General features: G+C 43.8%; 2 protein-coding genes across 5 annotated transcripts in view; one reads left to right on the top strand and one right to left on the bottom strand.

The window, feature by feature from the left end:
- Positions 1-47,990: 47,990 nt before the first annotated feature.
- Positions 47,991-125,896, top strand: IMPG1 (interphotoreceptor matrix proteoglycan 1). Its single transcript, XM_044422119.1, has 17 exons — positions 47,991-48,129; positions 68,739-68,905; positions 69,131-69,159; positions 71,768-71,835; positions 73,409-73,464; positions 78,023-78,178; positions 82,639-82,697; positions 87,915-87,935; positions 91,386-91,633; positions 96,093-96,169; positions 98,892-98,994; positions 112,470-112,996; positions 115,186-115,405; positions 122,101-122,311; positions 125,115-125,282; positions 125,386-125,567; positions 125,871-125,896. The coding sequence occupies exons 1-17, from the start codon at positions 48,015-48,017 to the stop codon at positions 125,894-125,896; spliced, it is 2,433 nt and encodes an 810-aa protein (XP_044278054.1). The 5' UTR covers positions 47,991-48,014.
- Positions 125,897-132,129: 6,233 nt separating this feature from the next.
- MYO6 (myosin VI) overlaps positions 132,130-144,179 on the bottom strand; it is a 124,106-nt gene continuing 112,056 nt past the window's right edge. For 2 of the 4 annotated variants that reach the window (XM_044421628.1, XM_044421631.1), the window contains 4 exons: positions 143,719-143,850; positions 142,303-142,329; positions 140,141-140,362; positions 132,130-136,788 (listed from right to left, as the gene is read on the bottom strand). In XM_044421628.1, the coding sequence (XP_044277563.1) occupies positions 136,589-136,788; positions 140,141-140,362; positions 142,303-142,329; positions 143,719-143,850 (581 nt within the window). In that variant the 3' untranslated portion in view covers positions 132,130-136,588. Of the gene's footprint in view, positions 136,789-140,140; positions 140,363-142,302; positions 142,376-143,718; positions 143,851-144,179 lie in introns of those variants that run through there. The other 2 variants (XM_044421629.1, XM_044421630.1) reach the window with 2 other exon arrangements.

The raw sequence follows: 144,179 nt of genomic DNA, 5'->3' as shown, positions 1-144,179 counted from the left end.
TTCTCAGGAAGCAAAGCAAAAAGAGATCAGCACCCTGGAAAGCTCCAGGTGGAGAGGGAAGCTAAATGGTGGTTGGGTCTGCATGGAGGAAAAGGAAGCACAGTGTCCTGTTTCCCCTAACCCCTAAGAACCAGTCATGCACCAGACAATGAACTAATTGCCCTTGTGGTGCCCAGGTAGCATTGTGATCTGAACCCAGCAAGGCGTGAGGTGCAAGGAGGCTTCCAAACCACAGCAGAACCATCTAACAAGCCATGGATTCTGGGATGGCCTGGAAGCCACTCACCATGCACCTTGTCAGATTTGGGTGCCAGGGCCCCCTGCATGCTGAGAAGCCGACTAGGCATGGTTCAAGTGAGGGTGACGGAAAGAAGCCACACTCTTTTCCAGGTAATTGTGTGAATCTGACCAGTGTATACTCCATGGAGAAGTGGGCCAAGACTGAATTTTAAATAGAACTATTGGTGGACTTAGGCTGGTTGGCTCAGCAGATTGCTTTGGCAATCTCAGGCTACAGCATGCTGGTTTTCTCATGGCCCGAGTAAACTCACATGGCAGCTGCTAATGTGCTCTCCTTTGGAAACAGGGGAGATGACTCCCAGAATCTTTCTGGACAGATGCTAATGGGAAAGCAGGAGCCTCATGACACATTTCTTCAGTCTAGTCTTCTCCCCGAACCATTCAGCCTGGAGCTTCTTCCTCTGAGGACAAGGGGCCAGAAACATCGCCAATCCGAATTCAAGACCCTGGTTTACGGCAGGTTAAAATGTAATTAAAACAGATTGAGTGGAATCTAGTGAAGTTCTGCCACTAACAAAACAGCTTCCAGCAGCAGAACCACTTCCGAGAGAGAGATAACATTTCCCCCCATCCTCCTCAGCCCTCTGCATGCTCTCAAAATCTGATCTGATGGATTGGTGCCTTTTTTAAGAAAAAAGAAATTTATAGGGGAAAGGAGAATGGAGAACTCCCCCTTCTGTGAAAGATTACCTGCTCATATGATGTTGGATTCCTCATGTCAGTAAACTATATTTTCTATTTTTACTGATGATTAATAAGAATCTAAATAAACTAATCTTGATGTCAAGATGAAGGTCCTTTTCATAACATTTTTGTATATCTCCTTTTTAAAATCCATCAATTTTTGAGTCATCATTCATGTGTACAAACATTGACTCACACAGTGCTTTGAAAAGAATTAACAGGATTGCCATAAGTTGCACTATGCAGTAGACATTATAAAACTACAAATACTCTATTTTGTTCCAAAGAAAATGCTGCCAATCCCCTATAATAACTTCAAAATATCTGATGTAAGGAAATCAGCAGTGAGCAGCTGAGATAGTTTCCTACCCATTGCCAAAATCTAGACAAGATACTGGAATTGGATTCACTTCTACTGGATCAAATCAATATTTACATAATGAATTTTCTACCCTTAGCAGGAAAATAGTGGGTAATACACATGTCATCTGCTTATAGAGAAACAGCAATTATAGGAGGGGGAAAATAATTTATTTTTATAGTTCTTACAGATGAGAAGCTCATTCCAAAGCATACAGATAAATTACTTTCCAGACAAATGATTGCTTGAGCACACAAGCCATTCAGTCTAAGCCTTTCCTCAGTAGGCAGTGAGCATCCCAACTGTGGAGAAGGCTGGAGTGCTTTTCTCGGTGCTGGTAGCATTCCTGTAATTAGATACCAGCTGCACCAGAGTGTAAAACTCATAATTTCTGAAAGAGAAAGAACTGTCACGAGAAAACACCACTCCTGTGAGCTAACCCTTGTGAGGTAGTGAACTGAAGACCTGAAAGTGCTGCTCCGGGGATTACTTATGATCCCTGCTGCGTTTTGTGGTTTATTCTCTCAAGGCATGCACCAATGGACTGGGACCCAAACTGCTCTAGGAAATGAGTTCAAGGGGGACCTTCATGTTCCCATGTGAAATGTCTGGCATTGCTTATAGGAGTAGCAGATCCTGAGGCAATATCCTACTGTTTGCAAAACTCAGCTGTGCTTCACAAATGGTTTGCCATGTCGGAGTGGGCTTGCTTTAGGAACAAGAGATACTGGCAAGCCCAACAGCTAATGCTACTGTGCTGCTTTTCCTGATTCTTCTCTCTTCCTTCAAGCCAAGCATGCCTACTGTCCAAATGTACGGCAAAACAGGATCCCCCCACAGCTATGAATCTTTCTGTTCTTAGCAAATATAACTAGAAAAGAGATTGTCTGGATGCAAACAACAACAAAAATCACACTTAGCTGAATTCCAGGCAATTAAATGTTGCTGTATTGTCAGCCACAAACTTTTTGAAAATACCACAGGGATGCCCAGGAAAGATAATTTAATAGACCAAAACTCCAAATGCCATTTTGCATGTTCCCACAGTTCAACTGCATTCATTGACAAAATATTACTGGACTGGCTCAGATGCAACATGAAGTTTAGCATTTCAAAACACTTCCCCATCTTTTCCAACAAGGGCAAGAGGAACATGCAAGCGTTAGCTTCTATTTGTGATTAACTACGGGTTGTTGTGTCCTTCAAACCCAAAGAAACTGCAGTTCACCTTAACTATGGTCCCAAGAAACAAGCCAGCTTCAAAGCATAGCTTATGAAGATGATTAGTTTTTCCCATACTAATAATTAACCACGGTTTAGGGTTCAAGTGGCACACTATGCTACAGTGAATCTGAAAGAGAAGGAAAAGCTCCCTGTGGCCATACCTGCAGTGGAGAAGAGAGGATGTGTATTCTCATAACATCAGACATGTAGGTTCCAGTGGTCACAGGGACAACTTCCTGGGCACTCACCAGGTTCCCTGATCTTCTTGATTTGTAGTTTGTTTCTTAATATTACGTAAGTAATTGTTTAAGTGGGAAATATGCCATGCTGCACCCAAGCACCATCTTATTGGTGTGTAAAATGTTTGTATTGTGTTCTGGAGCTAAAACTCCACTTAGCCTTAGGTTTCCAGGCAACCTTTCTTGACTTTATTCTCCCTAGCTTGCCTTCTGGGAAGCGACAGCCCTTTGTTGAATGGGCCAGCCCCCGATGAGAGCAATGGCACTAGAGTGCCCATGACATCTTCTCAAAATTCCAGATGTGCTCACCAACCCCTAAAGGGGGAGAACCCTGCAAAAATCATGGGTTAACATTGCGCTCCAAGACAGCCACTCTTTGTTATGACCATTTAATATTGAAACACCAGCACGTATTCCTAAGTGGAGAAATTCCAACTTTTGTTTCCCTATTTGCATATAGCATTATATTATGTATTGTGAAAACAGTAGCACAAGTTATCTCTGGTGGATTAAGAGAACACTTTAACACTGTTTTAGCATTTAAACAGTTGGCTAAATAGACACTTAATAGAAGTTGAAAGTAATGTTTATTAGTCCATCCATCTAAGAGCAATAAAAGTGATGCTTACCATTAATAAACAGCAGCTGGAGTCCAGGCTAATGACAAAAACAAAGAATATTTTCTCATATTTTGACTTGCTAGCAAAGGAAAAAGGTACGTAGCTGTTAGTGGGTGTTGTGAGATGAATGGTGCCTGTTCAATATATCTCATCCCCTTATTATGGAGGTTTTGTTACTACTCATTTGGCAAAAAGCTGCCACATTGCTGGCTTTGATGTTTAACTTCCACTAAGTATTCAGTAAAAGAAGAGTATGCACAGAGGCTTATTCAGAGGACCAGTAAATGCATGCCCTCATCAGATTTTAGCTTTTGCAAAATAATTTTACAAGTCTTCATTGTGGTCACCTCCACTGGCTGGAGTTTAAAGTCTGGTCAACTTAATCTGGTGGGTTCCATAGTTCTGTGTACAAAACTGGTGGTGATCAGCCTGTTGGCATGTGACTGTTTGTGAAATCAGCCCCTGTGGACCAAAGACTGAACCCTCAAGTCTTGAGCTTGAGCATACCTGGACATTGCTTAGAGGAATTTCCTGCATCTGCCAGACTACTCTGTGGCAGGTGTTGTGGTCCTACCACTTCCTACTGTAAAATTCAACCCTTCAGAGAGTCTGCTTCAATTTCCTCCCTGATTTGCATGAAGACTGAATACCTTAGTGTGATGACAGCATTTTTGTAATACCATTCTAGACAAAAAGCTGCAGAGAACCTTCCATTTGTTAATTTCCATTAAGCAGGTGAATATTTAAAAACCCATGCACTCAGTAAATATTATCTATTTTAGTACCATATTATCTGTGTAATAACCTCCTCCCAAAGAGGAACAACTAGTGGACATTGTCAAAACATGTTTAAAAGAATGGTTAGCTAACCCAGCAATTAGCTGAATTAGACAATGCCTGATTAAAGAGACATTTTGGTATCCAATAGATACAGAACAAAAGCTTTTGCAGAATAAGATGCAACCTAAGATTGATGGACATGGCAAGTAGGTGTCAAAGCAATGATCCATTAATCAGGCATTTTCTGGTAATGCCCACAGCAGTTTTTCAAATTTCTGAATATGCTTATGGGTCCAAAAAGCTGGCGTCACCTGCACTAGAAATTAAAATATACCATCTAAAAAGTCTCCAACTATTCAAAGTCCTGCTTAGCACAGAAGTTCATTTTGAGAATCAGGAAAAATGTTTCCCAGAAAATGAAATTGCAGTGCTTTCTTCTGTCCTAGCCCAAAATGCAGTGGTTTCAAGAGAGTCGGTGTGGTGTCAAGGTTAAGGACTGGGACTGGGGAGATTTCAGTTCTAGTCCTGCTCCGCCATGGAACTCACTGGGTGGCTTTGGGCCAGTCACAGACTCTCAGCCCTACCCATCTCACAGGACTGTTGTTGTGAGGATAAGATTGAGAGGAGGAGGAAAATTATGTAAGCCACCTTGAGTTCCTTGGAAGGAGAAACGGTTGGGTATAAATATAACAAATGATAATAAGATTGCTCGGTTTAAACTCCTGGAATCAACTCTTCCAAGTCTTCAGAACAGTGATAGTGATATACTATTTGTGGCAATATAATAAAGGGATCTTGTTTTTGCACAGCACCCTTGGAAGCAAGACAGCATGATCTCATGACTGCAAGGCATCATCATCTCAGTGATTATTCACAGGCTGCCAAGGATGGCTTGGAAAACAAGCTGCATGGTGGTGACAGCTCCTTGGTCACACAGCTATGTTGCACGTGCGCCCTAGATGCAGGGATGAGCATGGACTCCATGCCAGGCAACTACTTCAAAGAGAGAGAATGGGCTGGGGAAACTCTCTAGATTGGTTTGACAGTCTAGTTAATTTGTATTACCTTTATAAAGCCCATTTGATAGTTGAAGTTTCTACCGCTTTGTTCCATCATAGACTGAATTGACAAACAAAAACTGTTCATCTGAACAGAAATAGTTACTTTCCACTTTAACTGGTTTTATTCCCCTGGCTTAAGTCTCTTCTCACCAGATTCCTCCACTCACCAGTGTACATTCTCCGGATCATACCAAAGACCACTCTGGAAACCAGGAACAGGGAAGCCACCCACTCACTCCATTCTGACAGGCCCCACCTGCCCCGCAGAAGGGAATTCTGCATGCCCCAAGTGCCCTCAGTGGGAGGGTTTGAATGACACAATAAAGGAGGGATGGCATCACTGGGGGGGGGGGGGTATGGAGACGCTCCGGTCTTCAGGCTACTCACAAGGAGGCTGAAGCAAAGGGTGCCACCTGCCACCAGGCTCAGGCAAAAGTCCTGGCCCCTTTATAGGCAGAAGCCTCTTCCCTGCTACCTCTGCAGGCCCAAATCAGCAGGCAGGGGCAGGAGGCAGAGCAGAGGCCCAGCAGAACACTGCTTCTCCTCTCCCTGAGTGCATCTTGTCCATGCCTGGGGTCACAGGGACAGGGAGTTTGTGCTCTTTGAAGGAAGCCTAGCACAATTTGCCCCTCCACTTGGTGCAACAGAGGCCTGTTGACCACTGGGTAAGACAGGTGAGGAGCTGCGTTCTGCTGGGCCTCCTCTAGAGCAGGCCAACAGAACAATCTCTCCTCTACTGTGGCTGGTGAAGGCTCCTAGCATGCCAGAACGAAAACCATGAAAGCCATGGCAAGAACAAGCAGTCCTGGGGCTGCCTTCCCTCTGCTTGTAAGAAGCCACTGCCAGTCAAAGGGCAGAGCTCCTACCATGTGGCACCTCAGCAACCCCACTCAGAGTTTGAGGCACGGTGGATTGTGGATGCTGGTGGGACCAGTGCACGCCACCTCCAAGCCTCACTTGAAGCCACTGGCAGTAGCCCCCAAGTGCCTCTTGGACGCTTTGTGAGTAGCAGTCAAGAATGGCTGTCAAGAGCGTCTTGGCGATATTGGCAAAGAGTTTGGCATCCTTGCCAAGCAGCTTGTTTGTTCAGGACTTTGCCCCATGTTGGGTCTCATCATCCAGGTTTAGGTAACAGTAAGTCTCTGTGGGGAAAACAAAGCCATGCTTTGTCAGGATGGTTTATAGGCCAAAATTAAAAGAGGACAGATTGATTAAATGATTTCTCCCACAAATATTTGAAATTTTGATGGCTTTAAATAAATGTTATGCAATACTACATGTAATTCTTGCTGGTCAGCTAACCCATTATCAGTGATGATAATGAGGATTTTTGGGCTTCTTTTGCTAAGATCAAAATTGCATCTTTCTCCCTGGTAGTCGCTCCCCATTAACTGATATGGGCAAAACAAAGTAATTTGTTACACTATTTAGGCTAATTGAATGTTGTCTATTAGATGCCTACTGTTTTTGTATGAATTTTCAATATATATAATTAGAGGTGAATAAAATATTTTAGATTTCTATGGGTGGTCTGATAAAACCCTCAGAAGCACATCATTTTTAAAAGCTAATATTTAAATACATGCTGACAACTAATATCAGCGCTCCTAAATTAATGCAGCATCTGACTTCACAAGGAAATAAGCTGTAGTTTTTTCACACTTCGTAGGATTTTGTAAAAGAGATAGAGCAACATGATCCATAAGCATTAAAAACATTAGCACAATCCCTGGGGGATTCGAGTCAGTATTTATGTGGACTGTACGAAGAGCTTATGACCTATTACAGTGTGTAATATATTGTTTAGATTGGAAGTTTTAAGAGAGTTGACTTGGGCTGACCTGATTTTGTTAACTAATAGCTCTGGGCTGTTTTGGAGAACCAGGCAGTGGTTCTGGTCATATTTCACCTCCAGGTTTCCAAATGGCATGAGATCAGGAATGGCCCTCAGGCCTGTACACTCCCCTTGCCTTCACTTGAGAGAGATCACTGAGCCCATAACAGCAGGATTCCTCTCTGCAGTGGCGGTGTAACCCAAGACCTACTCCTTTGAAAATCCCATTCATAGTGATTACATAGGCACACATTTTCCTGTCCTTCAGTTGAGGTAAATCTCAACTGAAACAGTCCTGGACATCCTCCATTTTTAAATAATGACCTAATAAAATGAGGTTTCAAAATGCAGCTCCTTACACAAGGGAATTTGTATCTGCACCTGCTTCAGATCCTTCGATTGATGAGGGAGCTTTCAGGGAGGGCGTCTTCCACTATTTGGCTCCACCGGAGCACTTACAGATTGACAGCCTCCAACTTCTTCTAGATGGCTTCTTCCCAATGAGCACATCTATAAATAAATAGTATCTTAAGATGTGGCATTTGGCTTTGAAAACTAAACTCACTAAATTTATGCAGTTATGCGGTAGAAGGAAACAAGAAGAAATGGTTGAAAAATTATGGGCTCCATTTCTTTCAGATATGGGTCACTGTTTTAATACAGTAATCAGCACATATCAGGTACCTTGCTGCTGACATAATTGATGAACATGTTAGATTGACTAACAGTTCATAATTTGTAGAATAATGGTGCACTATGATTATAATAAAAGACTGACAGCATCTGACAGCAAAGTCAGACTGAACTTTGATATTTAAAATGATCTGGCTAATATATAGACTCTTATAAACTCTGGTTGAAAGCTTTTAAAACCTATTATGTTGAATTAGAGTATTCATTTTTATAAATCCAGTAATTATGCTCTGTTTTCTTGAATTAATCTTACATCTGTTCAACAGTGCGGTCTTTGCCTCTTGTTCATTCTAACTCAAGCCATTTGCAATCTTGCCATGCTATCAAATTATATCTCATGATATATAATGCAAAGGAGGAAAATGTGAAAGTCTGGGAAGCCACAGGAGTTAAATAAGAGATACTTGTATAACCTTCTATCAAAGTAAACCCTGCCTATCTGAATAAAGAAACAGAGCAGTTATCTGAATTACTACCTAGATTAGGGTCCTGCCACTCGTCCCCAGAATCTGGCCCTCTTCAGCCTGATAGACTTATTCTCATGCTTGGCTCTCGCCTAGGAAGAGAGCTGAGAGGAAATCCTCAAACACACGTAGGTGTCTGGTTGAGCAACTGGCAACATGCAGTGCAGGTCACATGTGAGGAAGAAAGAGGTTTGCTTCCTGGCAGCCTCCCCACACAAACGCCCATCATGTTCACCAGGAAGTCAGACTCAAGGCCCAAACAGTGGGCTGGAATCCAGGGATGAGCTTGGGGATGCCAGCAAATCTCCACCCCAGAATGGATTTCTCACACGTTCCTATTCCAGACTGAAATCTACTTGGCCCTAGTCTGGCTCTCGGTCAAAAATGTTTAAACATCTCTAGCCAGTGCATTCCGTGAATAGTGACAATTATCTTTCCTGTAATCCAGAGATGGGACCTAGACTGAAATGTAAATGTGCCCTCAGGAGTGCCCCATCGTACGCTGTAGGCACACACGCGTGCATGGCGCATTCCCCACACTAATGTTAATGGTTGTAGAGCAGTGCATACACTTGCGTGGAGGGCGCAGGGAGCTATTTTTCCTTTTTGTATAATCTGAACACTGAAAACTGTGGACCAGAGTACTATATTCACCTAGCCAGACCTTACGGAAGACAGGGATTAGAGAGGATAGCAAATGCAATTCCCCTTTGCTCCCCTCTGCAGAGAGAAAAAAAATATATGACAAAAACCCCAACTCTGTTAATAATGCAAAAGCAAGAGAAGCAACCAGGATGTTTGGGTGTGTAGCAAGAGGGCCCTGGGGTCGGCTGGCATTCCTAATAGATCCTTGAGTGCAGTGCATTATTTGGCCAAAGGGAGTCGTACAAGTCCTGGGGAAGCTATTAATGGGAACAAAACAAGGTATTTTCTTGTACTGTAACACCAGCCTTCCATGAAATCGCTCATAACAATTCCCACCGCCTGTTGCAGCTCTCCCTTGAGGTGGGTAGGCCTGACTGGCTGTAAATGGTTTTGATGCTATTCAGCTCGGAAGGCTTGGCACTTACGGTATTAAGCTGACCCTTCCGATTCTTCATGAATGAATACCTCAAGGAACCTTCCTGGCACACAGAGACGGCTATTCCAAAGGCCTTAATCCACAATCGGAACAGCTTATTGCACCAAATGAGCTTATTAACTGGGAGTGAAAGCTAACTGGTCTGACTGAAGGGGTAAAGCGGGGAGGGGCTTTTACCAATGCTGCAGGCAGGGCAGGGCATTGGTTCTGGGGTCCATGGCCCTGCTCAGCAGAATGAACAGGTGGGCCCCCAGTTGCCACAGGCTGGCTTTCCACAACTTGAAGCAAGAGCAGTCATGGATGCCTCCCCATGGAAGAGCAGAGCCATGAGACCATGAAGTCCAGAGTCTAAAATGACTGAACTGAACCACTGCACGTTCTTGATACACACACATGGCCTAAGAGGAAACCTGTATAAAATTCACAGGGAGCCCATTCGAAAGTGCTGCTTCAAGTGCCCGAAGCATTTCACATATATTGAGTCAGCTACCTGGACAGAATTTTTGTCAATTAACCCTTCATTGTTATCCAGATGCAACAGATATGGGGAACAGCTGAAGCAGAAAGAGAGTAGCTCTAAAGGCCCACAGCGAGCCTGTGAGACTGAATTCCTGCTTGTAGACTCACATGCCATTCCTGGTCGCAGCTGGCAGACTGCAGCACTGCCTGCATCTGTGGGGGAAACCTGGATGGAACTTCAATTTTAAACATTGGAGGCACGGAGCAGGGGTGAAAGGAAGCTCCCCTGCTGCAGCCACAACACAACACAAGTGGAGGCTTTTCAAAGACTTTGTCTGTGCTGTAGGGTTTTTATTGCTGGTTTTATTGCATGGGGCTGCTGATTTCCCCTTATTTTTATCTATTCTGTTTCCTTATTTTGTTCTTACCGGTCATGGTACACTGCCCTGAAAACTCCAATCATTGCTTGGTTTTAAATGCAATACATATACAAAAAGTGAAGAGATGAATTCAGCCTCTATGCATCCTAAAACAAAAGCATGTGCAAAAAAAGGGTTGTGGAATGATGCAGCCGTTGTGGTTCAGCAATAGTACAACCTTGCCCTTCTTAAGCCAAGCCAAGCCAAGCCCCAGCCCTACTTGTAGGATCATAATATAATTAAAGGCAGAACACATCAAAGAGGGGAGGTCATGTCAAGTCAAAGGGAAAAGGAAACCTCTAATCCAGTGCCTTCCAGATGTTTGGATGACAACTTCTAGCATTTCTGACTATAGAACTCTGAAACATCTGGAAGGTGCCAGAGTGGGGAAGGCTGCCATAATCCATATGGTAACACTACAAAGTACCTCCACTGTATTTTCAAGGAAAGAGTTTGTCTAGCCACAACTTTTCTCTCTCCTCTCATCCTTTGGTTAACTTGGAGATATTAAGTATTGAGAGGTAACAGTCAGGCTTCAGATATAATTGATAGGAGACACTAGTTTTAGTGTTCTACTTTGCACAGATTTGTTAGATTGGAATAAACATTATTTGTGTCTGAAATGTAAAATACACGTTTTGAAAGACCACAAACTGAATCTGCAAAAAGCTATACTGGCATTTACACAGAAAAATAAGATTGCTATACCCATTTTTTTTTTAGGAGGATAGGGTTTCTACATTTATTAGCAAAATTGTTTTCAGAAGAAAATTGTGGTTGACTTCTACCATTTATGTATGCAAATGAATTAATTCCCACCTGGGTTCATTGAAGAGCTCTTTCTTTAGACAAGCCCCACTATCAGCCAGCAAACTAAACTGACAGCCATATGTGCTTAGAATTATCTGTGGGACAAGTATAATTGAGTAAAATTGTGTAAAAGGCAATCGAAGATAATTTACATGTATATGATTCAAAGGCTGCAATCCAAATATGCCTGTTTGACAGCTAGCCTCACAGAGAAGGTTGGCTTTACCTCTGAGTAACATAATTAAGATGAGCCAGCAAGTGTTATTTACAGCTTTCATACGTGAGGCATTAGTTGTACACTCATCTCTGCTCATGGCTGTTTACAGGCTCTTTCGACAACGTGGTGACACTCCAGGTTTTTGTGAACAGTACTTTTGGCAAGTTTATTTAGAGCAGAAGAGCTTTTCTACATAAGAGTGTTAATTCACTGTATCTGCTTTTGGTTTCATCATAGAATTGGAACCTGAGCACTTCACAAGGAGCATTCCTTTCCTGCTTTTCTCCCACATAACCTCTAGGTGGCACTGTGGCATTGCAGAATAGTGAAACTAGGCAAGACGAAATCACATTTTCTTTCAGTTTTGCAATTAAATGCTGCGTTTTCTCTGCTAATCAGAGCCTTGTCAAAAGTGCTGATTAGACATAGCCACAAAACTGGAGGGTTACAACATCATCTAAAGCAACATTTTCACCCATGAGTAAGTGTGAAGAATGATGTATGCGCAGAGAATGCTGTATATACAATAAAAATCCCATGTATGAATGCCTAGGGAAAATGGGGTATTATTTCTGATAAAGGAAAGAAAGTGCAGTTTCTATTTGCAGTACTGAGCCACACCACAGTACTAGCTAGTAGGTTATGTAGTTGTAAAAGAAAATGGGGAAAGCGCCTTGTCTGATGCAGTGAATTAACAGCAGAAGCCTGTAGCAGAAGCCTTTTGAACTGAGAGACATGCTAATTTTGCTGGTACTGATGTGCTTTTTACTACTGTCATGGCTCTTACTGGGAGTGGCTTTGATGTACTCTTGGAAGTCAAGGGACCCGGGTCAAAAGCTGGGGGAAGACTGCATGGTAGGTGGATCCTGGCAGGAGAAGGCTTACTGACTTCAGACTCTGGTAGTGGCTTACCAGTCCATACCAGTAAAGTGCTGGTGTCTTACCAGAGATGAGAAGGAGAACTGTCTGCTGTATAAGAAACTGATCCATCATGCTTGGCCATAGAACTGCAGGCATGGGATTTCATGGTTCTTACCAGAGAAAAATCTCTCCAGCCACCACTCCGCCTAAGTAATGTCAGGCTGCAGTTCTCACCTGAGGTTAAGTCCCATTGGGCTTACTTCTGAGTAGACCTGTATTGTCTCACACTATTAGCTACATATCCTCCTCCTTTTCATATCTTTATCTGATCTCAAATGTACCTGGATTCATTGTAATTCTACATAAATTAAGAGGGGGCATTTATCATTCACAATTTCATTCCCATTGACTATGTCCCTGTGTTTGCTTGGCTAGCTGGTGGCCCAGCAGATGAAAAGAAATGCTGGTGGGAAATCCGAGTGGAAACGTTTCCTCCCATTACAGATAACTCTGATTTGACAAGGGGAAAAAGTCATTCTTCCATATGATGCAATGCTTGCTACTGTGTTAGCAAAATGAGTACTGATATAAAGCCATTACTACTAATGAAATTTGATCATGAGATGAAGAGCCGGCTTAAATTAAATTAATGTCAGCTTGTTTTCCTCCTGCCGTGGTTTTGCTCTTTGCTGATGTTTTGTGCTGATACGGTGGAAGGGCTTGCCGCAAATTTAAAATGTTCATTCTTCTTTGCATATCTCGGCTGCAATTTTGCCTCCAGTTTCCCCCACTGATCTCAATGGGACATGCTTTTGGCTGGCCATATATACAGCCATGCCATAAGAAGCGATCTGGACTGCGCACGTTGTCCTCTGCACAAAGTCGAGGTGTCTGCACTAAAGCCCTCCCCTTTCTTAGGGAGTGCCGTCACGGAACAGGTACAAGCTGCATTTAGCACTGTTAGGGCACCTGCTAATGAATCTAGAGCAACTTCTACTGGGTTGAAGATGCGACCTTGTGGCACACACCAGTGCAGCCGCAGGACAATGAGGAAGAAAGCTGAGGAAATGCTGGGAAATGGCCCTTACAAAGAAAAAGGTGGGAGTTTCCTCCATCGTTAGCTTTATACAGGTGTGGAGATTTTTTTAAAAAAGCAGCTAAAGGGGAGAATGGACAGCTGCTCCTGCCCACACACAAAAAAGTTAGGAACTCAAAAAAAGGGAGGGGAGAGAAAAGTTCAGGTTGTGCTGTTGCTTCTTGGTATCCATGCAGCTCCCCTGGAGTCAGGCCAGCAAGTCCCCCCTTTCCACCCTGCCCAAATGCAATGCCTGTAAGCAAGTGTAGGCTCTCTCCCTCCCCAGCTTTCTCAAGAGAAAATTCTGGTGGACTCAGTTTGATTTAGTGCTGAGTAATGCCATTGAAGATAATATAATCTGCTTCAGTGTGAATATGTACAGCCAGTGTATTTTCACCTAGTTATTCCTTCAGGCATAAGGACAAAGGAGACATCTGAAGACGTTCCAAACTTTATTTGTTCAAAGGGGATGTGGGAAGCAGCATTGTAGTTACTCTCCACTTCATTGTGCAAGTCAGAGAGACACAGAGAGAGAGAGAGAGAGGAGCAAAGGGTGCAGGGCCATGAGAGAGGCAGAAGATCAACGGACGCCTTCCCGTTGGTTCTGTTGTGTTGAACCTGCAGGACGCTTCCTCTTGCAGTGTCATTTCCCACCCACCCCCAGCAGCCCAATCCTCTGCGAACAGAACAGCAAGTGCAGCCCAAGTGGCAATGTAGACCACAGGGAAAATGCAGTACCCTATATCAGAGTTGCGATGTAACTGGTCCAAAGGAATCCAGGACACAGTGGCAGAACTAACTCAGTGGGGTGGCCTGGACTGAGCATCATGTGGCACACGAATGAGTCAGGGATTACAAAGCAGGTGAAAATGGTGTAGGTCACCCCAAGTCATCCCTCTAAGGATCTCCATTGTCACGGCAGTATAGGCAGCAGCTCAATTTAGTTTTCTTTATTTAGCTATATCTGTATCCTGCCTTTTGCACATGGAGCTGAAGGTGGCTCGCAAGGTTCTTCATCACCAGCCACTCAACCTCACAATGACCTGTACGTGAGCTGAGAGGGAGCGAACGGCCTGGTGTCCTGCAGCAGGCTTCCTGGATGGTTGGGGACCTGCTCCTGGATCGCCTCCAGGGTAACCTGGCACACTGACTGCTGCAGCAGTTGCAGACTTATTCACCTGGCTTATCCCGCCTTTCCAAGCATGCAGAATTTCCCAGAAAGTCTACAGAGTTGGGGAAAGGATGGTGTTTGGGTGTGGAATCAAGCTATTTTAAATTTAAAGACTGTATTGGCCTTTATTTATAGCACGTGTCTCGTAAAAATAATCTGATGCGAAATTATGTCCGAATGTAATACAAAGTAACATAATGCAGTCTGTAATGCTGAATCTGTGGTTTAAAGCCAGCTTTTCTATGTCAACTAGGCAGGGGGCAAACTATCTGACTATTGAAGGGAAGCAATACAAATAGGATAACAGCGCTCATGAATTGTATTCATCAGTGTGGGCCTCGTCAACGAAACAGCAAGAGCCTTCTGTTGCGCAAAAGAGGCATGGGCTGCAGGGCCAAAGGTCTGAAGCACGCGAGGGCCCTGCTCCTTCACAGGCTCATGAGCTTTAATTCGTATAGCTGTGAACCCATGTGCAGAAATACAGAGAAAACTGTCCAAAAGTGAATGTATGACAGGAATCCTACATGCACGTACCCTTGATCAAGTCCCAATCCAATCAGTGGTGCTTGCTTCTGAAGACACATGTATAGGATTGCACTGTCACTCAATAATTTCCTTGGTTGATTATTTAAATTGATTTTATTAGCAATACTCTCATACTGCTTAATATATTTCTAAGCAGTTTACATACAAAATCATATTTAAGGTATACGTGATGCAGTATAACATTAAAAATCAACTCACAGTAACAAAAAAAGAACTTAAAGAGTAGAATGGGGCAGCATCATGACGGTTAAAGATAAAGCGAGGAAGTGTTTGGTGATGCAAATCAATAATTTAAATCAGTGATTCAAATTATCTAAGTTTTAATCTGCTCTGGCTATGTGTGAATAAGCCAAAACAATGCCGCTGCACAGACTTCCATTATGAAAAACAACTCCTTTTATGGGGATGGCAATTATGATAGTGTGATAATATCTACTGAACCATACCAGTAACATCGCTCCAGATCACCCTGCCTAACCCAGCTGCTGGGCATCTGGCATTAAAAAATGTTTTCTCGGATTTTTATTTGCTTCTATACACCCTGCCCTTGTGCATCCATCTCTTCTGTTTATTTTGTGTGTGTGTGTGTGTGCATGCGCTGCCTTCTAACCATGAGCCACCCCTTCTGTAATATTGCATGCTGTGGCTGGTTTGCATAAAAGAATATCCTCTCGTACTCCTTGAAGATAACTTTTCATCTTCAAAGGGCCTTTGAAGACAGGAAAGCACAATTCCATTAGTGTGGCTGACAAATTTCTGTAGACTTTCTGTAAATGGAGCTACTTTCTGAATCAGATCTTTGGGCAGAACTTTGGTCTGGGCCAGGAAATCTCTCCTTCAGGACTGTCTCCACATTATTCTAGCTTTGCTTTACATGTCATTGAATGCCGTACAAGTCACAGCCCTTAATCTGAGCCCAAACAGAGCCAAACAAGTATTCACGAGGTGTAAAGTTTAACATTTATGACTTGGACAGCGTAGACATTGGTTAGACCTCCTCTTTGCATCTGCAGAACTTTGCTTCATGTTCCTTTCTGTGGAAGAACTTAGAACTGCTTTCAAGCAGGACCATCTTCAAATTTGAAAAGCGTCTTCTAGTGCATTCTTTCCTTTGTCAGTGGGCTGAGGATTTGAATGGCTAAGTTTAATATTTCATGTAAAGAAACACCCTTTTATTTGGCTTGCACCATTGCAGCAAAACTTTTTTTCAGCCAAAGGGCTGAGCTAGTCACTGCAACAGTTCATATTTGTCACAGAGTCCATGGCTCTGATGGGTCTGCAAGGTGCATTCAGTGCTTTGGAGAGGTGTAAAGGAATTTCTGCAAATTCTCCATGCACCGTCAGGGATGACAGTCCTTGAAAGGCCCAAGTAGGTTGCAGCAGAGGTGGCTGGAGGGCAGTGGTTGACTCGAATGCTTGCGGTTGTTCCTGCTCTAGCAGCTGGGCTGAGCTCCAGCCTTGGTATGAATCACCCACTGGACCATCACTCAGCATAAGAAGCATCTTATTTTGGGGCTGATAGGATCAGGTCATTTAACAAGCATATGCACTTCTAACAGGCAAGGCCTCACTCGGAGGTTCTTTTATGTCAACATTTTCAGTTCAGTTTTTCAGTGTGCAAAATGATTTACAAATTCTTAGCCAGCCTTTTACATTCGAAGGGGAAGCCACCAGCACAGAATCATTCCCATCCTTTGATCAAAATGCAGTGTTGCTTTGAGTCACTATGAACAGCAGATGGTGCCCAAGAGCAAAGTCCAGCCCTAAGTGGCAAGCCTTATAGCAAGAGAGGCCAGGGGACAGACCAAGCAGTCTGGATTTTGTAGTACTGCAGAAGAAGAAAGTGAGAGATGTTCCGGATGGTGGGAGAGAGGATCTAAGCAGTGATGTTGAAAAAGTCAATATGTGAATTCATTTCTCTTAAAAAGCAAAATCCTTGGAAGATAGGCCATGTACACCTGCATCTCAGAAGAAATTCCTGTACCAATGAAACAACCTACTGTTTTGCTTCCTTGGTAATCTTGTGAAGAATTCAGAAAGTTTTACCACGAGGTGAAGAAGAGCGCCCGCACATTCAAAATCACAACAACTCAGCCATGCTTCTTAAGAATAAATGCACAATGCAAGTTGATCTAAGTCAGCCGCTGTTATTTGTTTTTCAGCGCCAGGCCAAGACCTTTTTATTTAAACGCTATTTTAATTGTTAAGACTTATTTATTGATTTTAAACTGACCAGGCTGTTTCCACTATTTTATTTATTTTATTTATTCTATGTATTTTTTTGTATTTATAGGCAGGATTTTAATGATTGTAAGCTGCCCCGAGGTTTATGCGAAGGGGCAGCATATAAGCTGTCTAAATAAATAAATAAATCTTTGCATATAGTGACAATTTAGTGAGCATTGACGAAACTTGGATGTACGTCTCCAGAGATGTGTTCAGGTATTTAGCACTGATTCTGGGCTGCATGCTATCAAAACTCTGACTTAGAGTTCAGCTATTATCAGCAAACACTCTAAAACAGCCTGTGAAATGGAGAAAGAGGATTTGAAGAAGACACTGGTCTGTTGTTGTTGTTGTTAATCACAAAGTCAAAGTCGTGCCTTACCCATCACGACCCCATGGACAACATTCTTCCAGGCCTTCCTGTCCTCCACCATCCCCCAGCGTCCACTTAAACTCACGCCAACTGCTTCAGTGACTCCATCCAGCCACCTCATCCTCTGCCATCCCCTTCTTCTTTTGCCATCTATTGTTCCCAGCATTAGGCTCTTCTCCAGGGAGTCCTTCCTTCTCATTAGGTGGCCAAAGTATTTGAGTTTCATCTTCAGTATCTGGCCTTCTAAAGAGCAGTCAGGGTTGATCTCCTCTAGGACTGACCAGTCCAAGGGACTTGCAGGAGTCTCCTCCAGCACCACAATTCAAAGGCCTCAATTCTTCAGGGCTCAGCCTTCCTTATGGTCCAGCTTTCACAGCCATATGTTGCAACTGGGAAAACCATAGCCTTCTAGCAGATCTTATATTTGGCTCTGTAGCCACATAATTATGTCACAAAGAATAAGCTCACCTTGCCTTCCTCTAGTAAGGTAGAACATCAATTATATAGCAAACTTAATCCAACTTCCTTTTGCTTCTGGTACAATGACTGTGCCCATTAGTATTTATTACTTGCTGTTTGGTCTTTCCCTTAATATTGAAGCAAGGAAGTACTTCTGGAAATGTCCAGAAAAGCTCCTAAAACTACTTTTGTGTGTGTGAGTGTGTGTGTGTGTGTGTGTTTTAACATTTCTGTACTGTTCTATAGCTAAAGAACACTAGGTGCTTCACAACAGTTAAACCCATAAAATACAGCAACATGGCAAAAAACCAAAGGAAAAACAATCAACAGTGTAAAAAACTAAAAGCACAGTAAAAATACAATAACTAGAGTTATAAAATGCTGGGTAGAATATGACAGGATCAAAATTAGGGGATGAAAGAGAATGGAAAAGGTATTCTGTGTCAAAGGTATTTGCTCATCTTTTTGAAAGGGGGAATAGGGTAAATTGGGAGTAACTGAGCATGAGTGTTCTTTTGGCTTTAGGCACTAATCATCTAGGCTAAGCAGAGTAAAATAATGTTAGAAATAGCACATTAAGAGTGTGGGAAAAGCCCCTTCCAATTATGAAGGAGTGCTGTCACAGTATTTATGCAAAACACTGTTATAATTTCTGAGGCTCATGCTAATGAATACAACAGTTTCCGCTGTGTTGAAAAAATGATCTTGTGTCACAAATGTAATGGCAGGAGAAACAGGAAGGATTGAAAAGCTGATTTGTGCTGGGAAATTACGCTTTTATACCTCCCCCCAAAAAAGATTGCTTTTCGCCCATTATGAGCTACTTTTGTTATGTGCCATCAAGTCATATTCAACCCATGGCAACCCTATGAATGAAAGCCCCCAAAATGTCTTCTCCATGACAGCTCCTTTCAGCTCTTTCATGTTGAAGGCTGTGGCTTCCTAATTGGATTCAGTCCTTCTCCAATTTGGTTTCCCTTTCGTCTTCTGCCTTCAACTTTCCCTAACATTATTGTCTTCTTTTATTTTATTGAAGCTCAACAAATGGACAGCTCCATCTGCCCCCTCACCAAAATTCATAGAGGAGAAGGGGGTGGGAAGCCACTGGTGCTGCTTGCTGCCAACCTCCCATCTCCCTTGGGGTGGGGGGAGCCACTGGGATCAGCACCTCCATTCTCCTCCACCCAAAAGCAATCCCCCAAAATAGCCCATCTCCTGTACTCACTTTCCCAAAAATAAGCACAAATGAAGGTGATGTGAATTACTTCTGAGTAGCACCATTGAAGACCATGTCATGTTCTAGGTAGTTAGATATCTCCAGAGCATTTTCAGCTAGAGGCAAAAGGATGAAGACATTCCAAATTGTATTCTTCCAAAGGGCAGTGGATGGAGGAATCAGCATAGCATCACTCTCCAATTCACTGGGCAAGTCAGAGAGAGAAGGGGGAAGGAATGCCAGTGGGGTGGGGAAGCAGCCTTCTCTCCTTCTCAGAGATGTCACTCTTTTGATGAGGCTGCATGACACTTCCTTCTGCAGCACCGTTCCCTCATCTCCTGCCCATGGAAAGCACTGTTCTCCCCTGCAGAACAATGCCACAAGTTTAGCACACTCTGAAATATATACCATGGTAAAAATGTAATGTATAAGAAAGCTATGACAGAAAAGGCCTGAGGAAAGCCTGTTCAAACCAAGAGAACAGTTTGGGGTTGAATATTGTGTGACATACCAGTGAGTCAGGCATTGCAATGTCAGTCAAAATTCTAGTGCCGATCTCTCGTGTGAAAAATATCAATCAGTATTTGTCTTTTCGGGTAATATCGATTTATCTGTAACCAAAGTTCTCTGGGGGGCTTAGAGTAAAAAAATTAAAATGTAGCATGGACCATAAAAATACAAATAAGCAGATAATCAGTAAGATAATTAGATTAGATAATCAATAAAACTAATCTTTCAGGAGGATTCTCAAAAAGCACAGAAGAGCTTGAAAATTCCAAAGTTGCCAGTACTGTTGAGGAGGGATGTAATTATGGTAAATAGCTAGAAAATATTGTAAATGTATTAATGTATTCAGATCATGCAGAAAGAAACGAATGTTATAGGACCAGAGGCCAAGGAACAGACATCACTAGATTTGTGGAAGAACTCTATGGAGATAAATGTTTATTCTTTGTCATTACTACAGAGTATCGCAACATTATATAAGTCAGGTATTTTGTATCTTCAGTTCAAGAAAAGTGCTGCAAAGTTTGTTTGTTTGTTTGTTTGGGCATCCCAGTCGATGTGGGTGCTCAGTGTAATATTCATTCAACCTAAATTTCTGTACTGAGTCATTGGTGTCCCAGCCTTGATATGTGAAAGGACACTCGGAAGAGCATTAATAGGATTTACGATATAAATACCTCTGTGCCATCACTTTGCTAAACATGACTAACATTGCACAAGCAAAATTAAAATAACAAAGACACCAGGACCAAGACCATTGATGAAATATGTGTAATTAATAAAGTTACATTAGAGACCTTGGGAACCAAACCACTTTTTGGTACTACTGCCATGCCATAGAAAGTAAGACTGAAGTTTTGCAGTGACCGCAATATACTTTCAAGGTCAATGGGATCAATTCCGCAATCAGACGTGACAGGAGTGTAGAAACAACTGCAGTCTGCAATATAGGAAGGCTACCACCTATAAAAGTAGAAAGTCACGGCCCATTTTGTGAGCTGAATTTTTAAAGAATAGAAATCAAATGATATTACATAGTCAAAGGAAATGCTATTTAAAGGGAAATTGTAGATAGACAGAACTGAAATGTTTGGCAGACTTGCCTAGCAGAATTTCATAAAATGTATGAATTCAGTAGGTTTGTGGCTTTAATTGTTCCTTTGTTAAATTGTTCCTTTAACTGAAAGGAACAGATAATGTTTAATATAGAGAAAAGAGCTGTAAACTTTTGTTTTCCTAATGTTTGCAATAATACACAAATAGATCAACTTAAGCCCCAAGTCCTGATTTTTCTAGTGATTTGTCGAGAGCACAGCAAGAGCAGAGCAAGGATCATAGCAATAACAACAGAATTATATAGCATTCCCGAGATATTTTCAGATTGATACAGTCCCCAAACTAATTCAGTAAACGCCACTCAGTCAGTCAGTCAGTCAATCAATCAGTCCAGAAACTGACTGATGCCCAGGCTGATCTCTTCTGTGCTGTTCCCTGTGTTGATGAGTCAATGGTCATCAACGAGGTATTAAACTGGTGGGATTACACCCACCATAGATGGAAAACAGGTAGCTCAGGAAGCTTTGATAATCCAGGAAGACGTATTGATTACTAACAAGAACGAGCGCTGGGAAGCTGGTATTTTGATATGAACAGACAACCTGAAACTCAGGATGCAATAGGTGCCTTGGTTCATAGTATAACAATCACATCTGAGAAGAACATGTCATATTACACACTGATAGCCTTCCCCAATGTGGTGCCCCCCAGGTGCTTTGAACTGCAGCCCCTAGGGTTCCTGACCACTGCTCACGACGGATGGGGCTGATGGGAGGTGAGGCCCCTGGTTGGGTGAGGCTGCTCTAGAAAATCACCTTTCCCATGCTTGAACCTGACTCAGATTGGAGGAGGTGGATTTTCAAGGACGCCTATGAAGAAATGGAGGGGGGCTTTAATCTACTCATCAGCACAGCTTAATTTCCCTAGCAGGAAGGGAAGATCACACCATGCAAACAAGGGGGAGATCCTTATCCTCTTGTCCACTCCAGTCTTCTCAAGAAAAAGCTGAAGAAAGGGAGAGCAGTGGGCACCACTCATGTTCTTTCTGCAGGCCTTCGCAGAGAAAAGGCCTGGCAAAAGTCTGGGCCACAGTGGTGAGGGCTGGGCGTGTCTCTTATCCTGCTAATATACTGCAGACTATCCTTCGTTGACTTCTGCATTTTAGGTCAGGAGGCTGATTTGCCATCTGGATTTGTCCATGCAGTGCTTTGGAAGGCAGGACCTTTCTGACTTGGCAGTTAGAAAGGTTCACAAGAAAAGTGGCTGACAGCAGATGTCTTCTATACATGTCCCCACTGAGCTCAATGGGGCTTCTAAGTAAGCGGATATAGGATTACAGCCTTACATCCTTTCCTGGGAGTAATCTCCACTGAACTCAGTGGGACTGATTTGTGAACAAATATGCATAGGATTTCTATGGAGCTGAAGGGAAGAGATATTTTGATACTAAAAGATGCCTGGAAAAGCAGCAATTTCATTTGCTAGAGAATAATAAAATATTACCAGTGTGAACTTACATACGTCTACTCATACTTAAGCCCCATTTAGTTAATAGATTTACTCCCAGGTAACACTTTATTATTTACATGTGGAGAGAAATTTAAGTTGCCTAACCAATGTGTCATGTTTCTATTCATGATCTTTTCTGTTTTTGCTGAAGTAGATGAATGTAGCTTTTCTAGAAAACCAAGCAGCCAACTAATACAAGCTAATATGGACAATTCCCAGAATGCTACAGTCATTTTATGTCTAAACTTGCATTGGATTGTGCCTTAAAGCTCCTCTCCTGGAAGAGATAAAGAATCTTGGGGTATGTGTCTGGTACCTTAGAGTTACCTTATAAATGTCTCTTAAAATTACATGGGATGCTTGTTGATTGTGGCATACAGAGGTTTTTTTAAAAATGCAAATGACACAGTAAACTTACCACAGAAAAGACTGACAGTACAATGATGTATTTGTGTACAAAAATATAAACTCATAGAGTTCAGTGGGACTTAATTCCAGGGTGAGTATGTACAGAATTGTACCTTTAATTGGATGATCTGGTAAATTCCAATTGCTGAAATATGAATAGATAGAAAATTAGAAAGACTTTAAAGTAGATTATCAATATTTATCAGTCATATATATCTGTTATTCTTTTAGTAGTCACATTATTTTGTCACACTGTATTTCCTGCTTTAATTGGCATGGTGCTATTCTAACAACTATGATGTAGTGATGTAAAAAGCATCACCTCCTGAAGATTACCTTCAATCTATGTCTAGCAGTTATATGCTTGCTTGCTTGCTTGCTATCATTTTTACTAGGGTGGCCCAGTTCAGATCTGAACCCCCACCCTATCCTAACCCTCAGCTAGGGTCACAGTTTGGATCAGAGACCCCATACTTACTGTAGATGAAAAATTAAGGAGATGTAGTTGCTAGACTCAGGTTTAAACTGTTTGCTTTGGCCCCAGTTGGCAAGTTATTAGGCGTTAGCTCATAATAGTTGTGCATTGATAATTCTATTCTCATTCTTCCATAATAACTTCACACTAGTAAAACAAAAGGCAACCATGTTTATGTCTTGAAATGGGTAGTTCAAGCTTCAGCGGTCAGAACAAGTGTGTATGTTGATAAGGAGAAATAAAAATTAAGATGAACCCTTCCTAATTAACAAAAACATGCTTAAAGGTTTGTCACCATACATGCCTATCTGACTGCCAGTTTGCTTCCTTATACTTTGCAACTGCTGAGCAAACATGCGATAAAGATAGATCATTTAAGCTAAATGTTCAGTAAGAAGCATGCTTTCCCAGGTAGCACATCAAATTCAGACAGAAGAGTAATGCAGACATGCCTGTGGTTCCTGGTCATCTCACTGTGACTACAAGGCACCCTGCTGCCATTCTCACCCTTTCCCATGTGTCAACCCTGAAAGTCTGCAGCGGGGGGGGGGGGGCACAATGGTTGGATTCAGTTCTGGTAGAAATGGGAAGGTGGGGGAGCAGGTAGGTGACACAGCTGGTGTGCTCATCCCGGCTTTCCCCTGGTCCTGCTCCTTGTACTCCCAGCAAGGGTACAGTGTCTGAATAAATGCTGACATTTACACCACTAAGGGGACAATCCCATGCACGGTTAGACAGAAGAAAGCCCCACCATTCCCAGCATACCCAACCGCCATGGATGGCTGGGGAACACTGGAAGTTGTATGACTTTTTTCTATTGGTTGAATCGTATGTGTTAATTCGGCTAAATTTCACATGGAAATAGGTTTTGTAAGCCATAGAAGAGGTAATAAATCACAACTTTACACATCATAATTAAATGTTTTTAACTCTTGCTTATCTCAGTGCCAGACAAAATAATGAATGCAATGATGCCTACATTTCTCTTTCAGTCCTCCATTTATCAGCTTAGGAATTGCTGATGTAACTCTAGGAATGATGGGGGAACACAAGGCAAGAACAGGGTTCTCGGCTTCTACAGAAAGGGGCTTCTACATGACATTGACCGCCTGTCCCAACAAAAAAAGGAACCACATTTTTTATCTTTTTGCCAAGTTATTATTTATCCATTGAGACTTGGTAATGACCTAATGCATACAGGGCCTCCCTTTGGAACGTTACCAAGCGTTATCTTTGAAGGAAGGAATCAAAGCATCGGCTCAGCTCTGACTCTGCAGTGGAGGAAACTTTGTGGTTTGCAGCTGACATTTGGGACCTTTTCATGTATAGTGTAGATACTAAAGTTCTGCTCAGACTTAGCACATCTTTGAAACTCTGGGCATGCTCCAAAGTTCTGAAGCATGGATATTAATGTGCACCTCCTGATATTCCTTTTCTATATCAAAGGTACAGGAGTTTTTCCTTTCTTTCCCTCTGATCGTTCCTTGCCCATTCTGCTTATCTTGATGCAGGACTGTCCTTGAAGACCGTTCGGGAAATGCAGCCAGTGCCGAATTTGGTGTGAGAGTTCTCACAGGAAGTGCACATTCGGTGCTTTGCAGCTGCATTCTCTTCACCTCAGACCATGGGAAATTATGAGTAATATCTTCAGGAAGGCCCAGGCAACTTTGCCCATTGCCTTCGATGCCGGCGGAGAGGAGTGTGGGGTGGGGAGACAAGGATAAGCATAGTTGGGCCCCTGCTGAAGGCTCGCTGATGGGGGCCCTTGGAGTAGCCCCTCTTCTTCACCAGGGCACGCTCCTTGGTCCCCTGCCCTTCTCAATGGCGCGGTGCATGGTGGTGGTGAAGAGGAGGAGCAGCAGATGTCCCAGCCTGCTTGCTCACCGGCCTTCTGCCTGCAAGGGCTCACGAGGACGAGGACGTGGGTGAAGAGCCGTTGCTGAAGAGCAGTGGAAGGGTGGATGCGCAGAGGATGGGGCTCATGGACAGTGTCTTCTCCAAGGGCCTCAGAAACCTGGATCCAGCATTGGTATGGCCCTGCACAACATCTGGAGGGCCCATGTCCCCCATTCCTGCTCTCTGCTTTTCTGACCGAAAGGGAATGAAAACACTCTTGGGGAGATGTTACTCTTGCAGGACTATGTTATTTCCGGGAGGTTACCAAATTCTCCCCAGTGACAAGCTGACTGTTCCGGCATTTGTTTTGCATCTGTTTCTTGGATGAATGGCGGCTTCAGCTCAGTGCTCGGCCATTTATGCTTCGTTGGTATATTTGTAAAGTGCTATTGACGCACTGCCAGGTTTAAAAAAACTATTTGCCTCTTTAAGAATATATAATTATTTTTGACAGCAAACCAGCTAGAAGAAGCAGTTCTAGATTAATTAACAGTGACCCATAATTAAACACAGCAGTACTCAGAGAAGCAATAGTCCCCTGATAGCATTGCTTTAGCTATAATGAGTATTTATCATCCTTGTTTGCTTCCACAGTGGCAGTTATCAAGTTTAGTTACCAGGTTTTTTAATTAAGTGGAAATATGGATAAGATACTGCAAAATATTCATGATTTACACTGTGCTGATCCCATCAGAAAAATACACATGACGTCCCAGACCTACTGATGTTTACAGAGAAATAAGTCCCACTGAGTTCAGTGGACTCTAATTCTAACTACATTTGCCAACCAGATTTAAATTAGGCCTATATCTTTAGTTTATTCAAGTCTGCAAAACAAACATTTTGCAGAATTTTTTCTTGGATTTCCTTTATTTTATGGTACTCTTAAAAGTCTTAAAAGCAGCTTTAAGAAAGTGACAGAATGGTGGTGCAGTCCCATCTTTGTCTTAAGATAATTAGCAGAATATTTGCTATAGGCACTTTTTCCATTGTAAACATGTACTGAGAAAACAAGTGTTCTTGTAAACATGTACAAAAATGTCATGTATGTAATAATGATCAAATTCAGGTTCATACCAACAATACTGCAACCTGATGCTTTTAAAGTTACACAGACAAAAAAGCAGCACCATCCACTTTTGCTTCATCTTCCTTTTCTTTCCTGTTTGTCATGAAAATGTTCTTCTATTTTGTTCATTATCCTCTAATAATGGGTATCTTGGCTACAGAGCAAGTACAGCCTTTCAGAGAACATTCAGTCCTCCTAGAAAATCCACTCATTGTAGTTGCTTATTGGAGAATTCCTATAAAATGCAAAAGAACAGAATCTCTCAAAGAATAGGCAACCTGGTCCCTAACTTCTCACTTTGGGATTTGCATGATTTTAATTATTGTTTCAGTTGCACTTTGCTCCTGATAGGAAAGAAGAAATTCTATCATAACTGTAGTGTTGTTTGTACTATTCTCAGGGTCAGAGTAAGTCCAGAACTTCGTTGTACAAGACTACTGATGTGCTGGAAGAAATCCTTTCTTTATTTCCAGAAGGCTGTAAGAAATGTTTGCTTGGAAAACAAAATTTGATACGCCTAGGAACCAATGAGAAGGACAAAAGGTAGGTTAAATTCTGGTCCCAACAGCAGCAGCTTTGTAATCCTTACTCCAAGTAGATAGAAGAGGGTCATCTTTGTTTTCTTTTGCCATTGTTTAAATCCCAAGTAAAAATAGAACCCTGACCAGGTTCAAATGAAGGTTGTTCTTAGAACAACTTCTTCTTGCACAGCTAGGGGAGGTTCTTGCTGCCAGTGAATAATCTCATAGTGGTAAGCCTAGTCATGGCAAACAGGATATATAAGAAAATGAAAACTCCAGTTCCATCATGATCCCTGATTATCTCGAATAACAGTAAAAATAACAGAGACCTAGCATTAGCAGAGCCTGCAAACAGACAGGTTGCAATGGACTTAACTATTTCTGTGTGAGGAACTGCTTATTTGTAGAAGGAAATGTTTCTTGTGAACAATATTTTGCATTTTGTTAAGCTTCAGGCAGCCAAATGCATTCCTTGTGCATTCACCCACCCCACCCACTTCCCATGATCAACCTCATCCCCTTTCTTCTAATTCCTAGTGGGATGCTCCAAGCTGTTGTTGCTACCAAACTTTCCTGCTGAGTCATGGCAACACTGGCATGGATGCTGCTAACACAGCCTTGCATGGGTTTGGAAGTGAGAGCCATCCCCCCATCAGCTCGCTGCAGGGATGTCCATTTGCTGTGATGGCACCTCACTGAACTAAGGCATTCCTCTCCCACTGTCACTTGGCATTGCCTCTTGATGTGACACAGGCCACATGACTGGGATGTCCAAATGGCCAGGGTTGACAGGTAAAGGGCACTAGAAGAAGACCTCTCTTGTTTACCATGGTGCTATTGAAAGTCTTCAGGGGCTGACAGATGCCACTCCAGAAGGTTAATAAGATGAAGGCAGCTCTTCCAGCTGGACCATAAGAGGGATTATGTCTGAGCAGCAGATAAACGGCTTATTCCAGAAACAGACACTGCTCCTCTCTCTCTCTCTCTCCCTCTCTTGGGTTGTTTAAACTTCGTCACTCTTCTCAGAATTCTCACTCCAGTCCTACTTTCATTCTCTTGGAGTTAGAGGTGTGGGCGTGAGAGTTCTGCTCAGCTCCTGAATACCACACTTGTTGTTACACATTGGAGCAGAGGACTCAATTTTGGGACACATTTTCCAAAGCAACTCAGCTCATAGGAAGTTTAGGTGGCTCATTCCCTTAAAAAGAAAACTGCTTACTCAGGGAACCCCTCTTCTCTTCCCTGTATGACTATCCTTGAAAACTGTGAATGATAAAAAAGCAGCATGCATTTGAAAACTGGATTCCTATTCCTCATAATTTGCCTTGTGCTCCAAGTTCAAGCAAGCAAAGGTAAGTGTGTATTAAAATATATTGTTGGTTTACATTGCTTCAACTGATGCACAGGCAGGGGGATGGTGGAGCTTAAGGAGGAAAGGCATGGATAAAAGAGTGCAGAATTCACTGCCTAGAACTGCATGAACACAAAAATATGTTTGGCGCCCTAGTCCTGAACAAGCTTACCTTTAAAATAAGAGTAATGGTTGCAGATGCCTATGGCTATTTTGCATAGGCAATCTATGTCTATGCCTATTTTGCGGTGGCAATTCATTATTCTCACCTGTAGAACTTTGGATAATATGAATTCAAGGGTATGAGTAGGGAAGATTCTTTACATTTATACTTTCTGAAAGCTTGAGTCAGGCAGATCGGCCTCTGGAGAAGATGCATCTGGGTTAAGACCTCTCAATAAGATGCATGCCTTCATCCCAGAAGCATCTGGGGCACAGTAATTGTGCAATTATACTCAAAAACTGAGACAAAGATGCTCGTGGTTGCATCCCATCAAAAACAGTTAGATTTAAGTTGGTTGCAACTTTGCAGATAACTTCTGCCATTGATTTCAGGGAGACTGAGTCATAACTACCTTTAGCTGGATTGGGGGCCCCAAAGAGACCTAGAAGATGTGCCTCAGCTGCAGAAATAGAAATTGTGTGGTTCCAATTAATAAGGTCAATTGATGACAAAGGGAATTCAAATGGATTTATTGATAGAAAAGGGCAGTGTGGATGATAAATCTGCACAGGAACATAAAAACACTGGACAATACAATGCTAGCAGATCCTTAAGCAAAGGGAAACAAGGTCAGCAGAGCTCCAGAGATTTGCCTCTATCTGCTCATTTCTGGGGTTGTTATAGGATCCACTATAGGATCCTGTTGCCCCCACAGTGACTCCCATTGGCACAAGGCTGCCCATGGTCCTGCAGCAGCAATATAGGAAATTGCCCATTGGGTGGGATCCAGAGTTAATTGTGCTTACAGGAGACCTGTTGATATCACTGAAAGCAATGGGACAAGTAAGCCATGGCTAATTTAAATTGGGAGGCAGCCCAATGCGCTGGTGCTTCCCAGCACCAGTCTAAGACATTTTATTGCCTGCGGTGGAGCAGTAAATGGCACTTTGCATGCACCCTTGTTAAGGGGCAGAGTACCCAAAGCCTGCCAATTAATTTCCACATTGGAGCCTAGAAGTGGCATGAGCTTCTCTCCCTCCTTTGGCAGGGGAACCAGAATTGCAAAGTAAATAACCAACTCCTTAGCCTTCCATGACTCCCAAAATCAGTCTGCCTTGCTCTGCTTATTGCACTAGTCAAGCTGTTTGATGAAAAAGACAAGAATTCTAGTGATGATAATAAAACTGTGAATATAAATGATCCTTAAGATAAATTATCTCATATGAAATTTACTTTAAAGTTATCATGTTAATGTTGCAGTTATTTAACACAGAGCCACATTATAAACAAAGCTATTCAAGTGTATTCTTCAGAAATGACAATGGTCCCATCTCTTGGTTTGAAAAAGTGAGCATGCTTTGTTTTTTAGTTTATTTAATACCAAAGTGTGATACAGTTACTTTCCCCTTTTCTTTCTTGGCAGAAAACAGCCAGTATTGGGACTATGGGGTGCTATTGTTTACTTTGTTAGATTGGTTAATATACTCATGTTTATTGTATTCAGGTTTTACCATCTTTCCACATCTGTATACTAGGTCAAAACTATTGGAATTCAATCCACATATTAGCTCTCAAATTGTCCAGTGAAAATGTAGGTGCAAAGGAGTGTATTTTATTCTAAGCCATTCTTGAACGACCTAATACGTATTCTATACAACTCACTTGTGCAAGTAAAATTTAAAGTGGCTTCAAGAGCAAATACATTTTATTACATTGGCTGAACAAGTAGAGATATATTCACAATAAGACTCTATTGTCGGTAGTATTTTGGAATCTTTTTTCCAGATGGCATGGTACATCCTGTTGGTTCCTTTAACTGCCTGGTAAAAGACATTGTATAGTTCACAAACACAGTTAAATAATTATAACACTTGAAGAGCCATGCTGTGACTTGAGGAAAATATCATTTAGCTAATAGCTAGCAACCTTTACAGTTGACTTTTTGACCATTGCTTGTCATTTCATTTGTCATTTTTAACAATCCAGTTAATCTAATCCTTTAATGCTATTTTAAAAATTGGGACACACGGGAGACAGGGAAAAGTGAATGCTTATCTCCAGCAAGAACTCTTAAGAAAAGTATGTGTGGACAACCATTGCTTTTGCATTTAAATAAATGCTTTTCTGCAATTTAGATATATGTATCTGACAGACTGTGAATTAAGAAAGGTATGGCTTATATAACAGCCATGATTAAGAAAAGGAGCTTTTACACAGAAATATACAGCTGATCTTTGTCCCTGATCTTTTCCTTCTATTGTTGGTGAGGATCTCAGCTCTTCTGAAATTTGGAGTAACTGGATGCTGCTTTAGAAAAAGAAAGAAAGCTATATTGCAATCTATTCTGATATACATTCTGCTGATTGATGATTGATCAATTGATCAATCAATTATATTTCTATACCACCCCAAAACCCACAGGCTCTCTGGGCAGTTTACAGTTATTAAAATCATAATTACCATACATAAAATGCTCAATATGTGTGTGTGTGTGTGTGTGTGTGTGTGTGTGTGTATGTGAGAACAATATATCCGTATTGATTGCAATGGGGCTTACTCCCAAGTAAGTGAAGGATTGCCGCCTTGGCAGGTGAAACTTTCTGACAAAGAGTATGAATGTGCTCCCCAGGAAAAGTAATAGAAATTATGTTGCTTTGAACATTTAGTAGATAAAGCACATTACAAAAAGTACAAGAGATATACCTGGGTTGGGAGGGGACAGAGAGAGGATTAAATAATGAAATCTCTGCATTTTCTTGTAACTTGAAAAGTGCACATGACAGCTTAATTCAAGATTATTGCAATGCACAGAGATTTCTCTTAAATAGTGCTGGCTTATGTCAGTTTGTGTTACGACCTTTTGAAAAAGAATGGTTGGGAAAATGTCTATCTCTCCTTTCTAAAACAAGACTTGAAACGCAGGCACATATTTTGATACTGCTGTCCCTTGATACCGGGTGAATATTCCAGGCATTTCAATGTACCTGCCTAGTCTGGTCTCCTCCTGGCAGAAATGGAAATCATGAAGGTTATATCAAGGTTTTACTCTCATGCGAAGTCCAGTTTGGCATCTAGCGCATTTCTGTCAAGAGGCCTGCTGCAATCTTGCAGCTGCTGAACAGATGGTAGTTCAGAGTCTCTTCCCACCCACCCACCCGTCCTGGGGAAACTGTCCATTGCAGGAGGATCTATCCCAGGAAGGCTGGTTACTGTGGCGTAAATTCTACATGTGACTGGGAGGATCCACCTGCCACGGAGCATAGGTGGTATGCAGACTGGCCCTTCCACATGCAAACACTCATTTAATGACATGCTAGCATCCAGTTCCTAGCCTAGGGCCTCCACCCACTAGCACTGGAAATTCGGGCGCTGCTTAAACAGCAGAAAAAGTGGGAATGCATCACTAAGACAAAGGTCAAAAGAGGACTTAGGCGTGCATAAAAATGTCACGGGAGAATTCATAGGTACGGATGCACATTTAGAAATAACTATTATACTTTAAAGCAGAGATAATGTTCTCCATTGTGGGTAGGTGGTTTATGTGGCTGCTGAGGCTCTTGGCCAGATGTTAACTGCTGTGGGCAGCTTCAAGGCCCTATTCTCCTTAGGCTTTTCTCTTTAAATTGGATAACCCTTCAAGGAGAGGACTGTCCTCTGACAAGCCTCCAAACACAGGGCTGGTCTCTCTGAAGCAGGATACACAGCCACCCTTCTGGTCAAGGACTCAGACATTTTCAGCCTTTCAGATATAATTTGACATGCAAATGAAAGGGAGAGTTCTGCTTTTGGGTAAACATATGGCAGCATTAAATGAATGAAATATATTTGCAGGGGAAATGGTCTTTCTAGTCATGACCATCAAAGCGCTCTCAAGTGTTGAATTTGTCTCACTTAATTGAATATAGATTTCCAGAATATTAAAATGCAATACAGCTTTTGATCTGTGTGACAAAATTTCTTCACGATGTAATTTTTCATGTGCAAATAAAATGAGTAACTATGTTTTTGAGATAATGAGCATACAACTTACATTAATTTTTTTGGGTGTGGAACAAAGGTGTCAGTGAATGACTATTTGGAAAGTTTTATTTTGTGTTCAACTGCCAAACCTTGGTTGGCGTCCTGGGCTTTTTATACCTCCCACCAGAATTTTCCAGATGTATTAAAACACAACTGGACTCCCACTTGGCCTGGCCCTGACTTCTGAGAACCAAAAAAGGCTACATCAGCCATCCATTCTCAATATGACGATGCAATGATGTCTCTCTACGGTTGCAAGAAGCAGTGTTCAGATGCCAGTCCACAGATATAAAGAAGAAATGGATAGTCTGAGGCTACGCCATAGGTCTCCCATTCCATCCTGCAGTTTTAAGGCATCTTGTTAAAGAAAGAAAGGGACATGGCTCTTTGCGAGGAAACTGTCAGCTGATTTCAGCCACGTTAGGAAACTGGGAAGCTACCTTATAGCAGGGTGCTTCCAGTTGAATGACTGCTAGCACTACCAAACAGAGCAACTATTCCATCGGTTCTGGGTTTGTGGTGAGAGGGAAAAGGGATGGAAGAATTGGTGGGAAACATGGAAAGGTTACAAGTGAAAGGCAGTGTTTAGACCTCTTGCTCTAAAATCCATGAACACAGGGTGACTGCATGAAGTAGCATCTCAGGTCCAGCCCTGAGGCCATCTGGCTGGGCTGGCAGCAGCTTTCCAGTATTTTCTTTTGGACATGGGAGTTTATCAGCCATACCTAAAGATTCCAGGGATGAAATGAACTAATGTTCTACCAGTACATTATCCGGGCCTTCCTTTGCACAATCATGCCAAGCAGTTGGGCATTCCTCTTGGGATTCACTTAATATTATCCATCATTGTTGACATGGTTGTTCAGGGTTAGGGTTAGGGACAAAGGTTGTTCAGACACCTTTGTAGTGTGTGGCCAAAATTAAGTGGTTTATTGCTACAAGTGATGCACTGCAGTGGAAGTGCATCTGAAGTGAGTTTAGCAGCTACGCCAATGTTGTTTCCAGTGACCACAATGGGTGTGTAATGGAATGTCTGCTAAGCTTCGGGGGCTTCTGTCTATCTGTGTTCTGAGATAAGGCAGTGCAAATGCCATGGTGATGCTACCTCATTTAATAGATAGGTGTTGCCAGTGCTATAAGGACAAGGTATACGTAATACATGTGAACCTTTCTGTTTATATGAAGACATGCATTCATTGATGGGAGTCTTCTGACTGCAAGCTTTCACCAGGATTCTTAGGAGCGTTTTGTGCTATCTTTTCATTTTTCTCCATTGGATGACTTATCAAACTGTGACTTAGCTCCTCTGCAAACTGTTAGAACATGGACTATACAGCATTTCTGATCACTTTTGCTCACATACATGTTATCAATAAAGCAGTAGTTGCTGGGTGACTAACAGGAAACTCATTCATTTCCTAATTTACTTGTGAATTGAGGTCACATACCTCTAGAACATTATGCTCTTTCCCTTTTCAGAAAGAGTATGCGAGTCATGCAACATTTATTCATGGAGGCCTAGTGTGAGTTTCTCTCAGAGAATAAATATTCTCCAGTTTATTCAGTCAGGCAAACAAAAGCTTTCTATGTGCTTTGAGAAATCATCCTAATTACTTCTGGCTTTCCACTTCCCACCCTGAGCAGTGAGTAGCAACTGTTAAGGATTTGGTTTATATAACTGACCCCAAAAAGAAGGTTAAATATATCTGCACCAAAAAGTCCTCATCAGATTTTTTCTGTATCCTAACAAATCGACATTTTGGATTGCTCTAAGTTGAATCAAAATTTAAATTTTCTAATCATAGCAGAAATCCTGTAAACAGCCGCATTGGCTTATTGTACCAGACACAAGACCTGTGCATGGCCTTTTTGCTTTCTTGAAGAGGGACCCATGGAATGCTCCCACCCCTGGGAAAGTAGCATGAACTGGCTGTCATGGCAGATACTATACTTTATACCATGCAGCTGCTTCCAAACAACTAATTTTAAAGTAGTAAAAAAAGTCCATTGCTCACTAGACACATACAATTAAATGCATTATTGACAGTGAATGCTTAATAACTGCACCAGACAGATATCGCGCTTGAGTCCCGATACCATGATGACTCTTGCCTTCAGGTTCTTCAATAAACAGACCAATAGCACCAAAGAAAATGAAAGAATGAACCCTGTGGAGCAAGATAGCCATTGCCAATAAAAGGCTGTCTGCCCATTAATGATCCAAATTAATAGGCCACAGCAAAGTGTCTATGTCCTAAATTACTGCAGTCTTGGCAGGAATCACTGTTGCTCACCCTGTTCTTTTCGATATGGTGTTTGTGTGTTTTTCTAAATTAATTTCTTTTCCAAAATTTCCAAGCTCACAGAATAGTATGAAGGATGGATGTTTCTGCCACATGTAACATGTTTTTTCCGATAACCTCTTCAAGAGGGATATTTCTCCAATACAGTTTTGATTGAAATTATGTCTTACATATATAAATCTTCATCTTCGATCCTAAGATAGCTTTGGCTACAATCCTATATGAACTTCCCTGGGAATAAGCGCCATTGAATTCAACGGCACTTATTGAATTCAATGAGTCAATACACAATGCCTACCTAGTGATGCTCATGGAAGGAACCAGAAGGGACCTGTGAACCCCCAAATTGCCTTTATTTGGTTTGCATGGGGCAGAAGGGATGCTTCTAAACCAAGGTTTAGAACCCTAACCAAGGTACCAAAACCTCTTTCAGCCTGAGTACCAACTTCAGTTTGGGAGAAAATCTTGGAGGTGGCAGGTGAGGAGTGGGCATGACCCAAAAGAGAAGTGAAGCGCCAAGGCAGTGGAGGGCCAAGAAGTGGAAGGCCAAGGCAGTGGAGGGCCAAGAAGTGGAGGGCCAAGAAGTGGAGGGCCAAGGCAAAGCTAGCCATGCATTACAGTTTCAAGCTCTGGCCACCTATCGATAAGCCTTAGGATTGATATTTAAACTTTTTTAGAATAGGAGAAATCTGCAAAAGCTGGGAAATCACAAACCAGTTGATAGTGGGAAGAGGGGGTGGGGAAAGATGGGCCACCTGGGAAAGCCCCATGGGGCAGACTGGAACTCTAGGCAAGCTAGATTTGCCCACAAGCCTGAAGTTAAACACCCCTCTTCTGAACAAGGTGAGATAGGAGGCAGGAACTGTTGGGCGAGGGGAGAAGAGCATCATAAGGTGAGTTACTCAAGGAAGGTCACCAAAGGAAAGTTTCTTGTCCATTCCAGGACCCCTCCCCACTGTCACACCCCATATTTTTCAGAATAATCTCCTGACTATATAAAGCGGAGATGAGAGCACCAGACAGTTTCCTTCCTTTAACTTCCTTAAGTTTACTTATCATAGTATGCAAACCTATATTTTTATTATAACAGAATAACTTGCTTTTAAGCTCTGTCGTACTGTGGTGCAAGCCTCAACAGAGTTCCCTGGAGGACATAACTAATGAAGCCATATTTTCATCGAAGGAGTCGATTTATTCACTGCAAAGTCTTCATTTTTCTTTCATGTGATCTGTAGTCATCATCCCCAAACAATTTGTAGATAAAACCCGAAATAATTTCTAGTGCAGTATTTGCAAGACAGAGACGCCGGAGAAATAAGCAAGGTCACCCCATGCTACATTATGTGCCACTTTGGATTGTGAAGAGGGAATTGGCCCTCAGGGGAACTGACTGTGATTCCAAGGGGGTGGGGGGGAGAAGTCCATGAAAGGGAGCAGGGAAGCCACCAGCAGGGGCACTTCCAGCTGCAGGGTTCCTACCGCTGTCAAGTCAAAAGGCATCGTACAGCCATTCTGTCTTTTCTTCCTTAGGAGATTTTTTTTCCTGGTAAGAATGAAGACATGAGTAGTGGTGGGACAACAATAAATAGAAGATGCCCACTCCCCCTAAAATTATGTGAATGAGGCAGTGAAATTGCACAACAAAAGTATGCTTGGAAAAATTACTGATACCAAAAAGCCAGTCAACAATTCCCTCTAACAGAAAAGTAGTCTAACAGGGGTTAAACTGTATGCAGAACTCCTGCAGGCATTCAGAAAACCCAGCCATGCAAACACAGCGTAACTTGCCCACGAGGCAATGACTTCTGGGGGCATCTTCTATGTGCAGATGCCACAGAAGGGGTCGTGCGACATGCATGAAGGCAGGGATGAGCTGAGGGTCACGGCTTTCCTCTTAGCATGTGCCTTTGCATCACACATTTCCTTGATCACTGGAATACAGCTTTGCCCTCCCCATTTCACAGGCAAAAAGAGTGATGTACTTGGAACTTCCATGGCTTAGGCCAAAGAGACTTCCTGAGCTGTTTGCTCCCACATAGTCGGCACTAGTGGGTGCCCTGCCGCACAGGTTTGATGTTGCATTCATTTAGTGAGCAAAGTTTTGTTTGCTCTACCAATTTAAAACCCAAGAAGAAGTTTTATCAACCCTTCAAAGTATGAATCAGCAAGTATAGAAAATGAAGTGGCAGTCTGTGTCCTATATGTACTCACACATAAATTGGAGACAGAATTTATCTGCTTCCCACAGCAAAATGTATCTTCTAGAGACTCAGAGTGGGAGCTGAACATTAAAAGCCCAGAGGGCTCAGTCTGTTAAACAGTATAGGAAGGTAGGACAGATGGATGGAAAGAAGGAAGGAAGGCAGGCCTAGTCACCCATGTGGATTTTGAAAAGGGAAAATCCGCATGGGTTGAAAAGGGAAAAGTTAGGGACAAAATAGTGATCTATAAGGAATAAGTGCCACCAAAGAGATACTGACCTGGAAAACAGGACTAGGTGGATATATAGTAAAGTGGCACATATTCTTAGGTGGGCAAACAATTCATCCATTCTAATGCCCCTTCAGTCTATGAATGTCATCCAAATTATATTTATAATACACTCACAATATTTTCTTGATGCATGTATGCTGCATCTTTCTGGCTCAATGTGCTAGTGTGTGTTATTAAATTCTTCCTTAAAGAAGAAATTAGCTGTATTCTGTATAGCTCCCTTCTCTTTCTACTCTGAAGATGAACTCTTGCTGTAAACTACCTTTCTTACGTTATCCTAGCATTGTCAATCAGGGGACCTCTCATCTAGAATTTAAGTAATTTTGTTGCTGTTGTTACACAAATCAATATATATATAAATTATGCTTATTCTTTCTATTTTAGATATTGAGACACTTCTAAAGGCTAGCCCTCTTAGAGCATCTAATGAGAGCTGACAAAGTGCTGTGAGCTGAACCTTCAAGTAGCTCTGGATGCATCCATGGAAAAGGAGCAGAAATTTTGAGGAGTAATTGCACATGGGAGTCCTAAGCTCCATTGTGCGCATGTGGTCTCAGGCACATGGTCAAAGCTTCTCACAGGCAGAAGCCACCCCACAACTTTGACTTGTTGAAGGGGGTGTTCTGCGCATGAAGCTTGGACTTTGACTGAACTGACTTGGAAATGCTGTTCCTGCAGGAAGCGTACAAATTTTATGTCTTGTCCAGAGCAACTGTAAAGTTCAAGACAGACAACATATTATATGATTAGTGTTGAGAGGTCTTCTTTATTCAGCAGGCAGAGACACCTAATTGCTTTTGTACAGATTCTCTTCCAATGCGCATGTTACACTACAAGCATATTCTTGATTGAATTTACCCATCTGCTGCATTTAAATACTGATCTGTATTTACTTATTAAAGCTTTCTTTCACATTAGTTTTGCCTGCTGGTATAAATATCAGCAGTACATTTGCTGAAATTGTACATCTTGGTTTTAGATTGTCAACAGGTATAGGAAAGCTAATAAAATTATCCAATTGATTTTTTATGGGGTGGGGTTACATTTAATGCTGCTTTTGCTCTTAAATTTATCCAAGGGTAGAATTAGCGGCTGGTATACTCTGAAGGCATTATACTTTATTTATCAATAACACACTCCATTTTGAAAATATAACCCCCCCCCCAATCATTTGCTTTTTCCTAACTTTCCAGTCTTGATTATTTAAGATAATACCTTCCTCTCCCCCTCAAAATGTTTCAAATTTCATTTTTTGTTGATGCCTACATTTTGCCCTCTGTATTACACATTTGGATTTTCTATTCTTCATGCAGACTCATTTATTCGGTATCATTACTCATACAGCTCCTGGAGCATTTCGCCTTCCAATCAAGCCACCACTGGGGCACCCGCGGCCAAGCCCCACCCCCTGCAGGAATCCATGGAGGCTCTGCAGGCCAGATTAGACTTGTAGACATTCAGTTCCCCATCCCTGTGTAAGGGGTTAAAAAAGAAAGAGGGACCTCTGTGCTTGCCTGTTAATCCCCTGGCCACAAAAACCTTATGCCTCCAGTCCATCCCTGCACATGCCGAAAGAGCTTCCAATAGAAGGAGCTGCATAGGTGGAAAAGGTACTTTACAATTTATTTTATTTATTTATTTAGGGGACTTCTATGCCGCCCCATTCGCCGCAGCCTCGGGGCGGCTCACAAACCATAAATAAATAGAATTCAATAAAACAATATAAATTAACAATATAAATTAAGTCACCCTGGCCAAAGAATAAAATGAATAAATAATATTAACAATTAAAATAACATTTAAATAAAAAGGTCTTTGCCTGGCACTGAAAAACAAATAACGACGGCGCCAGGCAGACCTCTCTGGGGAGCGCATTCCATAGATTGGGCGCCACCACAGAGAAAGCCCTCCTCCGAGTACCTACCCTCCTAATTTCCTTCACGGAGAAGGGCCTCTCCCGCTGATCTCAAGGGGCGGGCGGGCATATATGGACGTAAGCGCTCCTTCAGGCAACCATTCAGAGTTCCTACATAGCTGAGTGAATGATATATAAAACGTTATAAATCAATAAATCTGCCTTCATTTTAAAACCCCCGGACTGGGGAAGCAACTATGCTACAGCAAGTCTGCTTTCTACCAAATTCGTCACAAAACAGAGAAACATAGAAACAGAGCGAGTCAGAAGGGGTCTCCCAGGCCATCTAGTCTGACCCCTGGCTCCAGCCAGCTCTGCTCACAACATGCCTCCCATGTGCATGTCCAGCCTATCCTTGAACACCCGCACCGATGGGGCCTCAACCACCTCCCGTGGAAGCCCATTCCATACCCTCAGGGTCCTAACTGTCAGGAAGTACTTCTTGGAATCCAAATTGAACCTTGGTTCCCTGAGGTTGAACCTGTCGAGTCCTAATGTGAATGGAATGCTAATCTTGAAGGCCGTAGTATATTTCAGAAGGACTGTCAAAAGAAAATAAGTAACCTTGGTGACCAGAAGTCACTCTAATAGAAAGAATAACATCTAAAAGAAGTGCCACTGGAGAAATAGCAAGTCAACATCTGCATGGGATTGTGAAGAAGAAAAATGTTATATAAATGTTAAGTAATAATGAAAGGTCAGTGCAGTGTGACAGATGTCTGCCTATCTACAGTTGAATTATAATGAAAATATAGAGTATTTCCACAGCTGTCTTCACTATGCAGAAAACAGGATAAATGCCTTTGCAAATAAACAATTAAAGGGCAAAAATGTGAAAAGCTAATATTTTACATGCAGATACAATAATAGCTCCCAGAGTCCAGTCATTGCTTGGGCTTGGAGTCATTATCCAAAATGGGACAGCTTGTATTTGGGGAACTGAAGTAGAAAGGGGGGGATCCCTGAAAATTGGGTGGAGCTTCCTTATGCATGGTGGAGCCACCCCTCAGCCCCCCACCCCCGATGGAAGATGCTTGTGCCCAATTTTGAGGGGATTCTTCTCTGCCTCTCATCTCCTTGCACCCCAGACTACTTCATTCAGGCAGGTCCCACAAATTTCTCTGCAATCTTGTTTCCCGGACACATAGTTGGAGTAAGAAGCTGGAGCAATGGCTTGTGGGAGCTGCTGAGCAAACTAAGGTCTATACTTGCTCTGTGCTTGCTTCAGCAGCTGCTGGTGGTCGTGCTTTCTCAGTGTCTGCAGGTGGGTCCTTTCCTCTTCCCAAGGAAGCACTTGTTGTTGTTACTTGCGAAGTCACGTCCGAACCATCACAACCCCATGGACAACATTCCTCCAGGCCTTCCTGTCCTCCACCATCCCCCAGAGTCCACTTAAGCTCACGCCGACTGCTTCAGTGACTCCATCCAGCCACCTCATTCTCCCCATGGAAAACCCCATGGACAGTACCAAAAGGCAAAAAGGAGGCACTTGCCCCTGGGTAAAGGGGTATTTTGCTGTCCACTGCAAGGATGTTCCAAATCTCCCACTTGCACTGCTTCCGCCTCTGCTCTGGAGAGCTGTGGGTGAGAGAGGAGAGAGGATATGGCAGAGACAGGATCGGTTAAGGGTGCTTCAGGCCTCCTACATCTGAAGAGATTTGCCATAGAATTCCAGTTCTGAAGCAATCTCACCTTTGCCAGGAGCCTGGCACACTGTTGGAGTGTATTCAAGGAAGGAAGAGGAGGAAAAATTAGCTGCTACAAACACCCTCCTGCCAGCTCAGTATGCAGTTTCACCCTCTGTTAGCAGTTTTCTACAGTGTTCTTGCCTTCCTCTGCTTCTGTCCCACTGTAAACTAGATGGAATAAGCCAGTGAATGGAAGGCAGCTGGCCCAGCCATGCATTTGGTATTCTTCAGCTTTTGAACTGAAATAGAAAGGTGCAAAACCCCTCCTGACCCAAATTCCCATTTGGAGATGCTCTTGGGAGCTTTGTCAGTGATGGACAAAGCCAAAGGCAAAAGGGGAACAGCCAGTAACATCCCAAAGCAGGAAATGCCAGCATGTGGTGGTTTAAAGCTCTTGCTACCGGTGACTAGATCTATGTTAAGAAAGACACTTTGACCTTTGAGACTGAAGAAGAAATGGCACAAAATCCTAGGGAATGACCAAATGATTAATGGTTGGGAGGAAAGGATTGGTACGGGGAAGGAATGTGGCTTACTGGGGAAACCCAAAGGGCCACAATGGAAAGGGCCAAATTTGGCTAAGGATCGGAAGTTCTGCTCCCCTCTGATATAAACTGCCTCCTATCAAGTTTGCGTAATTGTGCATGGAAGTTTGCAGATCCTTTTCACAAAATCATCATCTTCTAGGACTTGGCCCAAGTTTTCCGGCCCTTTTCACAGCTTTTCTTTAGAGCAAGGGAAGTCTGATATTTTCCTGGATGGTACCATCATTCACTACAGATGCCTTGACGTATTTTTCAACTCTGCTCTATACCATCATGCCACCTTGTGTTGTGTAATGGGACTTATAGCAACATATAGAAAGGCAGAGAGGAAAACCTGTGGCAGAGGCAGCAACTCATGCAAGGGATGCTCCAATCAAAGAAAACAGAAGAAGAAGTCTTGTGGACTCAAGGACTCTATGCCTTGAGTCAAGAGGCCCTTAGAAGGGTTTAGTACTGTGTACTCTCCATTAATTTAACGAAATCTCGTTCCTACTAATGAACTCCTGTTGAATTAATCTAAAGTAATTATATCTAACTTCATCTGTCAAATGTTGGAGGACTTGGAGTTATATGAAGCGAGGATGAGTCAATGCTAATTTCCTATGTAGGAAATGAAATGGTATACATATAGAAGAATGAACAATTTTCATGTCACACATCTTCTTCAAGGAGACAATCATTATTGAGCTGCTCAGAACGTAGCAAGTGAGATATTTTAAATAAGTTCAATAGCACCCGTTTTTTAAAAGCCGATAGATTCTGTTGATTTTGTGGTTTGATTAAAAATATTTTTAATCAATTTTTAAAAGTACATAATAAGGAGCTGCTGCAGATAGATGATTCAGGAGCTGGGTCTTCTTGTGAACAAGCCCAGTTTTCAGAGGGCATTGGCTGGTCTTCAGTTATTGCCCCGCAAACTATGAGGGAAATAAAACTGGGACTTTAGGTATATTGAACTGGCTCATCATGGAAGCGAACTCTTTTGCCCTGTCCTGGCCCTAGCCTCAGTCTTGCAAAAGCCCAAACTTGCTTGGCTGTTTTACAGATTCCAGTGGAGGGCATCTGTCCACCTCCTCCTCCTCCTCCTCCTCCTCCTCCTCCTGCCCCATCCCCTGCTTTGCCTCTGGCCTTGGCTGGTTTTCTGTTTGCCCCTCTGTGGCTTGGGCTGATCAGCTCCATGTCCTGCAGCTGCCAGTGCGGCAGTTGCTTTCCAGTGGAACAATGAAGCTACCCATTTTCCACCCCTGTACAGCCCCTCGCATCCACCTTTTTGCCAAGCAAAATGAGGTGATGAGCAAGAGAGAGAGAAAGCACGCATGAGCATGTAAAATCCATCAAACCCTTGTGGCTACACTTGGCTGAATAGGAGTAATAAAACGACATTGTTGTGAGTAATTTTACGGCAGGGTGTTCCTAGCTCTGGGGTCATGAGAGGGTCTAATGGGGTCAAATCTACTTCCCTGTGCCTCTGCTGTATTCCACAAAGCCCTGAGTGTTCTTTCCGGCCAATGGAAGTCCCACACACACACACCCCACACACATGCACACACACACCCTCAGCTTAATTGCTGTGCTGGGGTCCATTTTCAAGAGACCTGACACTGGGGAAGGAAGGGTTTTCACTCTCCTTCCCACATGCTGACACCCCCGCCCCCCAAAACGAGCTTTCCCCAGCATGTCAGTTCAACTTACAAAAAGCGTCTTCCATTGATCTGGAATGGTTGTGGTCACTGTGCAAGTTAACTGAAGAACAAATTTATTTGAAGTCACTTAGATAAAGTGGCTGGCTTTGCCACCTAGGAAATTTAAATCATAGTAATTGTTTCTATATATGCATATACGGGAATAAATTAGCATATGCATATTTTATGCATATTCGTGTCCTATGAGTCTGGACCCTGAATGCCTGTGGTTTAGACCTTCTTGGGATAATACAGTTTGGGCTTGTTCACCCCACCTCAACCCCATGCATAAGGGAGACTTATGGCTAATGAGGCAGATAAAAAGCTAATAAATAAGCAACTTTATTCCCTGCCTGCACCTTCTGGTTGAAGCTTTTTGCATGGTGCTGCTTTTCCAGCTTGGTCCACTTATCTGAACAGTGAAAAGAGAAGGTTCCTGTCAAAAGCATAGCCAATAGTTAGTTGGCACTTGTGGGCTGTGATTCACTTCTGCCTCCTGCTTGTGCTCGTTCAGCAAACGGTTTTATTGGTGTTTGATCATGTTGGCTTGTCACAGATTAGTGACAAACAGCTCGTGGTCAATAGAAACAGAGCTGACAAATATGATAGGTCTGTGCCGGTCTTCCCACTTTCCTGCAGGCAATTAGATGTTAGACATTCAACACCCAAAGAAAAGCCCTGCCATCCGGCAAACCACCCTGGTTAATTTTCAGGTATTTTGCTGCCTCTTAGCAGGGCACTTAGAGCATCCTCTGCTGAAATCAGTCTTCCTGCATAACTGTAATAACCCTTCCCATCATCTGCACTTGGAAAGAAACATGTTCTGGAATGTTTTAATTAAAAATTCTAGTAATAGCCAGTTGTAAGAAAAAGGAGGTTACATATTCTCTAGCATAATACTGAAAATGTCACCCCTTTCTTGGTCCGCTCAAATTCGATTCAGTCAATTCCAAAATGTCAGGATGAAGCATCTTTTCTCTTGCATTTTCTTTTCATCTATCTGACAACTGCTGACATAATAATTAATGTTTATAGCTTAGCTTGAAGCTATATGCTTTATTTCACAGAATAAGAAATAAAGCAGATGTAAATCATTCCTGCTACACTGTAGCTTGTCATGCTCCACTAAATATTTAGCTCTTAATTTTCCTAATATTCTTAGTCTCTTGTAAACTTGACTCCCATCAAAGAAATTTTATTTCTTTTCTCCACCCCTAAATTAATGTGAACCTTTTCCAAATCTACAGTCAATTAGTCAGTATCAATGCTGCACACATATTGTTGGCTTCTTAGAATATTTTCTGCCTCAGAAAATATTCCAATTATCTACACATCTCACCATTTTCCTTTCACAGGAGTTATTTAAACAAACCTTTATCATGTTTACCTTTTCCTCTTTCAGGTTGCCCATATAATTATAAAACACATACATAACATGTGAGAATTATAAAAATGTTTCCAAAGCACTGTGAAAAGATCATTTAAAATCTACAGGGTATTTTTTTAAGCTTCACTGAATAGAATTTAAAATATAATGACTCCACCAACTACTCCTTCATTGTCTTCAAGAAAATGAAAATGCTGCTTTTTCTGAGTTATTGAACTGCAAACCTTACACTTTTCTTGCTGTCATCTTCAAAACAAAAAACTTGAATTCCATGTCATGTAAAGTTATGTCAGGCAGAACTGTAAAATGAACCTGTGAAAAGTTCAACTCTAATTTAATAAAAGTAATTTTGCCATCTAGTTTCCCACAAAATGAATAGAACCATCCCTACTGTCTTTTATTGGAATACTGTTGTGCCACTATAATTATCTTACTGAGTTTTAAACAAAACAAAAACACTGGTTTCTATCTTTCGGGAGTACACATAAAATGTATGATGCAAATAAAACAAATGAGTATTCAAGAACACATATGTACACTTTAAAAGTGCACTTCTAGCATACTAGACTCTAGCGTAGTTCTGACCCGGTTTTATATGGAACCAGCATAAGCTCTCTAGCACAGGCTGGTCCTGTTAGTCATGAAAGGTTCTAGCAGGCTTTAGTTTAACTAAATGCTTGATATCAAGTTGGTATAATAACACTCTTCCCTACTTCGAGAACTGCTCTGCATTTTCCTAGATCCTTGGAGAATCTTGCAACATGTAATGCACAGGCTGACTTCTGAGAAATTCAGGATTTACTATTAACCTGGTTGGAAAATCTGTGTTTCTCACTGTGCAAAAACAAAATGGCCCTTACGCTGTCTTTACAAGTGACTCGGCAGTTTTGCTACCTTCACAAGTCACTGAATCGTTTCATTCAGAAAATATGAATTCAGAACTATAAAGGTGAACAGTGGATTTGTATGCATATTTCTTACAGACATCATGTTCGTAACATTATTACTTAGTCTGCATGACATAATAATGCATCATGGGTGACAAGCCACAACGGGTTGTCATATTGTGTGAACCCAGACCATTTCCCACAAGGTGGCTTGTTCATGGGCAACAAACCACCCTGATAACCCAAGTTCTTTGAGTTGCTGTACCCATGCTGGATTGCCCTGTCATATAAACCTGGATGACCAAGTCCATCATGAACACCAGGAAGTGCCTAGTGAGCTGCCTGGTAAGACCAGTGGAAACACTTGCACTGCTTGTCAAGCTCTCACAGGCTGCCACTCGTGACAACCAACCCACAAGTGCCCAAGCAACACTTTGGGGTGACTGTCCCTGCCTTAGTGATCAGTAGACCTTCATGCCTCCATATGTCCCTCTCAAAAAACCCTGAATAGCACTGTCAAAGAAAAGCCTTTGAAGAGGACCAAAAGCTCTGACAACCAGCTGGCAAAGCTCCATTCTTCTGTAAAGGGTGTTGTTCATGCTTTTCCATATTCTTGAGCAGCCAGAATCTCAGAAAAGGGTATAGACGTTTCTGTAGACAGGATCCCCACCAAAACTGTCTAAGGGATCTTGTTCCTGGCCATCCTATTTCATGAGCAAAAATCACTCACAGATTTGGTTTCTCATGATAGTTTGGCTTTTGACAACTTTTGCACAACTTCTACTTAAGTGGAGCTACTTCCTAAAATCCAAATCCAAGAATGTAAAATATCTTGAGGGTTGCAAAGGAACACACCATGTAGGAACTACCATACAATTTTATTTTTATTACCCTTGCATGGAGAAGTCATACTTATAGTTAAATGTAAAAATGCACATATAAAACGGTATAGGTGGCAAAGATCAAAGGTGGTCTAATTAAGCCTGTGCCTGAAGCCATATTCAAGAACTTCTCCTATTCGATCCATATCTCTACGTCTTACCTCTCCTGAATACTCTCCATGTGTGTTGTGTGTCTTCCATGAAGTCCCTAACCTTTCTGAAGTATGGGTACATTCTCAATTTGGAAAAGCGTGGTGGCGCCACCCCCACAAGTTGCTCCCCATACACAGAGAGCCCACCCCATGGCATTTCCTCTGGGTCTGGGGAAAGTCATATCCTCTAGAGTTGAAGTGGGCCCTCTTGAACTTGCCGGCTCCCCCTGTTCCAAACCACCATCCAATTCAAGTTTGCATTGGCATCTATAGAGCACACACTAAAAAGGGGTCCCCACAACATGAAACCATGAATCTAAGATTTGGTTTCTCATAAGTCTTCAGATTTAATGGAGACACAATCCTTCGCTAAGGCACATCAGTAAAGAAAGTACTGCATCATGTTGAACAGTATCGGATTTTTTTAACCTTCAGGGCATTTTCTTAAAGCTTTCCAAAACATTCAGGTGCCAGAAAGGCAAATTACAGGTCAAGAGGTGAAAGTCTGAAGGACAAAGAACAGTTTTGTGGGGAGGCTTCCTGTCCAAAGTGACTTTGAAGGTTGGTTGGCAATCATTTTTCCCACAATATCAGGAAAAAAGAAGTGTTTCAAGATAAAACATTGGTGGTTTCTTATTCTTCTCTTGTGGTTGGTGGAATGCATTTGCTGCTTAAAATTCTCATTAAAGAATCATGCTCATTCAAGATCTGTCTTACTAACTCCAACTTTTGTGTGCTCATGTATGCGTGTGCACACACCTCAGTTTTCTTTCTTTCTCGGGCATCTGCACTTCCTTTGGTAGCCCATCCTTTCACCTTCTGCCCCGTTTCTCTCGTAACTCCCATACCATTCCACTTCCCCCATGCCCTAGTTGCTCAGCTCCCCTTGTTCTTCCCACCCCTGTTGATACTCTGCTTCTTCTGCTCATCTCCCAGTCATTGCAGGCTCCTACCTCTGTCCCCCCGGTCGCCATGTCTTCCCTCATCCCCTTTGTTGCTCTACCTTGCCCAGGCCCTGATCGTTCTCTGCCGTTTCCAGCCTGCTCCTGTGCCTGCCAGACATACCCCTTCACACACAGAGCAGCGGCAGTGGCCCCTTCCACTCCCTTCCCTTCCCTTTTAATACCAGGCATGCTGTGCAGGGAGGGTGCAGGGACATTCTGTGGCGGGATGGCAACAGGTGGCTGGAGGACAGCCCTTCACTCGCAGCACGCTCAGGGGTTTCCAGGCTGCCTGGGTTTCCAGCGGAGTGGCCTGAGGCCTTGTGGGTGGGGGAGGTGTGGATGCCCCAGGAAGGGGAGTCTTAGGTGGCGAGCCTGTGAGTCGGGACTATCCCCTTTCACCAGTGCAATGCTGGGAAGTGCAGTCCAGAATGCCTGGCGAGCAACTTGCTGCCCAGCCCTGCATTACTCCGACACCCACTCCATGCCTGACGCATACATTGCAGGTGCACCAAGGCAAACACAAAGAAAGAGGGAGAGGAGACTGTTTCATATGGTTCAGCAAGTCAGCCAGAAGAAGCTGCAGAACAGGGCAACAAACATGTTCAAACCTTTGAGCTTTACCATGAAGAAAACCCTTCCTTCTTCCCCAAGGTAAATGTACTACCGTAAACAGTAGTGCAGAAGTCAGAAAATATTATGGCACAGAAAAAAGCTTGACGCTCAGTTACTTATCACAACTGCACGTTATATCAAAGTAACAAAGTATTCCATGTGTTTCACTGTTCCAGAAGATATAGTACAAAAATCCCAGGGCTCTCTTTGTATCCATTTGACTGACCCGTTTGTTTCTGCACGTCTTTCCCCTTACAGAAACTCCAAATAAAATTAATCGCAGTGAAGCCAAACATCTTGCAGACACTTCAGCTTCTGACAAGTCAGAAAGAACAACAAAGAGGTCTAGAGTATCGACAATTCGGAGGATATTTGATATGGCCAAACATCGGACAAAGAGGTCTTCTTTTTTCCCTACTGGAGTGAAGGTTTGCCCTCAAGAATCAGTGAAGCAAATTTTAGCAAGCCACCAAGCCTATTATAGGCTAAGAGGTGAGATGATGTTATTTTTATTTCCTATTTGTTTCCTATATATCCTTCCTAAATTTTTGTTACAAGCACCCATCAAAGCTTCATCAATTTCTTCCCTGCCTTGTTGGAAGGAGATTCAGCAACTATTCCCAGGGGAATGGATGGCCCTAGATAAGTCACTGGGAGCTCATAGTATTTATTTACTCATTTATTTATTAGATTTCTAACCTACCCTATTAGCCATATGGCTCCCAGGGCAGGTTACAACCATGAAAATATGGAACAAAATGCAGTATAAAAACAGAAATTACAAATAATAATAAAAATTAAAACCAACATAAAATGTGCAGAAATGATAACTCACCCCACAGTTATAATACTGCTGAAAACAAATTAGCAATTAAAACACTGTTGGACTAAAAAGGTCTTCACCTGGCACCTAGAAGAATGTAGAGAAGGCACCAGACAAACCCCTCTGGGGAGCTTGTTCCAGAGTTGGGGTTCCACTGCAGAAAAGGCTCCTCTTTGTGTTACCAGCCACCTGATTTCCTGAGGAGGGGGTTCCTTCAGAAGGGCCTCAGATGCAGACCTAAGGTGCTGGGCAGCTGCATAAGGGAAGAGGCACTCCTGTAGATACCCTGACCCCAGGCCATTTAGGCCTTTAAACACCAGTGTTAACACCTTGAATTGGGCTTGGACCTCAGCTGGGAGCCAGTGATGATGGTAGAGGACAGGCTGTATGTGATCGTATCTGCCAGTCCTTGATGACAATCTGGCTGCCCTATTCTGGGCCAACTAAAGTTTCCAGACTGTCTTCAAGGGAAGACCCACATATTGCAATAATCCAGATGAGAGGTTATCAGTTCATGGATAACTGCTGGCAAGTCCTGTCTGCCCAGATACAGATGCAGCTGATATATCAGCTTAAGCTGATAGAAGGCACTCCTGGCCACCAAATCCACCTGGAATTGCAGGGATAATTCAGGGTCCAGGAAAATCCCCAAGCTGTGAACTTGAGGGAGTGAGACCCCATCCAAGACAGGCAAGAAGTCACCCTTCTGAAGAAATGCACTTCCTAGCAAGAGTATCCCCCGTCTTATCTGGATTAAGTTTCAGTTTATTAGCCCTCATCCAATCCATCATCGAGGCCAGGCCTTGATTCAGAACATCCACAGAACTGCCAGCATACTGATGACAACTCAGCCCACACCTTCTGATGACCTTACCCTGTGGTTTCGTGTAGATGTTAAAAAGCATGGGCGCTAAAACAGAGCCCTGCAGAACTGCATGGCATAGATGCTACAGCACAGAGCAATAATCCCCCAGCAACACCTTCTGGACATAACCAGTCATGTTATGGAACCACTGCAAAGCAGTATCTGCTACTTCCAATTTGACTAGCCCGTCCAGAAGGATACCATGGTCGATGGTACTGAAAGCTGCTGAGAGGTCCAGGACAACCAACAGGGTTGCGCTCCCCCGGCTCTCCTCCAGCATAGGTCATCCCATGGGGTGACCAAGGCAATTTCCATTCCAAATCTAGATCTGAATCCTGATTGAGTCCATTTCATCCAAGATAGCCTGGTGTTAGTGAGCCATTACCCACTCAAACACCTTGCCCAGGAAGGGAATATTAGTGGCTGGTCTATAACTGCCCTGGGTCCAAATTGGCCTTTTTCAGGAGTGGTTTAGTAGCAGCCTCTTTTAATGAGGCCAGGACCACTCCCTCTTAACAAGGCATTCACAGCCTCCAGGACCCAGGGTGCTCCCCCTCTACTTTATATGGCCAGCCATGATGGGCAAGGGTTGAGCACTCAAGTAGCAGTCTGAACCAATTCAAGCACCTTGCCCACATCCTCAGGCCTCAACAACTGAAACTCATCCAATAGTATTGTTCTATTTACTGGTCAATAAATAAATAATTTACATAGTCGAAGCTATGGTTTTCCCAGTCACAATGTATGGCTGTGAAAGTTGGACCATAAGGAAGGCTGAGCGCAGAATTGAGGCCTTTGAATTGTGGTGCTGGAGGAGACTCCAGCAAGTCCCTTGGACTGCAAGGCAATCAAACTGGTCAGTCCTAGAGGAGATCAACCCTGACTGCTCTTTAGAAGGCCAGATTCTGAAGATGAAACTCAAATACTTTGGCCACCTAATGAGAAGGAAGGACTCCCTGGAGAAGAGCCTAATGCTGGGAACAATTTACGGCAAAAGAAGAAGGGGATGGCAGAGGATGAGGTGGCTAGATGGAGTGAGTGAGAGCTTAGATGGACTCCAGGGGATGGTGGAGGACAGGAGAGCCTAGAGGAATGTTGTCCATGGGGTGGCAATGGGTCAGACATGACTTTGCTAAACAACAACACCAATTTACTGGTTATTTATTAACCCTTCTATCACTCAAAGGAGAGTGAGCAGCTGAACAAGGTAAGATAGACTATGTATCAAGTAAATATTAAAAATATCATCCTACCATCCTACCAGTTTTCAAAAACTAAAGAAACAAGCTTGCCACATAAAATTTTGCTTCTCCAGAATTAGAAAGGGCCTTTCAGCTTCTCTTCCCCACTGCTACCATCAATGCTAATGTACTTTTGTTCATTCCGAGCATTTTAATGTTTTCCAGGGCTCCAAGATCATTTCCTCATTATTTCTTTCTTTACTTCTGGCAGTACTTTGAAATTCAAGGTGTCTCTGGCAGGAGCAGTACAGTCCTGCAGTAGCATCTGCCAGAGCAAAGACAAACAGAGAGCTGATTCATTTGTGCATGTACATTATTTACAGCCGAGTTCTGTACAAGTTTACTCAGAATTAGGCATCACAGAGTTATTTCCATGTATGTCTGTGTGGGTTTGCAGTCTAAATCCAACACATGATGAGTCATGTCAGTATGTGAACATGTTCACAAGAAAGCTGTTGTGATCTCGATCTCACTGGTGAATAGGAACATTCTTTCTGTGACTATGAATCATATGGTTTATTTAGCCCATATTGAGTAAAACCCCAAGAGGTGCAAGGGAATGTTTCTTTAGTGTAGAGGTTTGGGTTCAGGTTTGGGTTTGGGATGTCCCAGGTGCCTACAGAAAGCTTTTTATTCTGGAATATATCATAATATATACAATTGCCAGATAGGTCTATAAGTATTTTGAGAAATGATTTTGTAAAGGAAGAAACCAGCAGTGGCATCCCATAATCGCAGAGGATTTGATTTGCTTTCAGATGTTTTGGAGTAACACTAAATAACTATAATGTTGCCTGCCTGTATTTTTACTGCAGCCCCGGGAGGGGAAACTAATCTTTCCAAAATGCACAGGGTTATAATAAGAGACTTTCCACCAGCACCTAGAAATACCTTTTGGCTTTTATCCTATTTCTCCCTTCCCTTCTGATTCATCATGGTTGCAGAGGACCAGCTCCTGACTTCTGTGATCTTGGAGGGAAATCGAACGATGCAGGGCAATCAACACAGAATCAGGGCTTGCGTGCTTTCCGGTCTCTGTTCCCCATATTCCTCTCCCACCACCTGCGCTCTTCCTTGTGGGTTTCACCACCACAAGGACAATTTTATTGACTTATTTTATTAATAAGGTTTCAATACTACATTTCCACAAATGCCATCAAAGCAATGTGCAACAAATCAGATAAAATAATAATTTAAAAGCATAACAACAACACAACCACTGTGCAATGTTAAAGCAACATCACTACCATGACAAACAATTTAAAATGCCATATTGAAGAGGGGCAATATGTGATGAAACGGTTGCTACTGATTTCAGCGAGATGTGTTATACCGAAATATTTTGTCTTATCACTGTAATTTTTCCCAGTGATATTTCAAATAAATGGGGAGAAAAGAAAATATAACACCAATGCAGGGGGCATGTTTACATCGTAAGGCTAGCATGCATTGTATAAATGTCTCATGTGAGCTGCCATTCAAAAGGGCAATTTCCAGATTGTGCAGGTGGACTTCAGCTCAAGCAACAGGACCTTCCCCTCTTCTGCTTGTACTGCAGTACCTGCATCCTACATGTAATATTCTCCAGAGGCTCCCCTAATTCCACCCCTGCCAAAGCTGCACTGGGGATGTGCAAGGCAGAGGAGCTATTGCTGAGCTTGTTCTGGCACAGGGCAGAGTTACTTGGATATAATCCAGAATTAAGGGTGCAGAGATCCAGCCAGATTCTGGCTCTCTTGCACATGCTGGACTTCTTTTCCCCACTCAGCCCTGGCCAGGAAGTAACCCGAGCTGAGAACAACTCCACTAATGCTCAAGAATGTGGGTGGCTTCTTTGCCCAAAGTATGCACAGTTTGCAATTCTTTCTGTAAAGTATGCAAAGTACACAAAACCCACAAGTTATGTGTGCTGAAGGAGAACTCCACGTGCAGAGTGGGCATGCAAGCTTGCTTGGACTTGCTTCCTGCCAGATGCTCACACAAACGCTCAGCACAAGGAGGGGGCAGGGCAGAGAGAGAGCAGGCTGGAGTCCAGGGAACTGAACTGAGAAAATCCAAGGAATACACACCCCCAACTAGATTCCTCACACATCACTACCCAGAATGTACATCTTTTGAGTAATAGTTATCCAATTACATTTTCTTTTTGCCTTAAACTCAGCTCCTATCATTAAAATGCAGCTTCCAAACTACATGAAGCCATGCACGGAAATAAACTTTAGAGGTGCTGGGAGACAGGAAAATCTTATTTTCCTTCAGCACAGCATTTTACTTGTGTGCAAAATAATACTAACTTACATAGCCTCAAGGGCACTTTTCATGCAGTGAAAAAAAATGATGATGGCCACGACTGTAGAAGGTTTTAAAAAGAGATCAGACAATTCAGAGAGGATGTCTATCAGTGGCAACTAGTTAGAATGGCCATCCTGGTTCAGAGGCCTCATGTCACCAAAGACCAGTTGCAAGTATAAGAGCAAATTATTGACTTTATTGCTTGCTTGTGACCGCCGGTTGGCTGCTGTGGGAAATCGTGTGGCAGAAAAGATGGACCTTTGATCCGTTGTAGCAGAACACTTCTTATATCCATATATTCTTACATTGCAACTCAAGAAGATACTGTATAGCGCAGGGGTGGCCAAACTAAAGCTAGGGAGCTGCATGCGGCTCTTTGAGTTTGTTTTGTGGCTCACAGAGCCAAATAGCCAAAGCTCTCTAGGTAGTGAACAAATAAGAGGGCTAATCCTAGTCATAATAATAATAATATGTCAACCCGCTGCTGCCCTGGAGTGGAAACTCTGCCTCAATTCTAAGGGCAGCGAGGCTAGCCCAGACCCGGGGAAGGAGCTGCAGCCCCTGCAAGCATTGACCTGTCACCCCTCTGGGTCTCCATGGCTGAGGGGACCTCTGCCTAGGCCACTCCCTCAGAAGTAGCTGCCAGGAGGCCGTGTGGCATTGGCGTCCCTTCCAGAGCTGCTGGGCCTGAGGTGACCAGCCAGTCCAGCAAAACATGAGGGGAGTCTCCACCTGAGCCCCGAGATGGAGAGCAGAGCTGGTGACCTGGACATGCAGCAAACAGCCTTCATGTTGCCCTCAATACGCGTTGCTGGGGATGTTGGGTCCCCTGCCCCGGGGGGTATCACACCCAGCAGCCTCCACTCCACTTTCACCTGGGGAGGAGCAAGAACTGTCAGGATTCCTTTTCTCGGCCCTCAGCAGTTAGCTTCCAGAAAAACAGAGGGTTAACCGATGGGCAAGGCGGTTGTCCAAGACTGGCCCTCTCCACCTCAGGGCTTCTAGGCTTGCTAGAGAAGGTAATACACACTCTGCACACACTCAGAAGTCTTGTGTCTTGTATGTTTTCAGAACCCTACCCAGGAAACATGTGAGTTCCAGCAAGCCTTGGTGAAAGGGAAACTTTATGTTGTTAGCTTGTTCTCTCCCTATCTTTGCTTGTAAATGCTCATCATAAGGCATGGACAGAGTAAAAAATCATTCTTCAAAAATTCAGGGTTCATGAAGTGGGTGTGCCTATTCAGAATCCCAGATGTACTGATTTAGTGCCATTTAATGTAGATGAGTTGCCCCCACTGCCTGATACTTTTCACCCATCCATGTGTACTTTCTACAGCTGGATTTTCAACAGCTCAGAGCCAAGATGGAGTCTCACAAGACCTCAAATAGCAGTAACTAGCCTGATGATTGTGGCAATGTCTGTTTGATCATAATAAACCATAATATTCATTCATTCATTCATTCATTCATGTACATCTGATATTTACCATTTGTGGCTCTTCTGTTGAGCAAGTCTGGCCACCTCTGGTATCATTTGTTTTATTTATTTATTTATTTATTAAAACATTTCTATGCCGCCCCTTGCCAAAGCCTCAGGGCGGCTCACATCATGTAGCCCAACAATGTAGAAGTTGCAACTTATCCTACACCTGCAGGGCATTTGTTTTGCTGTAAACACTGGAGAAGGTAGAATCCCCTTCTGCAATCTAACTGGTACAGTCCAAGTAAAGTCCAGTGTCAATTCAGCACATGAACCTCATGATCATGTTTTTTTTCTTGGAGAAGGTAGCACACTGATGAATAGAATCCCTTCTTGCTGCCACGAACATTTACAGATTTCTGTGAAACTTCCTGCTCTACCAGATAAGATAGAAAGATGCTGGAGGAAGGCTTCACGTGGCCTTGAGGTTCCTCACAGTGAGGAAATTGCTTTGAGTTAGTAGGATCTGGATGGTGTATCTCTGAGGTTCAAAGCAAATATAATAGAGTTTAGTGAAGGGAGCTGCCTTAGTCCACTAAATATGATAAATGGTATACCTCTCCCAGGGCTTCAGGAAGAAAGAATGTAATTATCCATGTTTATCTTTCTCCTGCTTATATGCTGATGTGTGAGAGCTGAGATCTTCTGCAAGAATGTTTGAAAAATGTAAATACCTAGAATGAAGCATCACCATGTGTTTGTCACACATAACTTTTGCAAGAACCGACAGCATTCATGGACCATTTGCAAGCAGTTGAACTCCTCTGTTCATCGAAGTATGAAATTCTAATCAAAAAGTATAAAAAAGCTTTTTTTAATGAAAATTTACAGGCCAGAGTGCACTGGTCAATCATCATTAATACTGTTTCTTTCAAATACCAACTGGACAGAGGCCTAGTTCAGCTGCCAAAGAAGAACTGAGTGAATAGATCAGAAACTGGGTGTGTAAATGTAATCTGGTGTACAGCCGCATTCAGTGCTTTTATGTTTCAGTCCTCCCTGGGGTGCTTCTTAAGTGATTTAAAAAAACTACACAGTGTATTGTCATTACAAAAAGCTGCCCTGGACAGCTCTCTAGAAGGACCTCATGGGAGGAGAAAGGAATGTGCTGAAAACGATAGGTGCAAAGAAGGCATTTTGGAATGGAGGACAGAAGAGCACTGAAGAGCAACTCTGAAGTAGGAGAACCATGAGGGGAAATGTGTGCACCACACTCTTGCACGCATCAGTGAATATCACTGGAGTGGGGAATTATTTGTGTCTTTTTCTAATTGTTGCAGCCTTTGTCCTGGGTTTTAGATATTGCCCTGAAGTTTAAGATACTGCTGATGAGCATTTGCCCACCCCCAAAAGTATATGTACTTTTGTTTACATAGCACTATTTTATGAGGAATCTGAAATGTAATACCATGATTCAACCAAAGTTAAACACGGTCGTTTTGGTGAGAGAGAGTCTGGCCCACTCAGTTTTTCCATGAACAATGACTGTGAACTGTGCATTTCTGGGGTTGGATTAAGCCCTGTATTAATGGATGGCGAAATGAGGGAGAAAGGGGCTAGGAAAGAGGCACAAGAGAGGAAGGTAAACAAATAGAGTAGCTCACTTGGATCTAGCTTTAAGTGAATTTTCAAGCCCCAGACTTGACTTGAAATGCTGTGCAGAGCTATTGTATGTCTGTGCAGCTTAATGCAAGAAAAAGCAGGAACTGGGAATTCCCTTTCAGGGGAGGAGAAGTAAATGGGTACTGTCAGGATTGTTGCTCAGCTGTAAGTGATCCCATGGGCCAAATCTTGCCGCACCTTTCGATCCAGTGCCAGTTCCTTTCGCTGGATTATGCTCTGCCCCGTGTCTTCCTTGATGGACTCCAAACACTACATTCTTTGGCGACCTGGCTTCCTCTTGCCTCTGAGCATTCCAAGCATAATATCTTTTTCTAATGTGCCTGATCGCACGATGTGGCCGAAGTGAGTGAGTCTCAATTTTGCAATTTTGCCGACTAGTGAAGCGTCTGGTTTAACACGCCAGGATACTTAACTATCAGGATGCTTCACATCTATAATGAGTTTTCACTTCCTTTGCTACTTTACTGAAATGTTTTACACTCTACAGGGTGTTTATTGAGAAGCTGTAGGGTTTAGGATGCTGTGCCGAACCTTGACATTTCCATCACACTTTAGCTCATGGGGAAACTCATGGCCAGGCACCTGCACATCGTTGGCCTCAGCCTCCCCTGTGGTGTTCCCTTGCTCATAATCTGATGACTCCGTTGAATACTGAGATGCTTTAAAGCCACAGTGGCTTAGTGGGCTGCCACACCAACACTCTATGGCTTACTGCAAGGGCTTGTAGTCACCCCTCGGCTCCACATCATCTGACTCAACAAGCCCAAATACAGCCCTGAAACCTACAGAGCTATTTGGCAAGAAGGCCAGAAAGATTTTCCACTCTGGCCAAGTGGCTCTGATGACAACTGTCCAAAGTGCTCATCACACGCTTTGAGCAGCTTGCACTGGCTTCTGTTGAGGACAAAATAAAAGTTCCTCTTGTTCATTGTCTGAGCATGAGAGAGACGGGCAGCACCAGCAAGTCATTTTGTATATATAAGAAAGACTCTTGATTGTAGGTGCACACTAACAATAGAGAGTGAGCCCATTTGCAGCTGGGAGCAGCTGCTACAGTCATCATACGCAGTGAATTTATGCATTTAACTTTTTGCAGTGATTAATAATGGAAAACATTACAGCAGAAAACATTCAGCTACTTTTGTACATGGTTATCTTAACCTACACTTCTGGTGTCAAAACATCTGCCTCCAGGCTTATGGTTACACATTCTGACCGCCTTGGCAGAGGGGTTTTTTTAATCATCATTTTACTTTCAACTCTCTTGTGTCTCACTGACAGGACCCTAAATAGCTGACCCGGGCTGTTTGCTCATCAGGAAAAATTTGTATTCTTCACCTGCCTGCCACTGTGCCCTGCCTCTCCACCCACGGTGTGCTTGACCAGGTGGCCTGTGGCGGTGCCACGGGAGCCACTGCAAGCCGCCTCCGTGAGCCTCGCATGGGGCTCGGATGGACGTGCAGTGATGGCCTCTCCACGTGCTGTGGCTGCTGCCCTAGCCAGGAGGAGAGTGCGCCCAGCAGGATGAGGCACATTCACCTGGGCCTGCCCTGAAGGAGGTCCAGCAGAGTGTCCCCGCCCACAAGCAGGGCAGGGTGCGGGGGTCCTGTCCTGCTGGATCTCCCCCAGAGGAGAGAGATCCATGGGCTGAGCGTGGGCGATCTTGCTGGCAGGCAGCAAGGACGAGGGGGTCCAGCAGACTGGGCCCCAGTTCCTTGTTGCGGCAGCCACTAAGCAGCCTGCTGCCGCATCTTTCAGGACGCCAGTCTGTGTTTCAGGTTTGAACCCCGCTCCCGCCCCTAGGACAGCCTTTCCACCCTGTCTTTTTGGCAGGGGGATTCCAGAAATCTTCCACCATGCAGTATCTCCATTAAATAGTGACAGATCGGGCTTTGAAAAGCTGAAATCTCCAAAGCCCTTCCTGGCTAAAGTAATGCAACTGGGGTCAGTGGGTCAGTGGATCTGAATAGCAGAGAAAGGGGTTTCGTCCTTTCCTCCATGCCATTTTTCTGATCAAAACTGCCTCCCCAAATGCTGTGTGTGCCTCAGAGGAGAAAGTATGCACAGATACTTTTTGTTGTTTGTTCATTCATTCATTTCTGTACCACCACACAGCTGAAACTTTCTGGGAAATTTATAGCAGTGCATAAAACAAAATCTGTATTGTGCATGCGGGTGTGTGAATAAAATGACCCCTTTAAAAGTTTTAGTTTGCTTACATTGCCTTTTTGTGAAATAAGCTTGTATTGGTTGTTACATTTTACCACCTTTTGTGTTATTATGGTGTTAAGGCAGATGGCTAAGCATCCCTTTGTTAGGCAGATTAATGGACAATACAGAAGGATGGTTGATTGATAGTTCCTCAGTGTATTAGGAATGGCCTCTTTTTTCCATTACATTTATATCCTGCCTTTCTTCCTCTTTCAAGGAACCCTTGATAGCTTTCTGTGGTGGTGGCTGTGTTATTATTTAGGGCATAATCCTGTGCATGTTTAGTCAGAAAAAAACCCTACAACTCCCAGCATGCCCCAGCTGGACATGCTTGCTGGAGCATGCTGGGAGCTGTAGGCCTTCTCTGTCTAAGCATCCATTGAATTGTGCATTAAATTCATCTTTACTGATGATAGACAATCTGATTATTTAAAATATTGTTTGTGAGCAGTTAGAACTCAAAACCAGAACTTCAACAAAAGAAACAAAGGAAGAAATGAAGTGCAGTAACCTCATTAATGGTTTCACGCATGCATGAACCAGCTCTTGAGTGCTTCAAAGGAGACAGAAGTGACTCTCTAGTTAAGGGGAAGTGCTGTTGTGTGTCTATGTGTTTGGGAGAGGCAAGAGGCTGAAAGCACCTCAGACATACAAGGCAAGGAGCTGAGGGGATTTAGAGTCTGCCATGCTGGCAAGCCTGCTCTTTGCTTCCACCAGTACTATATGAGCAGATCTGCATGCAGGGCAAATCGCATCATAATTTTATGCTAAGCCTGGTAAGACAGTTGCTAGAATTCTTATTCCAATGATCCTTGGAGGAATTCTTGTTCTCAAACTTGAGACACCAGCTTGCCTTTAGGAGCAGTGCCGTGTCTCCTTCTTACTCTTTTTAAAAACCATTTTTCTTCCTTTGCTACCACTAGTAAAGACAACAAGAGCATTGTTCTCTCTTCTGTGGCCAGGCTGCCATTTCCTGCCTTCCTTCCATCCAGACTGCTCCCAGGTCCAGCATCAGTATCATTCTGGCGATTGTGGTGAAAAAGCAAGGAAGAAAGCTTAGTGAGACTTGTCCTCTTCCAAAATCAACACCAGCGCTTCTTGTGATTTGCAGTGGGATCTATGCTAGGGCCCCCTCTGTTTAACAGAGAGCATTGTCATGGTAATTATGGTAAACACATTAAGCACATGCAAATGAATACAGTGCAGTTCCCACTGGGTTGAAAATGGGATCTTTTGACGTGCAAACATGCAATCGCAGGAGAAGTAGAAAGAGTTGGAAAGGCAGTGTGTAAGAAAATGGCCTTCCTTTATAAATGTATTTTCCTCATCCATTAAGTTATGTGCAAGTGTAAAGGCACAAAGGAGTGGAGGATTTTATTTTAAAGGGGGAAATGACAGCTCCCCCTACCCCTTCGTCAAGGAGAAGAAGGGGTCAGGAAGAGAAATGGGACAGCACTGTTGGCTCCCATTCTCCCTGCTTTTTCTGCTGCTGTTTTGTTGATGCCTAAGAGGACCCTTCCCCTTAACAATGACATTCCCTACAACCCACCAGAACATTTCTTCTCCCCACAAACAGTACTACCAATTCAGCACACACCAGAATATCCACCTCAGAAGACACATGTAACATCTGTGATACATCTGTTTTGAAGAAATCTGGACTATAATGGTGGAAACCTGAAACATCCTCCTTGTGTTGAGTGCCAAGAGATTCACCTGTGAGTCAGGCATTACAGTGCTGGTAAAACGGCTCAGTGGATTTGAAGGCAGGACTGTTTACTGTCTCTAACTGTATGCAGATTTAGTCTTACCAAAATATGGGTAGAGAGGAACTGGCCAGAATGTGCAGTATTGCCCCCTAGGCCAAGGTGTGAAAGTGCAGATGGAGGGAGCGATTGTGTGTGTGTTTTTTTAACTTTGGAGAGATTTGCATACATTTGCATCAAGTTAGGCACATTAGTGGGACTGCGGGTGGCGCAGTGGTTTAAACTGCTGAGCTGTTGGGCTGGTTGATCGAAAGGTCAACGGTTCAAATCCGCAGGCAGGGTGAGCCAACTGCCAACCTTGCAGTTTGAAAGCATGCAAATGCAAGTAGATAAAAGGGTACCACTTCGGTGGGAATGTAAACAGCATTCCATGCACTTCGGTGTTTAGTCGTGCCGGCCTCATAACCACGGAGACTGTCTGCGGACAAGCGCTGGCTCCCTCAGCCAGGAAACGGAGATGAGCACTGCCCCCTAGAGTCAGGCATGACTGGACTTAATGTCAAGGGGAAACCTTTACCTTTTTAAAGCACATCAGTACTAATATGCATCAGTTAATGCAAAATTGCATATGTGCAGATTAGTCCAAGTAGAATTTAATTAATCTAAAAATGGCAATTCTGTCAATGATAGAATAGAATGAAAGACTCCTGACAATCTGGAAGACACAGACAGATTGGATTTAAGAATCCTCTGTATCTAGATTTGGGCCTGAAAGATCAAGGAGAAGTGTGGGTGTTTAGAGGGTAAGTTATAAACAAGTGCAATCGATGACATTTTGGAGCACTTTAGTGAAGTCATCTGCTCACTGCTACTTCCAATGTCCTGGCGTTTTGATGCTTGAGCCAATATTAGACAGCCTAGACTTTGGTCTGAAACCAACTGTTTTGTTCTGCTTTGTCATTGAATCTGGTTTGTATTCTGGATGTTGGTATGGAGCTATGTTTTTAGTTATTTTGGATTGTGTGTAAAATAATAAAACAGTCAGGCTTCCAAGTATATGCAAAATAGTCATAGAATTTTGGTTCATCTGCCACACGTTTGTTAAACTTTTCAGATAAATGGATGCTAACACAATTGTTCATTCTGGCTAAGACAGTGAACATCTGACAGATTAGCAATGTTCCGTATGAATTTAAGTCTGTTGATATTTATCCAATCTATTTGGCAACCATACTCAAATTGTTATACATTTATGTGTGCCCTACCTTTCTACCTAAAAACTGGCAGTCAAGGCAGCTATTTTAAATAAAACTTGATCAAACCAATAAGAAGTAGACTATTGGGATAGCTAATACCATGGAAGACAGACTATTCAAAGTAGTTTGATAGGTTGGAATGCTGTGCTGAAAACAACAGAAGACAATTTAATAGGGACAAATGCCAAGCTCTGCACCTAGGAAAAAGAATCCAGATGGAGATCTTTGGTGCAACAAGGCAACAAGTGTGAAAGATCTCAGAACTGTTGTGGATCACCAGCTGAATGCAAGTCAACAATGAGATGCAGCTGCAAAAAAAAGCAAATGCTATTTCAGGTTTCATGAATATCGCTTCCAAGTCACATGGAATACTTGTTCCTCTCTACTCAGTAATTTTTAGGTTTCATCTGGAGTACTGTTCCCCATTCTGGGTACCACAGTTTAGAAAGGTGCAAGCAAATTGCAAAGGTTTCAGAAAAGGGCAACAAAGATGATCAGGGCACTGGAAACAAAGGGCTGTGAGGAGATATTGAAAAGAACTGGGCATATTTAGGCTCTAGAAAAGAAGACTGAGGGGAGATATAAAAGCACTTTCCCAGTACTTGAGAGGCTATCATGCAGAGGAGAGCCAGGATCACGTCTCGATCATGCCAGAGTGCAGGGCAGGGGATAATGGGCTCAAGGTACAGGAAGCCAACTTCCAACTGAACATCAGGGAAAACTTCCTGACCCTTAGAGCCCTGTGGGAATGGAACAAATTGTCTGGATCTTTCCCACACTGGAAGCTTTACCTTGGAACCCTACATTTTGCAAGGTGTTGAAACTGATAGACTTGATGGCCTCTCCCAACTCAACTATCCTATGAATCTATGAAAACAGAGGCATTAAAGTACCATCACAACCACAGCAATAACAAAATGCAAACAACATTTGGCCCAACACACCCATGAAGGCCTGCCTGAATTAAAGAGGTGAGTCTTTTCTGCTGAGAAGGCAGCAGAGAGGGAGTCTCATAGCCAGGAAGTGGCCATCAAGTAGTCCCACTCTTGCAATGCCACCAAACATGCTTCTGAAGGTGGCAGGTTTGAAAGAAGGGTCACTTCGAAACATCTAAAGACTGATCAGGTCCACATAAGCAGTCTCATCCCAAAAGTCATTATTAGACTGAGGTTTTTTTCAAGCTACCTAACAATAAGACACAAACTGCAGCTGTGTGAGTTTATTTCTGATTCCATTCTGTGCATTTGAATTGTGTATTAAATCATGATGGCACCCTTAGTTGCCATATGGGAATACAAGCCCATGTGATAATAGATTCTAATGCTGATTGCCATTCCTGTCTAGGATACACAGTACTACTTCTGTGCATTGGATTGCTGCCAACATATGATTGAAAACAGCAGCTGCTTTTGCCAAGTATGAAGTGTTACCATTTCTCTCTGCATTAGGTTTATGGAAAATTGATACAATCTTCTTTGGACACCTATTCCCTTTGGCTGCATTTATATTCTCCAAATGCAACATGTTCATATCCACTTATAATGCATGTTCATATACACCTATTATATACACACACACCCCTATACTTTTGAGGGTTACTGCTTGTCTTTTGTATTAGCACTTTATGTGTAAACTACTTTGTGAGTGGTCTATAAGAGTGGTCTATAAATTTAATAAATAAATATATCATGAATGTATTTCTGCACATTTATTGATTTATTGACTTAGAAATACTAAAGTGCATAATAATTCCTGATTTAGAGATTAAAGTTCTGCATAGTTTACTTGGTTCTGTATTATATAAAATAAATCATTCCCCTTTGGAGGATATAGATTATTATTTAGGATATATGCTTCTTAAATCATGAGATCCATTGTATTCAAAACTGTAAGCTATTCATTAATTTCCAGGTTGATATGGAATTGACTCCTACCAAAACAGAACAAGAATATGTTGTTATGCTGGTGAATAGTAATTAGAAAATTCTACACAAGCAGCTCCTCACACTAATGCAATTTTTTAAAAAATATCTTAGCCTGCCGGAGTAACAGTGACCTTTTCATTGTATTAGTTATATAGTGATCACTACGTTTTCATGCATGAAATATCTGGCTGAGCCATTTTAATCATATGCATTAAACTGACATACATAAAAAGGATGATGATTCCTGGCTTTCTGACGGTTTTTTGTATTATCTAAACCATATCAAGGCAGATTGTGCACTGTCATTAAAATCTGTCACACTGCTGCTAATTTTTACCTCTTTTCTGATTTTTGTTAATGAACCTGCACCTGTTCCAGTTTCTCCCCTTTGCAATTCACTTTTCCATAATAAATCTGGTTCTTCCCCCTCTTATACCCTGTTGGCATATGAAAACATACCTATCTGGACATTCCCCTTCTTCCCTTCTGGCTTTTTCCTGCCTCTTTATAGTTCTGTTATATTTCTCAGTGATGCTTATATTCTACTCAATATAATAAAGTATCTACATATTTAAGCCAAGGGAGAGTGCTGGCTCATCTAATCCTCTGAGAGGCAGCAACAGCACTCCAGCATTTCAGATAGGAAACTCGCAGCCCTGCTTGGAGATGCTTAGGACGGAAGCTGAGCACCTCCACCTGCAAAACAGGTGCCGGACCACTGAGCTGCGGTCTCTCCCCATTGCACTGGTAGCATACTAATTCCCCGCTTATTGTGCCAATGCTATCAAGCCCATTTTAGAAATGCCGCTCATGTGTTGTCCTCAACTATATTTTCCCCACACATTTCTGCATCATATTTCTGCATTCTGCAGCCTGCCAAGCATAATTCTACTAATTCCCTATCCCCATCCCGGGATCAGTTTCAGAAAGTGGCCCAAGCTTTCATCCATAAGTCTATAAAGGTTAGAAATAATGAAGTGCCATTTTCCAGAATGACTGTCATTTTCAACTTTTCCCAAGCTTTCCTTCCCCTTATATCCACCATTTCTGTTGAATGCATAAGGATGCTGAAAGGGATGCTTTCTTTCCTTTCAGCCTTTCAGTTGACCCCGTTGCTGGATGTTTATGGAGGCTGCAAATTTTTGCCATTTTCAACTTATTTTAACAAGGCAGCATGAAGTAAAATTCCACTACTGTGCTTAACTGACCATGTCCTCTGCCAATGCTCTCAATGCAGTCTTCACCATAAAAAACAGGACAATGGAATACGAATACTAGGAAAATAATGTGGCAATTAAATAAAACCTGGTGACCATAAAACAACCCTGTAAATAAGCTCACAAAATGTACTAGTCTGCAGTATAAGTAAATATATACATAATCGAGTTATGTGATGTGTCACATAAGCATAGCGATTTTGCACATGTTTTTGATGACACTTTCAATTGCCTGACTAGTGGTAAAGCAATAGGGACACAGAGATTCTGAAGCAGTTTTTATGGCCCATGGACACTGGTGAAAAACCAAGATTCAGCATTCATTGCTTTTTAAAAATATAATTGTAGAGCTGCTGATTGTAGAAAAATGTTTGCAAATACTCTAACATTAGACACAGGAAAAAGCAAAGTTATAGTTGTTTTACTGGCAATTTCTAAAATATGTCAGTGGATAACACACATTTTCCTGTATTTAAACATACCTATCTCCGAGTCAGAATTTATGAAACCATTTGCGATCTGTGAATTATAGTTTGAAGTGTGGCAAACTCACAGAATTATGCAAATTACGCCCTTGGCATTGGAAGGGAAATTGTATATTTATCCTAGTTTATCACACATGTGAAGAGACTGCCAAACAAGTTGGAAGCCACCCTTTATTAACCCCTTCACTGAAATCACCAACTCATTTCTGAAGTACCATGTTCTTTAAATTGTGTGCAAAATGCTATGTTTATGTGAACATATCACATAAAACTCAGATGTACACATTTTATTCCAGTCAAGCATTATTATTAGTGCAGCCCCTCTCTTGCTGCCTCCTTAAGCACATCTTCTGTCTTGTTTGAGGGCTTTCTGTAACTGTGTTTCTCTAGCTTGATTGCAAATTTATGCACTTTATGGACCTACTCTATTTTCATCCTACATTCTTTATTTATTTACTCACAGTATTTATATACCATTCCAAATCTAGACAGATTCTAGAGCAGTGAATAATAAAATGCTAAAGCAGACGAAAGAATAAAAGGAAAACATCATTAAAAGCATGGCTGCTTATTAAGAAAGGGTTTCTAAAGCAAAGGTGTCAGCATCAGGCACGGATGTCTTCAGCAAGAGGTTCTGACCATGAGCAGCAGGAAATGGCATAGAAATGGAGTAATCATACCTACAGCTTTTCTCTTAGTGGACATTCCTTGGATCATTGGACCCCAGGAGCTCAGCTGGACCTCTGGACACCAGGAGAATGTCCTCTAAGGGCCTCATTAAAACAAGCAAAAAACAATCGCTGCCTCCCAGAGTGACTCACATTAATAGGAGAGGCAGGACTTCCCATCAGGAAGGGAACTCCGTTTTTCAGCACCAGAACAAGGAGCAAACTCAAAGTGGACCCTTCAGGCCAGCTGATTTTTCCTTGCTGGTGTTCCTGCTTGAACGGGGCTCTGTTCCTTTGGCCCATGGATGGGCTGGATAGCCTTTCCTTCCTTCCGCACTTCCAGCTGGTCAACTGACTGCAGGAGCTGGGCGTTCTTTCTTGCAGGGGAGATGAACCGAGTTTCCTTCCACTGCTGCCTCTCCGTCTGATGAATGGGCCTCCAGTTGATGTTATTCCTGTGGTGTTTTTCCTTCCAAAGGCCCTGGGCCCACTTGCTGATGGCAGAAGCCAGAGTGTTACCTCTGAACTCTGAACTGCCTTCTTGAGATTTTCTCCTGTTCTCAATTCCTGCAGTTGATGCTTTTTTAAAAAAATTCAAATGGCTTGTAAAGTTTTCAACGTAGGAAATTTTACATATAAGTCACTGCAGACCCTATTTGGGCTGATGGCCAACTCATGCATTTACAAACAAATCAATGAAATAAGTAAAAGCATGGCTGTTCTTTTCCAGCACAAAATTCTTGGCCTCACCAGTTAAAAGTTGCAAGCAGTGGGAGCAACCTTTGCTTGAGGCCCTGGAAAGCTACTGCAAGTCAGAGGGGATACTGTGGGGTGAGAAAGGCTGAACTGGAGCTAGCTTTGTAACTCTTCTATTAGTATTATGGGATAGAATTTCTTCTTTCTTTTTAAAGAAAAATATCCACTGAGGGTTGTTTTTGTTTTGGTTCAACTCAAAAGTTTCCCGGGCCCTAGGCTTCTTAGACTCATTAAACCCCAAGGTATATATTATTTGTGAAGCGCTTGCCTCCCTTTTAAAACAATTAAGTCTGGTTTTTGGTGATAGAGCAAAATAAAAGCACAAAAAGCAAAAGAAAAAGCCCACCCTCGTTGCTTTTCTTGGTTGTTCGGAATGAATTAATGGGCTTGGGTTGTCTGAGATGCATGCATTCAATTTTGAGCAGCAGGCCATTAAATATCAGAGTGCGTGTTAGCCCTTCTTGCAGTGCTTGTTGTATTAATTGCACGAGACAAGCTGCTCTGTAGACTCTGTTAGCAGAGGGAGTCATTGGAAGATTTTAGCCTTGGAAGATTTTAGCCTACTGTGTGTTTGTTCTGAACTCTCCTCACGGCCTTTTGAGTTCTGTGAATTTCCACGTATTTACTTTTATTTCCCCAAATGAAGCCAAAGCCAGCAGTTGTTCCACAGCTGTGTTGGCTATTATTTTCCACCATCGCCACAGTTTTGGCATGCAGTTTACTTATTCATTATCAGGAAGGAACACTTTTAAATTTTAACAAATTAGAGTAAATATACAAAAGTGAAGAGCTCTTTCCATGGGGATGCTGTGGAAGCCAAAGTAGATTTTCTTTTTTCTAGTGGTTCATTTGGAAAACAAACAAACAAACAAAGCATGAATATAATCAGATGGAACCATAGAACTGACTATGGACATGATGAGATTTATAAGTAAATGTTCCTCTGTAGCTTGATTATCCCAGGCTGTGTCCGGGCAGGCATTGTCATTTCTGCAGAACAATGGGAGATAATTTCCCTATTACGGTCACACTTCTCAAAAGGCTGTTTGATGAGGAAACGTAACATAGGGGAGGGCAGTCTTGTTGTGCTGGAAAACATTTGCCTAAAGACACAATAGCTTTTCAAAATGTGGAGATGCTCTTGAAACGGTGCCATCTTGCAGTGTGGTGGAGCATGGCCTGCCATGATAAAGGGTGACATAAGCTGTCATGTGGGTCAATAGACAGGAGATCTATCTTCTCGCATACTTAAATGCAGCTGTCAGAACTCTTTCAAAGCCATTCTAGATCTTATTTAGCCACTATATAATTATACTACTTAATGTGAGCGAGCATTTTATTTATACTAGAGACCCACCAGAGCTGTATTCCTTTATTTATTGCAGCAGCAGAGGAATTGTTCTGGTTTAAGCTTTGAAGGTGCAGAATGAAACCTTGGGGAAATGATTTCATAATGGTCGAGGACAGGATAGGACCAAGGGCCGTCAGGTTTAGCAGTCTGTCCACACAATGGCCAAGCAGAAGCCCAAGGGAAACCCACAAGGAGAGCAGCTAGGGTACTTGGGCAAAATGCCTCCCGTACTGGAAACAGCATCAGGACTACCAGCCTTTGATAGGTTTCTCCTCCGTGGATTTGTAAATCCCCTTCTAAAGCCATCTGAAGTGGCAGCCATCCCTACATCTTGTGGAAGAGAATTTCATGGGCTAGCTCCCCTTCTTCTGTCCTGGAGCTTCCCCCAGTCAGCTTCACAGAGCGATCCTGGGGTCTAGTGTTTTGAGAGAGGGAGAAAATTGTCCACTCTCTCCACACCATGAACAATTTCTGTGATGATGTCTCCTGTAATGCACCTCTAAGCTAAATAGCACCTGAATGAACACACACAAAATGATGCCCCCTTCTTACTTCCAACTTGTTCTCAAAGCCACACACATGCCAGTCAGCCAGGGAAAAGGCCTGGCCATTTCTGGAGGGCTTGTTAGCCATTTGGTCCAGTTGCAAGAACAGCAAGAGACAAGAGTAAGTCTGTTTTAAAGGTAAATACACATGGTTCTGTGCTGACCCTGTCCATAGCCTGCCATAACTCTGTATTCTGGCCCCAGGGCCTGATAAAGCAACAGAGTTGCTTATTTCAAACAATCCACCCCCTCTCCACACCCCCACTGACCTATTGCTGCATATAACAAAAGAGTCTTAGCCACCACATCTGCATCTCTATAAATCTAGTTTTCCTTCTATTCTATCCAGTATTCTCTCTGATACTTCATCCTGTCTGTGCTGTCCTCAGTCAGATCCTGTATGCTTTCCTTTGGCCTTGCTCTTTTCTGTTTGGGGTGAAAATGTTCTATGACTTTTCCCTTGCGGAAACTACACATTATCTAGAAAATATTACAATTATTTTAAGGAGGTGTCTTAATACTAGTAGAACTATGTAGAGTTGTATTCACAAGTACAAAGCAAAGATTGCAATTCTGTGCACAGTTACTTTGCTGCCCTACTGAGCTGTTATTTCTAGCTCTGAGTAAAGTATGTATATTCTTATTCTGTTGCTTCAGTTTGCCAAGAAGCCGTATGGGAAGCCTTCCGGATTTTTCTGGACCGGATTCCAGATGCAACAGAATATCAGAATTGGGTTACTGCCTGCCAGCGAGAAACATTCTGTATATTCGACATTGGGAAAAATTTCAGTAATTCTCAAGAGCATCTGGAGATAATTCAACGGGTGAGATTTAAAGACTGCATTTTCTAACCTGTAAGCATGTCACTTTGAAAAGACCAGAGCACATTTGAAAAGATTGAAAGGCCCACTGGAGAGGGGGGCAGGATGACATTAGAATGAATCATGGCATAATACTAGACTATAAAAAAGAACCAGAGCTTTCCATTCGGTGGCTGAATAAACCTTCAAGTAATTCACTTCTTTTCTCTTTTTACATGTTTTTTGCAGCGAGTAAAACATAGACCCTTCCAGGACAGGTAAGTAAACCAAAAACAGAGTACTTGCCAGCCCATGCTGATGCATTTTATTAACAAATCACAAAAGGTATGTAAGGATCAATACTTACACATGAGTAACAGTGCATTTTGCTGTTCGTGTTTATGCAACATGCATAGATTTAACTTTGGCACAATGAAGACATTCCAGGAGATACTATGGATTTCGCTTAGGGAGTAGATTTGGCAGTCCTTAACTTTTATCTGTGCAATAATATGTTGCTGAACCTGGCATGTTATGCCTTTAGCCATGTCTGTCCTACGGCCTTCCTCACAGGTTCAAATGCACTGCATTCCCCCCCCCCCCCCCCGATCCAGCACCCCTCCATTCCACCTTCAGACCAGGTGAGCGGGGGCTGCAGGCCTCCTGGCTGCCATCAGACGGCACTGACACACTGGGCATTGTGCCACGTTCAGTCCTGCGATAACCCTTCCAAATGCAAAGGAGATCTGACGTTTCCCTGAGGATGTGCCAAATTGTGGTACAAACTAGACAAGGAAGGAGTTCCTCTCCACCACTGCTAAAACAGGGCTTATTGAAGGGTTTATATGCTTTGGGTGGAAAATATCTACTTCAGGGGCAACTTTCCTATTAGTCCCTAGATAAAATATTGTGCTTGTACTGACTCTCACCACAACCCCCCACACAGAGACAGACATATTTATATCTTGCCTTTTTGCTGAAGGGCCCCAAGGAGGCTTCCATAAGCCCCCCGTGCCTTAATCACTCTGCTCCACATGAACAGCTAATCATCTATTTAAAACTGTCTCCGCGCGGCAGCCGTACTATTGTTCTGCCATCCGCATTCTTGCAAACAGGCCAGCTGTAAGCGAGAGCCTCGTGGCCTCCTTCCTCCATACCGGGATTGGGTGGTTATTTGTTAGCCCCTCGCAAGGGTGTCATGGAGTGCCACCAGGTACTATCGGCACCTCTAGGAAGCCACTGGGGGCAGCCGTCAGACGACCTGGAACGCAGTGCGATCGTTCTGCCAGTGCTCCGCTCTGCTCCTCTCTTCCACGTGCATCGCGGGGCTGTGCAGGCCCTGCACTGGGGCTGGAGCCCAGCACTGGGCTGGGCTGGATTGGGACCAATAAGCCAAGCCTGAATGCCGTGCAGATGCATCTTTCAAGCTTACTGTAATTATTTAGAAGCTGGAAAATGGAGTAAATTCCACTGACACAAAAGCATTTCAGCAGCCACTACTGATGTTACAGCTGCCTCGCCTTGACAGTTTCCATTTCAGTCTCAGAAGTAAATGTATTTCATGGTGGCTCTTATCTTTTCTTATTTTGAATTGTTTGTATTGTTCGGCTAAGAAATTGAACACATTTTGTACCCATTTGGCAAGAACTGTAGGAACGGTATGAATGGAGGAAAACTGAGTCAGAGCACAGGTTTGCCCTTTTTGATTTTTTCTCTCCCTCCCCCCACTTTTGCTGTTGAGAGCCGCATTCCTCTCTGCGTCATCTTTTGGGGTCCGAATCAAGTGCAGGCAAAGCTGATAGTTATGGTGGCTGTGTAACAGGCCCATCTTGAAAGCTAAAGTGCCATTTGGGCACTTGTGGGGCCACTGGCATTGGTGGGTCCCTGGCTAAGCTTATCACTCCAGTCAAGCAGCTCAGAAGCCAGTTCCCAGCCTCCACTATGGGATCAACCACCTGGGCTTGGGCAAGATGGCAATCTACCATGGGTACAACAAGTTGTGAGGGTGGCTTGTTGCCCTCAGGGAATCAGATGGGGTTCACATGGCACAGCAACCCCATCATGGGTTGTCGGGTCCTGCAAACATGGTCTCTGCGTCATTTCCCCTGCTGTTGAATCAACAGGGAGCTCCTTGGAGAGAGACACCCGCCTGTTCTGATTAGAACACCACGCACGCTGCCGCTGCCGAGGGATCCATAACTATAACATATCAGTGTTTATGACAATAGCATTTCCTTCATTGGCTGCTTGTAGTGGAATTATGGAGGAACGCCTGTAAATGGTTTGATTCCTTGGGCAGCTTCCATCAATCTAAGGCAGGGTGAGCAATTGTCGGGGTGTGGGCATATTTTCACACTCCTACAGGCACCCTGCAGCATTCCAGTGTGGTGACGGGAAAAAAGTTGTGGTCTTCCCCCAACATGGAGCAGCAAACTGCCCTCGAGCACGTCACAACACAAATTTAGCTTGTTCACAAGCTAAATTTGGCCTAATTAGCTGCATGTGGCCATTTTTGACCTACTTTTCGCTCTGTGGCAATAAATAGATTTGTTTTTCAGTTTTGTTTGGTTCTGTTCTTCTTTTTTTATCTCTCTCTCTTTTGCCACTACAAATTTCAGCAGAACAGCAGGGAATGTGGGGAGGGGGCAAATTGCCTGTTGCTCACCTCTAATCTAAGGCATGATCCAGCCAAAGTTAAGCAGATCTGTGGATTTAAGCACAAGAGATTTGAAGAGAAGCTTAACTCACCTATGGCAGGCAATACAGCTCAAGAACATACCTTTAGCTGGATTTTATCCCTAATGTTTATATCAGGAAAGAATGAATTCCTTGTTGTTTTATTTTTGTAGCACAATTTACTATGTCCCCTTATTACTGTCTTGATAGAAAAGAGGAGATTTCCACAGAGAAAACCAGTGGCAAAAAACCAGAAGAGCCTCCTTCTCTTGCTACAGGTAAGCAATGTGCACTGTGCTTCTATTCATCAACACTGAGTGCTTGGATTATTGTTACTGTAGTTTGGAATTCTGAAATATAGCAGGTACTGCCAGTGAAATACAGTAATGGATTATAAGACTTTATTTTCCAGGGCTTGAGAGTACTTTGCAAACTAAGCTTTCCAACACAAACCCTGCAGTATTTTAACTCTGCTCTTTTTATCAGTGCTGCCAAACTTTGCTGAGAGAAATCATCAGACAAGAAATTGGTTACATGTGATTCAGTTTGCATCAGGTTAGGCTGCATGTTATAGGAGGCAGGCCGATGGGAGTACCTGCAAACCTTCAGAGGGATTCTTCCACAGACACACAGGAAGGGTGTCTGTAGGCAGGGGGATGGAGCCCCCCATCTTGGCCCAGGGTCTCAATTCCCTGTCCTCAGGAGGATTGCCCTTTCATAACTTGAAGGACTCAGAAGAGGACACTGCCATGGGAGCAGCCAGCAACATCCCTCTCACCTCGGGGCCTTGTCCCCAGGAGAGCCACTAAGACCAGGCCGTCCCCACCTGCTCCAGAGAAGGTCACAGTGCCATTGCTGGACTCTGGCCATGCTGGTTTTGACACCACACCTTTGTTGCCTTCAGGCCATCACAGCTTTAAAAGCAGGCATAACCCCTCTAATTGAGAAAGCCTCATGCAAGGTGTGCCGGAAGGTTACGTCTTCCTGGAGGTACTTTATAGCACACCTTAGTAAGGCTCAGTGTGCATCTGCCAGTTCTCGGCGAAACACACAGACAAAACAGCCTTGCTACTAGTAGGACTTGGAGCTCTCCATGGTGCTGTCCTGTTTCCCCCTCCCTGGAAACTCATTCTCCACAAACCCCGGCAAAGCCCAGATTCATGGTGGAACCCTCCAACTAAGGCCTCTCCAGCCACAATGGTGCCAAGCCCTTGTCAGGGCAAAGGCAGGACAGAATATCAGGACCTGTGGTCTGAAATGGGAGAGCCAGAAATGTAATTAGCAGTTCCATCAATGGCTTTGAAAAAGAGCAGGTTCAGGGGGGCTAAGACAAAGGGCTCCGATTTGGTGCCCCTGCTACTTTTCCAATTGAGAGCAAACTGCCCATCTTTGTTCCACGGGGTGGATTTCTCCAATGCATTCATCAGGCGTGGGGGTCCCTGATCAGGATCTGGGGCTGCAGCTGTGGAGGTCAAGCATGAAAACTCTGTATCTCCCTGCATTCCCTAGTTACTTAAAAGCAAGCCCATTTTTCCAACTGCCAATTGCATGAGTGGCATCAGATCGAACGTGGCTCTTAAAGTGCAGTCCAGTCATGCGCCACCCAGCAGGACGTCCCAGTGAATCCAAATCGTTGGACCCCCTCGTAGGTGCGCAGCCTCAGCTGGTGTCTTTGCTCCTGCTTGAACTGTGCAAAGCACGAGAGCAGAATGCATAGGTTGGCTTGCAACACAGATCCAGGCAGAGGCCACTCATTTTGGTTAATTTGCCTATTCATGTCCTGTTGACACTGGGCGGAAGGGACGCTCTGTCGGATGCTCCTAATCCTTTCTCTCTCTCTGCACACAGCAGCCCCTACTGGTGTGCTAGTGAATGAGATTGTCAACGACACGAAGGCTCCCGTGAAGGTGAGGACATATTAAAATCCCATCTAGTAGGCAATTGCTCTTGACTTTCTCTCTCAGTGGCTTGCAGAGTGCTCTGGCTCAGCACCATTAGGTTTCCTCTATCTTCACTTCAGTTATGATATAAATGTTTTATTAGTGTTTCTCCACTGAGCTAATTGTGAATGATGTTTCTCGCCGATGCTTGTGGAAAAATAATGGTTATTTGAGATGGCTGGAAAGCAAAGGTTTTGTTCACAGCTGTCAATCAGGTCCTTTAGTCTTTATTACACAGCCCATTCCCATCGCCCAAGCAAGAAGTCATGCTTTGCTTTAAAAGGGGTGCGGGGAATCAATGTTTTCTTTGATAGGTTTTCTAGAGGGGAGGGGCTAAGGGAGAATGAGGGGATCACTAGAAGCACCACTCAGGAGGAACTGGCAGTTGTGTATAAAAGGTACCCCATTGTAAGCTGAGCCTTGGCCCATTTTATGTACTTTCTTTCTCACAAATGCAGCCAAGACGGTTTATTATTATTATTATTATTATTATTATTATTATTATTATTATTATTATAACATTTCTATGCCGCCCCTTGCCGAAACCTCGGGGCGGCTTACAACATGATAAAATACATTGAAATACAATAGTACATAATAAATTACCATTAAATATAACAATACAAAAAATACATTGATTTACAAATACAAAATTAAAATTATCAGTATAAAATAAAAATATAGGAGGAGAAAGAGAAGGAAGAAGAAGTTGCCCAGGCCAGATCATATGTTTTAACAATTGAAATGATGTTTAAATAAAAAGGTCTTTACCTGGCGCCGAAAAACCAGTAACGACGGTGCCAGGCGGACCTCTTTGGGGAGTGAATTCCATAGGTTGGGCGCCACCGCAGAGAAAGCCCTCCTCCGGGTACTTACTCTCCTAATTTCTTTCATGGAGGGTTCCCGGAGAAGGGACTCTCCCGCAGATCTCAAAGGGCGGTCGGTTTACAAGGGAGCACACACGCACAAAGAGAGAGAGTGAAGGAGGGAGGGAGGGCTGAATACGATCACTGTAAGCAATATTAAGAGAAAAAGATCATCAGGGTCCTGTCCTCAGGGCAACTGATGGCTGACGGTGCTGGGGCAGGAGGTGTCCTGCCGAGGCAGATCTTGCAGTCTTCCTTGCCAATCCCTCTCCCACTTTCTCTAACGTTACGGCCAACTACATGTGCAATCCGAGCAATGGCCTGTGTCGTATGGGTCTGTGGCCACCCACAGACAGTGTGCCAGTGGAGCATTGTTTTCCAAAAGCCATCTCAGTGTCCTAGAGGATGCTGCAGTCCTTGTGTCGTGTCATCGCCAGAGCCTTTCACTCTGGCACCCTGGAGACTGGGCAAGCTATTCTGGAAGGCGTCCGCTCTGCGTGCAGCACGGTTGAGCCCCAGAACAAACAAGCAAACAAAAAGTCTTCAACCTGAGCGGATGGAAGCTATAGTCACACTCCTCCAAATGCTTGAATCGGATCAGAACAAGTGCCACTAATTACTTTCCCCCGAAAGACCTGAATGAGCTGATGGCTGGCATAGAAACCTCTAAGGGCAGCCCAGTCAGGGGCTTTCAGGGAAAAGTCTAGTTGACAATTGCAGTGCTTTCAATTATGGTTGCTGTGCAGCTCTTAGTCAGGTATGTATGTATGTGTGTATTTAATGCATTTATATACTGGCCCCCAATAGCCCAGAGAACTCTCTGGCTGCTTTACAAACAATTAAACCCCTATGTACAATGATAAATACCCAGGTAAAATATGAAAGGCTAAAAACAACCCTGAAAAATACCAACCGTTATACGTCCATCTAAAAATAGAAACCCAGAATGCAATGCAGCAGCAGCACAATATTAAAATATAAATATTTCCCAATAATTAATTTTTAAAATTTCTGGTGAATACAAAGGTATTCACCTGGCACCCAAAGGATAGTAAAGATGGCACCGAGCATACCTCCCCGGGGTGTATTCCAGAGATGGGGTGCCACCACTGAAAAGGCCCTTCCCCTGTTTGCCACCCTCCCTTACTTCATTCAGGGAGACATTCCTGGAGAAGGACCTGTGTAGCTGATCTTAATGGATGGGTACGAACACATGGGATCAGGTGACCCTTCGGATTTCCTGGTCCTAAGCCCTTTAGGGCTTTAACTGTTAAAACAAGCACTTTAAGAATTGGGCTCAGACTTCAACTGGCAGCCAATGCAGCCCAACATAGGACTGGCATGATATGATCTTGTCGGCTGGTCCTCATTAATAGGCATGCTGCTTTGAATTAGTTGGTGTTTCTGGTCCATTTTCAAAGGCAGCTCCACATAGAGCATGTTATGATGGTCCAGACAAGAGGTTACCAGAGCATGCATAACCATGGCCAGGTTCTGCTTGTGCAGATGAGGCCTCAGTTGGTGAATCAGCCATAGCTGATAAAAGGTGCTCCTAGCCACTTGAGACTCCAGTGATCATTCCAGGTCTAGGAGCACCCTCAACCTATGGAGCTTTTCCTACAGGGGGCCACCCCATCCAAAACAAGTTGAGAATCTTCCCACTGGACAGGCAAGCCCACCAACCGTACCTCCATCTGGACTGAGCCTCAGTTTGTTGGCCCTCATCCAGTCCATTACCACGCTCGGGTAATTCAGAATGACCACTGCCTAACCTGGATCTGACGAAAAAGAGAGGTAGATACATATTAATGACATCTTAGCTCAGGCCTCCAGATGACCTCTCCCAGTGGCTTCATGAGAAATGAAGCATGGGGGATAAGATTGATTCAGGCAGAACCGCGTGGCACAACAGCCACAGTCCAGAACAAAAATTCCACAAGACCACCTTCTGGAAACAAATAGGAGCAGAACCTCCACAAAGCAGTGCCTCTTACTCCCAACCTGGCCAAGCTTTCCAGAAGGACAGGCTCTGAGTATTCATAGTGTCAAAAGCCCCCGAAAGTTCCAGGAGAATCAATAGGGTTGCATTCCCCCGTCTCTCTTCCAGCAAAGGTCATCCCACAGGGCAACTAAGATGGTCTCCTTTCCAAAACCAGGCCTAAAGCCCAATTAAAATGGATCCAGATAATCCATTTTATTCAAGAGTTCTTGGGGTTGCTCAGCCACCACCCACTCAAACACCTTGCCCAAGAAGGGGATATTCGCAATGTTCACAACCCCTGGGTCCAGACTCAGCTTTTTAAGGAGTAGTTTAATCACAGCCTCCTTTCAGGAGGCTGGTACCATTCCCTCTATTAAAAGAGACATCGACAACCTCCTGGACCTTAGTTCTCCCAAAAAGCCGGGAAGGGTGAGAGTGGAGCACACAGGTGGTACGTTGGACCTGATCAAACACCTTGTCCACATCCCCAGGTCTCAATAACTGAAACTCACCCATCAAAACTGGGCCAGATGATGCTCTGAGTTCATAAGCCACTTATACCTTCAGATTTAACCAGTACACAGATGCAATAAGCCACATCTATGGTTGCTTAACAATGCAATATAGACGGTAGGTGACACTACACTGGAAAAGCTTTTAAAGAAAGGATGTGTTCTTGACGCGCGCGCGCGCGCGCGCACACACACACACACACACACAGAGTGCATGCTTCCTCGGTGGGAAGACGATCCTTCCATATAGAGGTTGCCCCCATGCTGACGGTCCTGCTCGAAAGAACAACCCAGCAGAGCTCAAGTCACCCCAGATGACCTCTGGACTTTGGGTTTATGGGACAGATCTGAACCTTGCAAATTAGCCTTCCTAGGCAATATCCAGAATCAGCCATCCTGAGATGTCATACGGAAAGGACGGCATATAAAAGTTTTAAATACATAAATAAAATCTGGAATATGCACGTTTGTGTACTGACAGTTCTCTGTGCAGCTGCAGTTAACATGCACATACTCATACTGCATCTGTATCCCATCTTTCTCCTTTTGGGATACAAGGCTGCTGACATGGTCCTCCTGCTATTCATTTGCTCTTTACAACAGCCCTGTGAGGTAGGTTAGGCTGAGAATCAGCAACTGGCCCAAAGCCACCCAGTGAGCACCATTGCCCAGTGAGCTCGAACCCAGATCTCCTCAGTCCCACTCCAACACATTCGCCGCTACTCCGCTCTCCACACCACACTGATTTTAGAGGCTGCATTTAATCTTTTAACAGAAAAGTGAGTCGGTTCTGATCCACACGTGTGTATGACTTACTGTGAGAGGCTGCTATCATTAAGAAAAAAAAAAGAATGCAGGACTAAAGGGGGACCTGCAGCAAAATGCTGCAGCATGGAGTGGTCTTGTTCCACGTTCCGGGGAGCCATGCCCTCATCCAGGATATTCCTTCCATTCTTCCCCTTTCAACAGTCACTTCACACTGTGTGGCCACTGAGCATCCAGAGACCTCCTTGGGCTACTTAGCTCACTTAGGATGTTTCCCACCCAAAATTGTGTCATACTTGGGATTCTTCCCGGCTTGCCGGGACTTCCTTCTTAGGTGCCATAAAAGGATGCTGGGCTGTGCTGAAATGGAATGCAACTTGTTTCCTCTCTTGTCCTTTCAGGAATTGAAACCAGAGGTTCCAAATATAGTCTCTGAAGTTCCCGTGGAGCAGATGGTAGAATTCAGCGTCACCCTCACCGACCAGGAATACACCCCAGAACTGAGTGATCCTACATCCCCTCAATACCAGAAACTAGCTGCAAAGTTTCAGCTTCAGGTAAGGGCACTCGGTGGCAGTGCAGCCAAGACTTCGCTGATAACGAAGTGCTCTGGTGTGCATGGGCTTGGTTTGCTCCTTAGTGGAAACGTAGTGCATTGAATGCACAGGAAAGATACTTCTCATCTGCTAGGCTGAAGTTAAACACAGTGCACTGATATAGAAAAATGGCACGGTGCTTTAGGCTGCAACTGAAGTGAACCAAAGGGAACTTCTGTCTGAGGAAGTATGCTTAGAACTGAGCTGCACCAGGGCTTCGGGGTTCTCAGGAAATAGTGGAGAACCCAGCCCAACCAGATCTAAGCACTTTCTAAAAATCCCTTTGATTCAATGACCTGAGCCACACATAAGAACAACTCACAGGCTAAACAAACCATGGGCTGTCAGGGATGGGTAGGAGAGAGCAAGCACACTGCCTGCAATGCAGCAGGCGACTTCTGCTTTTTTAATATTTATAATTTTTATTTGACTGTTACAATCTTTCAACGAAACCAAATGTCAGTGAAAAACTGCTGAGAGCGCAAAACAGGAGCAGAAAAACAAACACAAATGAAGGGGGGAAAGTCGGGACAATAATGAACAACCTACAATCAGCTCCTTCATAGGTTTTTGAGTGTGATGTGCAAACCTGAACCCCTGGGTTGTTTGTGGGCTAACCAACCAACAGTCACCCAGAAAACAAACCATGGGCACGGGCAACAGGACCTTCTCTTGCCCTGCCAGTGCCCGGTCATTCCATGGGGACCCGCCCTCTGTGTGCTTAAAATGCTCCAAACTTAACTTGGTGGATCAGATCATGTCCCTGTGACATCCATGATCAATTCTCAGGAGTTTCCCCAACCATCAAGTCGCTGTCACAGCGACATTCAAGTACCAATCCATACAGGGCACCATATTCATCTTTCCGTCATACCGCTGAATGGCACTGCATCAGCAAAACAAATGGCTGGTGTTATCAAGGCTTTGTTCTTGCAGGACCCAAGGAGCTCTCCAAGGCCACCTAATAACTCATTGGTAGAAAATGAACCGACATGTCACAAAGGCAAATTCAACTTCCCATTAGCTGGCTACTAATAGGAGCCGTGACAGTAATGGTCATCTTCCAGACTACAATCTCCAGAGGGAAACACTGGCAGGGGACATTTCCCTGCCTCCCTTACAGCACACCACACATGCCCCCAAATCTGCATTGGAGCTCTGGGAATGCCCCAGGGCCTGTTTTGCAAGCTGCTGGGGAGGAGGCTTCTGCCCCCACAAGGCTGGACCTGGCCAGGATGGTGCCCCAGGTTCATCTGGAGCCAGTCTGGGCCAATGAGAGGCCTGTGGCACAGCCGACACCTCTTCCCCCCCTGGCCTAACAAGCATGGCCAGCTCCCCTTCAGCAGCCTAAGACAGACTGCAGAGATACCCAGTCAGCAAAGAGCCTTCGCCATCCTGCACACACCATTAGAAAAAGTCATTTGAGCCTAATCAGAAATTAATGGACAGTATTTTGTAGTGATTTCATTTCAACAATAAACCTAATGAGCAATTTAAATACGAATGTCGAATGAAATTAACTACTGTTGTCTGAGCTATTTTTTCAAAGTGAGCTGCCAGGAAACCCAAAATCACGCCCTCTCCTCTTGTCCTTTGGGCATTATCCCTGCTCCCTCAGAGTTGGAACAGCAATGGCATATCTATATCATTACTAAAGCTAACAGCATGCTTCATTAGCAATTTAATAGTCAGCAATTAATGATCTGAAGGTTGCTTAGTAAAAAGTTAAGCAAAAGTCACTGTGGCTAGTCAGATGTTGCCAGAAGGCTCCTTTGATTATTCTTTTTGCCTCTTGGATTCTTGAATCAATTGCAAATGTAACATTTGTTCAAACAATGCAGAAAGAACTTTTCCCTAAAATAAAAAGCCAGTTTCCTTGCAAAGCTGTAGACAAAATTTCCACATTGTTTGCACTCTGCTGCGTTCTAAGAACTAATGAACTAGCTTTCTAAGATAATGATGTGGGTTGGGTTATGCCTGAATTTTGAAACAGGCAACAGGGAGGTGTGCGAATGAATACTTTTAGAATATATTTCAGCGCACATCAGTAAATGTTTTGACTGAAATTAGAACCATAGAAAGCTGGTCCAAGCTTCGGTCCAGCTAGGGCAGTGTGGTTGACCGTGGTTGAGAAGGACTGCAGAAACGCTGCCCTTCCCCTCGGTGTTTCATGCAGGATTCCCTCCCAGCCTGCCTGGAGATACTGGGATTAACTGTCGGCACAAAATAGGAGCTTTACCATGGACCCTCCTAAAATTGCATCCGGCTGCTTTGCAGCCCCTGCAGCTTTGTCCTTAATGTTCATGATTAAATAGATGTCCAGACGTTTGTCCCTGGCTTCCTCCAGAAAGAGATTGTAGGGTGAGCCTATCAGAACACAGAGCTCTAAGCATCCTGCTTCTGGCTGAGACATAGATAGCAGTAGTCCTCATTATTCCCTCCATACCTTGCTATCACTTCAAGATCCTATAGTAGGGAACTAGGTGGGGTGGGGTAAACAGGATGAAGGGAACTATTTTGACTGTCATTGACCCGAACAAGAGGGTCAGGAGTTTGTGTTTGTTTTGTTCGCCTCTGTTTGCAATTTTTGTTAGCACTTAGCAGATAGGATGCTAGTCCTCATGGCCCATTATACACAGGGTTGTGAAGGGACCTGCCCTGTCTTCCCTATCCCCACCATGCCTGCTGCATTGCCTCTGTCCCTACATATTCAGTGGGGGATGGAATGCCAAGATACCATCCTTGTCAGTAGGTCAACTGTACTTACTTTCTTCATGATTGACAGTTCGACCTATTTGTGTTGGATTCTGTACACATTCATAGCATTTAGGCATTCTGTCTTCATGCAGCTGTGTGTGGCAGCAGGGATGGCAACATTTGAGATCACCAGAATTCTCCAAACATCATCTTGCCACTGCTCTCAAGCCCAATTCTCTCACATTTGCAGTCACCGCTCATTTGCCCGCAATGGGAAAACCGGAAAATCAAGTACCAGTTGGTCATCAGATTTAGGCTGCTTTCTCCTGTTTGATTTAGTCCACAGGGGAAATTTCCATGCATTTAGGAACAAATTGTCCAAATCAAGTGCAGGCACATATTCAGCAGTTTGCAAGCACGTTCAGTGGGCACAACAGCAGCTGGTGACTGTGGTGTTTGAAGTGCTGGCATGTGAACCAGGATCTACTGCATGTTTTGCAAGCAAGAACTATATTCTAGGAGCAGGGTCCAGCAGCCTGGTGACGGAGCCCGTGCTTGTTCCTTTTTCCGCACACTCTGGGCCTGATTGGAAAGAAGGTACCGTCCAGCCCAGCCCATGGATGACCCTGAACAGCCGCATCGAAGTGTACCCAGGGTCAAGTGTACCTGAACAGCCTCATCGAAACCTCTAGGATAAATCTGCTTGCACACGCGTTTGTTTGACCCAGTGCTGGATCTGAGGTTCTGGGGCCCTTGGGCAAGACACCTTCTTGGTGCCACCATCTGTGGCAGCTCCAGGGCCTGCTGTCTGTCTCTCGCTACTACTGTTGTTTAGGCTGGAATGAGGGGCAGGTGAAGGGGCAGGTTGCAAAGGTGACGAGGGAGAATAGCTCCAAGCGAGTTTTGTCAGTGGGCCCAACTGGGCCGTGGGCCTTTTGGGGGGGGGGGTGCCACCATGCCTGCCCTTGATGCTGGCCCTGCTTTCACCTCATTCGCTGCTCCTGCTTGGGGGTGCATCTGAACTACAGGAACGAGAGGGTGTCAGTGGCACGAGAGAGATGTGTGCACATGCTCAGAAGAACTCTGGCTATCTTTCTACTTCTAATATCTGGAGAGCAAATGTGGTGTAGTGATTAGGAGTGTCGGATTGAGACTCAAAGAGATCTGGGTTCTAGTCCCCACTGGGGACCTTCACTGCCTCTCAGCCTAACCTACCTCACAGGATTGTCATTGAGAGCATTCTATGGAAAGGAAGGCAAGATGTAAGCCACCCTGGGTTCCTTGCGAGCAGAAGAAAGGTGGGGTATAGCAATGTTGCTTTTGTGATGCTGCTGCTGCTGATGCAATGAACCCTGGATTGCAGTCAGAGGCTTGGCTTAAACAGTAGCCTCCATAACACTATTATAAAGGTCAATCCTACATCCGGGCTTGCTTGATGAGAGTATTACTGTATAGACTGGGTTTTGTTCAGTAATCCAAACAATATTTACGCATGTCCAAGTTAAAATGCTTAATTAAGGTCTCCACTAACCACAGAACTGAAACAAATTCCCCAATGTTATTTCTAAATTCCAAAGTTCTGTTGTACAAATGCTAGAATCGAGCCCACTGGGAGTAAATGCTTATTTAGTTGCCATCTGTTAGCTGCTCTGATAGAAGAATGAACATATAATTAACTTCATTCTCTCTCTCTCTCTTCCCCTCTCCATCTCTCTGTTCAACAGATGCAAAAGATATTTGAGAAACTTACAGGATTCAAGGAAATTCGTGTGTTAGGATTTAGGTAAGAGACTATGCAAGATTCTCTTTCCTTTCCTCAGTAAGAACTCAGATAAAGTGTTATTGTGAGATGCTTGTGGTTATCAAGTAGCCTTTTAGAATTTGCTAATTTTTGTCTTTAAAAGAAGGGAGACAAATTCAGAAGTAGCTCTAAATATATATTTTTATATTGTATTGTATTGTATTGTATTGTGTTGTGTTGTGTTGTGTTGTGTTGTGTTGTGTTGTGTTGTAAGCCGCCCCGAGGCTTCGGCAAGGGGTGGCATAGAAATGTTCTAATAATAATAATAATAATAATAATAATAATAATAATAAATGAGCTTTTGACCTTTCCAATTATTGAAGAAAGAACAGGAGCTCTGGAGAAAACAAAGATATTCTAGAATACCCATCTTCCACCATACTTACCATGCTTCCCCCATGCAACATTTCTCATGTATGGAATTAACTAAAGAATCATAAACCTGGCACATCTGCTGCTGAGGTTAAAAATGGCTCAAAACCAAAAATGGGCTGGAAGAGCAGGAGCAAGGCTAGCCACGTCAAGATTTTTAGCCCCATTCATTCTGACTGGTGGGCACAATCCATACTCTAATGTTTTCTGTTCTCACCTGCAAGAGGAGAGCATTTCATGGGCCCAGAAGGAAACGCGTGTGTGAACACAGCGCAGGTTGGACCCAGCTTCCTTTCCACCAGGGGAAGCCTCCTCTAAGAGAGTTCTGTGCAGAACACTCCAGCTGGCTAAAAGAGGAAGGCGGATGAGTCTTCCTTTCTAAGTCTTTTTTAAAACCTACCTTTCCATAGTAGTGCTTGCTCAATGTGAACTCCCTCTTCCTCTGTAGCTCCCAGGGCTGCTTTTCTTCTCCAGCCCTCCAGAACGTTTTGGGATGTATAAGGTACAAGGAGAGGTAGAGGAGACTGCAGAAGGGTGGGGGGACCCATAGGGATTGCCACCACCTCCATTCCCCCAATAGGATGAGAGCCCCTGCACAGATGGAAGGAGCCCTTCCGTCCATGGAAGGCAGTTTCCCAGTCCAGCCCAATCTGCTTCCTTTCACGCAGCTTGCAGTTGTTCTCTTTACAGCATATGAACAGTGCGTGGAAACTACTGCTGTGATATTCTGATCTATGAGGTAAGGGAGACTGGAAGAAAGAGAGTTCCAGCAGGACATGCAAGGCTATGTAACAGTTACATGTCAAGGCATTAATATTGGAAGGGAAAGCGGGCAATCTCCAGTACATCTTAGGTGCACTGAAGCGGGAGTGTCTTTCTTCTTCTTTTATAGCACAGAAAGAAGTGGTTTGTTAAGGTTTCTGGGGCTGTATTTGTATCCCTTAGAAAGATTTTTCTATTCAGAGAGCATAAAAGAACCCCAAGTGAATGTCATAAAGGTGATATTCTTTTCACTCTTGACAAAGGCAGACACATTTGTCTTCCATTTTTTTCATGCTGTTGCTTAGCATTTTGTGTAAACTCGGAGAAATTTAAACACACACACACAAACACACAACAACAACAACAACACAGAGAGGACAATGCCCCTGAGTTTCATACAAGCTGTAGCTGGGAAGCCAAGCTGCTGCAACAATTAAATAAGTGAACAGATGTTAATGTTGGCCAGATTGTTATATTACAAGGGAATAGCCATGACGATAGGGGGAAATGAACCCCTGTGAACCATCTGATCTTGCAAATATTACCTGAAATCTTAACTAATGTTAATGAATGCCAAAAGGATAAAATCCTGTGGTTAGGGAAAAGCGCTAAAGTCATGACCAAAAGATGCTATCTCATGAACAGATTTGCTACCTAAAGATTCCTGCCCTGTGCCAGAAGCATTGATAAAAAAGATGGACTCCTTAGGATTCTGCAGCAGAGAAGCGCTGATTGATTCCTGTTTATGGGAATTGCAGTAGCATGACTCTGTTGCTGCTAAATAGTAGCATGGGACTCATCGTGCTCTCTCAGCTTGGCCTGATCCCTTTCCAGGTGTTTCTCAGTGTACTGTGAATGCTCAGGGCATCCGTTCATTACCCCACACCCCATCCTGACACAACCCATTTCTATGGGTATGCATTAGAAGCTCTGTAAGGACTTGAGTTTGGTCTGACTTGATTTTACCATTATAGGTCCAGTCCTATGGCCGTTTAGACAAAAAACAGGCCTACAGTTCCCAGCATGCCCCAGTCAGCTGGGAGAAAAAGGCCATTTTTCCTTCTACATTTGGATAGGGTTTGGCCTTAAAAGTAGTAATTGCCACCAAGGCCATCCAGAATTGTGCCCCTCACATCTGTGTATTTTATGGAACAGTTCTTGCGCATCCTTTTGAACGACGCCCTTTATACTCTGGCACCATTGTCAGAGTACAAGAGGGAAAACATTGTGTGGAGTAGCCTGAGCAGTGAATCACGGATGGTGTCAACACAAGGGGGAAGCAAGCACAGCTGTGTGGGGCTTCCTGCTTACCACCAGCAGCCGCTTCCACATTCAAGACCCTCTAACGGTGCCAAGGCTTTGTCCTTCTGCAACAGCCTGGATGCAGGACTGGAACAGGGCCCTGGCCCTGGCCCATTCAGCAGACGTTCCCTACAACTTTAAATAGACATAATGAGCCAGGGTCGCCTGCCCCCCCCACCCCCCCTCCATGGTAGAGGTAGGGTTTGCATAACTGATTTAACTGCATTGTTTTCCTTTTCCTTTAAAATTGTAAAATAGAGATACCTTGCAATGTAGGGAAGGAAATGGGGGTGGGGGAAGAATGATCCAAGGACACCAGGAATGGGAGTTCCCTACTGCCACCACCATGAGAAACAGGACAAAGTGGCAACTTGCCCCTAATGCCACACTGCACCGAGCGGGAAGCAATTAGAGGCAAAATCTGCACAAAAGAAGCTCCTAGTGAAATGAAATGAAGTGGCCAACTTTGCTGGTGACACTCAGTTATTTAGGGTGCAATCCGGTGCCTGTGCTCTCGATGTGCATGAGCCTCTGAACCTGGAGTCTTCCATGCAGCCTATGCTTGGAACGTGGTATGGAGACCGTGACTGTTCGGAATGCCCCGCTCTTCTCCCTCGGAGGCTCACTCACCACCTCGGGGTGGGCAGCTGGCACTTCTGAGTCCCTGCTCTGAGACTGTTGGATCTCAGAGCAGGAACTCGGAATAATCCTTTGGCCTCTTAGACTGTTGGAGGGTGGCACCCTTAGGATGGTTAGAGCCAAAAGGGGTTGTGAAGAGCTCCGGAAGGATCTCTCTAAGCTGGAGGAATGGGCAACGGCATGGCAAATGCAGTCCATGGAAAGCAAGTATAAAACAATGCACATTTGGAACCAAAAGCCCCAATTCAGTATAAGTTGAAAGGAACTAATCTAGTGGTGACTGACCGAGAAAGAAATCTTCAGGCTGTTTTGGGCAGCCTACCAGAGTCAGTCCCAGATTCTTTGTTGCTACTGGAGAGGCACAGATTAGTAGTTGTTCTGGTGCAAATGGTCACCTTGGACAGGGAGGAGATGCTGGAAAGGGGAGGAAAATCTAAACAGCTTTCAACCTGTGGAAAGCGCCTTTCATTACAGGGAGGGAGGGAGTGTAGCAGCAGAAGTACAGGTAGTCCCCAGGTTAAGAATGAGTTCAGTTCCTAAGAACATCCGTAAGCTGAATTTGCCTGTAAGTCAGATCACATGTCTGTCTTACTACATGTACATTGGTACCTTGGCTCACAAACTTAATCCATTCCAGGACTCTGGTCGTGACCCAAATTGGTCGTGAGCCAAGTTAAATTTCCCCATAAGATTCAGTGTAAATAAGGTTAATCCGTTCTGTAACCATTTTTTTAAAGCAGAAAAATGTGAAGCAAAGTGACAAAGAACAGCAAAGATCACAGCCATCTCCCCCCCCCACCCCAAGCACAAGCGCAGCCATCTTCCCCCTCCCCCCCAGCATGACCATGATTGCGCCTGTCATCCCTGCACGCGCCCGTCATCCCAGCACGCTGGGCAGGGGGAGAGACGGGCGCGATCTCGGTCATCTCCCCCCCTCCCGCCCCCAGCATGATCACGGCCATCTCCCCACTCGGGGTGGGGGGAAGATGGCGCTATCGTGCTGGTTGTGGGGGGAGATGGCCGAGATTGCGCCTGTCTTTCCTGCAGGAACGCGTCCATGATCAAGCACGTCTGCCCTGCATGAACGCAACTGTGATCATGGCCATCTCCCCACTCGGGGGAGCGGGGAGATGGCTGCGATCTTGGTCACCACCCAATGCGGAGTTTGTGACCCACGTCAAAATTTTCATGAAATTTTTGTTCATGACCTGATTTGGTCGTGAACCAAGGCATTTGTGAGCCAAGGTACCACTGTATATATTTTACCTTTCTATGCATATAAAACACGTAAGAAATGTTTCCATATTCACTAAAGCATCTTAAGCACAACGCAGCATAAAATAATGATAATAATACAGTAATAATAAAGTAACTACAGGTACTGGAGAGAGAGAGAGAGAGAGAGAGAGAGAGAGAGAGAGAGCGCAAATCTGTATGTATGTGTGTTGGAATACAATATTGTAAAAAACAAATAAGAGGCAGTTCTTAAAACAGTTTATAACATTCTTGAGGTAACAATAAGCCCAACATTAACTGATGATGATGGAGATTGTGGTGGAGAGTTTGTGCTGCTGGGGGCGGGGGATGGTGGTATCACTGTAGTCCCTTTCTTGAGGTACGCATTAAGGCTTGTTTGTACAGCCACTTTCATTTGCTCATCCTAAATGGCCTTGCAGCAGCTGAGGGCATGGTTACAAGGGAAAATGCTAAAGAAAAAAAAGCAGGGAACTACACACCCTACACACATCCCAAAACACACGGGCTTGGGTATGCTTGAGCTGATTCCACGGAACAAAAAACCATGAATACTGTATCTCTAGGAAACTATGCGGCCACTGATAACATGTCACCAAACAGGTCGTGTAGAGATATTCATGTAGGGTTGATGGCAGTCTGTGTGTTCGTAAGTATAAGTTGCTCATAATCCAGGACTACCTGTAAATTAAAGAAGCATAATTTCTAATACTTCTTTAATATCAGACAATCAGGCTGCCTCTCTCATATGCTGAAATAATGAGGAAAGATAAAGAATATACTAATAGCCATGTTTAACGGTCTCAAATTTTTCTTGTTCTTTTCTGTTTGAAATGCTTACATCTCTCCTGTTTATATGCGGAACTGAAGGCAGAAGAAGGAAAAAGATGGGTAATTTCCTGCAATTTGTTTGTTTGTTTGTTTGTTTTGGTGTGGTATATAACATGACACACCACACATTATACTTAATAGCGGTGACACTGTGAAAAAATTTGCCTTGTTTTAATATACAGAAGTTAGAAGTACTATGTAGCCATTATAAAAGGTAAGCAGAATGATGTTGATATGAAGAGAGCCATGTGGCTAAGAAAGGGCATACAAAAGTGCTAAATATAAATAAATAAACAAAGAGCAAAGGACTATATTTATCCCGGACACGAAGTAGACAGACAATGGCCTGGCTGCAAGCAAAGCCTCAGGCATGCAAAATTTCACTTCCCTCTCCACCTACTGCATGGCTGGAAGGATTTAGTTTTGCGCTCCCTAATTCCTGACATGTTATAATGTATGAACTAGGAATTGTAGTTTAAAGCACGCTGTAGTGTGATAAATAACCCAATGAAACTGGCCAGGGGACATCTGTAACAGTGCACGTCTGCCGGCCCGGTGGACACTGCTGGGGAAAACCAGTGCTTGCGCAATGTCAGGAAGACTTGCCAGAATGGCGCGCATCCCAGGAAGCCCATGCACTCACAAGTACTATCGAGATTGTGCAAGGACTGGTTTCTGCTAGCACAGCATCAGGTACTAAGAGTGGTAGCTCGCTTGGATCCTTCCCTAGGATTCATTGTTGGCCTGTTTAGTGTTTGACTACAGTTCGTGCTAACCCATGATCCTTGGCTCAAACAGAATGACAAGACAGGGATTAGGAGAAGGAAAGCAAAAGCCTGGCCAGGTCCTCGTCGCAGAGGGATGAGAGCGTACAAGCCTGAGACTTTGCCTAGGCCGGCAGCATCTCATCCGCATGGAACTGGTTCCCTTCGGCATAATGCAAAGCCACCATTTAGAATGTAGGGCTCTTTTCTTGATATGGCCATTACCCAGACATTGAAGAACTCTTGAAACATTCCTCCTGTCTTCAGATAAATCTATAAGTTCGAAGAGTAAGGAAAGAGCAAAATAAATACATTTCTACACCGCCTTCGAAAATGTCTTGCAAATTGATTCCCAGGCTTCCTTTATGCATCTTTGTAATCCTGCTGTAAGGCCAGTTCTCATTTGACTCACAAAAATAAATTGTCAGAGGGGTAGATTTTTCAGACCCCTCAGGTGCCTGCCCAGAAACTATTGATTTTCAATGTATGATATAACTCTGAAATATTTTTGCAGTCTGTTTTTTCTCAGTACTGCAGTATTTTTTGACCAGGAGTGCAAAATTCATAGCACATTCCAGTGTCTCCCCCTCCCTTCCAAAGTTTGCCACTGCAGAGCAGTTTTGAACAAAAGCAGTTTGGAAATATTTATTTCCCTTGTTCTGAGAAGAATAGACAGTAAACAGGTTTGAAAAGTGGCACATGGGTTCTGAACATTTGTACAAATACGATTATCTCTGTGGCAAATCCAGTGTCATTGCAACCTTGGTATGATGACATGCTTTGGAAAATATTATTGTCTTGGAATGCCTTGATTTAAAAAAGAAGAAAGGTTCTGCCCCCTGCCCTATAATTTTTCATCCCTACAGACAGTTCTTTCTGGTCTGGTTGTAACTGCTCAGTAGCAAAGGAAAGGCGCCCTGCGTAAGTAGCCACACCCTGCCTTATTTTTTCAGAAGAATCCCAGCCCAGGGCAGTGCTTGTGTTCTGGGAAAAAGTATTGCTGTTTGCATCTTTCTTAAGCAGTCGTGTTCTGCTGCAGCAAGTAAGAGACGCCCTGCCAAGCAACTCCTCCAAAGGCTTCTGAAGTTATTGGTACAGCTGCGCTAGCTGCAGTCCAGAAGCAGTACCACAGTATCCCTGTTACATGTGACGGGTGTGGGACAGTGTCTTCTTGTTTACTACTGCTTCATAACAAATCATGTGGGACATCTGCCGCAACCGTTGAGTAACTAGGCTTCTTCAGGATAGCCACCTCTTCTTTGCCCCCTTTTTGAATGGGTTACATTGCAGTCATGCACTTTCAAAGTTCAAGCAGCCCCCAAGAAGTATTTTTGAGGAGTTCCTAAATAGCATAGGAAAAGAGTCGTCCCCTCATCACCAATCTTATGTACATCTGCCTTCCCTGACCAGCTATCTTCCAGAAGTTCTGGTCTACAGCTCACAGCATTCCTGGATCTTGGCCTTGCTTGCTAGGGGTGATGAGAACTGAAGTTCAAAAGTTCTGGAGGACACTGAAGTGGGAAAGGGGATTGCTGTTGATGTGTGGTCTTGGAACATGCCATTTGGACCATTCTGGAAGAGCAAGGAATGCAACACTTAGGGCAAGAATACGTATGTGTTCGTATGCACATGTGTGTGCATGTGTGCATTCCTAGGCAAGAAAATAAAAGAAACACCATTAGAATGTTGGGAAAGCATAGTATTTTATGAAATGTTGTCATTTGGGAATATTTTCCCACACACTATGTCGATCACAAAACTGATGTTGTCTTTCATTAATCTCTTTGGTATGCAACCAGTCTGATCTGTATGCATTTGTTTTGCTATGCATTTTCTTTGTCTTTCTGACATGATTGGCATGAAGAGTTCATAGCGCAAATTTAATAGTGAAATAGGTTTATAATACTGTGGCAAAGTAGGATCATTGGCTGCCTTGTGTATCAATGTCATATAAACTTCTTGCCGTGATGAAGGCAATCATTTCTCTTTATTAATTTCATTCATTACTTTCTGAAGTGGCACCATTAATTTTTCTCCAAAACATTTATAATGCATCACTGTAAAACTGCCTGGGCCAGGTGCTTTGTCTTTTTTAATTTCTTTATAGCCTGTGATATTTCTTGAATGGAAATAATGCCATTCACTATATCTCTATGTTCAGATGTGAATTTTTCAATATGTGCTTCTTCTATATATTACTCAATTCCATCTTCTAAAAGTGGATCTTTTTACACAATTTTTTTCCATATGAGTAATTCCATTACTTGTCTTCACTCCTGTTATCATACCCCACATGTTATGCTGTTTGTTTATTATTCCAAAAAAATTAAGGGTTTAAAAGAAAGAAGGGAAGGTAACATTCAGGAAATCTAAGACATAGATACCTAAATGCTGACAGCAAAATGGCTATATTGTATATAGTGGATTGTGTTTCTGGTAGGGTAAATGAATCAAATGCTGATGGGGAAAGAAGCGTGTAAGTTCTGGGGTGGGGTGAACTCTGTTACAAGAACTTCAGTAAAACTAAATCAGTTGCAGTCTGTCTCTGCCACCATAGGTACTGTGACTAGGCTGAAAGACATTGCTTGTTTTTAGCTTAAATCAGCAACCTAGCTGGTAAAATCAATCCCCTAATTATATGCAGGCCTTTCACGACCTTCCCCATTACCAATTTTGTTTCAATGAAATATGTACCTACCACTTTCAGGACCAAGGTCTCTCCCATTTCTTTCTCCCCATACCACAGTTCAAGCAGCACCGTCGCACGGTATGTCATCAACTTCGAGAGAGACGACTCAGAAGCTAAAGGCCCTGAGGATGACATCACCACTATTGGCTCCAACAAGGTCGAAAATGAAAAAGACCCTCTTCGTACGGAGGAGGGAGTCCCAGCAGCTAAACCCAAAGTGACAGACCTTCAGCAGATGGTTGTCATGGCACTCCAGGAAGACAAGTCACTACCCATGGACCTTGGAACACTCCAGTTTACTGACGGTCAGTTGATCTAGTTGATCGAGATTGGTCCTTGATAATGAAGCCTCCAGGCACAGCTTCCCTGCCCTCTGGGCTTCCACCTCCCAGAAAAGGAGTTGTATAGTCGTATGATTCACCTGCTCGATTCACCACCAAGTTGGTGGTGGGGAGAAAGTAGAAAACAGGTATCCCCCTTTGTCAGTCCTCTTCCCTTCCAAATCCCTCTGGGTGTTTTTTTCTCTGCCTAAAATAGTCATACTGCAAACTGTGTCATACTGGGAATGGAGGCTTCTGTTCCCTTACAACATGGGTCCTCAAACTACGGCCCGGGGGCCGGATCCGGCCCACCATGCCCCTTTATCCGGCCCGCCATGCCCATTTGGACCCGCTGCGTGTGTGCCTGCGCCTGCCATTGCCCACCTTGCCTTGCGTTTGGGGAGGCAGTGGTTTGCTCGCTTGGAAATCGTTTTCTTGGAGTGAGCAAGACACTGCCTCATGCGCCCGCCTCACGGCGCATGCCCACCTGCACCTCCCCTCGCCTCCCCTCCCCTCACTGCGTGCCCTGCCCCCACCTCAGCATGCGCCCACCGCCGGCACCACCTTTCCAGCCCACGCCCGGCACCGGCACCTTTCAACTGGCCCCCTGGTGGAAGAGTTTGAGGACCCCTGCCTTACAACGTTAGTCTTTAAGTGATCCATGAAGGTCAGTTGTGTTGCATAGGTGAGCCAGATATTCTTCTTTGTTTTAGAGCAACTGTGAGGCGCCCTGCCTGGGAGGAAAGAATTAAACTTCCTCCCTTTGTTTCTTCAAATGCCTCACCCCTTCCAAGACACCTTTTAAAATCAGCATGGGAGAGGGTTGCAATTTGGAGATGCAAACAGGTGGCAAGAAAGGTGTGCATTGGCCAGGGTACACATCCGACTCCGTGCAGCTGCTCTGCAGTAAAGGAAAAGTAAGTTTCAGCTGCACAGCCTTTGGTTAGCATGATGTGAAGCTTCTTGAGTCGGAAGGCAGACTTCCTTGAGGTGAGTGCCTGGCAGATCTTGCCCACTATAGCCAATAGTGGAATATTGTAGGGTTAAGGGCCAACTGTATGCAGGTGCAGGCAAGCCGGCTGGGGCATGCGGGGACAAGAAGGCCCTCTTCCATCTAAGCTTGCACGTGGTTGCCCTGCAGGCTTCCAAATGGCATTTCGTTTTCTCTTGTTGGGTCATAATTAATCTCTTAGAAAGTCCACTTTGACGGGTGGAAAAAGAGGAGAACAGCAAACTAAGTCAATAAATAAATACCCATCCTCAGTATGCTTGTCTTATTGTACAAGGCATTTATTTTCTTAATCTGTGTACATTGTAGCTTTATTTTAAGTAATAGGACCAAAAGAACTTTTTATCACTTTCAAATCTTCCATTTCCTTTTTCTAAAAACTAATTTCATTAACCTTCACTTTAAAAAATCAGACTGGATAAAGAATATGAAAAGAGTATGTTATTATCATGAGTGCTCATAAGCGTTCAGATCCATTATGTGATCATTGAGCAATCCAGGGTACAATCCAGACACTATAGAATTAGGGTATGGAGCAATTAGGGCAGGGCAGCTACCCTTCTGGTTCCCTTCTCTTTTCCGCCTCATGTAAAAAGAAACTTTCCATTCTTAGTGGGGAAACATAGACCCTTTACCTTTTGATAATCCTATTTATTTCAAATGTATATTGACTGCAGTCAAAATGCCATACAGTAACACACCATAACAGTTAAAGTGAAAGATTAAACAGCAAACAATCCTACAACTATGAACTCCAAGATGATTCAGTCAGTGAAGCAACAAGTCAGATAGTAATGTATCTGTAAATGTATGAGAGATTATGAAGCCAGGGTGCTTTTGCAAACAGAAAGAATTTGGCATCCATCTAAATGATGCCTGGAAAAGAGGCAGATTAATCTACGGAAGGACACACCACCAAGGGATGCTGCTGTTGGGTAAGCTCAGCTCCGTAGGCTTGCCACCTCTTCTGAAAGGTGGGATATGAAGTCTTATCTCTCTATTGTACCACAGGGAATGGGGGCAGGGGAACAGACAGGGTCAGGCACCTCCTAAAACGTGCAGCCTCTGGCCGTTTAAGCCCTTCAAGTTCAGAATCCACATTCTGATTTGTGCTTGGAAGTAAACAGACCATCAGTGCAGTCAAGCCAATACTGCAGTCACACAGTCCCTAGTCTGCTCCTGCCAGAAGCTGAGCTGCTACAGAATGTGCAGGCTGAACCTTCTGAAGACCTTTAGAAGCAGCCCAGCCTAGAGTGAATGTCAGGAGCAGGCTGCTAAAGCAGGGGTTCGTGAGGCCAAATTCAAATCTGCAGAGAACGGATGCAGCCAGATGGTAAAAGGCAACCCTTGAGCCTGCTGTTAATTGAGGACGTGATAAAAGGCAGGATTGAGGCGCACCCCAGATGACCTGTATATGTTGTGAGCTTCAGATAACAAAGGTTCCTACAGATGATTGACTGGGTAGATTCTGAGTGCTTCTTTAATAGATCACCTCTGGTGCAAATTTATGCTCCTGGACTGCATGGGGAATGGTTAAAATGCAACAACCACGTTTGGTGGGTGCGTGAAAATAAGTGGAGGCACCCAGCTTTCTGCACAGACAGAACTGGGCTGGGCCATCTCTGCTTTCTGCAGATCACAAAGCATACTGGCATTTTACCACTACTACCACATGGCCTCCTTTCAGAATCTTTTTTGTGGCCAGATGAAGAAAGGATTAATAGAAACCAAGGCAGAAAGCTCACTTGTTATAATTAAATGTGCTCATTTCCCTTTTGCATGGATCCTGACTCTATTCTAAGAGTCGAGCAGAGCTTTCCCAGCTTGTCTTTCCTTCTGCAGTTCCCTGTCCCCTCTGGAAATCCACTTGGTTGGAAAATTCACTAGAAATTAAAATCCCCCTGAATAGCTTTGTGTGTGACTTAACAGGGCTGCAGCTGGAAGGGAGAGATGTCAGAGACAGGAGACCCTTTTGCTTTGCCACAGCCCAGCTAGTCAGCTTGATGCCCAACTTGATGTAGCAATGCTATTTTTATTATGTTTTGTTTGAACTAATTTTAGAGTAATGTGTCCAGAAAAACAGCATGCAAATAAAGTGACTATGACCAACTACCTAAGGATATGCTGAAATTTCTCCAAAGACATTTTCCCAGAAAACTTTCTGAGATGTTTCTTTATCTAACCTGATCCCCAGAAAAAAAGTATTTATTTCAACATTCAGTGATTTATTTATAAGTTCTATTAGCCACTTTCAAGGGTAGAAGCCCTCCCAAGGGGGCATGCAGCAATAAAATGCATGATGAATAATAATTTGTATTATTATTTTAAATAAGTAAAGGTGGTATTAAAATAATACAAGGTAGTATTAAAAACAGCCACACCAGCCAGCATTCTAAAAAGCATTCTGAATACCGCTTTTCTCCTGTCTTGCCCTGATTATTTGGCATTGGACTGGTTTTCTGTGGGGAATTTTGCTTTGTCCCAGTAGGTTTGAAGGACCTCCTTAAGAATCTCCACAGATGGGGCTTAGCAGATCCCGAATAGCAGCGTATTCCAGACCTGTGTGGGAAAAGCCTTCTCACTGCTCTCACGGGCGGGCAAAAGAGAAGGATGCTTCTTGCTATGGCCAAAGTGTGAGCAGGCTGGTCAGGAGAGGGCTGTCCCACAAGGACAAGAGGGCCATTCATGTGAGTCTTCTCTGAGCGTTCCCCACCATTTCTTCAGTGGCGGCCTCTCCCAGCCATGTCTCAGAATGACATGAGGTCGTGAACAAGATGGAGGATGCCAGATTGTGAGCAGGGTACTGACATCCGAGCTGCTACTGCTGCTGTAACTTACTTACCCTCCTTCCCCATCCCATGGAGAGCTTCCCTGCGCAGCTACTGACAAGCCTCCCCAAATTTCCAGGGAGCCTTCTGAACTGCAGAGGCAGGGCAGAGGGGTGCAAGAAGTGGGGCAGGGGGCTGCCAGAAGTCTCCCAGGCATGCCTTGGCTTCCACTGGCACAGCTTTGCAGCTGATGCAACGTGGCTTTTTATGTGCAAACCAGAGAATATTTACATGCAAACGCAACAAACTAGAGTCTGAAAGACAAAACTGAGGATTTAAGTGTGCCACAGTGAGGACAGATAGGCACTTCCAGTTGAATGTACATTTGGTTTTTGTCACAAGTGCACAATGTGAAAATCCTGAATATTTCCAGTTGGTTAACAAAGAGCTGAGTTCTCTAGAGCAGGCAAATCTCCATACAATTTTGGTTAATATTGACAGACAATAAAAAAGCTGCTTTGTTATTAAGTTTGTCATGTGGCATGACTTCAGTTTACAATACATCCTCTTACATAACATCTTGTACACTTTTATCCATAATCAGCTTGTTGCATTTCATCCTGGCAGATTTACCAAAAAAATCCTTTGTATTTGTTCTGTTTTGCAGAAGCTATTAGACCAGCTAGTGATGTAGAGAATGATATCAAATCAGTGGCCACTGATGCAGTGGCTGGACTTGGCTGGGTGAGTAAATTTTCCTGCTGGTATTCCTCAAGTCAAGAGATATATCAGCCACACAATAAAATAATTATTAAAGAATAAAATGTTGATCATGAATATGATTGGCATCCTGCAGACACAGGTGGTTATGGCTTGGTGATAAATGGTGCACTTACTTTCCCTTCATTCATTCTTATGCCATTTTGAGCATTTTTATTTATTTTTCTTCATCTTTTAATATCTGAATCGTATTCCCACCGTATGATACTTCAGTGGCTTTTTGTCTCTAATTTTGCAATTATTGGGCTGGATCTAAGATCTGCATTCTGTAAGAGGAAGGACTTCTGTGCAAGAGAAAGGACTCTGGTCAGGGATGGTCACTCCACCCAGGTTTTTATAGTTCTCATCACACACACCACACAATTTATCCCATTCAACAGGGTTGCTGTGTAGCATTTTAAAGGGATTGGAGGGACTGCTGTGGGAAGAGGAGGATGGGGAATCCACTTTTCTAAGAGCAGCTGGCTCAGCTTAAATCTGGATTTATTTATAAACAATCTATTGTTGTTTATAACATGTTATAAAAATACAAGCACACATTGGTACATTTTGCAAGACTGATAATTTTTGCAAGATCAGTCAACCTTCCAGCATGTGCAAATAGCAAAGTTACCCATGCTTCTGTACAGGGTGCGCCCAAAGTAGGCATACAGTACTGATCAGGTCATGCTTAGTCTCTTAGATGTTCAGAATGTCCTCCATCAACATTGCTACATTCCTGGAACCTGTCCCCAGCACTGCGGCACAGATTCTGGTTAGCACGCATGTCAATAAATACTTGCGAGAACGCCTTCAATTTGTTCGCTGCGTGAAGTCCTCCATAACCCAGTCAGTACTGCACACCTATAAATGTGATATAATTGCTATCAATGCATGCATTCAGTGCTACTTTTGCCATACCTCAACTTCTTAAGTCTCACCATTGGTTTTTAAATTGTGGTGTCCAGTTCCACCACCCCCTTTTCCTCCATGCCCACTTACACCATATACTGATGTTTGGGAACCACTACGTGATATGTCTTGGGTAGCCAGACTTGCTCAATGGAAGAGCCAAATGCACAAGATGTCAGATGTTTGAGAGCCGTAAGCAGGTGCCCACAGGGGATGAACAGCAATCGGGTACCCCCAGGTGGTGCCAGCAAGTGGCAAGTGGGTGTCCAGCTACCTGCAAGATAAACGCACAGAGCCACATGCAGCTCCCAAGCCTTGGTTTGGCCACACCTGTTATATGTTATTTTACAGCTGACTATGAGAGAGATGTTTGGCATAGCAAAAGTGCTCATCTATCCAAGTTTCCAGATCTAGAAAAAGAGGGAAAGATCCCCTTCCCAACATCCTTTCCATCACTGCATTTTTTCGTTCCAGTTCCTGACAGCAAAGATGTCCCCTACTAAGGGCAGGGCATAGATTTCTATAAGTGAATGAGGGGAACAAGTATTAAAGAAACGTATGGCTTGTTGCACTCAAAATAACAATCCGCTGTCTAGCACCTGCATTTATTTGCTTTTGATCATGCAAAAACTTTCCTAGATCATGCTTGCAGCAGAGTGTACAGAAGGGCAAAGCAGATCAAGGTTCCCTTGGCAAGTGTTCCTGCTCCATGCACGGGTTGCACCTGCAGTGCCCGGCTGGGAGGCTGTTCCAGGAAAGGCAACCACGCAGTACGAGAGAGAGTGCAGGCTTTGAGCCTGGCCGCAGCGTGCCTGGTTATGGCTTGGGATCTGGCTGAACTGGGGGCTGCTGCTGCTGCCTGAGCTGCATCACAACCCTGCAGCTCCGCCTCAGCTGCCACTCAGCCCTTGGTATGGAGGGGGCTGTACCACCTTTTCCTTTGGTTTGGGCCCAACCCAGAACCACCACTTAAAAGGTTATGCCAGTCCTGCCTGCCTGTGAACTTCCTATCTACTTGCATTGCTGAGGGAAAAGCACAACTCCCGTGAGGCAGACTGGTCAGCCCCTTAGGTGTAACTCTTTCCCCTGCCCATGGGTCGGTGGCCGATGGATGTCCACAGCAGCGAACCCCTGCTCAGAGGGTGTGACTTGGGCAAATCCATGGTGGTCAGTGCAGGGAGAGAAGCTGAGCCTCCCTTGAGAGGCTGCAGCACAGCCTGGAGGGAAGGTCTCCCCCAGCCTCCTCCCAGGCCCCTCTCCACCAGCCCCTGCACAGCCCATCACAGGAGACTGCATGAATGTGGCCAAGACCACCTCCCCTTTCCTGCCACCACAGCGCACGTTGGTTCAAAAGAGACCCCATCTGTACCACGCCTGTTGTTGCTGCTTTGGCCACTTGCATGATCAGCTTTCTTTAGGTCTCCACCTGCACCCTCTCGCTTCAAGCAAAAAGACGTGCGAAGGGGTCCTTACCTGCACCACAGGAAACTACAATAGCACTTGCTACTCTCTTCAGTTTTTCTTGATCTCTCACTCTGTCTGTCTGTCTGTCTGTTTTTGGTAGACCTCTGAGGTACCACTTCTCTATGCAAGTCCAGCAATGGTTACAGAATCTTTTAATGAGATTGAGGACACAAACCTGCTCATCGATTATGCCGTCCCCACGGTGCCTTTCAACGCCTTGGACAGCACTGGGATTCCTCCTCTCAAGCCCGGAGATCCGGATTCTCCTCCTCCCGCAGATCAGTCAGCCAGCAATGATTTAAGCCCAGGGTATTCTGAGGGGCCAACCGAGGAGGCATTCGAACCCGCAACGTTGACTGCTGACGTGAGTGATCAGAAGAGTGAAGATGAGGGAATGAAAGACCAGCTGGACTCGCAGGTCCTTCCTGACCAAGGTAAGCTGTGAAGTCCTTGCCCTGGCAGGAGACATCAGCCGAAAGCAGGTGTTGCCACTGCATCTCAAATGTCAATTTACTTGCAGGGCTGTGTCACATCTGGCATTTCCCTGCAGTCACTGCGCTAGTAAGCACTTTTATACCACCCCTCCCATAGTCAAAATTCTTCCCACGCATCAGAGGCACTCAGGGCAAAAGGGATGATGCCAAAATACCAGCATACTTAAAGTTCTTCCAAACTCCAAGTCCAAGGAAAGGCATTTCTGCTTTGCAGAATCAGGGCCAGAGCCCGCCAGTAGTTGTGGTCAGGGGGAAGGGAGTGGAACTAGAAAGGTCCAGGACCATCCGTGAAGCCACATGGGCCAGAGTGGGCCCCCTGGAGGGCTGGACTTGTCCCCTGGGCTTGAGCTCCTCGTGCTGGGTACATGATCTCAGGAAATGCGTAACTCTCCAGTAAGTATTTTTGTCCACATATGGCCGATGATACAAGGTTGCGTGCAGCAGCGGCTTGCCTAAGACCACCTGATGAGTGCATGGTCAGGGCTTGGAGTCAAGATCTGGAGCTCACAGACTTAGCCATAATGTGATACCAGCTGAAGACTGGCTTTGAAAGTAGGAGGGCTTCAGAGACATCTGATTTTTGCCTTTTTACTTCTGATCTACATGTGCAGTTTCTCATATTGAAACCTGTTTGCAATGATCTACAGAAATTTTAAGCAAGCGTCAGAGGGAAAGACAGAAATGGGTTTGTAGGTTGGTTTGGAATTTAAGGTAAGGAATATTCTTGTATGTTATTAGCAACCAGCTTCTGTGATAAATGGGTGTATTCTGGAGGCAAGCTTCATGCTGTTGCTGGTTTTCATGTATCTGCGGTTTGCAAAAAAGATGTTCCTCCTTCAGGAATGGGTGTAGGGTCACATGAGAACTTGGCATGCCCCTGCCAGGCCAGGCCTCCAACACACCCACCATTCAGTGGCTGACCAGCTCCTCTCTGTTCTTCATGTGCCTTTTTCTCCCCGAAGGGGTGTGTTTGGCCCAAGAGATATTTGGATGGGCTTTCCAAGGAGAGGCATGGCAGGAAGCCATCCAGCGACCCACTGGGAATTGGACGGGGTAAAAAAAATACCCAAATAAATAGTGATGCTCACTGTGTGAATGCAGCCAGCAAGGTCACAGGGGGCCACCAGCAATTGCCTGTCCGCGCTGGTCCTCCTGCCTCCCTTGAGGGTGTCGTTTTCTTGATCTTACCATGTTAGCAGTTCTCTGGAAACAAAAGAGCGGTGTGTTAAATCACCCCAAAAGATAACACTTGCTGACAGCGTGAGTCCTGCATGTAGTTTGTGAGGTTGTGTACTAGCGCCCTGGCCAGTTGTAGAGTTGGGTTTCTGGACACTTTTTTAATTAATTAGGACAAACTACAAAGAGCACTGAGAAGTCAGAAAGGGCAGTGCGGCCTGGTGGTTGGTGGGCCAATTTGTGGGCCCTCCTGCAACGGGTGACTTGCATAAAAGCCACCTCTGAAATGAGATGGATTTGGAGCTGCAGATGTAGAGGATGATTTCCAGCCCAGAAGGAAACCACATGCCCTTGGGTCCTGGAGGAGGAGGAGGAGGAGGAGGAGTATTTAAATATTGCTTCTCAGGGAGCAAGTACAAAGCACTGTTACCACAAGGCCCCATGGATGGCATGCTTCTCTTTAGTGCCACCTCCTTTGTCCTACCCAACCCCAAACTCATCCTTCGGTCGTGTTTGACTCTATACCGGCTGGCACTGGTGGGCAACCCGGCACAATGGGGCTAGAACTCTTTGTCTGAAGGTGCAGTGGGGTTTGCAGACACCCCTCTTTGACTTAGCTGCTGCCATGCCTGTGATGGAGCCCCAGGCTCGCTGCAGCCATCCGCGAGTGCTGCTGCAGGGAGAGGATGCCCTTTGCAGAAGGATCCTGCCGGTTCTCGGCCTCTCAGAAGAGGGTGGTGACTTTCACGGATGAATGGAAATGTACCAATCAGCAGCATGGGGAGATGGGACTGACGGCTTGGGAGGAGGCCTTGTTCAGCGTGCCCCAGCTTGTTTGGCAGGAGCTTGATGTAAGCTTGGTCCCTCTCATGAGTTTTACAAAGGCAGGATAGCTTCCCAGAAAGCAGGCTGTTCGTGCGTGTGCCAAGGTGCAGTCTGTTAGGGCTTGTGACAAAATACTCAGGCAGCCAGTGATGAAAAGGAAGTTGTGCGCTCTGGGAGTAGAAAGAGATTTGCTGTAACTCATTCAGCTGGCAGCAAAGTGCTAACGATTCCCAGTCCGGCTTTATTTGTGAGACATTAACTGCATTCAGCTAATCCAATCGGGTCTTCTGGTTTAGCAGTGCATCGGGTAATAGGACTTCCCAAACCATTCCCATTCCCAGCTTCCATCTGAGCAGAGGAGAAAGATAAAAAACACCTTGGAATGGATCCATTGGAAACCTTGTGGGAGACAGAATTGTAAGCACCCCCTTGGCCAGTCCTGTCCTGTCTCTGGCATCGATCAGTTCTGGTAGTGACTTTCTTCTGATTATTACATACGAAGTCTGGGTTTGGCGCGCACAGACACACATACACAGGGCAATCTCTCAGGCACAGGTGCCTTTGTAATGACCAAAGCTGCACCTCCAAAGGCCAGTGGGAACTTTCCTTGTGGGGGGCTGCTTGCCATGAGCTGCCCAGGACACCCTTTTCACGCTCTTGGTGCCTGTTCTGCCAGCAGCAGCTCCCTCCTGTAGTACATGGGAACAAAAAGGATCTGCACTTGTATCAACTCAGTAGGCTACTAGTTCCACAGATAAGAAAGAAGCACTTGTCTGTGTAAACTAACAGGGAAATTGACTTGACAATAAAGGATGGTTTGAATAATGGACACTATCATTAATAATCTGATTTTCAAGTATGTGCAGCCCTGTTGAATCATGCAAAGGACCCCATCTTTCAGCAGATCAAAATAAACAGGGCTTTCTTTTAAACAACATGGACTTAGCCTGCAGATAAAGGCAGCTTTCATCTCCATCTCATTAGTCTCTAGACATAGTCACAAATGCGCCTCATGTTCCACTTAGCTGGATTTTAGATATTTCCTTTGTTTTGTTTTTTTAAAGGCAGGCTTTAGTGCTTTTGGCTATTTAACCGAAGAAACAGAAGGGAATTATTTGTTTTTGAAACTATTTGGGAGAAATATTCTGCCAAAGAACTTGCTTTATTCTGCTGTGATGTATCCTAGATTTGTTGAACTGCAGAGGGCACCTTGAGGGACTGAGGGAAAGTAGTGGCTTTGGCAGCATTTTCTAGAAGGGAGTCCCTTTCCCATCTTCCGACCTTCATCTTTGGACTCATATAATATATGGGGGGGGGGGCAATATGGTCCTCACTCCCAAGGTAGTGCATTCAAACAGGATGCATTGGTGGGGCCATGATGATGAGACTTCAGCTTACACAGAACATCCCATTTCTAAAGAGAAAGTGGTAGTCAGTACCAATGGGCAGGGCATACACTTGTTATATAGGCAGAAGCTAAGGAGATGGTACCCAGCAAAACCGGAGAGTGCTCATAGCAGGTGGAAGGAGGATTTTGCCCTGAAAGGAATTGGGGGGTGGGTTTGGAAAGAAAGGAAGCTGTCACCTTGACGCAATGCAGAGATTGCCCTTTCTGGGCCCTCTCCAGCCAGAAAGGCTTTTGAAGCAGTGAGCCTGCTGGACACGCTGTAAGGCTGTCAGTTTCCTGCTTTTAGGAGGCCTTTTCTCCATGGTTCCTGACTGTTCGTCAAGTCCAAGTAGGGTACACCTGACACAGAACAGAGCAGAAGAAATGCAAGAGTAAAATGAGGTAGAGTGAGCCAAGGGGCAACAGACCAAGTGGCGGATTATCTGGCTGCTGGCCTGTGTTATCTTCACAGCATTGTCTCTCCTCGGTTCTTAATAGAAGCTGTGCTTCAGTCATGGCGGCTCGCTTGGGCCCTGGAGAGCCATGAGATTCCGTGCACAAGCACCGCGGGGGGGGGGGGGGGGCTCTTCCCCCCCAGCCGGCATGCTTGCACACCTGCTCTCCTGCCACAGCTCCACTGCCGGGCAGGCCCCTCTCATCTCGTCTGCTGTGTCTGCGGCAGCTTCTACAGCAGTGACTCGGCTGAGCAGGCAGGGTTGTCAGTGCTGGCTCAGGAACCACTATCCAGCTCAAGCCAGCTTTGCTTCAGCTGGAGTCATTTTGCTGTTAGAGGCCTAAATAAGGGTTATTTTTTATCCCTACCAGCTTGTTTGGGTCTAGTGTCTTGCTTGAGTTTAAAAAACTCAACCTTTTTATGCAACCTTAACCTTCTCAGTTTCCCAACAGAAGTATACTTTGGTAACCTAGGAAATAAATCAAAGTGATGAACACTTTTGGATTCCTGCCTTAGATAAACATGACTTCCCTGATTTGGTGCAGTGATGGGTCATTGATCCCTGTTAATCTTGCCTGACTATAACGAAAGTACTAGGGATGTTTGATGACTAGGGATGGGGAAATCTTTCAATTTCATTTTCTTGTTTTTCCAGTCTTAGCACTGTTCCATCTTGTCTTTCCATTAGTTCACAACTACTGCATTAAAAAAGACAGAAAATTCATATACATTTCTCCTAATATATGCTTTTTTAAACACAATTTTGCCCAATATATGCATTTTGCGGCTTTCCCTTACACAGTGCTTGTTTATACTTTTTCCATTAATATACAGCATTTTATATGAGTGCTATTAGGGAATATATCAGATAATATGTATTCAGTTATGTATTCTATTCCATACATTGCAAGCATTTTCGGATTCGAGAACTGCGTCACAAAAGGTTTAGAAACATGAGTAATCAGAGAATGTGAATTTGGCAAGTTCTTAAATTGCGAACTGAGCCAAATGTTCCTGCATCCATGGATGGCCAGTGGGGCGCCAGTTTTCCACTATGTGTGTATCCCACCCTTGGCTTTGCATGTTGGGCCTGGATAGGCAGCCTCAGCCTCCCGGACACGCTCTACCTGAGACGAAACACTTCTGTGCGGAAGTTCTTGCTAACGCGAACTGCTGCTGGGACCTGGGAATGAACGCATCCCCAGTGAAGTGAAACAAGATATTTTAAGATTCCTTTTGGATGAGCAAGCCTTGACCAGGCAAGAACTCTTCTTGTGTTATCTTTTCTTCTAGTTTTCACAAATTCTCTTTGATCACAAGCTGACAAAGTAATTGTTAACATTTTCCATCAGGACTCCTGAGAACCGCTCACTGGCTGCTGGTGTAATTTCCTGCTACAGATGTGTGAAGAACGCTCTGCATGAAGTCAGTGCTTTGAAGACTGATAAAGTAAGTCCAACCGTGTCCCATTTATGAGGATTATGTCAGGTTTCCATGAATATGAGACTTGATGTCCGAGTGAAGGCCTCAGGGCCCTTATATGGACCATGTCTATGTGATCTAGACATATAGATATATCATGTCTATATTATATATAAACCTATGTTGTTTTAAGGTTAGAATGTTCTCCAGCCCTGAAACACTAAAAGCACTTATGTGTAAGGTTAGGGTTAGATTATGTGTAGTCTGGTGAGTTGGGGAGCAACTATGAACATTATTAGATACTAAGTAAAGGGACAGAGACACCGAAACCGATCTTCAGACAGTCCATATTTCTATGTTTGGATAGCCGTATTTTTATCATCATATAACACAGAAATACTAACTTTATTCTGTACAAAGGAAGTCTGATATTTTATTACTCCGCACAAAAATCTTTTCTCCAGAGTCATTTTACAAATACATTCCTGAAGCACTATTAGATTAGGTTAAAATTTGTTTAAATGCACCCTGTTGCATGCAAGATTAAGGCACATCCCTTCTCCCAAGGCACGTGCTAATTCCCAGCGCAGCCCTGTTGTGCTCATGCAGCCTGATAATTGCTACACCAGGCAGCCTTGCTGCGGGTTATAGTTCACATGCCCATGCTGGAAATTGGGTGTTACTTTTAAAATGTCATACAGAAACAAGTCATATTGCAGAAAAGAATTGAGAAATTAGAAACATATCTGCTGTGGAAAGTGGGACTAATTCTTCCTTTCACCTCACAGTCAGAGGAGCGTGTTCTCACTTGGTGAAGAAGGTCCGCCTTGTGTGTCAGGTGGCCGCAGGATATGGATAGAGACACTCCCAAGTGAGCTAAGCAGCTGCTCAGCCCCTTACAGGAGCCCGTGGACCTGGCCCATGGACATCCGGGAGCAAAGCTGGTTGCAGGAGCACTCTGGATTCCGGCCAGGATTCCTATTTCCCCAAGGAAGTGTAAAGATAAAGGTAAAGGTTTCCCCTTGATGTTAAGTCCAGTCATGCCTGACTCTAGGGGGCGGTGCTCATCTCCGTTTCCTAGCCGAGGGAGCCAGCGTTTGTCCGCAGACAGTCTCCGTGGTCATGTGGCCGGCATGACTAAACACCGAAGTGCACGGAACGCTGTTACATGGAAGGAAGTGTAACCCCACCCAAAATTGGTTGAATTCCTGAATCAGGAAAATGCTCTTCTGTCTTCTCTGGATTAAGTTTCCATTCATTAACCTACATTTTTGTGGGACTTCTAATGGGAGTTTAGGAATCAGTGTTTCATTCTGCATTTCTCTGGGAGCTTACCTGATTTGCAATGGCTTATTTACTTTGGCTTCTCCCAGGAAATGCATTTTCTTCTATATATTATGGTTAGGAATGTGCATGTGAAGGAGTGCTGGTTTACCACGTTACAGGCTACTTTCCAATACGTAAGGAATTCAAAGAAACAGTCAGATGGGCAAAGCAGAATCCTTCACAGCTAGACATCCTGAACAGTTTGTTCCAGAAATCCACATTCAGAAAAACATTTTTATCCAGAAAAACAAGTTGTCCCATGGCCAATGAGCCTGGATACTTTGAGAAGTACACAGATGCTGTTAGTCCATGTAATTGAAGAGAACCCAATATGCAGTTGAGCATGTATGATTGATGTTCTTTTTCATTTTCTAATTCTAATTCTCTTTTTGCTTTGTGTGTGTGTTATTGTGCTTTTGTTTGTTTCTTTGCTTGCTTGTTTGCTTGTTTGGTTTTCAGGTATCTTGGTTTATTCTTGCATGAAACTCCCAAGTGATCTGTGCTTTGTTGGTTCTTGTCACTGCTCGTTCTAATAAACACTGGTACCATAGAGCTATGTGTCCGAGTATTAAATTAGCTTATGAAAGAACGTGTCATAATGCCCAATCTATCATATAGCATACAATGGAAGATGAGAACCCCAGGGCTTAAGCATCCTATTTCGGATTTAATTTAGAACCACTGCTTCAATTTCAGAGAACATGCATCGTTATATATTGTGCTTGTCAGAATGTAATTTTAAATTGCTACTCCCGCACACGCTGATTGTAATTGTCCGTTCCATGCTATAGAGAATTCCACAATGTGAACATCAGTTCATTGCAAACACCTGTCTACACATTTCTTTGACTTGTCCAGAATCCTTCTGGACCCATATGACTGCTCTCTTTTTGAAATGTTAGGTATGCTGAAAATCAAGCATCACAAACTTGGTTGTAGTTCTCTGATAACATTTCAAAGCAAATGACATATTTTTGTCTCTGATAAATAGTTTTCCATCAAGACTTTGCGACTACTCAACAGATTCATAACAGCAAGTTGCAATTTGAAAGCAAGTGGCACAGCAATCCATGTTTCAATTTACCAGACCCTGTTGATTGACTTTAGAATTCAATGTGCTAAGATCTCCTCCACTCAGCTGCCCAGTTCTAAGCTACCATGTGCCTCTGTGACATCAGAGCAGCTGAACCAATAGTAGCCAGGACAGCCATGCAGCTTCCAGAAATTTTGGCATACTGCTCTTCCCCAACCTTCAGCTCCACATGAAGGCCACAATCCAGCACAGAGTTGAGCATGTTTAATGGCACAATCCTGTAGTCACAACCATTGTGTTCAGTGGAGCTTACTCTGAGTTACGGGGGTTCTAGACTCCAGTTTAAATCAGTGGGTTGAAGCATTTACACTGTAATCTTATCAAAGTCTACCTCAAAGTAATTCCCATTTAGATCAATGGAACTTACTCCAAGGGGACTGGTATAGGATTGTAGACTTAACTGTGCCTGAGATCCCTTCTTCCTTTTAACTTCTTCCTAAAATGAATTGTCAGTTTCTTCTTAAATATAGCACTTGAATAGCAACGCAACAACAACTACTAGAAGTAGTATTACAGGAATTGAATTACATGTGGATTAAAATTTCAGTAACCAGCAAATCCATTTTTTCTCCTCCAAGTGCTCCAGGCTGACCAACAATTGCCCTCTTGTCATATTAGTGATCTAATGAGTCTCAAGCTATGTGGGTGCCCTTACAGAATTCAGCACGTTGCTCTTACATTATAATCCTTTTATTAAAGGTAAAGTAAAGGTTTTCCCATGACATTAATGTCCAGTCATGGGGCCACTGCTCATCTCCGTTTCCTAGCCGAGGGAACCAGTGCTTGTTCACAGACAGTCTCTGTGGTCATGTGGCCGGCATGACTAAACACCAAAGTGCACGGACCACTGTTACCTTCCCACCAAAGTGGTACCTTTTTATCTACTTGCATTTGCATGCTTTCGAACTGCAAGGTTGGCAGGAGCTGGGACGGAGCAATGGGAACTCACTCTGTTGTGCAGATTCAAACCGGCGACCTTTCGATCAACCAGCCCAGCAGCACAGCGGTTTAAACCACTGCGCCACCACATCCCTTATCCTTTCATTAGGAATCACTAATTCTATAAGCTGATTAAACTAGTTAAAATACAAGTAAGCAAAAAAAGAAAGTTACTGCATTCTCATCACTGAAAAATACAGCTGCAAAAATGTGGATCACATCACATTTTATCCTAGCATGACATTCTTTACTAGGCTAGAGAAAGTATTTTAATATAGATGCACTATCCATCATACATTGAAATCTGCTCCTTTTGAGTGCAATATGTTTTCATCTTTGAATACCATGAACCAGCCCACTGAGGGCTTCAGCACCCATGCAAGAAGTAGCGCACCCTCTCCCCACGAGTTTCCATCTCTGAACCCTTGTGGCCATCTAAAGAAAACCAACCTCTCTTCCATTCACCCACCCACCCCCAGAAATGCAACCCCCTTCCACAGCCTCTCCAGGATAATTTTACCTGGTGACTGCACTGCTTAAGAGAAGCTGGCCATCCCCTTTTAGACTGTATCTCGTGGGTTCTGACCAAGCCCTCTTTCTCTAGCATTTGCCAGCTTTACTGCCACCAGACTCCTGCAGTATAGTTCTTACTGAAGGAACTTAGTTCAAAAGTTGTACTTTGGAGAGGTGGGCCAGGAGCTGGGAGGATTCCTCATGAGGGGCATGGTGGTGGTGGGGAGAAACACCTGGCTTCGGACATATACAGTCGCGCTTCTGGGTCAGCACTGCTGAACTCCTTTAGGCTAAGGGTCAAATTCCACTTCAGAGAAACTCCCTGCCTTTTGTGCTTTCTACAGTGTAAAAGAGGGCAAGATTCCTCTCCCCATACCTCTGCCTGACCCTAAACGTGCCTGGTCGTCCAGTGTATCTCCAGCTGAGCAGGCAGCCTGCTTTCCAGCTCCACTCTGCTGTTTACTCAGGCTGTTCACCCAGGTCCAGTTCTGCGCAGGGTCTGTGTTGCAAACGCCACAGAGGGGAAGGCAGCCAGGTGCATTCAGGCTGCCAAGGGCCATGAGTTGCAGTCTGAGGTGAGGTTTCCCCAAGGGATGCCTACTTCTCCACCTCCAGTGATCTGAACACCAGTTCTCACCTCTTCCTCCCCACTGGTGGACAGCAAGGAAGGTCTGAGGTATATGCAGCCTAAAAGTCATGATTGTGGACTGCTGAGCCCCCCCCCCCTGCCCCCCTGCTCCCAGGAGCAATAACCAATGCCATAAAGAAAGTGCCCTGGAGCTAGGAATAGAGCTAGCAATACAACCAAACCCGATCATGAAATTGTATCAGCCATTTTAGGAGAAGCAGTTTAGTGAAATGCCCCTACAGCTTTGTATCACTCATTCAAGTTGTGCATTTACTTGGGAGCAAGTCCTAGGGGTCCTGATTTCCTCTCTGTATAAAAGATAAAACCTGGAATGCTCTTATACCAATGTGCCTGATTTTGAAGACAGCATCTTTGAGTTCTTGCAAGCCATTTTTATTCATTCTGTCATCTCAATTTTTAAAGGAAGCAGCCCATTTTGATGTAACGTAAAATGGCTTTGAAACTCTTGCCATATCTCAAATCAAGCTTACTTACAATTTTTATCCATGAGAATAAAATATTGTCGTTCATGTTAAGTTACTTGGATTTTCTTGAAATGAATTGTAACTTGACATATTTCTTATGACAGCATAACAACAGAATAAGTGACTTGTACAATGGGAAGTGATGGTAAACACTGACTTACTGGGCTTGCAAGACCCACGTGCATACTGACCAATTGATTGCGCTTAGTGTTTACCCTCTGAGCAAATGTAAATTACTCCATTCATTTGCTTGTCGATTCATTGGACTATGAATCCTCAAACTTCATGCAAATATATTTACGTAGTAACAACAAAAAGAAAACCCATCTTGCAACCAGCCTGCTCTAAATCATGATTTATTGGCAAATTATCAAGCAAATACTGGAACTGTGTACGTGTAAAATAACAGAAATACATGAACAGCGAATTGACAAAAAAGGAGATATTCAGCCTTACTTTTGTGATGTTCAAATCAAAGGCAAATCATTGTAATCCAATTTGCACTTAATTGTCATCTATAAAAGGTGTGACAGTTTGTCAAACCAATTACTTATGCAAGTTGTAGTGCTATTAAAAATGAAGATTCTGAGCAATAAATGTTCATAGCTACTTGGAGAACACAATACTACTCAGGCAAATTATTCTTATAGTAACTTATCACCCCCTTTCCTTTATACTGTGCTCCAAACTCCTTTTTCTGGCATCTTCTTTGTGCTTCACTCAGATGGAGAGTTTCAGGTCTTCAGGTATGCTTCTTTCCGCACCCAATACTTGCACATTTACCTGGCACATTTCGCAGAACAGGTGATGAGCCTGTGAGGAGTCCTGTGAACTACGTTAACCCTCTGATTGCCAAAGCGATCGTTAGAGTTATCACTGGTGTTCTGCAACGAGACCATTTCTGCAGAGATGATCAAGCCTGTGGAAGGATGACCAAAGGGCTGTTCCTTTTGCCACCTCCACGCATTTAGCCTCTCTGCAGAGGGGCGAGTTGGAACGTGCCTGCTGGCCTTCCTGGGGAAGTCATGCAACCCACTGCTCCTCCCGACATGAACCCAGTGTGCTTGAAAAGGGGCCTCGATGGGTATCTGCAACTCTATGAACATGGGCCTTCCACCAGCTTGTCCTTTAGAGTCCCCCACCATGTTAGATCCTGCACACACTCAGTCATTCATAGACTCCTGCTTGCAGATGTCACACCAAACATACAGGTGTCACCTGTGGGCTGCGTGATGTGATTGGAGGCCAACAAATAGGGTCATTATCCAGACAACGAAAACAATGTAAAAGTTGGCATTTTCATTGGAAGCCCTCCTCCATATATCATCTCTAACTGAAGTACTGGGGGGGAGGGGGGCTAGATGGGACTGGGTCTTCTCAGGAGTGGCATCAGCTCTGTTGACCACCCTTGCGAGGAATGTGACGCTCCCCCCTCCCTGCCGCATGGGTGGCTCACTTGAAAGCTTGTTGCCTTGGATTTAGGAGATTACGCAATGGCCTTGGACCAAATGCATATTTATTTGCTGCTGCTAATATTTCCTGACACTTTAATTAGCTGCTGATTATTTTTATTTTACTGTTTTGATTATGTTTTTAATTATTCTTAGCCATAGTGTGGTTGTGGAAAGGTGGAACATAATTGCTCTAATAAATAATTCTGCTTCTACATTTCCTATTGCTATGTGTATTATCTATATTGTGCTGTTGTCAGAGGCACGGAAGCTAGATGCAGGCTTAGTAGCCAAAATTATTTCTACTAGCCAACAAGAACAAAATGAAAGCCTCGCTCAAGCCACGCAGCGTGCCTTTCCCTTTTCATCCCTTGACATCCTGAAGTCCGAGCCCAATTCAAGGTGTTGGTGATGACCTATAAAGCCCTAAACGGCTTGGGTCCTGGTTACCTGAAGGAGCGCTTACGTCCATATATGCCCAGTCGCCCCCTGAGATCGGCAGGAGAGGCCCTTCTCTGGGAACCCTCCGTGAAAGAAATCAGGAGGGTGGTTACTCGGAGGAGGGCTTTCTCTGCGGTGGCGCCTAAGTGGAATGCGCTCCCCAGAGAGGTCTGCCTGGCGCCGTCGTTATTTGTTTTTCGGCGCCAGGCGAAGACCTTTTTATTTAAGCAGCATTTTAAATGTTAATACTATTGAATTTTATTTGGCCAGGGTGGCTTATTTTATTCTAATGTATATATTTTAATTGTTATTGTTTTAATTTATTGTGTATTTTATTCTATGCTGTGAGCCTCCCCGAGGCTTCGGCAAGGGGCGGCATAGAAATGTTTTAATAAATAAATAAAATAAAATCCTGCTGTCACACAGAATCCAAGACAAGAGCTGCTAAGGCAGATCATCTTGTTCCCAGCAGATCCATTTCTGAACGTTAAACTCTGATGCTTTTTCCTGGGAAGACCCAGCACAACCCAGCCAGAATCTGTTCCCAAAACTGGGGTTAGGAAGGCCAGTTGACACTGTTTTTCCCTCCCTTTCCAGAATTTTCTTCCCTACAGCAAGGTCTGATTTACACCACAGAGCTGGGCTTTGCAAGAAAGGCACCACTGCTTTCTGGTGCTGAAAGAGGGAGTTAAGCAGGGTTGGAGAACTGAGAAGGTAGGAATGCTGGAGCAGGCGGGGAAGTGAGCAAGTTGCCCTCCTGATGTTCTTGCATCAAGTCAGTTGATACCTTTACACAGCAAACCTCCTGTCCTTCTTAAAAGATCTGCTTGCGGTTGGAACAACAGAGCAGGAGCTTGCGGACTGAAAAGCTGCTTCAGAAGGAAGATCATGTTGGCAGAGGGAAATGGTGTGGGGAAAACCGCTTTGCACTTGGAGAGGGCGGAAAACTGATGCAATACCAGCACTGCTGAAATTGAAAATGGTGCATCTAGCCCCCCACCAGACCCAAGGAATCAGAGCTTCAGTATTCCCAGAAAAAAGATGGGAGGGGAAGGGGAGACAAGAAAGAAACCGACTCCGTTCAGCGCAAGAGAAGACTCTCTCCCCGAGAAATTGACACCAGGTTCTTCAGGTTTAGCTAATTTAGATTTCCTTCCTGAGCATTCATGTTCAGCATGATCAGTGAATTCCCTCCACCCCCCACCCCCCACCCCCACACATTAGTGAGCAGGCTTTCTGAAGGGTGACTGAGCATTAACTTTGTTTCCATTTCAGACGCAAAGGCTACAGACCTGGAATCTTCAGGAGATGACATTTTAGCCGCTTGGAGCACTATGCCACCCTTCATTGGTCCCCCTGAGCTTCCCACCTCGCTTCCTGAGGATGACATGTTGGGGCCACCAAAGGAGATCATTGTATTGTCAGCAGTGACTACCAGTGGGCCCTCCATTGTCGATCAGCCTTTCGAAGTGACAAGCTCTGTGTGGGCAGAAGCACCAGACAGTACTGGGTTTGAAATAGGGGTGCAGGACATTGCCACTGAGGTAGGCGTGATGGATGTGATGAGCCCGGCAGCCCTAGATGAGGGTGGAAGTGGTTACTACGCATTGCCAGAGACTCCGGATGTGACTCCAGTTCCTCCTCTGAAGTACATAACTACCAGCTCCATGACAACTGCAGCCAAAGGAAAAGAGTTGGTGGTGTTCTTCAGTTTGAGAGTGACCAACATGCGCTTTTCCGATGACCTCTTCAATCGGAGCTCTGCAGAATACAAAGCTCTTGAACAGCAATTCATGCAGTTGGTAAGTGACAAAGGTCTGTCTTCACTGCATTGCCAGCATTTTGGAAGAATTCTTATCTCGAGTATGTGGTTACTGCCATCCCCAAATGAAAAATGCAAACACAAAACATACATCGAATCAGACTGAAAGCAAAAATTGTATTTATTCCTCTTCTAGTCCAGTCTTTGCATTTACTCTGTTGTGTGCAAACAGCCTTATTCTTCATGGAGAAAAAGTGTATAATTGTAGCCTTCATTCAATTACCTAAGCAAACGATGACAGACCAAAGTAGCATAGCAACACGCTGCTGTTGCAAGGAAAACACTCAAGCAGTCAGACTAGAGGTCCTTGGGTAGATATGAAGACCAGAGTGTTGAGACAAGTGCCTACACTTGGCATCATACTCAAAAATACCAGTTTACACCTTGCCCTTTGGATGGGCTTCTAGCTTGGTGGACCCTCTTGCTCCATAGAGGGCATTCATATATCAGTGGTCCAATACAAGAGCTAGCCATACAAAGAGCCGTATCTCACCTGGCCCCACAATGCCTGAGGTGTGAGGCATGATGAGGAAACGACTGGGGAGCTAGCACTCTTCACACTGATGGCTCACACAGCCAACCTTCTGCTCTTTCAAGCACGACTCAGAGGACTAGGGAAGATCATTGCAACATGCCTGTGGTTCGGGAGGTGTCACGTTTCCTGTCTTCTTTCGCTAGCTTTGTCTTCCAGCACACTGAAAAGGGAGCATCATTATTCTCATCCCTGCAGGGGTTTGCTGTGGGGGAAGAGTTAGAATTAACCCTTGCAAAAGTGCCATTAGTAAAGGTTTGATGAGAGAGAGATGCTTCCCCGCCTAAGGGAGCATTGATCCAAGGAAATATGTCCCCTCCCACATCATATGGCCCAACCTCTCCTGTGCCACCCACTGTACAAGTGCTAGAAATAATAAGACTCTCTGTCATGCGTCTGCTGCAGTCATGGACTGAATGGGGTGGAGGTCATGTAGCCGGAGTGGTCTTCAAGAGAGGGTCATGGTGTCTCCCCTACACACCCTGCCCTGAAGTCAGAGCCTCCAGCCACTTTTCCTCTTCCCAGCTGTGATACCAACATTGATCCAGGAAGGGAGAAAAGTGGTTGGTGCAACCCACTGGGATAAGGAGCGAGGAGGGCTCAGCACCACTGTCCACTACAAGCAGTGTCAAAATAATAGCCTCCACTGATACTTCATATGGAGATGACACAGAAACACATGTCCACATCACAGGGTCTAGTTTGGCCAAGAAACCATGTCACTGCCTGTACTTGTGACTTCGGTTCTTATGCGGGATGCACCATCAGTCCAAGGGCTTGAATGTGACTTTGCACTAGTGGAACTCTGCTAGCATGAGGGGACTTGCCATTCTACAGCCATCTGCACTGTCCAGAACTCTGCCCAAGGGGGTACCCAACCTGCTTGGGTAGATTTGGGGGACACACTGGTTGGCTGCGGCAGAGGAATCCGTTCCACTAACAGAAGCCATTCTGCGAGTGGAATTGCCCATTGGATCCAGGTCTTCGAAAATGCATCGTGAGTTATCATTGAGCATAACAAAATGTGGGGGGGGGGGGTCCTATTGGACAGATGGAAGCAGTCTTCTATGCAACAGCAGGGCACTAGGATTAACATGGTTCTAAAGCAACCTTTGGAATTGAATGGATGCAACTTGCCTGTGAAATTGAAGGGTGGCATCCCATTGTTCTGGAAGGACATTAAACCTCTCACAAGACTGTATTAAACAGAAATGGCAATCTGGGCAGGAGGAATTATGTAAACATCGGGGCTCCCTCCTTTCCCTTTCATGACCAATGGTGGTCAAAGCCAACCTGAAATCATCAGGTTGCCTCACCAACAGCTGCAGCTCACGTTTAAGCGTGCCTAAGCCCCATTGATTTGTCTTTAAACTGAATTGCAGTCTCTGAATTTAATTAGAAGGAAAACTGCACTCTATCTATCTTAATAGATTATTGAAAAAGGTCTAACTAGTGAGACTGCCGCAGAAGACTAAGTGAGCAGCTTAACTTGGTCGCAGATGTAAAGTCTGCTAATAAAGTCAGTGAAACCATAGTTGATTTATGTTCCCCAAAATGAGAAGTGAATATAAGTGGGATTAATGGCATGTGGGTAGTGAAAGGGGGGTTACAATAAGACTCATTTTTCTTTTTTGCAGCTGCTTCCCTACCTACAGTCTAATCTTACAGGATTTAAGCAACTGGAAATACTCAATTTCCGCAATGGAAGCGTGATTGTCAACAGCAAAATGAAGTTTGCCAAGTCGGTGCCGTATAACATCACAGAAGCCGTCCATTGTGTGTTGGAGGATTTTTGCGATGCGGCAGCTCAACGTCTTAACCTTGAAATCGACAGCTATTCACTGGATATTGAACCAGGTGATGTAAAAACTGGGGTCAAGGGAAAGGGACCACCGTAAATGGCACTCACTCTGAGGTAAACGGGGGTGATGTTGGCTGCCCTTTGCAGACGGGGGCCCCAGAAGGGTGTCTGCCACTTGTGGACACAGTCGCTGCTTCTGAGAGTCTTCATCCTTCAGGCCAGCTGGCCAGCTGGGATTTCCAGAATGCCTGTGCATTGATGCCAAGTGGCTGCTGTGGTGGCCATGCCCAGTCACAGACACCAACTTCACGCAAAGGCAAACCGCTGAGGCTGCAAGGCAAGTGACTTGCCCAAGAACCGGGCTGTCAGGGAACATTGCACCTCGAAAGGAGGTGCGTGTCTTCCTGAGTAGCCCAGATAGTTTGGGATCTTTTGTTGGGGTCTAACTTATTCTGCTCTAGGCTTATGTTATCACGGATGCACGTGTTCACAAACCAAAAAATGCTTGTTCAGAAAGAATATAGACCAGGAACTAACTCTTAACCTGATGTTGTTTGGGTAGCAAAAATTCCAGTTGCATCTTCATCTTACTCACTATTTCTAGAGAGGAAGTCCAAGGCTACTACCTGTTGCCGCTTGTCCTGTACAGTGGACTCTCAACAGCAGTCACTTGTGAAGGCAGGAGGGTGCAAGTAGTTGCTGTTCCAAACTGGATGCTATAGTGAATGAACTGGACCACCATTCTTGGTAGGCATCCCAGTCATCAAGCCTTGGATTCTGGAGAAAAGGGCACTGAAGACTTGGGGATGGATGGGAGAGGCTTTTGAAGCGCCCTCAAGGTCGCTGCCCACAGGTTCCCAGGCCAACCAGCTCTTCCAAAGATGGTTTGGAAGAGATGGGAGACATCACAGAAGGGGAGGAGGGAGAGCTGTTGCCTTGCCTGGTCCTTGGCGTCAGGAGAGATGAGCTGCCCAGGCAGAGGGCTTGCGTAGGTCGTGCTGCTGGTCCTTCACCAGTAGGAGCCCTCTGGAGGGTGGAACTGAAAGGGAAGGATTTCGGGGAGAGGCTCGCAGTTTGGCTTCAACACTCTTTATTATCCTGTCCTTCTGACAAGCACTCAGGATGGCTTACACAGTGTAAAATATTACAATAGTACATATTGCATAAGGTTAGATCATTCAGAAATGGGCAGTGAGATTTACGTTACATCATTTGAGGCCAGAGCAATGTCATAAGGAACAACCAGCTTCGACATAAAAGCACTGCAAAGAGACGATCTGGTGTTTGGGAGCCAATGAACAAGTAGGGAAGGGCCAAGCTCATGACAGGTGCCAGGTCTGTGCCCAGAGCTTTCCCACTTCCATTTTTTGGCCTCTGGTGCTCTTTGCCTGAATATGCTCCTGTGTGAGTGGCAATATTTCTGTTGTCTCTGTCCTTTCTGTTAGGGGTGCTTGGTGGCTCTTGATGGCCTTCACTATCTGCTGCCTGCCACACGATCATGTCTGTTTTCTATGGGGGAAAGGGTGCTCTTTGTGCTTGCTGGCTGCTGTCGTTGGGGTAATCTCCATGTGTCTGATGCTCTTCTTCACTCCAGTTAAGTGATTGTGCCTGCTCAGGACAAGGGTGGCCATTCCTTGCAGGGTTGCTTGGCCTGATTTCTGGAACAAATAGGAATCTATCCAGGTGATGTGTGGCATTTCCTCAGGAAGATCTCCATCAGTCGTTCACACCAGCTAGCCCAGGTCATTCGGGTATGTCCCAGGAACTCAGGCTCCCCCAACCGCCCCCTCCCCCCGGCCTATGAACTGGTCCTCAGGCTGCTTGGAATACGGCCAATATTGATACCAGCCATTTACACATGCTGTGCTCCTCAACATACACCCACCACACACGCCCATTTGCATAGCCCCAGCCCCAAAGGCATCCCATCTGCCATTTTCTCCACCCCAGCCACAGCCCCCCCCCCACAGTTCACCCCAAGCCCTCCTTCCATGTTTCAGTGCAATCGCGAGGCATCCTGGCTTACCCAGCACCCACAGTCAGGCCTGTCCTTACATCTTCTTTCTTTTTTCATGCGGTCCCTGGCCTCCTCTCATCATTATTTCCTAGGAATGTCTCTTGAGTCCCAGGAAGCATTGCAGGGCAGCAGGAAATGACAGCAGATGACTGACTAGAGGGCAGTGCTTTTGCTTTGGATATTTTAAGGAACGCCTTTAAAGGCCAGGCACCAGCAAGGCACTTCGTGGGCTCCAAGGGCGGTGGCTTCAGGTGGAGCTGCTTGTGGGCGCCACCGTGCCAAGTCTGTAGCTCTCGGGGTGCACCGCACACATGGTTTGTGTCAGCAAGCAGACGCAACTGCACAGTTCTGATTAAATGGCGGATTCTCTTTGCAGAAATCAGCAGCTGGGAAGATTAGCATCTTGACCAAAACAGCTGGCATCCTAGACTGATTTAAAGCTCACCTATTTGCACTCATTTAGACATGTCAAAATGTAAAAATGGGAAGCAGCCCTTAGAGTGAAGGCATAGGCAAAAAGGTAGATGTATGCTTGGAAATGCACACTTTTCCTGAAAAAGATGTTTCCTTGGCCCAAATCTAGAAAAACCTGTTCTATTAGCATTGGTGAAATGTGTTGTGAAAGGCTCGTGTTGTGCACCCCTGGAGGGATCACAACAGCATTTCTCATAGGTAAGCACCCCTTTTTGCAGAGCGAAGGTGGAGGGAAGGTGTGGCTTGAGGAACCCCAGCCTGGTTTCGGAAACGGCGATCTTCCAAGGTTGCTGAGCTGCTGCAGGCAGGGCTGGCCCAGGGCACCTGCAGCCTGAGGTGGCTCCGCTCCCGCTTCAAGCTGCTCGGTCCTCCAAGCCAGCCAAGTTATTTTGGCACTTGAGGCAGCGATGCAACTCCAAGTTCGCCTTACTTCTGTTTGAGCTTTACATTTCAAGAGTGTGACACTACGGGGCATCCACTGCCCCGCTGTGAAATAAGCACATATTAAATAGAGATTATCTGCTTCAATGAAGTAGGAAGCTGAGTGTATGTTTTAATGATAGAAAACTGGCTGTATCTGCAGAATAAAAGTCCAGGGAAGGGCAGAGAGACTGACAGCCAGCTCAGGGAATGGAGAGCCTTAAACAAGTGCAGGCAGAAACTGATCGAGTGAGAAACAGCAAAAGATGGCATGACGGATAGGTTAGATGAACTTTGTGCCTGAAGTTGTATGTGTACTACTAGTAGGTATGCTGGGGGCAGGCAATCAAAAGGACACTTATCGCTTATTCAGGCATACCGGAAATGCACGCTCCACGCAGGCGGTCCCTGGAGGGACTACGAAGATGGAGTTTGTACAAGACACTTTTCCATCCATCAGTTACATGCATCATTTGGAGGGGTGGGGGATCACCTAGGCAGTCTGTTCCAGGCACATGAGAGTAAACCAGAAGGGCTGGATGGAGTAAGGCAACCCAAAAGGAAAAATTTTCCAGACATGTAAACATTAGCACATCTGAGATGCACCCCCCGCCCCCACCTTCAGAAGAACTTTCAGAACAGGTGCATTAGCATCTCTAAGGTGTACATGGGGGGGGGGCAAGACCAGTATGCTCCCCAGGGAGCCTCACCTGGTACCGTCACTTTATTCTCTTCGGCATCAGGTGAAGACCATTTCCCCCCCAATATTTTAACAGTTAATTGGTTTTAGCTTTGATTTTATCACTGTTTACAGGAAGCAGTATGTTGTGTGTTGTTTGTTGTATATGGTTGGTTTTGGGGTTTTTTGTAAGCTGTCCAGAGACTTTAGTGTTGGACAGCATATAAAACCTTTAAACAAACAAACAAACATGGTTTCCTGAGCAGATCAGGATCCTGCCTTAAGCCTAAGGGTATTTTTGCATTTTGTCCTGACATGGGAACGAAAGCGTCAAGTCCTTTTTCACTAAGCAAAGACACTTATCTCATCATGACCTTCAGAGAGCAAAGGCTCTTGTAACCCACTTCTAGGTAGAGCTGAAAGAAATTATGCCTCCAAATTATGCTACCAATTATGCTTGACATGGCAGTGTCCCGATTCTGCTGCTATTGCCAACCTCGCAATGAAAAGCGTTGTGCCGGCAGCATCCCTGAAAGCCGGTCCACTTCAGGTCCCATAGCTTACACCATTGAATGGGTCTTGTCTGTCTGGTTCTAAAAGGTATCCTGTTTCTAACCAGGATATTTGTTAGCCAGAATGTTAACAAAGCTTTCATGCTGCAGCAGGCAGTAGAATAAACCCAACCAAACAGGAAAGGCCCAAATGGATTGCGCTGAAGTCTAGTCGGATGGCAGCATTCAATGGCCCATCCAAGAATTCTGAGCTGGGAGACAACTCTTCAGCAGATCTGCTTTCTTCTTCCTGCATATTTGCATAGGAGAGGAAAGCTTTCATCTGTAAGCTCCAAAGGCCCTTGAAGGTGTTACACATAAGCCACCACCTTTATGCTGTTGACAGGTCAACAAAAAGCGACGAGAGATGGGTTGGACCCAGGGGACTCTTCCATGGGCAGAAAGTGCTTTTCTTGCACGAGAAAGGGGAGCCAGGGCCGAGGGCTGGGCTCCTGATTGTGCAAGGCTTTGCATGATCTCTTGCATGAGGTCCTGTAGCCAAGAGAGCCGGCACTCTTCCCTGCTTCCTTTACGCACTTGTTTCTCCTTTAGGATTTCCTCTCATCCTCATCCTGCTCAATAGACTCGAGTCCAGTTTTGATGCTCTTCAGTGCTGGTGCCCAGACTTGAGGAAAGTCCAAATGAGTTTTTGTTGGGTGTTGAGCACCACTGCAGGCCTTTAGAAGGCAGTTCCAGAGAGCAGCCTAAAAGGGAACTGAGACTTTGTGCTATGTCACGTTTGTTTTTACTCATGTTCCCTTGTAAGTTTCCATAACTCCCTCATGTCGTGCAAGTGTTACTAATGCCAGGCCCTGCCCCCACATGGCACCTGTATTGATTTTTGTTAAAAACTTAAAATTTGACTTTTCTCTCTGTACTAATGGTGACAGATATGCAATAGATTCAGGGAAAGGGGGCTGTGAACTTGTATTTTACTGAATTTGTCAAATAGTGCAAAAACATTGCAATCCTCCAGTGACAGCATGACAAACTAACCAGTTTTCTGAGACATAAGTCCTGATTCAAGAGATCATTTTTGCTTTTTACCACTGTTTTGCTTTTTGCTTTCACGTTGTTACTACCTCCATTATTTTTACTATCATTGTTTCATTTCTATACAATCCCACAGCAAAAGCTTTCTGCACAGTTTAAAAGAGTGCATAAAAGCAATTCACTGGATGGGGGCAGACTGTATGCAGCCCAAACGTGTATGAATATGCGCATTCTTGAATGTGCTAAGATAAAGATGACCAAGAATATGAACATGAAATTGGTAGGGGATATTGCGGCTTTATTCTGTCTGGCAGAATAAGCAACAATTCCTTGCCTCGCGCTTAAGAAGCAAGTGTTGCCCATTGTATCTGCTTGGCCTTTTGGCCCAACTAGGGTGGAACATGCTACAAAGAAAGGGCAAGTCCATACTAAGTTCTGCCCTCTCTCTGGAGACTTATGCAATTTACTCTGTTTGCATGGCATTATTACAATGTACCTTTCTGTACCACATGAACGTCATTATTGCTCGTTAATGATATCAGGGCATAGAATAAGTTTGACATTATGAAGAGAGAAACTAGATATGGGGTGAATATTTCCAGCAGCAACTTTGCTGGCTTCTAGATATAGAACTCTTAGTGTTATTAAGAAAAGGACATCGTGCATCTCTCTCTCTTTCCTTGAAGAATGTTTGTAATAAGGAAGGAGTCCTGAGAAACCTGTTACAGGTAGAAGGCAAGGAGAAGACATTTGGACAGCCCCTGCCCCCATTCCTGTGAGTGAGGCAAGGTGATGGCACAGCTGAAGCCTTGTGTGGAGACACCACCCTTGGTCATGTACAGCCGTATTCTCCATTTGTCCCATGGAAATGGAGGATTGGGTCCAGTGCTGGTCACTACCAGTGCCAATGAAGTGGAGTTCCACACAGGATACGTGAGCTGGTGGGAAATGGAGAGGATTTGCACCGTCTCCCCCTCCCTCTGCAGGTCCTGGAGCCACCTCCATGCTGCTCTGGAGGGTCTGCCACACCTCCAGGGCAGATCTTTCAGTGTGTGTGTGGTGGGACGGTGGGGGAGAGAAATAGGGAGGTATAGCAGGAGGGCAAAGACTGTCTCTTCTCCTATTCTGGAAATGCTTCACTGCACCAGCAGCTCTCCATGGGTTGCAGGAGCCCTTCCATTTGTGGGAGGCAGACTCAGAATCCAAGCCCTTGTCCTGACCCTGCTAAGAAGTATAACAAGTATTGCTACTGTGATTAATAATAAAGCTTTGACCCATTCCCATGATTATATACTGTTTCCATCATTTTGCAGTCATTTCATTTGAAGTATAGTTGTATTTTAACACTTTTATGAAAGCCACCTTGGGATGGCATTGAGCATTTAGCTTGTACATATTTTACATTGGAAATGCAGCTGATTGCTGAGAAAGATATATCATTGCAGCTAGTGAAAGTAAGAAGAAAGGGCTCTGCTGTTTCGGACACATACTTGAATGATGGACATTTGGTGACCTTCCTAAACCCTTCTTCCTCCACAGCCAGTGGATGTCTTTGCCAAGTACGTGTAGCGCCGCCTCAGTGAGCCCATTTAAAGAGCTTTTCCTCTTCTATTACAGCTGATCAAGCGGACCCTTGCAAGTTCATGGCGTGCGATGAATTTGCCCAGTGCATAAAGAATGACTGGACAAAAGAGGCGGATTGTCTTTGCAAACCCGGTTATGTAAGAATGGACGGACAGCCCTGCCGTAGTCTGTGTGAGATTGAACCACAACTGTGCACTAACGGCGGCAAATGTGAATTAGTCCCAGGAAGAGGGGCAGTCTGTAGGTAGGTAATTATGAGTATTAATGGTTCTGCAGAATTTGGCAGGTGGTCCATTTCATGGCATATCCAAGCAGCATTACATGAACAAGACAGCCACTTCTCTGGATTTGACAAGGCTGGGGAGGAAGCAGCTCAGCAGCAGAGCACATGCCTTCCATGCAAGAAACTGCCCCTTCAAATCCCAAGAATGGGCTGGGGTTACAGATCTCTAGAAGCTGTTGGACCCATTCTCTCAGCATCCTTCCCCATTGGCGATGCTGGCTAGGGCTGATGGGGCTTGCAGGCCAACATCCGGGGGACCTCCCCCATTCACAGCCTAGCTTTTCCCATCAAAAGCTTTCAGGTAGCAAGCGGTGAAAGGCTGAAACCCGAGCAAGTCCTGGCTATCAGAGTAACAGCCTGGGTGGACCTCTGGTACATTGCATTCTTAGGTCAGCCTAATTCTTTGCTTTGACATGGTGCTGCACCCTACACAAATATTGGTAATAAGCCAGAATTCATCTTGTACAGCCAAGGAGAATGCGGAAGGGGCTTTAGCCAAACCTTGTGAAGGGAAGGTGGGTTTTGAACATTATAGATACTTGCACAGTGTATGGTAGATCAGATGCTTTGGTTAGATTTCACATATTTCAGGAATATATATGACCGGGATTCCGACAGAGATACAGACTGGCAATCCTTCAGTCACCACAGCAGATGTGGTACCAATTGCCTAGATGTAAAACTAGCTACACTCACACGAATTATGGATGGGGTCAAGCAGACAGTATTCTTACAGGACTTTGAGAGGGACAGTCCACCTCATCTCATCTAACCTGAATCACATCTGGGGAAGTCCTGCTACAGGTTCTTTTCCCTGCAGGACCTGCTATACGTCCAAAGGAGCACACAGAGTTGCATGAGGCTTGGGTCCTGGATACCTGAAGAAGCGCCTTCTTCTGTATGTGCCCTCCCACCCCTTGAGAGCAGAGGCGGAGGTCCTTCTTTGGGAGCCCTTCTTGAAAGAGATCAGGAGGGTGGTTACCCAGAGAAGGGCCTTCTCTGCGGTGGCACCTCAACTGTGGAATATGCTCCCCAGAGAGGTCGGCCTGGTGCCAATGCTTTTTTCTTTTTGGCTCCAGGCAAAATCCTTTTTATTTTCCCATTATTTTAATTGTTAATTGGCTTTAATTGTGGTTTTAATATCTAATCCCTGGATGCTATGCCATTTTTATTTTATTTGTGCCTGTTGTAAACCATCCCAAGATGCCAGTAATGGGACAGCCTCTAAAAGGTTTAAATAAATAAGTATCTGAGACCTCACCATGCATGTGTGGGAAGCAGACGCATCCACGTTTTCACAAAAGCAAGCCCAAGGGCAAGCTTATTGGCCAGGCAACCACCTACCACAGTTTATCAAAACTACCCCACTGGCACCAGAACTACGGCAACTACAGCTGGAGCACCAGGATCAGGGCTGCTGGAGGGGCTGGAGGTGTAGTGGGATGGTAGCAGGCCGGTGGGCTGGTAGCAGGCCAGAGGCAACGTCCAGAGGCAGCAGGCCAGAGGCAACGTCCAGCAAGCCCAAGCAGGGTGGGGAGCAAGGTGAGGTCAGAGGACAGCAGGAGCAGAGTCCTGGCAATGCAGCATCAAGAACAGGCAAGAGTCCGGACAGGGAGAAGACCACAAAGACAGATATCGCGGAGCCCAGCTGAGCAGCAGAGGGCATCTCTTCACAGTGCTGCTCATCGCCAGGCAGAGCAGTGCCACCGAGGAGCTCTGCCTGTCCTGACAGTGATGACCCAACTGGAACGTCGCAATGCGTGACTCACTGCTCCGTCACAGAACGCCGGCTCGGGCTGTCCTTGCACATTTGCTGCCATTATGTCCTGGATTTCTTCAGACCAGTTAACTTTTTATAGGCTGCATTTTTTCATTTTGAGATGCATATCCCAGTTGTGGAAATGCTCCAGGCTGCATTTGCTCTCAGGAATTGCTTTTGAGTGGACGGGAAGAGGGGGAGCCGATCCCACTGGCTGCACCCCGGGGGAGTGAGGAGATGACTGTCATCAGCAGCTCAGCCTCTCCCTCTTCCCCTCCCCTTCTTCACCATTTTTTGTGAGAGTGCAGGAGCCGCTTCTAAAGAGATCCTTTGTTAGCTCATTTACACACACTATTTTAAAGGCACCTGATTAAAAAAGAATTAGAGCAGGGCACCGTGAGAAATAAACATGTAAAAGGCAATCGATGAAAAAATGAGCAAACCGTGCCCAGACGGGCGTGCCACAGATGTGTTGCACTGCAAGGCCCAGAATGCCCAGGCAAGATAAAAATGCAATCTAACATATTTGGAGGGGGCCAGGCAGAGAGGGCTGGCTTAAACCCAGCATGAAAATAGTTGCAGATAATTTTTAAAGGTGCAGTCAAGCTAAGTTGCATTACAAAAAAAGCAATTCACCTGGCACAAGGATGACCAAGAAGAAGCCCCCGCTGAGGCTGTCTGGGCACCTTCTGTATGTGCTTCCTTGTAGCTAGCAGTCTCCAAGTGGGCTTCCTTATGCAGTCATTCTGAGGTTTTTGAAAAGCTTACAGGATTAGAAAGCTGCAGTTAATATAGACTGCCTCTCACCAGTGGGTTAAAAGCCCGAGTTACCTGCAAGCTTCAGAGGCAGGGAAGTGCCTTCCTGCCCATTCCTTTGGACCACTGAGCCGATACGGGGGCCTGCTCCGTTGCGATTCTCCTGAGTTCACGGATGCAGGCAGAGTGCGTTTTCCCATCTGTCTTTTGACACACACTGCTTTGCTTTCCTCTCCCTCCATGTTTTAGATGCCCAGTACTTAGAAACAGAGGAGAGCGTTGTGCGAAATACGCTCCACCACCCACCCGATCCAACATCTCCAAAGCTGTGACGCTTGGCTTATTGTGCCTAATTTTTCTTCTCATCACTTTAATAATTAAGTTTCGAAGGAAATGCAAAAGCAAGACTAATCTGGAGTAAGAGCGCAACCCTTCATGTCACCCTTTTCCCTTCAAATTTTGGCCTCTCAAAACTGCCAACAAGAAATCTCACCATAAACAAACATGTTCTGCCTTCTAGAAGTCCTCCTCCCAGCCAGTGCAATGCAGAGAGTGCTGTAAGAATTAATCCTGTTTTTGATCACGATGAACCCAACAGTAATTTTTGCCGTGCCCCATGTAGTGTAAGTGCCTGTATCAATTCTTCCGAGAGCAGTGACCAAGGAACATCACAAAATAATGAACACAGAACAGAGAATGGAGGTAAAATGCATGCACATAATCCTCATTCCATTTCGAAATTTGTCTTCTTTGAGTTGTAACATTACCCATAGTAACAATCAGTCTTGTACTTACCAGCCTATAGTGTTCCAGGACTAAAAATTACTAATCTCCACTGTCTCTAACAACCCATAGCACACATCTCCCATAGCACGCATGAAACACAGTTTCATGCCAGAATGCGGCACTTAGTGAAGATCATCTGATAGAACTTTGGCAACATCTGTTCTAGCTTCTCTGTTTGGCCACTTGTATAGCAAGCACATATTCTTGTTTTCTATGTAGGCCACCAGATGCAAAGCAAAGACTGACGAGTTAGTGACTGAAGTCTCAGATTCAGAAGATAAAGAATATAAAGGTTAGTTTAGATGATAGTTATAGATTGTAGATGTAGATAGATATATAGATGAAAATACCTGTATGAATTCTTTAGAATGTCTGGAAATCTTTCTTCAGCATATATTGCCTTTGAAAGTCAGAAATAACGCTTCAGTTATAGCTATTTGCCATTGTCATGGAATGTACATTGAACTGGGCTTACTTTAGAGTAAAGTCATTGAAACCAATGGGACTTGAATCAGTCAAGACTTAGTTAAGTCCCATTAATCTCAATCAACAGGTCTAAGTTTGGATCCAATTTGCTATTTCTCAGTCTAAATACAGAAGGCTGTTATGCAGGCAAATTATCCCTTTGAAATCCAAGGCTAGATAAAAAGTTGACTAAAAAAGTTGACTAAAGAAAGGAGCACCAGAGAGAGTAAACTTAGTCCTTTCAGGGCAGCCTATTATCATGCAAAGGAAGCAAGGTTGGGGAAGGACTTCACCATAGACCCAAAGAATAGTAGAGTTGGAAGAGGGCAAGAAGTCTATTGAGTCCAACCCCCTCCTGGTGCAGGACACCAAGTTACACCATCCCACTGTTTTGCCAAGGGCAAAAGGTTCTTTTCGGATCCAGAAGCAATGTGCACACAGGTGGATTAAAGTCTAAGAATTTTTATTCTAAAACAGGCAAACAGATATAACAACATGAAAAAGGAAATACAATACCAAATAAGCTGGTTTTCCCTCTATCAGCTGTTGGGACCCCCACCCCCCACCCCACTTGCGAACAACAAGGAAAAAGCCCCTAGTTCTCGGCCAGTGTATCACCCTCCTTGCTCGGCTAGGTCTCACCCTGGCACTCGCTCCGGTGGGGTCCTGAGGCTTCTCTCTCTAACTCTAAGAGTCAAAACAGTTAACTAGCCACATCTGCTGCTCCCGGCTCTCATGGAGATAAGCTCCGCTGTTTACTTTCCTGCATTCCAAATGCTGTATCATCCTAATTAGCAAGCGGCTCGCCGGGTGGCCTCAACAGAGTCCCCAAAGGTGAGGCCCAGTCAAGGTAGGAATCAGAAGACAATTGTGTTACACCACCTATCTCCTCGGTATACAATAGTCTTCTGCAAATTCTCCTCTACACCCACAGAGATCACTGTCCAGTCACTGCTTGAATGCCTCTAGTGTGGAAAAGCCCACAGGCCCTTATGTAATTGGTTCCATTGCCATACTGTGTTGACAGTCAAGAATTTTTTCCTGGTATCTAGCCAAAATCTGACTTCCTGCCATTTAAATCCATTATTCTGTGACCTGTACTCTGGGATGATCAAGAGCAGAGTTTGCCCTCCCTCTTTGTGACAGCCTTTCAGGCATTTGTAGAGTGCTGTCATATCTCCCCTCACTCTTCTCCTCTCAAGGCTGAATGTGCCCACTTCACGCAATCTCTCCTCACAGGGCTTTGTTTCCAATCCCTGGATCATCCTTGTAGCCCTCCTTCGCACCCTTTCCAGCTTGCCTGCATTTCTGAAACTTTGGTGCCTAGTATTGGACACAGTACTTTAGCTGAGGTCTGAGTAGTATTGCGTATAGTACTTCCTGTGATGTGGAAGTGATACTTCTATTAATGCTGCCTAAAAATAGCAATTGCCCTTTTTGCAGCCACCTTACATTGCTGACTTGTGATCTACAACAACTCCAAGATCCCTCTCCCTTGCAGTATTGTTGGGCTAAGCATCTCTCTCCCTCTCTCTCTCTCTCTGCGCACCGTCCTGTCACAAAAAGCCTCAGGATGGCTTACAACCTAAAATCTTACAGCACTGCTTTTGCTCCCCCCCCCCCCCCCCCAGGTGCAGGACTTGGCATCTATCCCTATTGAATTCCATTCTGTTGTTTCCAGGCAAGCATTCTATCCTATCAAGATCACCCTGGATCTTTTCTCTGTCTTCCAGGGTGGTGGCTATCTCATCCAGCTTTGTGTCACCTGCAGATGTGATAACTGTTCCCTGCTCTTCCTTATCTATACCCTTAACAGCAATGTTGAGGAGTACTGGGCCCAGGACAGAACCCTGTGGTGCCCCTCTTGCAAGCTTTCACCAGCTTGAGAAGTTGCCATTGATGAACACCCTTTCAGTCCATTTTCGTAGCCAATTGTTGGATCCACCTAACAGTGTTTTCTATTTTTGCTAGTTTGCTAATCAGGATATCATAGGACACTTTGTCAAAAGTGTTACTGAAGTAAAGATAGCTAATCATCTCTCATACACTCTCATAAGTAAAGATAACTTACATCCACAGCATTCCCACACTCTACTTGGGTGGTTGCCCATTCCAAAACAAAAAACAAAATCAAAAACCCCAGATCTTTTTCTGGTATGATGGGTTCTCAGAAAGCCTGAGAAAGAATTCTCAGAACATTCCCCAGACAGCTGGGTTTGGGCAGAATAATCTTCTGTGAGTTTGTATGTGAGAGGAGCCTCCAAATGGAAACTCCCCCCTCCCCAAAAGTATGTTGTGGGAAATTGCAGCATTCCAAGAGACACCTGAAGCTAGGAGCAGAAACTTCACCTCAGAAATTGTCTCTTGATATTCTGTGGTGGGGGTGAGTTTTCTAAATGGCTTTTAAATCAGTGCTGATTAAAACCTTCCCATGGACTTTGTCTGCACAGGTTTCAGCAAGACCTCTTGCACTAATCCAGCTTGCTTGCCAGTGGCTGAGCTGCTGGAGGGGAAGAGGACACGGATGTCTACAACAGCTTCACAAGGCTATTTCCCCCCCATAAAGAGAAAGAACACTTTAACCAGTTTATTTTTGCTTTTTAAAAAAGGCGGTGGCGGCACCTAGTTTTCCTCAGAACTGTTGAACTTCATTACATATCTGTATTATGAATACAGTGCTAAATGTATTTAATAATTGTACAGTGTTTATATGAGAAATATTTTTGTTATTCTTAAGCTTAGATGTGGATGCAGAAGTCGGACCTGGAAATGCTACTACCAGTTGTATTTGATTCCAAAAGAAGAGCCATAAACTGGTTGACACACTTCCTAATTAATTACTGGGGCAGGAGTCAGTAATGCAGTAGCAACAATATTAAGTGTAAGGACTGGAGAATTATAAGACAACAGGAATTATTTACAAAGTTTTTGACTAGTGCTTCTAGTTTGACAAGTTTTAGCCCTAGCCCCTGCCAGCTATAGCATCCAGCCACACATTTTAAAGATACAATAAAATTAAAATATTTATCGGGAGTGGCTATTTTCCCCTGAAGCAGGGTTGGGAACCACAGAGCCCTGGACTAAAGCTGGCCGTCTGGTGTTCCCCAGGCAGCCTTGGGAGGCTGCCCAGCTGTTTTGATGCATTTCCCCCACTCAAAAGTGTGGAGGGGCTTCTTTAAGGCTTAACTGGTTATGGGCAGTAAAAGCCTTCAGCTGCTTTTCTCTTGCTCTTTTTCTTTTTGGTCTTGCCCCCTTGGCCTTTAGCCTCTCTCAGTCCCTGAGAGCTCCTCTGAAATTGAGTCAGGCCTTGGACTGGAAAAAGGGTCTTTACTCTGGCCCTTATTTTTCCTTTTTGGAGGATCAGCCGGTACACATAGGCTGTAGCTTAGAAGGATCTGCTTATTACCATCCAACAATTTCAACAGAAATTGAATCTAATTTCAATAGATTTTTCTGTTTTCACTAGACAGACACACTGAACATTTAAAATATTGATTAGTTACTCTACAAGACTTCTCAGCTAGCAACATACAGGTTATGTTTTAAAACAAGTGCTACATTTCTGTGCTGGATCTAAAACTGAGTAACTGCTTTTGCATAAGCTTCATTGCATACAGCACAACAGGAGACATCCCGTTTCAATAAAATGATGTTTCAGAAACTCAGAGCGTGCAGGTGGCTCTCAAGAGTTGTGTGTTCGACTGACCACATGCATAACCCAGGCATATACCAACACAGGGAATATGCTCAATCTTGGGCATTTCGAAAAAACAAAATGAGAACATCGTTCATGTGCACTTCTTCTCCCCCATGTCCTGAGTTTGAATAGATTGTCCAAAGCCATAGTTACTTTCAAGCAGATGTGCTTAACCACAGTTGTAAGTGGCAGTGTTTTACTAAGATTTGGTATCAGTTCCTTATTACGTGGCAGGTGGTTTACTTGATCAAGTGCATTTCTTCTCCAGGTACAGTTGAGGGTATCCTGCACCATCCCCTTTCTGTGTGCATTTAGGCATTACACCTTACCTGAGCATTAAAGTGGTTAATTGCTTTTTGTACATGTTTACTAATCAAAGCCAATATGTTTGAAAGTTGTCCTAACCTTCATCTATTTATTCTTCTATGGTGTCAAGAAAATTGCCTACCAAGTTACATTCACATATGGTTTGTAGATACTGCATTACACATGGGGCTTTTCTTCACAAAGCATTAATTGTACACTCATAATTCCTTACTCGTGGTTGTTTATGGGTTCTATATATAATGTGATCTTCCAGTTTCACTTCTGTTTTTAAATACTTCTTTCCTGGGGCTTGGGGGAGGAGGTTGGAATGGGGGAAGGGGATATTATTTCTGAAGGTAAAAGAAAAGGTATTTGCCTTTTTCTGTATTTGCGCTATTCTGCTACAACACAGTGCCACCTACAGGTTAAGTATCAGAAAAGCAGGAAAGGATAAAATTATGTGATGAAACACAAAACAAGTAATAGCTCCATATAGAAAAGCTCATAGTCATATGCCCAATGTTAAAATAAAGGTTGTGTTTACAGGGTTAGTAGAACATCCTTAATGTATATATGAAGATCTCTTCTTGAAATCATCAGGAAGTGTACATGGAAGGCAAGGTCTTATTTCTCAGGCTAGGTAACACTTACAGAACATTCATATATATATATATATGTATACACACACACCCCCATCTTACACAGACCAGGGGCTACTGGAAGTTGTGTAAGTTAGATTTCTCATTGTATTAAAATATTTTCATGTCAGAGCTATTTTTTGTATGTGGTTATTCATAACAGTTTTTATTAGTCAAGCAACAGAAGTCATTTTTACATGATGGTTTTAATAATGAAACAAGTGTTCTTGATCATAATTTATCATTATCCAATATAAATTACCAAATATTTGCTGGATGAGAATGTTTTGTATTTCAATTAAATAATAAAATTATTTAACTGGAGGGTGTGTGGTAAGTTTGTGTCTGTGGAGAGCCGTTTTCTCCCCTTCCTCCAACCTTATTCCTTTACCCTTCCCAGTAGAACAAGACAGAGGTTTCTAAATAGTGTTTCAGTGTGTTATAGCTGGCCAGCCAGGACTGGTTCTGTGATGAAAAGTGAGTAATGCAAAGGCCATCAACAAGAAGTACCCTTCAAATTAATGAGCCCACTAATAGAAGATTGAGTCCTACCCATGCTAGGAGTTGATCCATGCTGATGACTCCTCCCTTCCCCATCAAATAAAGGTAATTCCACCCTGCTTTTGAACTAGAGAGTGGAAACACCTGACATTGCTCAATTGGTTAGCTCTCCTGAGTTAGTGTCAAACAATGGGATGCCATCCCTCCCTGTTCCACAGGACCTCCTCCTGAACCAGGGGTAGTCTCACCAGCCACTTGGCTGATCTCAAAGCTCTAGTGTCTTGGTATTTCAGCTACCAAATTCCAGCCCCACCTCTCCTTCCCGTTCAGATTCAGAGTCTGAAGTATCCACCTTGAATGCTGTGTTTTCAAGAGAAGTGGGCCAAGTATCTATCTAATCTATCTATATATAATATCTATATGTTGCACGCCATGAGCACATTTTTTAATTTTGTATCTTACATTTGACAAAATAGTGAAACACTGATTGGAGAAGAGTTACGGGTAATAGGAAAATTATTTTATAATATATTTAAAGAATATAGTTTGGTGTTTTGTAAAGACCATTTGCTTAGAACCATCTTTAGCTGGGTTATGAAAAATCTGTGTTACAACTTGTTTTAGAATATTTGAGACAAACATAGTTTGGAAAAAGAGGACAACTCTTCTATCAATCCTATTAGTGCAAAAATGTTTCATTTCCAGTTTTGTTACACTACTGTAAACTAATTCTGAAAAGTTTTTAAGAAATCAGTATTCCTTTCATATCAAATGGTCTCCCTTTATTTGCTGTAGCTGATACATCAAATCGCAAAAACAAACAGAACTTTCAAGATTCATTCTTTCTTAAATAAGTAATTTTGCAAGGAGATCAACAGAATTAATTTATTTTGTTGCAATTTTCATTACATAATTAAGGTTATTTGACAAACTAGTTTGAACAGTTTAGGGAGAAATAAGCCAGAGACAAAATAGATACAACTACAGAAGATGAGCAAATTTCCAATGGAATGTTAATGACACTGCGATTTTCTGAAGTGCAACTTGCATGGATGTTTGTGTTGTCAGTCCCATGACCTGGCCTGCTACATCCTGAGGATAGGTAGGTTCACATCTGTATTTCCATTACCCAGTGACTGCAACCGGAACATGATGGCCTAAACATGTACAACAGCCACCCTAAATCAGCAGTACAGGGAGAACTTCGATACTAATTAACTTTCTCTCAGACCAAATGTGTCATACTCAAGCACAATCAAGTGATTACATGCATTTGTACATCAGTCTTCCTGGGGTTTCCACATCAGAAAAATCATGAGTAAGGAAAAAGCAGGAAACCTTTTTTATCTGCAACAGATAGCTCCACATACCTTTTCCTGAGAAAGAAACTTATTCTATTATTTTCTTGGTAGTATACACATCAAGCTGGAACATATAGAGGGTAAGATTCTGTATTCACCAGCCCAACTAACTGCTGAATACATGCCACCACCAAAGGCAAGTATTGGTTTATCTAACTGACCACTTTCTAGGATACATTTTGTTCAGAGGCTCAAGATTTCCAGATCCGGATGGATTGCACCAATTATGAATGCTTCATAAATGTATAAATCTTAGCTCTCCCTTGTTCAGAGGTTGTACACACACACTCACACAAGGCTGAAGCAAGGTTTCCAATTATGCATGCTATTTGTCCCAAAAGCCAATCTGAGAAGATACAGAAGATATTGGAACACATACAGGTAGCACTTCAGAACATGCCTCTCTCTTAATAAGAAAACTGAGACACGCAGGGATCATAGTTCAATCAGTTTCTTATTGATTACCCCTTCCCATGATCTTAAACTTTAGCACCTTACAGGTGGTTATGTGCCCAAGTGACATAATACACACAAAATCCATCAAATCTAGAACAAGCCAGTCTACTAGTAAAGTGCCTTGGTATACAAAAGGTCAAACAACACATGAACTTGGGGTCATAGCTTCCATTCAGCTAGAATTCACTGTGATTCAAGGGCCAACCTAGGCAAGATGCAGTTATGGAACAGTCTCTCAATATTGTTTATTCTTTTACACTGAAAGGCAGATGTTCTGAGCTGTGAAAGAGCAGAAATGGTCGGACAAGCTGCTGAACGCTTCATTCTGAAAGTCAATTTTCCAACCAAAATTGTCCTCCAAACTACATTCCAAGCAGCAAAAGGGAGGATGCAGCATTTTTCCAAAGCTGGAAGAAAGCCCGCTTAGGAAAGGGGGGGGAGAGGGAGAGATTAACCAAATTCTTTCCCATCCACAACCACTCCAGTTAAACTTGTAGCCCCAATATCTACCTTCCAATGTAAAGCAAATGCACACACTGTTGGGAGAACACCAACAAGTTCCTTATAACACCCCTATTTTGGCACCCAGTCACACTGAAACCAAAGAAAAAAGCTAGTTATGACTAACTTAATCTGGGCTACAAAAGCTCTGAAACAAATGAAAGGCATGTAGATGAGTTAAGGCATAAAAACATAAGCAAACATCTGAGAAGCTGGCAGACAGGAAAACCCTTTAAGGATTCGAAATATGCGCTCAACATGCATCTATTTTGGAGCCGATCCTACTGTCACTAAGAGCCCCAATTCCCATTCTGCAGCCCTCAGCTGTTCAGCACATTTGGAGCAGGATTGAGAGGGGAAGGGATGACTTCCCCACACACCACCATGCCCCCGAAATGGCACTCTCCACAGCTGGGTGGCACCATTTCCTGGGGAGGGTGGCAAGCAAGAGCAGCCCCCCATACTGGCTCCCTCTCACAGGTGCACTCTCTTGCTGGGGGAGCAGCAGTTTACATGCAGAGAAAGGATTCCATAGGATCTCAGAAATGCGAGAGGTAGATATAAAGTGGTGGGAAAGGGGCTATGTGGCTGTGACTGTGTGCAGCTGGGTGTGGGGACAAAGGTGTGTGCAGGTGAGGGTGGGGTTGCCAATCCTAGCCAAGGCCACTGCCAGTGTGGGGCATGTCCACTTGACCCTCTGGCCATTACAGTATCTAGCTTGCAGCCCTGCTCCATCATCACTTGTGACCGCCCCACCCCTGCTCTAGGGCAACTTGACAAGCTCTCTCTGTAATTAATGCACGCATACCAGAATGGAATCATCTTACACAATACATTGCCTTGATTAAAGAATTCCCTGAGTGCCAGGGCAGGATTCTAGGCACAGGTTGTCCTCTGAATCAAGCCCTAAATGTACAAAAAAAAGTATCACCAGGTGCATGTTTTCTGTTGCCAAGTCTCTACAGCCAGAAGCCAGGGATGCACAAATTAACTCAAACTAAGTGGGATTCTGTGCACAGTGCCAGCATTTACACTGTTCTCTGCTGCCCTTATGGGCTAAAAAGTCATTCCTGGGGGTCCGGGGGCCTCTGGAATAGCATAAAGGGCAGCAAAATAGGCTTCAGCTAGGGAGCCGGATTGACAGAAAGCCAAAAGCCGTCATTGAGTGTGCAGAAGTGCTTCCAAGAAGTCGCTAGAGAGAAGCCACAGTCTTCACTGCTTGAACACCATGGCAGATGCAGCCTCTGATGGAGCATCAGCAAAGATAGCTTCGATACCAGCCATCAACTGCTGAGGAAGGGACAGATTGAATTTAACTCAGGAGCAACTAACCATGCCTACCACCGGTCCACAGTTGCCTGGTGCACACTGATCAGGAGAATCATTCGGTAAGTTGAGGATGGAAAGAGATAACACTAGCCTAAGGAGTTTTCAAACATGGCTTAATATTGAAACTGGAGTGGTTGTGGCTGCCTGCCACGGCCAACAGTTAGGAGCATTTTGTACTTGGCTTTTACCGTTGCTACAAGATGGAGAATATTTCTGCTAGCCATGCTGTAACAGAAGGGAGTGGTAATGCTGTTAAGAAAGTGTATTTGAAGATCTAAAAATCAGAGCCAGGAAATGTAATTATCTTTTTCACAGAATAAAAGGAGAGCTTCCCCAAGAGAAGCCTGTAATTATTGCTTTTTTATTTCTCAAAACTCTTAACACTAAGGTAATATCAAGGTTTAATCTGTTGATATTAGCCAGCAATAGGGCTATCCAGCAACATCAATAAAAGGCAACTTAGATCTGTGTAAAACAAGTAATTTTTACACATAAGAATTTTAATTACCATTGGGGTACTGTGGCAAAAAAAAAAAACTTAAAGGCTGAATTCGGGAGACTAGCTACAAAAAGATCTGTAAGATTAGAAGAAAAAGTGTATTACTTTAACACTACGAAGTTCAGTCATTTGAAGGGGTGTATCATAATTAGACCTTCCCTTGCTGCGAGACTTGTCAAGTGTCTAAAATATTCTGACAGAAGCCACCTAATTCATGTGCATTTTAGTGAAGTACAAAGGAACTACAAAATTCCACTTCCAATACTCCAGTTAGGCTTGGCTGTCATAAAAAAATGGAACCCACTTCATTTTTGCTTTTACTTTTAAATGTTATTCGGAAAACTCTCTCTTGAGTAGTATTTGTGAAATATTTAACTTGGCCCATCTAAGAAAGGACTTTCAGGGAAATTCTGAGAGAAAGATAAAAACAAATTGCCTACTAAAGAAATTTGTGGGTTTTTTTTTAAATAAACCATTGTTTAAAAAGCAACACACAGAGACTAACACAAGTGCTGAAATGTGTACTAAAATGGATCTCTAATGTTTAGTACTTCAGTCACAATTGCCCTGTTTTCGGTAGAACCCCTGCAGTCTACCTAAGACATTTTTCCCAAAATGTTTTTTTCATAAATCCCTATATAGATGTTGAGTGGTTTTCAGAATCCACACATAAAAGTTTCTTATAAAAGTCTGCTTTAACTTCTGTACAAAAGAAGTTAAGATTAAGGCCTCCACAATTCCAGTTAGAAGATGCAGTGTGCTCTCTATGCTACATTATCTGGAAGAAACAAACATACCAGATATTACAAGGAAAGGATGCTGTAAGAGGAGAAAACACCACTCATCACAGTTATGCACTTAAATCCCTGTAGTGTGTAATTTTACATTACAGTATTGTTAGTGTTACAACAGACGCTATATGGAAGAGTCAGCGTATGAACCAAAGCAAACCACATGCTTGACTGAAACAAATGCTTAGATCCACAGAACTAGCTGAACTCACTACACAAACATGAGAAATACAAACTAAAACCCTCACATTCATAAAATCTGTGTACTTTATATTAAACTTCTCTATACGATTATGGAATGCTTAAGTGTCCTCTGTTACTCAGAGGAACATGCTCCCTTTGTTGCAGTAGGAGAGGCTCTCAAAACACCGCATGAATGTGAATAGGGACTATTTATTTCAACAGGTTCTGCAGCATAGCAGTTGCATAAGTAGGTCGAGCTTGCTTGCTTTCAATTGCCTTCTGAAGGTACTGGATGCCTCCACAGCGCTCCCAAATCTCTTCAAACTGCCGCGGCAAAATTTCAGCACCACGCTTACGAGTCAAGCCAGTCTCTTCAAGATTCAGCTCACACATCTCCATGTCATCCTTGCCTGAAATGGAAAAAAGACAGATTCCCAAAGTGCATCTTGGGTAATGTGTTCCACGACACTCGAGGGTAACAGTGGTTTTACTACACATTCACAAATTTGGGAACAAAGCTGCAATAAAAATTGGCATCACGTCCATCTTCGGTATATAGCCTGAGATCAACAGGAGGGGATTCTGTATCTATTTGATCTCTTCTGATGGCAGACAACCTCAATAACATATGCCTGAAATTCTGGTAACTTCAGGAGCAGTATATGATGCAACACAAGATCCTGCGATTGGAAAGCAGAAATGTTAACGTCTCCAAGTGCCTCTGAATCATAGACGTTGCTTTGAGAGCAGAGAGTAGTAATGCCTCTACTCTGGCAAAGAAGGGCAAGACAACAATATTTCAAGGAAGGTCTTCAAACATTAAGCCCAATTTTAACTTGTTCTTTAGGATGTTGTACAGTCTTCTCACCAGCCCAGATCACTTCTAAATTCAGAAAATGATGGTTGGTTTGAAAATCTCCTAGTGAACCCTTAGTCTGATAGGGAGAAAACTAAGCCAATATCTGTTTTATTATAGAGATCTTATCACCAGGAAAGCAATTCTAAAATGGGCATTTTCTCATTAGCAATCACTGCATAAATAGAATCATATAATTAATAGAGTTGGAAGGGGCCAGACCATGTTTAGTGCAGGAATCCAAGTCAAACCATCCCTCTCAAACGGTTGTCCAGTTGCATCTTGAATGTGGGAGAGTCCACAACCTCCCAAGGTAATATGTTCAATTCTCGCACTGATCTAATGCGCAGGAAGTCCTTCCTGATGTTCAGCTGGAACCTGCCTTCCTGTAACTTGAGCCTGTTATTCCATTTGCTACACTCTGGGATGATTGAGAAGCGAGTCTGCTCTTCCTCTTTGTGACAGGAAGTATAGCCCTTGTCCCAGAATTCAAATATGTCACATAGGCACCAACTGCATATTCACATGGAGAGGTTTACATTTGGACTATTCTTTCCCTGTTTAATTCCTCTACCAAGAACTGGAGGAATTGAAGAAAAACTATCAGAGCCTCAAAGTTCTTGACTTCTCCCCTAAAGCTTCCAAGTCTGATGAGATTTCCTCAGAGCTCTGCTTGGCAGTGCCATTTGTTCCAACACCTATAAGAAGGAAAGGATATGTGCCAGTGGGCTTTATGAGCCTTGGCAGTCTTCCAGTTATATCACCAATCTGCCCTCCAGGGAGACAGCATACCTGACAAGTCCATGGGTCTTCCTGTCATAGATGTGCTTCTACCCCATGCAACAGGGAGTCTCCCACGACAAAGACTCTTCTCCACTTGGTCTTGTAAGCCTTGGTACATTGCCACTACCTGATTGACCTTTAGCCTCTTGCACAGGATGTCATGCAGTTCTTCCATGGCAGACTGCCCTCCAGTCTCATCCTCGAGTAACTGGGAGCAGTTTGAGGGTTCTCTGCTTCCACTGGTGCAGAGTGTCTTGCAGTTCTTCTGCACCTGTCATCCTTTTCTAGGGAATTCCCTCCCCATTTTCCCTTCCCTGAGGACTCTCTCTGCCCCAGCTTGTTTTCTACTCTTAGCTGTTGCAGTTGCTCTGCTCTGCCTAATAAACCATCATCTTTTATTTCCTTGTGGGTGAACACTCACTGCTCTAGCAAATAGCTGCGAAGGATACTGACTCACACTTGTAAAGCATGTAGGCCATGTTGCCCTCACGTAAGAAAACAAACATTGCACGGACACTGTAGGTCATCACTACAGGGTTGTCTTCTTGCTCCATGTGTTTTGGCTTACAATTCCCATCAGCCCTTGCCAGCATACACAATGGTCAAGGCAGTCAGGCGTTGTAGGCCAAAGCAACTAGGGAGGCACAACTTGCTTACCCCTATCGGAAGCACACCTAAAAACATAAGCGTACAGTTCTACTATCAGCATCCTTAACTTTTAGTTTTGTTTGCCAATGCACTTCATTAGGAAAAAGAAGTTGATGGTGCACTCCTCTGTAAGTTTAGGCAAAAAGCTATCCTACAGTTCCTCAGCCAGCACTGTAGGTTAGCTTTCTATCAACACATGCATACGATTCTACTTTATAGTTATCCTTTTACCCAAAACAACAACATAGGATTGGTTTACATGTGGGTTCTATGCATTAAATTGTCGGCTCAGACATCACAGTCAGAGCATTTTGATGTTGCATGGCAGGCTTTTCATTGGAGCTCATTTGCAAATTTGGCTGCATATCCAGCAATGCCAAGTAAAAATGAACTGGCCCATGCCCAGCAGCAATGCAACTGCTAGTTTTGACCACACGGCTGAAATGGTTCACATGCTTTTAAGCTCTGGACACTTAGCTAGATAGACATTTATGATGATGCTTCTTTTGAAAATGTGAACATTCCATTTTTGTTAAGTGAAAATTGCTATTCATTTTGATTTTCATTAAGTGTGCTAAGTTATATTGGATAGGTTCTATAAAAACAAACCATCCCTCTGTGAGCCTTTTTTGAAAAATCAGGAAATATAGATTAAGAACATTATCTTGCAGCAAAAGTGTGCATCTGTATAAATATATTTAGTACTGCATTATTTTTAACAGCTGTAAGATAGTATAGTTATTCTTAATTACTTCCAATTAGAGACTGAAATCTTCAGAAATCAAGGACACCAATATAATTAAACTCATCCATTTTTAACAACACACCTGTTTCTTTCACATCCCTATAAACTAATAAGTTTTTCCAACCCAATGACTCAAGGCACACATGGGACACAACAGGTGCTTCTCTATTTACTTCTCCGACAAGAGTATTGGTACATTAAATATTTTTCCAACTCATATGAAAAGGAATACTTGCTCATGCAATTCAGTGGACCCTGTAACAGACTGTGGGACACATAGTTCAGAGAGCCCTAGCATCAAGCTTTTTCGAGATTTTAAAAAGGGGAAAATGGTGAATTGCATGGAAGCAGCCCCATTCCTTCCTTTGAGGAACGTAATTGGTTTTTCAACCTAGGATCAAAAATAATTTAAAATATTCACAGTTACAGGATATAGAGGAAACATTAATCTGGATCCAGTCTTATAAATCTCAGAATTAAGTACAGTGTATCTCAGTAGGTATATTTTGAATATATACAGTACATAGTCAGAGATGGCTAAACTGGCACAAATATTATTCACTACTTTGGTTATCTAATTTTAGCATGTTAGGAGATTGCCTGTAAAGTGAGACAGTAACTTGACTATCCTGGAGCCTAGTTCAGGTCTCAGGTTGCATTCAGTATGCTTTGCCACTCAAAGTCTACATTTCCATTTTGATTTTAAATAATAAATTAAAAGAATACCAACCAGCCACTAGCAAGATGGGTGGCTTATCAGGATGAAGTTCCATTTGACGCGCAATCCATGGTCCATCAAAGTGTGCATACCACCAACCTTTCTTCTTGTTCTGGGGATCCTTGTATTGGTCTGCTGGGCGGATGAAAGGGATACGGAAGTAACGCTGTTGCCGACTCACTTCAATCTCCTGCTGCTGCCTGGCAGACAATTGACTTGTTGGGTTGTGTTGAGCTATGAGAGAGAACCAGTGTTTAGATTAGAAGCCAAACCTAAAGATCACCCTTCAATACAATCACCTTGAGAAAAAATGTAGAAAAATGCAAAAACGTAGAAAAACTTTGAAGGTATAGTCCAGGGCAGGGGGTTCTGATGAATAAAGGGAATCTCACCTTGCACCTTCCATACAGTTTTCTGAATCTATGTGGATTTTTACTGATGGCAATAGTTTATGGGAATTCTAAGTCAGGATCATTCTGGAGGCGACATGCTTGGACACCATGAGAAAACTCTTGGGCCATGTTGACTTGGACAAAAATAGAACTTTCTCAATCATTCATGTAACACTACAAGCATGGACTTCCATGGCAACAGAAGAGCTAACTTTCTCTCTAAACGTATTTCTAGGCCACCAGCAAGGATGCAAATTGGGTGGAGATGCCGCCACTGAAAAAGTTTCAGTGCAAGCTCTTTAGCAAGGTAAGCACCTGACACCTTGAGGTAGAAACAAATTGAAGTGGAAGGATGACGACATATTAAGAAATAGTCTCCGACTGGCTACCATCCCAGATTCTAAGACAGAGAAGAGGAAAGCCATTTGTTCAATTTCTGCAGACCAGAATGTGACCAAAAACAGCATTGAAATAATCCTCCAAACTAGTTTAAAATGTCATGATAGCATTATAGGCATCTGTGCACTTAGAAGGCATATGCTCTTTGGTACTAATATCCCCTTAGAGTCTTAACTGAATACAGGTTCAGAAGTCCCTTCAAGATAAACTTATTTTTCTGAGTTCACACAGGAAAAGAACTCTTTTATAACTGTTCATATTAAAAAAAAAAGATGTTAAGAATTCAAGTCTGTTGCGGTCAACTCAGTGGAAAATGCAGTTCAGTAATTTAATATAAAGGAAATAATTAACAGTGAATTCCTCTGGCTGTGAGTCAGCCAACTATTAAATACTAAATCTGGGTTCAGATTTTGGTGCAGTAAAATTGGATGCTGCTGCTGTCACAATGAATTTATTTACTTCCCCTCCATGTATATTAGCATAATGCTGGTAACTAGAATAGGAAGAAATACGCCTCTTGCCCTCATAAACATTGCGCTATACATACAAAGATGTGATTGCTTTTTCCAATGAAGAAAGCAGAATCTGCTGAAAGCTTTCCCATCATTAGTATCAGTAGAGAAAAAAACTGTGCCTCCATGAAAAGAAAATGAGCAAAAAGACCTTTCCACACTAATGGGGCTTTAGTGTTAATTTTGTTATCACGTACTAGTTAACATCACTGCAAACAGTGACAGAAAAGGCTCGTGCCTCTTTACTGGGGAGAATTCTGAGAGTTGTTTATTTTAATTTAAATTCACTGACCAACCAAGGAAATTTTCTGTTGCTATTCATCAACTCCACATACTTTGCAACAGATACTGGCTCTGGCTATCCAAGGTCTTTATTTGCACATGCAATGGTGAACCATAAAGACAACTATGCATTAAAAAGGTTTTTCTTGGAAATTAAAGGTCTTTTTTCTCATCTTGGCACACAGCTGCACTCACCCAAAGATCATCTGCATGTTGAACAAAGCAGTTTCCTGCAACAAATAATTTCCTCTTTCTAAAATGAGCCCTTTAATGTTAGTTTTTGCTCTGAGTGTTAGTTAATTGTGTTTTGCTACAACAGGTGTCCTACAGGAGCACATGATTAGAAATGAAACTGTGCAAATTCATAATTCAAGCTAATTGTTCCCTTTAGTAATACTCATATTCCTACAATAATGGGTGTCTCTAGTGAACATTGTCTTTCCCTGCAACCCCTTTAGATGTTTTGGCAACAAATTACTATTGAACCTTGATTTTCAACACATGTAGCAAAACACTTATGTTAGTAAAACAGCACCTATGTTTTCCTAGTCCTTAAAATTAGCTGAAACAAACCCTTTTCCCCACTTACTTGAGTTGTTCAAAAATGGTGCAAAATCTGCAAACAAACAATGAATACTGAAGATACCGCGTAACACTTCAATCTGATCAACGTGAAAAGATACATTTTCAGTAGTTCAATGACATGTATCATTAGCCAGAAGGAACCAGTTTATGGGATGGTTACACAAAAGGAAATGAATTAGGCATAACACAAGGTTTCCTCCTGTTTGGTTGGGTGCAAGATAACCTGAGTCCACTTGCTTCTTTTGGGACGTGAAGAAATCAGATTATTCCCTTCTCAGATGTGCAAGGGAGGGCAACTAACCTGTCTTGATACACCTGTCCCCAGATGCCGAGACATCTGGCCCAGCACTTCTGTTACACTCTTCTGCCAAAAATCTGCCTCAGGAAGGTGAATCCCACACACTGTAGCATTCTTATAAAAGTGTGTTTGTGTTCAGGTTGTTGCCCTTCATATCAGAGATATTTCAGCTGGTGTGGTACTGGGAAAGAGCCCCTTAGCCCTTTGAGACAGCATAAAGTCATCTGTGCCTGCCATGTCAGACCAGATGTCGATGCTTTCCTCTACAAAAATTATTATCTGAATAAAATGAAGAGGCAGTTCACACAGGCATGCTCATCCCTTAATGGCTGGAGAAGTTCTAAACTCTGTAGAACTCACACCTGATGCTCTATATTACATGATGCTCTATATTATCTACAGATCTCTAACTTGCAACAACAGCCTGGAAGACATTTAAGACTGGGATCTTTTGGGAAGACAAGCTTAGCAATGACTCAGGGGACTTTAAGCTCAAGTGTTCCTCAGCCACTGTATACTTCAGGTTAGAGTATTTCATGACCGTTATGTTAAAGCTGAAAATGGAAAGGCACAGTCAATGTAGTCTATCAGCAATAAAATTCATTGCCTTTGATGAAGTCCTTGGAACAGTTCTTTCTATGCACAGAATGTCTGACTAGTGGCAGGTATAAGACAGGATAAATGTTTCATCCTGCTGAAGTTATCTCAAATCAGCAGGACTGTGATATAACATAAATAACCGGAATGAGTTTACACAGTTAATAAATTAAAACCCATTTTGAAATAGAAATATTCTGTTGATCATATTGCACCGTCATCCACTTTAGCTAGAATTTAAAATACAAGCTGGCTCAGGCTCTAGATTTTCCATTCCCTCTATAACACAACCTGTCTCAGTATCTCGGTGCTTTCAGGGCTGTTTATACTGCAATCAAATTTCAGCAACGTGCTGGTATTTGCTGCAACTTAAAATATTTTACAGGCATTTTTTTCTATAATTCTTGGTGTGGTAAATGTAAGGCTCTTCAGGATAACCACACAGGTGAGACTTCTAAAATGCATTTCCATATTTGCTATTACTTTCACTTATTCTGATTTCCAGAAAAAAGCATTTGCCCTCACCATAGTCAGTCACAGATTTGGGAGCACGTTGTTCCATTTCTGTATTGCGCTTCTTATTTTTAGACTTCCATGCATGGTAAACTTTTAGCCGCCTGTGAAACTCTTCTCTGCAAGCCGCCAACAGTTCAATATCTGTCTCAAACACAAACAGCAGGATGGAACAAAGAAAGAAAGACAACAGACAAATGCTTATGAATTGTCAAAATGATTTTATAGCAACTTATATACAGAATACTCGATTACAGTAAACTGACAGTAATACCACGATGCACATTTCAACCCATTAAAACAATAGAAGGGCTAATTTACATCTTACACTAGAGCACTATACAAGAAAAGTGAGGCCAAATTCAAGAATGTTCTGCTTGTGCAATGGCTTACGCTGAGCTTAGGGTGTCAGTGTAAGTGCACATTATTACATTATAACTTACTCCCTCAGGATTGCTAGTAAAGCAGCCAGA

Source organism: Varanus komodoensis, unplaced genomic scaffold (genome assembly GCF_004798865.1).
Source record: "Varanus komodoensis strain SLA01 unplaced genomic scaffold, ASM479886v1 scaffold12, whole genome shotgun sequence".
NCBI lineage: Eukaryota > Metazoa > Chordata > Lepidosauria > Squamata > Varanidae > Varanus > Varanus komodoensis.
Note: the sequence above shows the minus strand (reverse complement) of the source record. Positions and strands in the feature narration are given on the sequence as shown.

Coding starts and splice junctions, on each gene's coding strand:
- IMPG1 (XM_044422119.1), top strand. CDS start 48,015: ATGGCCAAACATCGGACAAAGAGGTCTTCTTTTTTCCCTACTGGAGTG. Junction 68,906..69,130: donor ATCTGGAGATAATTCAACGG/GTGAGATTTAAA, acceptor TGTTTTTTGCAG/CGAGTAAAACATAGACCCTT. Junction 98,995..112,469: donor GCAGGTCCTTCCTGACCAAG/GTAAGCTGTGAA, acceptor TTTCCATTTCAG/ACGCAAAGGCTACAGACCTG.